Consider the following 144,179-nt stretch of genomic DNA (forward strand, 5'->3'; position numbering starts at 1 on the left):
ACAATTTTTTTTTTTTACCAGGTATGTACCTATGTTGAGCTTCTTTCGCACCCTACGTAGCCAACTGTGCTAATCGGAGATGCGGGGGAAGGACAACAAACTAAACGCAACGCTTCTAAGGACGTGAGTTTTGAATACAGATTTAAAAGTGCGTAGCTCCTCCAGTGCCTTCCTCATATCGGCAGGAAGAGCGTTCCAGACGGCCGCAGAAGCGCATCCGAAAGCGCCGCGCGGTGCGGCGACCGTCGTCTTTGTTCGATGACGGAGCCCAAAAGCCGACGCTGCTGCTGCTGCTGCTGCTGCAGCTACTGCTGCAGCCGCTGCAGCCGCTGCTACTGCAGCTGCTGCTGCGAGGATGGTGACCGGAGTTTGTGCGGCAACGGTTTGCGCTCCTTGCCGAAATCGTCGAGGTGCCGTGGGTTCGTTATGTGGCGAGCGCTCTCCGCGCGCATCAACGAGCGACGCCCGGCGTCCGGCGAGGGAGTCCTGGCCTAGGCCTTGTCATCGCTTCAACGTGCGCCGCTCACCCGCTCCCCTCCCCTCCTTTCCCGTTCTCTAGGCCGCGCAAACAACCGTGAGCAACATCCCAAACGAGAGTGAGGTCCACGGGACGGAGAGCGACGAGGCAGCGAGCGGCGGGGAAGAAGAGGAGCGGCGGGCGACGATAAACGGCAGACCGAAGGGGCGTCCGTCCTGAGAAATCCTTTGCCCCGACGCCCCCCCACCCCGACCCTCCCCAGCGGCCGTGCGACGCCGACCGGCCCTCTCCGTCCGCTACCGAGCAGCCCCAGGTGAGACCTTGGCTCGGGGCGCGGCCGTCGAGAAGTACGCAGGCGGTGTAACTGCACCGCCAGGGCCCCCCCCACGTGGCGCTCCGACGTGGGGGTAGGGGGGGGTACGAACCGAGGGACCTCCACACCAACCGGGCCACGACGCCACTGAGTCGCGCGGCAATACAGGGCGGAGCCGGAGGGGTGCGACTTTGACGCTTTTCGACTCGTGATTCGAGTCTAGCGCCTGCGAGTGATTGATCAAAAAACACCTTGATACACATACATGTGTGTATACATGTGTGTATACATGTGTGTGCAGCGGGTCGTGTGCCGCCTGTCGTACATACGTCAAACACTGCAACCGTGGTGGAAGCAATTTAGCGGCAGGCAGAGCCGTACCCTTGGCTATGGGGTGAATCGGGGGCGACTGCCCTGGGCCCCGTGCTTTGGGGGGCGGCCCCCCCCCAGCGAGCTTCGACATCACGGTGTCAGATGCGATACATCCCGGTGTGGTTTTCCCCGGAGCCCCGCCACCCCCCCCCCCCCCATGAACGGCTCCCCTGGTTGCAGGAATTATATTTGGAGTTTGTGTCTCTCTCTCTCTTTGCCCATGGTCGCGTGCATTTTCGTACCGGTCCTCCGCTTTTTCCCTTTACATTCAGCATCAGCATCACGCGTTTCGAGTTATTTGGCCGCTATAAGCATAAGCCCACTCGGTTGAGCCGTCACTTGCGATAGGTTTCGCTTCTGAAAAAGAGCCACGTAGCTCAACGGGGCCCTTACCTGATGAAAATTAAAGCAGCTTGTAGTTTTTTTCGGTTTCGGAAACTCGCGCGTTATTTCCACTGCCGTGCCCGCCGTGGAGATGGCGACGAACCGGCGACTTCCCCCCCCCTCCTTCCCAGGTTGTCCGGCACGCTGACCGGCGTAGCGGCTTGCTCCCGTCTCTGCGCCAGACGGGTGAAGCACGTCGCGGCTGTCGGCTCGAGGGACGTTTAGGCGCCGTGAAGAAGTGGCGACGCGCGTGGGCGGCGGGACGAGTGACTCGCGTCCTCGTTCGGTTACCCGTTCGGTTACCTGTTTGCGTACCCTACTATTTGGTTCTTTCGGTAAAGTCACGGGGTAGAAACAAGTATAACCCGTAAAAACAAAGTTTTTCACTATAAATCCTTTATATGCGTGGCGGCTAGAGTCCTCTCGTCCTCTGGCTTGAGATGGCTGCCACCTATGGGTCAGATGATTGCATTGCACCATTAAGCAATTGGTAATTAAATATAATTTTTTTGTCCTAAAAAGTGTAAAATTTTGGAAACATTTTTTCACGAACATTAATTGTCACGCACAACGAGTCTGTGTGGAAAATGTCAGCTCGATTGGATCACGGGAAGTGGGTTAAAAAACGACCGAAAGATTTGCACGGTCGTAAGCAAGCAAGCGAACTTAATATAAAGGATTTAAAAATAACAGATCGCGACGTTTTGATCGCAACACAAGCAACCGGTCATCAGGTGTGAAACAAACACAGCAGCAGGAGGACTGCTGACGTCGGAAACGTCGTGATCTATTATTTTTTCTACCCACGTGACTTTACCGAAAGAACCAAAGAGTATGGATTCCTGCAGTCACGAAAGCTTCAAATCAAGATTGTGTGTTTACCCGTCTGTTTAACACTGTGTTTACCCGTTTGTTAACCCATTCGTTTACCCGTTTGTTAACCCATTCGTTTACCCGTTTGTTTATTTGCTTGTCGTCGTCGGTGCTGGTGACCAGGCGGGGATGGAAAGCCCGGAAATGGGACACGAGGGACGGGACAGGGGTCGGGCAGACGGCGAGCGGTCGGACAAGTACAGACAGGTCGGCACCTCGCTTCAGCAGAACCGCGGACAGCTCTCGTGACCCACTCCACACGCGTCCGTCCCTCTCTGGCTCTGCATGCCTGTCTCTCGCGTCTTTCCTTTGTGTCTCTGGGTCTCTTCCGTCTTCACGTCTCTCTGTGCCCGGTGCTGTTTGCGTTCGTGTCTCTGCGTGTCCTGTCCTCCCCCCCCCCCCCCCCGTTGCCTCCGTGTCTGCGTCTCTCTCCGTGTCCATCTCCGTGTCTTGTTTCTGTGCCTGTCTCCACCGCCTTTGCCTCCCTCATGGCGTTGTTTACACACCGCACCGGGTACTCATTTCATTTTTCAGTTTTCATTTATTTAGGTATAACACTGTGAGCCATGCGGCTCTTGACTCGGGTGCAACCGCAACAAAACAAAAACATGAACACGAAACATCTTAAAGTGACTACACGCAACATAAACATCCAGGAATTAAACAGCAAAGTCTTCCAGAAAAAAAACACCGCATTTCAACGCTGTGTGCAAAAATCCCAGTGGGGTGCAAGTCAAACAATAACAACCATAAGACAATGCAGATTAAAGTTATCAGGCCAACTCTGTACTACAACAAACAAACATGGCTAAACCAAAACGTTTTGAAAATCACCAAAATAAAGCCACAAAAACAATGTAACGGTGAGGCTGAGTCGACCTAGGGGTGGCCAATAACTGTCACTGGTGTTGGCCGTGAGCAGGAATCGAACTCGGGCCGCCTGCTTCGTAGCTACACTACCCCTCCCCAAAGACAAAGATCCCCCATATCGCCTTCGACAGAGTGTAGGGGCAAGTGCTGTTAGCGAGTAGCACCTATGAAGGCCGGCACGGCACACAAAGGGGTGGGTGGCCAACACCGCGTCCGGCACCACACACACACATACACACCCGTGCGTACAACCATACAATGCCACCAAGCGTCGTGGTGACGTCACCACGACGCTTGTGCCAGGCCATGTGCACCTTGAGGTCGCGTGAAGTGTCGAACACCCGCTGGCAGGAGGTCACGGGGCAGACCCAGGTGCCACGGGTCGACTGACTGAGATGACCACACACACCCACTCACGCATGCACGCACGCACCGTCCCAGATCTCTCCGTGCGCGCGTGAGCTGCACCTCTGTGAAATGGGCCCTGAAGAGAAATTAGCGGTGGGGAGGGAGGGAGGGAGGAGGAGCGCGGGAAGACCGCACGATGAGACCCTAACGACGTCCCAGCAGCTCCGTGCAGCTGTGCTCCCAGATTGCCCGCGATACCACCTCGCCCGCGGGTTTATATCTTTACGTACAGGGGTGCCGCGGTGGGCGAGATGTTGACTACCTCGCCTGGTATGCAGGAGGTCGTGGGTTCGATCCTGACCCCTGACGCCTGCTGTATATTTGGAGTTTCCGTGTCTCTCTCATCATCATCACGTTGAATAGGAGATGTTAACTGCCTCGTCTGGTATGCAGGAGGTCGTGGGTTCGATCCCGACCCCTGATGTCTACTGTATATTTGGAGTTTCCGTGTCTCTCTCTCTCATCATCATCACGTTGGCTAGGAGATGTTAACTGCCTCGCCTGGTATGCAGGAGGTCGTGGGTTCGATCCTGACCCCTGACGCCTACTGTATATTTTGAGTTCGAGTGTCTCTCTCTCATCATCACGGTGGCTAGGAGATGTTGACTACCTCGCCTGGTATGCAGGAGATCGTGAGTTCGATCCCGACCCTGACACCTGCTGTATATTTGGAGTTTGATTGTCTCTCTCTCATCATTATCACGTTGGCTAGGAGATGTTAACTGCCTCGCCTGGTATGCAGGAGGTCGTGGGTTCGATCCCGACCCCTGACGCCTACTGGAGATTTGGAGTTTTTGAGTGTCTCTCTCTCATCATCATCATGGTGACTGGGAGATGTGAACTACCTCGCCTGGTATGCAGGAGGTCGTGGGTTCGATCCCGACCCCTGACGCCTACTGGAGATTTGGAGTTTTTGAGTGTCTCTCTCTCATCATCATCATGGTGACTGGGAGATGTGAACTACCTCGCCTGGTATGCAGGAGGTCGTGGGTTCGATCCCGACCCCTGACGCCTACTGGAGATTTGGAGTTTGAGTGTCTCTCTCTCATCATCATCACGGTGACTGGGAGATGTGAACTACCTCGCCTGGTATGCAGGAGGTCGTGGGTTCGATCCCGACCCCTGATGCCTGCTGTATATTTGGAGTTTGCGTCTCTCTCTCTCTCCCCGTGGTCGCGTGGATTTTTTTCCGGGTCCTCCGGTTTTTTAACCTCCGCATTTAGAATCGACGTGTTTTTATGAGTATTTGGCTGCTATAAATGTCTACGTGATGATAAGCCACTTCGTTGAGCTACCATTTGTGGCCAGGTCACTTCTGAAAAAGAGCCGCGTAACTCAGTGTGCCTGACCTGCTAAAATAAAATAGTTTAATAAAAAAGATCGCTATCGTCATCATTACCACCACCGCCGTTACTACCGCTACTACGCATGGTCACGTGGCTCATATGTACGTGCGAGTCCCTGGCGCGGTGTGTAGTAAACATCGCCACTGGGGAGACAAAGGCGGCCGGGCGCGGTGCTGGCCACCCACCCCCTCGTGTGCCACAGTGCCGGCCTCCGTGCTCGCCGACAGCACTTGCCCCAACAGTCTGCCAAGGCTATACGGGGGACCTTTGTCTTGGTCGTCTCGTGCATTGGTTAACGCGATATATAATCCACGGCTGCCTTGTCACTCCACTGCTAGATGAAGACCCCCCCCCCCCTCCCCCGTGTTGTGTCGACCGTGGTGGTAGTTGGACCACACTTCACCGTTCCCGGGTCGCCAGGGTGCAGAGTGTGGCAGCGCGCTAACTGCTGCGCCTCCCATCCTGTTCCCTCACGCGCGCTAACCGCTGCACCTCCCATCCTGTTCCCTCACGCGGCGTGTTCACGTCGCCACGCTCATTGGGAGCTTCGCGTGAATCGTTGTCACCCTCCTGGCCGCGCGTTCGTCTTGCTCACCCCGCCTCACTCACCACCCTCACCTCACCACCCTCACCTCACTCACCACCCTCACCTCACTAACCTCACCTCACTCACCACCCTCACCTCACTAACCACCCTCACCTCACCACCCTCACCTCACTCACCACCCTCACCTCACCACCCTCACCTCACTAACCTCACTAACCACCCCCACCTCACTCACCACCCTCACCTCACCCCGACTCACTCATCACCCTCACCTCACTCACCTCACTCACCACACTCACCTCACTCACCACCATCACCTCACCCCGACTCACTCACCACCCTCACCTCACTCACCTCACTAACCACCCTCACCTCACCACCCTCACCTCACTAACCTCACTAACCACTCCCACCTCACTCACCACCCTCACCTCACCCCGACTCACTCATCACCCTCACCTCACTCACCACACTCACCTCACTCACCACCATCACCTCACCCTGACTCACTCACCACCCTCACCTCACTAACCTCACTAACCACCCTCACCTCACCCACCTCACTCACCACCCTCACCTCACCCACCTCACTCACCTCACTCACCACCCCCACCACCCCCACCACCCCCACCTCACTCACCTCACTCACCTCCCCCACCTCACTCACCTCACTCTCCACCCTCACCACCCCCACCTCCCCCACCTCACTCACCACCTCCACCTCACTCACCACACTCACCACCCTCACCTCCCCCACCTCACTCACCTCACTCACCACCCCCACCACACTCACCACCCTCACCTCACTCACCTCACCACCCTCACCACCCCCACCTCACTCACCACCCTCACCTCACTCACCTCACTCACCACACCACGCTCACCACCCCCCACCTCACTCACCACCCCCACCTCACTCACCACCCTCACCTCACTCACCACCCTCACCTCACTCACCTCACCACCCTCACCACCCCCACCTCACTCACCACCCTCACCACCCTCACCTCACTCACCTCACCACACCCACCACCCCCACCTCACTCATCTCACTCACCTCACTCACCACCCTCACCTCACTCACATCACCTCACTCACCACCCCCACCTCCCCCACCTCACTCACCCTCACCTCCCCCACCTCACTCACCTCACTCACCACCCCCACCTCACTCACCTCACTCACCACCCTCACCACACTCACCTCCCCCCACCTCACCACCCTCACCACCCTCACCTCCCCCACCTCACTCACCTCACTCACCTCACTCACCAGCCCCACCTCCCCCACCTCACTCACCTCACTCACCACCCTCACCACCCCCACCTCCCCCACCTCACTCATCTCACTCACCTCACTCACCACCCTCACCTCACTCACCTCACCACACCCACCACCCCCACCTCACTCATCTCACTCACCTCACTCACCACCCTCACCTCACTCACATCACCTCACTCACCACCCCCACCTCCCCCACCTCACTCACCCTCACCTCCCCCACCTCACTCACCCTCACCTCCCCCACCTCACTCACCTCACTCACCACCCCCACCTCACTCACCTCACTCACCACCCTCACCACACTCACCTCACTCACCACCCCCACCTCCCCCACCTCCCCCACCTCACCACCCTCACCACCCCCCACCTCCCCCACCTCACTCACCCTCACCTCCCCCACCTCACTCACCTCACTCACCACCCCCACCTCACTCACCTCACTCACCACCCTCACCACACTCACCTCACTCACCACCCCCACCTCCCCCACCTCACTCACCCTCACCTCCCCCACCTCACTCACCTCACTCACCTCACCACCCCCCACCTCCCCCACCTCACTCACCTCACTCACCACCCTCACCACCCCCACCTCCCCCACCTCACTCATCTCACTCACCTCACTCACCACCCTCACCACCCTCACCTCACTCACCTCACTCACCACCCTCACCACCCCCACCTCACTCACCTCGCCACACCCACCACCCCCACCTCACTCATCTCACTCACCTCACTCACCACCCTCACCACCCTCACCTCACTCACCTCACTCACCACCCTCACCACCCTCACCTCACTCACCTCACCACACCCACCACCCCCCACCTCACTCATCTCACTCACCTCACTCACCACCCCCACCTCCCCCACCTCCCCCACCTCACCACCCTCACCACCCCCACCTCCCCCACCTCACTCACCCTCACCTCCCCCACCTCACTCACCTCACTCACCACCCCCCACCTCACTCACCTCACTCACCACCCTCACCACACTCACCTCACTCACCACCCCCACCTCCCCCACCTCACTCACCCTCACCTCCCCCACCTCACTCACCTCACTCACCTCACCACCCCCACCTCCCCCACCTCACTCACCTCACTCACCACCCTCACCACCCCCACCTCCCCCACCTCACTCATCTCACTCACCTCACTCACCACCCTCACCACCCTCACCACCCTCACCTCACTCACCTCACTCACCACCCTCACCACCCCCACCTCACTCACCTCACCACACCCACCACCCCCACCTCACTCATCTCACTCACCTCACTCACCACCCTCACCACCCTCACCTCACTCACCTCACTCACCACCCTCACCACCCTCACCTCACTCACCTCACCACACCCACCACCCCCACCTCACTCATCTCACTCACCTCACCCACCACCCCCACCTCCCCCACCTCACCACGTTCCCAGGTGCTCTACTTCTTCGCTGCTCTCCCCCTCTCTCCCTCTCCCCCTCCCTCTCTCCCTCCCTCCCTCTCAGTCGCTCTTCCTCCGGCATTCGCTCTGCTGCTGCTGCTGATGCCTCCTTGCCCCCTCCCTCCCCCATGTTTCTCACCTCCACTCTCCTCCTTTCCGCTGTTTCTCTCTCTTCTCTGCATCTGCCTTTACCTCTCTCCGTCTCTCTCTCTGTCACGTCTCTCCCTCTCTCAGCCTCGTCTCTCTCTGTGTCGCTGTTTGTCATTTTATTATTCTCTCCCTCTCTCTGCATCTCTCTCTCTCTCTCTTTTATTTACGATCAGTGGAAACAAGAAGATGCTCGGTGTAGTCGGCACTTTGCTTCGTTCATCATTTCGTATTTTTTTTTAAATAATAACTTTGCTTTATGTAAACCCCCACCTCTCGCTCACTCTCTCTCTCGCCCTTCTCGCATCTCTCTCTCTGCATCTCTCTCCCTCTCCTCCGGCAGTACCTGTACTAAAAACATTGGAACGATACAGAGAAGATTAGCATGGCCCCTGCGCAAGGATGACACGCAAATTCGTGAAGCGTTCCCTCTCCTCTGCATCTCTCCCTCTCTCCCCGTCTCCCCATCTCTCTTTATCTCTTCCTTCTCTCTCTATATCGCTCTATTAGTCTTTCTCTGTGTCTATCTGTCTCTCTCTGTGTCTCTCTGTGTCTCTGTCTCCGCGTGCCACAGAGGGCTAATCCCACGCTGGCAGTTTGCCAAGAATCTGGCCGCTGTTGCCACGACAACCACGAGACCCTGCCACGGGCAAGAAACGCATCGCTCATTCTGCAGCAGCAGCAGCAGCAAGCGTGGAGAACATGCGAGCTTAAATATATAAATAATATTCACATTTTTGTTACGAAGCCCCAATATTCTGCGCTAAAATATATTTTGAACTGTACTGGTGCGGGTTTTTTTTTTTAAACCAAAATTGTTTTTTATAGCAGCTACGATGAATTAACAAAAATATTAAACAAATATTGGGCAATATTGGGTTCACAGCATCGGATATGCTTCCCTCTCGCTCACTCGGCCAAAATAACAAAATTTGCATACGGTGTCCCGATGCTTGCTATGGAATAAATAAATAAAGACATCTATGCGTACCCGACAAAGACAAAGATCCCCCGTATAGCCTTAACAGACGATTGGGGCAAGTGCTGTTAGCGAGCACCTGTGAAGGCCGGAACGGCACACGAGGGGGTGGGTGGCCGGCACCACGCCCGGCCGCCTTTGTCTCCCCAGTGGCGATGTTTACTACACACCGCACTGGGTGCTCACTTGCGGCTGAGTAGACCTAGGGGAGGCCCAGGACCGGTTCAGATAATCGTCACTGTAATTGGCCGTGAGCGAAAATCGAACTCGGACCGCCGGGTTCGTAGCGCAGCGCGCTAACCACCGTGCCACCGCTCCCCACGCGCACACACACACACAAACACACGCACGCGCTCACCTGCACCAATACCAACACAAAGTGGCGGTGGATGTCACCACGGCGCCTGTGCCAGGCCAGGTGCACTTTGAGGCCACGTGAAGTGGCGAAGGCTGCCGCTAACAGGAGGTCTCGTGGAACTGACCCAGGTTGCCATGGGTTGGCTGACTGAGATGCGTGGTAGATGCCGCATTTTAGCCGCCCGGCGCTCCGCTCGTTGTTGCACGCACGCACACACTTGCACGCACACACGCACTCACCGGCACGCACACGCACGCACACACGCATTCACCGGCACACACGCACGCACGTACGCACTCACCGGCACGCACGCACGCACCGGTACACGCGCGCATAAAATACCAAGATACCCAAGGGCAGAGCACACCTGCATTTGCATATTTTAATTTTACATCGGGACACATTCGGTTTCTGTCACTCGCGTCCATCACTGCATGCGGAGGCGGTGGAGGGTGATGCATTGCAGACTTTATTGCCGCAGCAGCAGCAGTCATAACAGTGGCAGCAGTGATAGTAATAGCAGCAGCAGCGGTAGTAATAGCAGCAGCAGCATAGATAGCAGTAGCAGCAGCAGCAGCAATAGCAACAGCAACTAATAGTTTTAGCAACAGCAGCAGCAATAGTAGCAGCAGTGATAGCAGCAGTAATAGCAGCAGCAATATCAGTAGTAGCAGCAGCAGTGCTAGCAATATCAGTAATAGCAGCAGCAATAGCAGTAATAGCAGCAGTAGTGATAGAAATAGTAATATCAGTAGCAGCAATAGCAGCGATAGCAGTAATAGCAGCAGCAGCAGCGATAGTAGCAACAGCAGCAGTAATAGCAGCAGCAGCGATAGCAACAGCAGCAGCAGAAACAGCAGCAGTAATAGCAGCAGCAGCAGCGAGCGCACCCTCGTTATTTTGTCCGAAAAGCCACACAGACGTGGAAGTCTCAATTTTGCAGAACCCCGGCAGGAAATGATAATGTGTGGCGTTTATTTCCTTAAATACGCTACTACAGTACAATTGCAGATACTCGCGTTTTCTGGAACCGTACTCGTATCGCGGTTTGATTAATTTGCTTTGGGCAAATTAATTGAGACACGAAGCAGGCCAGGTAAGGTGTGAAGCCTTGAGTTGGAATCTTTGCCAGGATTGACTCAATGCCATCATCATCATCATCAGCAGCGGTAACAGCAACAGCTGTCATCATCCTCATAAACCCTTTGGGGTTGATAAAATGAGTACCACCTGATGGGATTGCATCGCTTACACACACACACACGCGCATCTACAGGTATAGACAAAGATCCCCCATATAGCCTGAACATAATGTAGGGGCAAGTGCTGTTAGCGAGCACCTATGAAGGCCGGAACGGAACACGAGGGGGTGGGTGGCCAGCACCACGCCCGACCGCCTTTGTCGCCCCAGTGGCGACGGTCGCATACCGCACCAGGTACTCATTTGAGACTGAGTTGACCTAGGGGAGGCCCAAGACCGGTTCAGATAATCGTCACCGGTGTTGGCCGTGAGCGGGAATCGAACTCGTGCCGCCGGGTTCGTTGCGCAGCGTAGCGCTAACCGCTACACCACCGCTCCCCACATCTACAGGCATGTACACACGCGTACAAAAGACAAAGATCCCCCGTATAGCATTGAGCAGACTGCCGGGGCAAGTGCTCGTTAGCGAGTCTAACGGTGCAGTTCCCGAAGAAGTTGCCGGCAGCCGAACGGCACGTGGCGGCACGAGCCGAGAGCGCCATCGGTGAGCCGTGCAGCAGCAACAGCTGTTTGTTGCCCTGCACCTGCGGTTAGCACGGTTGGATACGTACGGTGCGAAAGAAGTTCAATATACATGCGTGCAACCCATCGTCATCCCTCTGGGGGTCGATAAAACGAGCACCACTTTGCGGGGGAAATTAACATTGGTTGTGGACTCGCCCCTGCCATAGTAATGTGGAACTTCCACCGGTAGCCCAGGGCTGACGGGGGGGGGGGGGGGGGGGGCGCCGCTCGCGACGTAGCTCACGGCGGCTTTAACGAGCGTCTCCTTCGCGACGCAGCGCGGTGGAGAGGAAGTCGGGTTGGGTGATTATCGGGCGGTGAACGCGTGGACCGTGGGTGGACGTTGGGTGTGTCGCTCCCTCGCTCACTCTCGCCGACGGAACGGTGGAGGTGGAGTCGTCTCGTCGGTTGCGCAACGGGCCGGTGAAGGGGAGAGCGGAGCGGTTTAGAGAGGAGAGGTTCGCGTGTAGGTGATTGAGCCAATCAGTTTGCATCATCTCTTTGAGATTTGGTGAATTGCCCGCCCGCCCACTGACCCACCCACTCACTCGCTCACTCGCTCACCCACCCACTCGCTCACCCACCCACTCGCCCACCTACAAAATGACCCTCTCACCAACTCACTCATCCACTCACTCAGCCACTGCCCATCCACTCACTCACCCACCCACTTATTCAGCCACTCACCCACCCACTCACTCACCCACCTACACACTCACCCTCTCACCAACTCACTCACCCACTCACTCACCCACTCACTCAGCCACTGCCCATCCACTCACTCACTCACCCACCCACTCACCCATTCACTCACCCACCTACTCACTCAATCACCTACCCATTTACTCAGCCACTGGTGATCCACTCATTCAACCACCCACTCACTCAGCTACTAACCCAATCACCCACTCACTCAATCACCCACCCACTCACTCAACCACCCACTCATCCATTCATCCACTAACTCACCCACTTTCTCACTCGCCCACATCAACACAAAAGCACACAAGGACAAAGATCCCCTGTATAGCCTGTAACAGACTGTTGGGGCAAGTGCTGTTAGCGAGCACCTTTGAAAGGCACCGGCATATGAGGGGCTCGGTGACCAACACCACGCCCGGCCGCCTTTGTCCCCCCAGTGGCAATGTTTACACATCGCACCAGGTACTCATTTGAGGCTGAGTCGACCTAGAGGAAACCCAGGACCGGTTCAGATAATCGTCACCGGTGTTGGCCGTGAGCGGGAATCGAACTCGGGTCGCAAGGTTCGTAGCGCAGCGTGCTAACCGCTACACTACCACTCCCCCCTACAAAAAACACACACACACCACAGAAACACGCACACACACAAACCCACCGGCTCCCGAAGAAACTTTTCCAGGACCGTCGGAGCGAACCGTCGGTCATCGCAACAGAAACGACGCGCGGCGCAACCCGGCGCAGAGGACGATGCGGTTTCAGTAAAAAAAAAATGTATTAATTCATCAGCGGTGTCGGCCGTCGGTCGCATGCTGAGCGGTAGAAGCCCCGACACGTGGATAATTACAGAGACGCTCGCCTGCCAGCTCGAGCTGGGAATCATTGAGCCCGGGACCGGTGGGGGGGGGGGGAGAGATGGTGCTGAAATTGCTGGGGCGGGTGAGGGCCTGGGGAGGGTGGCGTGGGGGGGGGATGTGGGGGGGAGCTGTCAGCCCGGGCTGCCCCCGTGACGTCACTGCTGCTGCTGCTGGTCGCGCGCGAGAGGGGATTGGGTCACGCGTGGCGCGGCTCTCGCACGGGATTTGCCGGAGAGGCCGATGGCACCGCACGCGTGCCCAGTGATGCGCGCCGCCTGTACGCGCCGCCTGTACGCGCCGCCTGTACGCACCACCTGTACCATACTCGGCAATTCACCCATTCCCCCACCCACTCGCTCACCCACCGACCCGCTCACCCACCGACCCACTCGCCTACTCGCTGTGTGCGGCGGGGTGTGTACCATACAGACCCCACCACCTTGCTCGAACGAGCATTCAGGCGGTGCTTATCTCCCGTTTACAGCCCTGAGCCAGTGGTGGAAGTTCCACATGACTATGGCGGGGGGTGGGGGGCGAGTCCATCCGTAGGACATCCACTGTTGACTTCCCCACAAAGTGGTGCTCGTTCTATCGACCCCAGACAGATGATGAATGGGTTCAGTCAACCCCCCCTCGCCCCCCTCCACCACAACCGGGATTTGGAACTCGCAACCTTCCCGGGTTGAACCCGGCGGCCCGAGTTTGATTCCCGCCCGCGACCGACAACGGCGGTGACGGGTACCGGGACGTCGCCACCGGGCAGACACAGCTGGCGCTGGGCGTGCGGTGGTGCTGCCCCCACCGCCGCCCTCGTGCAATAATCATGATGATGATGATAACAACACGAATTGTTATAGAGCCGCCTTCCATTCCACAAGGCCCAAGGCCACGTTTACCAAAGACAAATGCAGTGTCAAAAAAATTAAAATACCCTCTACCAATATGTGGGGCAAAGCGCAGGTGCGTGTGGTCTGTGTGGAGGAGTAGGCCAATAACACCCCCGCCCGCCCCTCCCCCCCTCCCCGGGTTCTTTCACGACACCGCTGCGGTGGAGGTGGTGGCCATTGTGAACCTCCACTTGACGTTGCCTCTCGATGTCCCCACCTCCCTCTCCCCCCTCTCTCTTACCCCCCCCCCAAACTCCCTCCCAACCGACTCTGCCCCCAACAGGACACGGGGATGGAGAGGGCGCGGGGTGCTGAGGAGAGGAGGGCACGTGTGGCTGTGGAGGAGAGACGCAGAGGCAGGCAAGTGGCAGATCCGTGTGGGAGGGGGCGCGGGGGATGGGGGGCGGGGTAAGGGGGGCGGTTGGCGATGGGGGTGATCGCCCCCCACCCATCTCTTTAGAGCTGCTTGTTTGTTTGTTGTGTTTAGTTTGTTGACCTTCACCCCCCCCCCCGCACCTCCGATTGGATACGTTACGGCGTGCGAAAGAAGTTCAACAGGACGTACGTACACCCACGAGTTTGTGTTGATTTCTACGAGGGAAAAGACGTGACATTCGAGACGCAGGCTTCTACGACCGAAGCTATCCATGATAGAGGTTTTTTGTGGGTTAGATCGCGCAAATATAAATGTGTCGTTAAACCCGCCACCACCCGACACAGCCGATCAGTAAGGTTTGTCACGTAAAGAAAAAGTGCCAATTAGTGACTAGTTCAGCACACCGGTGTGTTGGAGAGTAAACCCACAACATTTACAATTCGAGTACCGTGACTTTCCACCGGTGATTACAACAACAATAGCAACAACCAGCTTCATCAGGCGATAGCCAGGATTGTGAAGAAGGTTCCTCCCTTTAAAGCTTTCGTGACTGCAGGGATTCATCTTCTTGGTTCTTTCGGTAAAGTCACGTAGAAGGGAAATAATAAAATGATCAAAATAAAATCAAAATAAAACATAATAAAATAATTCTCGTGACGTTTCGGCCACAACGCAAGCAGCCGTCCTCAGGTGAAGACCAGGTCTGTCGGGCAGACGCTATTTTATTATTTCCCTTCTACGTGACTTTACCGAAAGAACCAAGAAGAAGGTTCCTCCCGTTTCGGTCTCTAATAAAAAAAAATATATAAATTTACTATGTGGAGAGGCGGCAGCAGCAGCAGCAGCAACAAGGTGTTGGTGCATCACCGCACAGTTGATGAGAAACTCCCAGGCCTTCCTGCGGGCATCGTCGGAGTGAGGAGGAACCATGCCGTGGCTGGCTGACTGGCTCGCTCGCCAGTCCGCACGCGGATCTTTGAGTTGTCGAGCGCATCTCCGCGCCGCCGCTTTATCTCTCGACCGTCGCACGCCGGGACCACGGCCTTCGCCCGGAGGGCACGCGGCCGTGCAGCGGCCCCCCGTCCCTCAACTGGGCAAAATAAAAAGGCGATTATTCCGCTCGGCGTGGGAAGAGGAGGTGCCGGGGTAAGAATTGGGATTTTTACCGACACGGTTTTTTTTTTATCCCTTATGTGGAAAATTTCCATATGAAATCCCGCGAGTGGTGGGCTGTCAATATTCAGGTCTCGCCAGGGCCGTATTTTAATGACTTTGATTTGCGTTTCACCTTATAAACCGTATATATTACACAGCCGCATCTGAGGCTGTAAGACCGCTGGCGGTTTTATTATTATTTTTTCCCTCGGCACCGTGCAACATTGATTTTTATTATTTAACGGGTATTTGAAAAAACTTTAAAGAGCTGGAGCTGAAAATCAGTATATATTTTTGTTATATATATATATAGCATATAAATAAATATTTATGTATTCAGATTCGGGGCTTATTGATATTTTCTGGAGCTCAGCCCCAGACAGCTCCGACTGAAATTAAGCCCCTGGGAAATGGAAATTGAAAACACACGTACGTATGCACACACTTTCAAACGATCACGATCCCATGATTATGCTTATCGCCTATTAGGGGCAAATGTTATGATTGAGCCCCTATTAAGGGGGTGAGGGGGGGGTGGTGTGGCATGCCCCACGCTCGGCCCCCTTTGTCTCCCCCCTCCACCCCCCCCCCCTCTGTTCAGACACTCAGACGGCACACCCAGTCGATCAATCCAAATTATATTTAAACTATGTTTTCATTTTAGCAGCTAAGGCCCACTGAGCTATGTAGCTTCCTTAAGTGACCTGGCCACAAATGATAGCTCAACAAAGTGGCTTATCATCAGCATCACGTGGAATTGTATTGCACATTTTACAAAGCAGGAGCACATCTCATATTTTTTCTTAAACCCTCAATTTTCACCAAATTTTAAATATGCAACCCAAACAATAAATGTGGGCTCTATAATTGTTTTTTTTTTTTACCAAACACACAATCGATCCATTGCCAATTAAAGTAAATAATTAGTATTTTACCACCACAGGCTCACTGAGCTGTATAGCTGTTTTTCAGAAGCGACCTGGCTACCACATATGATAGCTCAATGAAGTGCCTCATGTTGAAAATCATAGCAGCCAAATATAAACTTATATTTCTAAATGTTTAGGGGAAAACCCGAGGATCCGGTGAAAAATCCACGCGACCACGGGGAGTACATGAAAACTCCAAATATCCAGCAGGCTTCAGGGTCGGGATAAAATCCACGACCTCCTGTGTACCAGTCGAGGTAGTGAACATCGCTCCACCGAGGTGGGCGACTATCCTCTCACTGACCAGTAGCGTCCTCCACGAGCCTCCTCCACACATATACACAAAACAAAGACAAAGATCCCCCGTATAGCCTGAACAGACTGTTGGGGCAAGTGCTGTTAGCGAGCACCTGTGAAGGCTGACATGGCTTATGATGGGGTGAGTGGCCAACACCACGCCCAGCCATCTTTGCCTAGTAGCATTGTTTACACACCGCACCAGGTACTCATGTTAGGCTGGGTCGACCTAGGGGAGGCCTGGGACCGGTTCTAATAATCGTCACTGGTGGCCGTGAGTGGTAATCAAACTCGGATCGTCGGGTTCGTAGCGCACCGCGCTAAACGCTACACCACCGCTCCCCACACGTACACACACGCGCACACACACATACGTGTGGAAACTTGCATATTCAGAGGGCGAGCGAGGGACACACGGTAACAACGAAGAGCACCCCGTGGCAGAAGCTGCGTGTGCGCGTGTCTAATTGAGGCCATATTAACCCGTTCCGATGACGTACGTACGTGTGTACATCATCAGTTTATCTTCCCGTTCCGTTCCCGCTACGTACGTTCACGCCATCGGAATCGGAAGGTCAAAGGCCACGCGGGAGGGGGGCGCGCGGCGCAGTTTGGCGCCAGCTATCGTAGAGTGCGTCGGCGGCGGCCGTGTCGCTACGCTTCTCCGCGGTGACTGCCGGTACAACGTCTTCATGAAAACAAGAGGCGCTAATACGCTCCCCTCTGAATAAAATCAACGCTGGCGGACGGGGACGCGCACCACCCCACGCAACGTTTGCAAACCGTCTCGGAACGGGAAAGGGTTACATCAACCACGGGACATCCGCCGCGTCGTCGCTTTCTCCCTGGTGAGTTTGGTAATAAACGGTGGATCGATGCTCGGCGAGCGCCAACTCCCCCCCCCACCCACCCAGCCGGTGACCGTGACTCGATTGGTTTCTCTCTCCCGGGCCGCGTCGATTCCCCGCTACCATTATAATTCTTTGTAAATTCTTTCCATGAATTTAGATTTTTTTTAAATTACTGTCGTGTCTTTTTCCCAGCAGAGCTGTCGTTGGGGAAAAAAAAAAAATCTACGAATTGGATGTGAAAGTTGCATTCGGTGCATCCCGTCGGCACCTTATTAAATCCTTTATATTAAGTTCGCTTGCTTGCTTGCTTGCGCGCTTACGACCGTGCAAATCTTTCGGTCGTTTTTTAACCCACTTCCCGTGATCCAATCGAGCTGACATTTTGCACACAGACTCGTTGTGCGTGACAATTTATTTTCGTGAAAAAAAAATTCCTAAATTTTACACTTTTTAGGAAAAAATAAATTATATTTAATTACCAATTGCTTAATGGTGGCAGGAAATCATCTGACCCATAGGTGGCAGCCATCTCAAGCCAGAGGACGAGAGGACTCTAGCCGCCACGCATATAAAGGATTTATAGTGAAAAACTTTGTTTTTACGGGTAAATTTTTTTTCTCATTTACATGGAGGTATGTACATTTAAAAATAAATCAATAGCTTCGTAATCCAAACCGGTCGTAGAACAATCAAAGGCAGGAGTCGACCGAGGGGAGACCCAGGACCGGTTCTGATCATTGCTGCGGGCAGGAATCGAACTCGGGTGTCACGCTGGCTGGGCGCGCGACGCGTTTACTGCTGCGACCAAAATCCCCGACACATTCCGCGTCCGTGTCACTGTCCGCGGCCTCAAGAGGGGAATGGCACGAAAGGCGACGGGTTCGGGTTATAATGACCCTTCCTCGTGGATGTGCGGTGAGAAAGGGCCATTGTCGGAAACGTCACCTATCGAAGGCCACGAAGCGCCATCGACGGATGTGTTGAATCGAACATTGCTTTTGTCGTCGTCGTTAATCGAGTCCCTGAGAGCGACGCATTAGCGTGCTAAAGTCTCGCTCGCATTGCAACGACTTGCTGAGCTTTAGCGGCCCCCTTCCATTGCGGACGGACGACGGACGGACGGACGGACGGACGGACGGAGCTGACGCACAAAACCCTTCCGCCCCTCGGGTCAGAGTGCGTTAATGAACGGCACGCGCGCGAACACGTTCGCTCCGACTCAACCTCCAATTCCAAACGTTCAGCTGCCCGGTAGGGGAGCCACGGCGTGGGCTAGAGGATGGCCGGTGGGGGGGGGGATAGGGGGATAGGGGGATGTTGGGGGGGGGGGGGGCAGGCGGTGGTGGGGGGCTGGGTCGATGGATCCTAATCGCGTTTGAGTTACTGATTTTCGTCGAGCGAGCGAGCGAAGAGTGGGGGGGGGGGGCGCGCGGGGCACGCGAGGTCCCCGCCACGGCCGCCGCTCGCGCGAAATGAAACACAATTCCATCATCGTTGCTGCCCCCCCCCCCTCCCTGCCCCCCCCCCCCACTTTGCCCGTGCGGGCCGTGGCCCCTGTCGCTCACAACCCTCCACCGCGCTTGCACTCGCTCCACGCTCGTCGCCGTCGTTTTATTCATTTTATCGGCCGATGCGCCATGTGGGAGGACCGTTGCCCGAAACGTTTCCGGTTATATACGGTGGTTTTATTTTATTCTTTTATTTACGGTCACGCACTGTTGTTATTGACGCACGCTGTTATTTGTTCTGATTGTTATTAAAGTCACGCATTTCAAATCCTTGTTGGTGGGGGTGGGCGAGGTTCAACATACATACATACATGCTACCCATCATCATCATCATCTCTCTGAGGGTCGATAAGCCGAGTAGAAATGTGTGAGGAAGTCAACAGCGGTTGTCCTACGGATGGACTCGCCCCTGCCATAGTAATGCAGAGCTTCCACCACTGGATCACTGCCTCCATGCTCACTTGTATCGGTTGCATTGTTGGCATTGGTAGCAGTTGTAGCAGGGGTTTCAGTGGTAGTAGTGGTTTCAGTGGTAGCAGTGGTTTCAGTGCTTACACTGATTGCAGGGGTTGCAGTGATTGCAGTGATTGCAGTGATTGAAGCGGTTTGCCGTCGTTGCAGTGGTTGAGCTCAGAGGAATAAACTGTCCCCCCGTGGGGGGGGCCGGGTGGTGGGTGGGGGGGGTCACTCAGGATGTGCCGCACGTTCGTGGCGTTGCGGTCGTCGTTTCACCAAATCAAGGCCGCGCTCGTCACCGAGGCTTCCACGGCGAGCAGCTCCGCGTCGTTACAAACGACACGCAGCTCCCCCAACTGTGGAGCGCAATGATGACGACGACGACGATGATGATCGTGAGAATAATGATCAAGTTTTAAAATAAAAACACACTGAGCAATCACCGTAGGTTTATCCGGGCCGGCGAACCGGCGCTACGGCGAGCGGCGAGCGAGCGGGGGTTGCCGGTTCAAATCTCCGTCTTAAGGGTGCCTAGGCTCGGCCCATCATCCCCTCCCTTACACGGTCGATAAAATAACGACCACTTTATGTAGGAAGTCAACGTTAATCGTCCAGTGGGGAGACTCCCCCCACCATCGGTCCAGGCTCGATAAAATAGGAACCAATTTGTGTGGGAAGTCAACGGTGATCGTTCTATGGAGAGACTCGGCCCATCATACCTCCCTCCGGGGTCGATAAAATAGGAACCAATTTGTGTGGGAAGTCAACAGTGATCGTTCTATGGAGAGACTCGGCCCATCATACCTCCCTCCGGGGTCGATAAAATAAGACCAGCAGTGATTTTCTTTTGGAGAGACTTGTCCATTTGCCATAGGAATGTGGAATTTGCCCCCCCCCCGCCCTGCCACTTGAGAGCAATGTTCGCCGCATGACAGTCAAACCGATATATTTAATAACACCCTGAGCTGCGATTAAAGCCACATATTGAGTGTAATAAAAGGGAATTTACTTTTGCGGTTGTACAATAACCGATGACCAGCTCGCTACGCCCCGGGAAACCCAGCCTAAACCGGTTTCGTCACTTGAGAACACAGTTTGTGCCCTGAAGAAGGCTCATTGCCCGAAACGTCGCCTGTTACATATTTCGATTTTTGTTTTCTATTAAGGTTACGGTGTTGTTGACAAATGTCTCTAGTTTTTTATTTATTTAAAGCTTTCGTAACTGCAGGGATTCGTATTATTTTATATTTCCCTTCTATGTGACTTTACCGAAAGAACCAAGAATATAAATGCCTCTTGGTGTTTCAGTTCAATTGGAAACCATGGGCAGATCAGATCATGATTTGAACCCAGATCATCCCGACACATCCCAGCTGTGTGTCCCCCAGAGCGTTGTTGTTATCATTATTATCCCCAGTAGTTAGGGTTGGGTGGTAATGTGCCAGCACGCATATTGGTGAGAAACATTCTGGCATAATTTGCGGCGTAACGCCGGGACATCGGTGGGGTCATATTGTTGTTAATTGGCCTAGAATTCCATTGTGCAGCCTATGATGTTTTTGAAATGCGCTAGACGACTAGCGGCGATGTTGTCTGCAATGTGTATTGAATGTACTCGACTACTTGGTGTGATTTATATAGCGAATGTTGAATGCACTGCAATGTGTTACGTATTATATCGCGTATTTAAAAAAAAAACACAAATACCGTTAAATTTCAATTTAAAGCTTTCGTGACTGCAGGGATTCATCTTCTTGGTTCTTTCGGTAAAGTCACGTAGAATTGAAATAATAAAATGATAAAAATAAAACATAATAAAATAATTCTCACGACGTTTCAGCCACAACGCAAGTGTTGAGGAGACCGTTTGAGTGACAAGCCCCAGGCTTGGAGCGACTGGGGCTTGTCATTCAGACTCTGTCTCCTCGACAGACCTGTTCTCCACCTGAGGACGGCTACTTGCGTTGTGGCCGAAACGTCGTGAGAATTATTTTATTATGTTTTATTTTTATTATTTTATTATTTCAATTCTGCGTGACTTTACCGAAAGAACCAAGAAGACAAATACCGTTGCGTAGTCTATAATTTAGACTCGGTGTGCGTGAGGCTGTTTTGCGCAGCATATAATGTATATTTAAACGCGCACGAATAACATTACGTGGCACATGTATATTCATGTTTTTCTCCCCTTTTCCCCCAAGTGACTTTAAACGACGACCTTGTCTCACCCCAGCCACACTCGAGCACCGCTGGCTCTTTAACCTCCCCCCCTTCTCTGTACATGTGGTCAGAGGGCTTGCGTAAACCTCGCCTGCAGGGCCCTTTCTCACGAAATGACGCCGACGCTGGACTGGGTGTTGGAACCCACGGTGGGGGGGGCGTGGGGGGTGGGGTAGGGAACGGGGGGGGGGGTGAAGATTTAATCCCCTTGAGACCTAAAAAAAAAAATTATAATTGTATTGATATTTACTGGAGAAATATTATTAAATATTTTGTATTATTATTAATGAAGGGCCATATTTAATGGTCTTAAAAAATGTTCGGTCCGCAGCCCGCAGCTCCCCCCCCCCGCCTCCCTTCTCTTGTGACCCCATTCCTGACCCCCACCCCCCCGGCTTCCCCCGCTTGTGTGACTCCCAAGATCCACCTCTGGCTGGACCCGAACCGCCAGGCAGGCGGGCAGGCAGGTGGGCAGGCGGGCGGGCAGGCGGGCGGGCAGGCACGATGCATCAATGCCAATCCCAGTGACCGGTCACCCAGTGTAATGGATCTGGATGAGAGCCCCCCCCAACCCCGCCCCCCTCAACCCCCCCTCCCCACCCCCCACCTCACGCCTCTCCCCTGCCCCAGCAAAGCGACCGTTGAGACACAATGCACGACGAGGGATGGGTCTATGCATCACGCGGCGCCTCCGGCCAACGCTTAAGCGTCATGCGAATGATTACGCTGAGCGCCCTGCGTGTCACGCACAATAACACCCCGGCCCGGTTTAGTATTGCTGTGTGTGTGCGCGTGCGTGCATGTGTGCGTGCGTGTGTGCACGTGCGTGTGTGCACGTGCGTGTGTGCTTTAGTGGGGGAGCGGTAGCGCAGTGATGAGCGCGCCGCGCTGCTAACCCGGCTGCCCCGAGTTCGATTCCCGCCGACGACCGATAACTGGGGAATATTTGAACCGGTATGGGGGGCCTCCCCTAGGTCGGCTCGGCCTTAAATTAGTGTCTCGTGCAGCGTGTAAGACATCACCACTCGGGAGACAAAGGCGGCTGGGCGTGGTGCCGGCCAACTTATCCGTTCGTGTTACGTGCCGTGCCAACCTCAATAGGTGCTCGCTAACAGCACTTGCCCGAAAAGTCTGTTAAGGCTATAACGGGGCATCTTTGTCTTTGCACATCGCCACTTTGGCGGAGATAAAGGCGGCCGAGCATTGTGGCCAGCACCATGCCTGCCCGCCTTTGTCTCCCCCCAAGTGGCGTGCTTGCTAGCAACACTTGCCCCGACATTCTGGTAAGGCCATACGGGGGGGGGTGGAGATCTTTGTCTTTGTAGGAACCGTTCACGCATGCATGAACCTTCACGCTGTATATATATTTTTTTTCACTTGCGCCCGTGGCATCGGGAAACCGTATTATCGCAGAGAGGCAGTCAATTCACGTCATCCTCCTCTCCCCCGTGCGCTCTCTCTCTCTCTTTGTTTCAATGTGCATATTCAACGCGGTGCCCGAAAGGGGTTCTTTAATGCCGATTAACGCTCCCTTGCGTCCGCGGCCCCGCAGGGAGAGGAGAGCGATGCACCCGCGGTTCTCAGGGGCCGTTTGAAGCGGATCGGCCGATAGAGGCAACGGAGAGGGGAGGGGGGGGGCTCGACGGAGCTAGCAATTAGAGACAATGGCAAAGATACCCCCCCCCCCCGTACATAGCTCTGAGCAAACTGTTGGGGCAAGGGCTGTTAGCGAGTTGCAACTGTGAAGCCCGGCACGGCACACGAGGGGGCACGGTGGCCCGGCCGCCTTTGTCTCCCCCAGTTGGCGATGTTTACACATCGTGCCGTGTACTCATTCGAGGCTGAGTCGACCTAGGGGAGGCCCAGGTCCTGGTTCAGATATTCGTCGCTGGCGTTGGTGTAATTGCACACGCACACATAGACTCTATACATTGAGACCCGTAGACTCACATTGAGATCTATACGAAAGAGACATAATTGTCATCACGTGATACACTCAACTGCTGAGTGTATCACGGCTCAACCACCTGAACTTCGGTAAAACTACAGCTGTCTCTCGGCACCAAGACCACCGCCCCTGCTGCGACGAGCAGCAGTAGATCACGGGATGGTGAGAGATGGCGACGGCTTTTAGAGGGAGGCCTTCATCCAGCAGTGGATAGATCAGGGCTGATGATGATGATGATGATTAGTAGGGTGAAGGGCGGAGTGGAGGGTGAGGGATTGTGAGCTAAGCGCGTTTTAATCCTTTTCAGAGAAAAAAAAACATCTTCAAAACAACACAGATAAGTCGACCTAGGGAAGGCCCAGGTTCGGTTCAGATATTCGTCGCTGTAATTAGACCAATGGCAGACTCTATACGTAGACTCACATGGAGATCTATAGGAAGGAGACACCGCCATCGCCGATGACACACGCCGCTGCTGCTGACGCAGCCATCTCTGGCTCGACCCCCTCAGCGTGAACCTACAGCAGTCTCCCTGCACCGTCTTAGACGGCCCACGCCGCGCCGTCGCCACACAGGTGTCCGCTCGCTCTCGCGCAGAGAAGAGCGATTCGGAGGCACGGGGTGGGGGGAGGGGAGAACCGCGGGTGAGCGCGGGAAGGGCAGCGGCCACGCAAGCAGCCGGTGTGCCAACCATTGCCCAAGTTCTGCGGCCCTCTATATATGAAGGTGTTTTTGGCAAACTTAACGAACGCTGGGACGAAACCGGAGTGCCCGGAGATAACCCCACGCGTGCAAGGGGAGAAACGCTCGATCCCCATGCAGACGGAACATGTGGAGGAGCCCACTTGTTTTGCAGACAGTCAATATCGGGGCGACTCGCCACACTCTTTTAGAGTTCTCCTGCGACGTCGTTTTTACTCAGATGTTTTTTTTCCCTTCCGATTTTTTTTCTTGTTTCTGCTCTGATTTCTCGTTTGGTTTTTTTTTGTTTCCGATTTTTCTATCTGCTTCATCGTCCTGCGTAGTTTTAATGTAATTGCCTTTGTCGTTGTGGTGACCCAGGTCCACTCACCCTTGCAAATGAGACTTTCTCCTGGTCTCTGGATTGCTCACTTGGTTTCAACGTATTTACGTATTTCGGAACTTATTTCGTGCCGTACGTCACCGACCGTGCGAATCAGAGGTGCGAGGAGGGGGGGAAGGTCAACAAACCAACACACAGAAAGCAGTTCTAAAGAAATGGGTGTTTGTCAGTCGAGATGATGTAAAAGCTGAATAGCTCCCAGTGCCTTCCTAATATCGTAAGGAAGGGTGCGTTCCAGACGGCCGCAGAAGCGCCGCATCTGAAAGCGCCATGCGATGTGGGTGCCACCGTCTTTGTTCGATGGCTGAGCAAAAAATTCGTCGCTGCTGCTGCGAGGATGACCGGAGTTCACGTGACGATGGCTTTACGCTCCTTGATCAGATGAGCGAAGTAGTTGTGGTTCATTTGTGGCGAGCATTTTTTGCGTGTAACTTTGAAGCTTAAACTTGAAACTTTGATCATTGGACACCCCGAGCCAGCGGTGGAAATTCCACATTCCCATGGCAGGGGCCAAGCAATGCAAGGGGGAAAATCCGGGTTACAAATGACAGCGTGGTAAATAGAGGCCTTGTTGATAGGAGTTGTCAGGGTGAGGAAGAGGAGACGGATGCATGAGAGGTGTAATTGTGAGCAGCTGAGAATCTGTTGGTGTTTCGTGTGAGGAGGTGGAGGAGGAGGAAGTGGGGACGTGAACTGTAGACCATGGTGTGTGTGTGTGTGCACGTGCGCAGAGCCAAGCGATGTATGCGTGCGTGTGTGCGGAGAGTGGTGGCGTAGTGGTTAGCGCACTGCGCGAAAAACCCGGCGACTCGAGGTTCGGTTCCCGCTCACGGCCACCAACACCGGCTGACGATGATCTGAACCGGTCCTGGTTCTCACCTCAAATGTGAGCACCTGGCGCGTTGTGCATTAAACATCAGCATTGGGGAGACAAAGGCGGCCGGGCGTGGTGCTGGTCACCCACCCCCTCGTGTGACGTGCCGGCCTTCGTAGGTGCTCACCGACAGCCCGTTAAGGCTAATTGGTATGACGGCAACATCGCTCCTGCCAAAACTTGCCAGGACCCTCCTGAGAATGAGCCTTGAGACCCTGTGAGTCTTTCCCTGGGTCAACGAGCGATAGTAAAACAGCACAACAAGGTGGCAGACCCGTTGAACAAACGGCTAACTCGACACGGTCGTCACTAACGCCGCGGCCGTGAAAATAATTTCTGAGAGGCGACGTTTCGGGGCAGTGGCCCTTCTTCAGAGCAGAAAGATGACAAGAGAACTCGCTGCTGTGATGAAGGGCGGTTCTATCGGTACTATCGGTACTATTGGTACTATCGGTTCTATCGGTTCTATCGGTACTATCGACACGGGACGATGTTGAGGTGTTGTCATCAACGCACTGGAGCATTAGCATCGGAAATCTATACAGCAGCAGCAGCGACGAACACAGATACGTAATGCGCATCACACAATAAAGGTCCCCCCCTATAGCCTTACGATTCTGGGGCAAGTGCTTGAAATTTCACAACCCAACCACCCCATTGGGAGGTTCCTATAGCCACCTCTGGTCACTGCCGCTATCACCAAATGCATTCCCTTCGCTGGTGTATGATGATCGGTATGAACGCAGGAGCAGCAAATGCTGCAGCAGCAGCAACAGCGGAAGCAGCAGTCGCAGCAGGCATCGCGAAAGCAGCAGGCAACAGAGGAAGCAGCAGCAGTAGCAGCAGCAATCGCGGCGGCAGCAGCGGCGTTATGTATTCCGCTCGTGCTTAGCGGCAGCAGCAGTAGCAACAACACAAGCGGCAGTGGCAGCAGCAGCAACTGCAGCAATGGCAACAGCAGCAGCAGCAGCGGCGTTATTTATTCCGCTCGTGCGTAGCAGCAGCAATGGCAGCAGCAGCAGCGGCGTTATTTATTCTGCTCGTGCGCAGTAACGGCGGCGGCGGCGGCGCTGCTATCGCCTTCGCTGGCAGTGAATCTGCATTCCGGGCATGCGCGGCCCTCGTGCCGGTCTCCAGACGCGGGCGGAGGGGGTCAGGGGTCGCCCCCAGATCTCGTCCCGAGAGCCGCCATTAGAGAGGCAGCTCCCCCGCCGGCGTGATTTATGACCGGGCAGCGCAGGGGAGGACACGTAGATGAGGCTCCGCGGGGGGAAGGGTGCGGTGGCGGCGGTGGCGGTGGTGGTGGAGGTGGTGGTGGCGGCGCTGACGGGGAGTTGTGGCGCAGCGGTTAGCGCGCTGTGGTGCTTTGGCCATGCGCGTTTTTTCACCGAATTAACAGCGACATCGAATATTACGCGATCCCCCGTTGGGTTACGTTCGTCGGCCACGCACGCGATTAGCACGGTTGGCCGCGTACGGTGCGAAAGAAGTTCAACGTACGTACATTCGCGAGTTCGAAGCTCGATCATTAGTTAGCGTTCTGAGATATTCGTTAATGGGTTTTGAGGTCCAAATGTTTACAGAGGTTGCAGGGGGGGCGGCTGATTCGACGGCAGCGAGCACGTTACATGAGAAGGGAGGGGAGGATACAGGGGCTGCGTAGAACAAAAGCAGTTATATTTTATGAGCATTTACTAATAAATAATAAACGTAGTAAAAAAACCCAGATCTGTGTGCAAGAAAATCTACAAAGTCACGCAAAATACCATTTACGCTTGACGCCGGTGAGAGAAACTCAAGTATGCCATTTAAAACAGCTCCGAATGTACGATTGCATTTTCCTATTTTGAACGAACAGTCTTTCCAAGAATAGCAATTTATCAAGTTCCGGTCATGATCGGCGATTTGCCGGCAGGAGGGAGTTGAGAACGTGCCTGGTTCAAGATGTCAGCAGCGATAAGTGGGGCCTGGGCGAGACAACACACGCTCCTAGAAGCAGGGGGACGGGGGAGGGGTGGTCATGGCCAAGGATCAAGACTAGCAACGGAGCGGGAGCCAAAGACTGCAACGCATGCTCAGTTGGTACGGTCAAGATCTGTTGGAGGGGTGATTAAATCCGCACCTTTGGTTAGCACAGGTGACTATGTACGGTGCGAAAGAAGTTCAACCACATACATACGGTGGCGAGATGTTAACTACCTCGTGTGCGAGAGGCCGTGCGTTCGATCCCCGACCCTGACTTCTGTACACTTGGAGTTTGCATGTTCTCTCTCGCTCTGTCTCTCCGTGGTCGTGTGGATTTTTCTCCGGGTCCCCCGGTTTTTCCCCTCCACATTTCGAATCAACGTGCGCTTAGAGTATTTGGCTGCTATACATTTCCACGTAATAAGCCACTTAGTCGGGATATAATTTTGTGGTCTGCTTCTGAAAAAGAACTACATAGCACAAAGTGGGCCTTACCTGGTAAAATATTTTTTTTTGTTTAAAAATAGTTGATAGTTTTAAAATCGGCACAGGAGCTGGACGGATGTTTGCATCACAGGTCAGTGAGAGGTGATGACAGCTGGGGGGGGGGGGGGTGTTGGCCTTCATCCAGCAATGGATTGAGCATGACTACGACGATGGCGATTTATGAAGTGTGGGCTGTAGAAAGCCGAAACTGGGAAAACGAGTGTGCCCGATCTTCCAGGCTAGTGCTGCCACGAAAACCCACCACCGACCACGTTGTACGAGATTTCACTTGAAGTGCGTGTCGTAAAGATCCAAACCCTCACCTTCCTTCGGGCGCTTTACCACGCGGTTGGAGTGCCGCTCACCGCCGTGCATGCATCTCTCTCTCTGAACAAGAACACCACGAGAGATATACTGTATTGTGGTTCTGTAAAACCCCGCTAAAAAGCAAACGCTCAGAGAATTGATGTTAGAAAACCTGCTCCAAAAATGTCCAGGATATACGATCCGAATTTTTATGTCCAGCTGAGGTGAGCACCTCGCGAATGCCTCTACTCTGTGTGCCGCACACAAATGCGAAAGATCCACATGCGCAGGCGGTGCGGGCAAGTGTTGTTAGCGAGCAGCATCTATGAAGCCATAACAGAGGTTTCTTTGGGTCAGATCGCGTAAATACAAATATGTTGTTAAACCCGCCACCGCCCGACAGCCAATTAGTAAGGTTTGTCACGTAAACAAAATGTGCCAATTTTTAACGACTTCAGAACACCGGTGTGTTGGAGAGTCATCACCGCAACGTTTACAATTTCGAGTGCAATGTTTCGCCCGTAATTACAACCAGCCTCATCAGGCGACAGCCAGAGTTGTGGAGAAATCCTCCTCCTGTCACTTGTGTGGCCAATCAGGTGCGAAGACCTATGAAGGTCGGCACGGCACACGGAGGGGGTGGGTGGCCTTTAGTCTGCCGGAGTGGCGACGTTTTACATTTTCCCACCGGGGTACTCATTTGAGGCCGAGTCGACTTAGGGGAGACCCACTCTGGGCCCGTTTAGCCCCCCCCGCCCTTTCTATCCGGTCAATTTCCATATGGCGCACACGCACACGCACGCTCATCTGGCAGCCATAAAACACATCATTTCCGTTTATTTGCGTAATTGACGGGCCAGCCTTTGCATAATGCAATCCCATTTGAGATGTATAATTAGCAGCAACGTCTCATGTCCCCACGAAGGCCGTTAATTTTCCTAACACGCCTCGTGTCTTGTGGGGGGGGTTGGGTTTTTTTTCTTCCTAAGTAATTGTAGCAGTTTGCTTAACCGCGGCAGCGTAATATATTACGGTGTAATTCTATTTACCGTGCAGTTAAACGTAATGTGTGGTATTTATAGGCTAATGTTGCCTTACATTGGCCCAGGACGCTAGTTTCCTTGAAGAGTTTATTCATTTTGTGCACGTTTCCTGGAATTTGACGTCGCGCCTATCGAGGAGTCATTCAAATGAAATGTCTACATGTGATGTTAATAGTTCTTCACAGGCCATCATCATCAATTATCGTCATTATCCTTGTTCAATCCACTGCTGAGTACACTCCTCATCCCCCACCACCCCCAAGCCCGATTCGTCGCTGTTTCACCCGTTGGCTCTCGCGATGCAACGAGCGATATGGTTGCTGCGCACGAACTGATTCCATCGCTCCGTCTCCACGGCGGTCGTCCTCTTGGGCTGCCACTTCGACTGACTGCGGCCTTAACAATTTCCCGTTCCGATGATGACAAACGTGTACGTCATCATACTCTTTGGTTCTTTCGGTAAAGTCACGTAGTTCGAAATAAAATAAAACAAATCACGACGTTTCGATCGCAACACAAGCGGTCGTCATCAGGCCACAACACAAGCGGTCAAAACGTCGTGATTTGTTTTATTTTATTTCTCACTACGTGACTTTACCTAAAGAACCAAAGAGTATGGATTCCTGCAGTCACGAAAGCTTCAAATCAACATTGTGCACGTCATCAGTTTTCGAATAATAATTTATTGAAAGCAAAAATAATACACGGACGTCATCGGAACGGAATGGAAAGAAAAACTTAAGTAAAATAACTTTATCGGTACCGAGGTTCACACAAGGCCATGAGGAAAGAGGGCGCGGGGCACAGTTTGGTGCCAGCTATCATAGAGTACGGCGGTCGTGTCGCTGCAGTTCTCTGCGGTGAGTACGGTGTCTTTAAAAACAACGGCGCTGCTGCACATCTCTAAATAAAATGAACGCTGAGCCACTCACGCGTTCCGAGATTCGGCGGTGAACGGGACACCACCCACCCTGTAACTTGCAGACGTCTTGGAATGGGAAAGGGTTTTTTAAAAAAGATGTACAGGTAGCCCTCGGATTTACGAACGTTCGGTTTATGAAATTTCGCCTGAACGCAATTGGCAAATTGTGGACGCGTTTCGATGAATCGAATCGAAATTTCCGCGTTCACGAAATCTCACGACGGCCACGCGCCGCGAGATCAAACAAGAAGCCATCCGGGAGGCTGCGCCATCCGTCTGCTACTGCACATCTAGTGGTAAAGAGCTTCATAGCTCATCAGATTTCTCCTCCAGTCTTAATAAAGATTCCGAATCTGGTCCATGACAGTGTCACGTCATGCCTACAGTGCAACAGGAACGCCTCCACATCATCACCTATCCAGGCAGTCCAACATGCAGCAGATCTTTTGGTGAGTTCCCTGAAAAGGTTAATTATTTTTAACTTTAAATTCATTATTATTCAATCGTTTTATTATGATGGAGTGGGTGATAAAAAATAATAATAATTAGAGTTCAGACCATGGGTGCCTGATGAGAATTACATTTCAAAAAAATGTTCTCACGACTAGTTTTTTTTAATGTTCCAAAGTAATTATTCAGTCACAATAGTCACTATAGAGAATGCATCACCACCTTAATGTCACTTCTAGTCACGAGTCATGATTCAAGCTTAGACACTGGTCTCGAATCACACTTTATATTGCTAGTCACTTGAATAAGTCACAATTAAAGTCTTGAGCAACTGCGCAGTAAATCGCCACTCTTTCCATGAGTTTTGGTTATTAGTTCAGCCACTTGTTTACAAGTGGCCTCACAAATTTTTTTCTGATGACCCAGTTTTTGAATCGGCGTATGAACATTCACGCACCGATCGAATCGGTGGAGCTTGGGCAGGAGAAACGCGTAAACCCACTCAATTCGGTGCCCTTGTCAATACTTTTTTCCTGCGGTGAGTAGTTGCGATGAACCTGCTGGGATGGGCACGCGTGTGGAAGACTGGACTCCAGCCAAAAAGAGAAAAACTCCACCGGAGCCTTGAAATTATTTCAGATGTGCACACGTACACCCACCCCCCCCTCACTTCGTATACATTTTTTTTAATTATAATCCACAACTTAGCTAATTTTTGTTATTCACGCAATTATTATAGCAGCCTGCTGTAGTTTTACAGTGGGGGGGGGAGTGGGGGGGGCGATGTTTATGTGGTGGATTCCCGATTGAGTAATTTGCGTGGTTCAAGCGTGACGCTGGCGGTGGCACGTCACGTGGGTCTTTACGCTGAACCTGCAGCAGCAAGCGGTCATCGTGCTCCCAGTAAATGTTGCAACGTCGGGCTCGCAACGTTGCTGGCTTGAACGTTGGTTCGACGTTGGCTCTACGTTTTCACGTTCGCTTGGCCTAACCGCTGGGCCGTGTCACTGCGTCGGTGACATGTCAATCGGCTGCTGGACGAGTGCCTCGCCAAGCTGTGCGGGTCGTGGCGGATGTTTGGCTATACTTCACCACACTGGTCAGGGTGGAGGGTGGGCGGGGGGGCATAGATGTGTTCGAATATAATTGCAGTACAGTACAACAAATGTTTTTTGTACTGGTAGGAACCACCTGGTTCCACCAGCCCACAGGAAATTATTGTGTCCGTCCGTCGTGCATCCAAAAATGGGTGGGGAGGGACTGGGTGGGAAGGGGAGGGTGGGGCTGGGTGGGGGTGGGAGGGGTGGGAGGGGTGGTGCCCGTCACTCCGTGGTGCCCTTATAAAACTCAATGTTTAACCTACTCACACCGGCTTGTGCCCGCCCTCAGTCGGGCATATTTGCGGAATACACCACGCCGCCGTTGACCCTGGCCATTGACTGAGCAACCCAACGTTCCTACCAGCTCCCTCCACAGGAATGTGTTTTGTGCTGTAACGTCACAATGTGTTTTGTGCTGTAACGTCACAATGTGTTTTGTTGTTGCACTGCCCTTTGCTGCCCAGCACGGGGCACTGCCCCACAAAAGATGGGAACTGAAGTTTAAAAAAAATGTTAAACATTGAATATGGTTCGTGGTGAGAAAATGCAATTGCCGTACTCTCCGTATTATAAGGACACGTCTTTGAAAGCAAATGTTGGGGGGTGCGTCTTGGTGAGGTGTGCCTAACCAGATTTGCGTGTGTGTGTTAAACCAGATTTGCGTAACTTTGTTGACGCTGGGTCACCTCTGTAAAGTCAGTCACTAGCCACTCTAGCCAGTCGTGGTTGTAGCAGTTGGTCTCACCACGTCACCTCTGTAAGTCACTAGTCAGTCACAACCCTTGTCAGTCACTATCCACTAGCCAGTCGTGGCTGTAGCAGTGAGGAGGCAGGAGCAGGAGGGGTAGTCATGCCACCAATAAATCACTCAAGTCTAGGCAGTCACTATCCACTCCAGCCAGCAGTAGTGAGGAGGAGGGCTGGATTCGCCACGTCGCCTCTGCAGCCACACTAGCAGAGTAGGGGCGCTCAAACCCAGGAGTTGGTGGCTGTAGCAGCGAGGGAGGAGGCAGAGTGGGGGCGCTGATCTCACCAAGTCACCTATTCAGTCACTCCAGCCAGTCACTATCCACTCAAACCCAAGAGTTGGTGGCTGTAGCAGCGAGGGAGGAGGAGGCAGAGGTAGAGTCGGGGCGCTGATCTCACCAAATCACCTATTCAGTCACCCCAGACAGTCACTATCCACTCAAACCCAGGAGTTGGTGGCTGTAGCAGCGAGGGAGGAGGAGGCAGAGGGGCACTGATCTCGCCAAGTCACCTAATCAGTCACTCCAGCCAGTCACTATCCATACTCTTAGGTTTTTTCGGTGAAGTCACACAGGTAAAAAATTAATAATAAAAATAAATAATAATATATTACTTTATTTCTATATTTTTTTCTAATATTTTTTAGTATTTTCTGTATTTATTTTTTTACCTACGTGACTTTACCGAAAAACCCGAAGAGTATGAATTCTTGCAGTCACGAAAGCTTCAAATCTAGTCACTATCAACCAGAGGTGTGGACTCGAGTCATGCGACTTGGACTCGAGTCAGACTCGAGTCACGATTTTGATGACTTCAGACTCGACTTGGACTTGCCTCATCTTTGACTCGACTTGACTCGGGACTCGAGAGCAAAGACTTGAGACTTACTTGTGACTTGCACAACAATGACTTTGTCCCACCTCAGAGGTGTGGACTCGAGTCATGCGACTTGGACTCGAGTCAGACTCGAGTCACGATTTTGATGACTTCAGACTCGACTTGGACTTGCCTCGTCTTTGACTCGACTTGACTCGGGACTCGAGAGCAAAGACTTGAGACTTACTTGTGACTTGCACAACAATGACTTTGTCCCACCTCAGAGGTGTGGACTCGAGTCATGCGACTTGGACTCGAGTCACGATTTTGATGACTTCAGACTCGACTTGGACTTGCCTCATCTTTGACTCGACTTGACTCGGGACTCGAGAGCAAAGACTTGAGACTTACTTGTGACTTGCATAACAATGACTTTGTCCCACCTCTGCTATCAACTCAAACCCAGTAAGTTGGTGGCTGTAGCAGAGGAGGGAGGAGGGGGGAGGAGGAGTCAGAGGCAGAGGAGGAGGAGGGCGGGGCACTGGTCTCGCCGTGTCACCTCTGTAAGTCACTCTAAGTCAGTCATTAGCCACTTTAGCCAGTCGTGGTTGTAGCAGTGGGCAAGGGGGAGGGCTGGTGTCGCCTTGCCACCTATTCAGTCACTCCAGCCAGTCACTATCCATACTTTTAGGTTTTTTCGGTAAAGTCAAGTAGGTAAAAAATAAATAATAATAATGGAAATAAAATTATAAATATTTGTATATTTTTTATTATAAAATAATAAATAATATTATTTTATATCTATTAATAATAAATAATATTATAGTATTTTTATTATTTTTCTATTTTATTATAATATTATTTTATTATTTATTTTTTACCTACGTGACTTTACCGATAAAACTGAAGAGTATGAATTCTCGCAGTCACGAAAGCTTCAAATCTAGTCACTATCCACCAGAGGTGGGACAAAGTCATTGTTATGCAAGTCCAAGTCGAGTCGCAAGTCATCAAATTCATGACTCGAGTCTGACTCGAGTCCAAGTCACATGACTCGAGTCCACATCTCATAGGTGGGACAAAGTCATTGTTATGCAAGTCCAAGTCGAGTCGCAAGTCATCAAATTCATGACTCGAGTCTGACTCGAGTCCAAGTCACATGACTCGAGTCCACATCTCTGCTATCCACTCAACCCCAGTAGAGTTGGTTGGTGGCTGTAACAGAAGGAGGGAGGAGTCGGAGGCATAGGAGGAGGAGGGAGGGGCGCCGGTCTCGCCGTGTCACCTCTGCAGTCTGTCCAGCCACTCACGACCCACTCCAGCCAGTCGTGGCTGTAGCAGCAGCAGCAGCGTGGAGGAGGAGGAGAGAGGGAGGGAGGAGAAGGAGGAGGGGCGGATCTCGTCAATGTCCCTGTGGCCACCGAGCTTGCTGCGTTCGCTGCTCGCTCGCTCCTCTCTTTGCACTTTAACGCCCCATGAGGTGAGTGGAGCTCCCCGCTCGGCTGCTCGTTCGCTCGGCTGCCCTCTCGACTGCCCTCTCGGCTGCCCGCTAAGTCGCTAGGCCGCCCGCCCGCCCGCCTCGGCTTACAGCACCCCCCCAACCCACCCCGACCGCTGCTGCTACCGCCGCCGCCGCAAAGAGAAACGCGTGACAGCGAACGTTGACGTCGGTTGTCGAAGGTTATTCTCTTAAACACCGAGGCGTTGTTATTATTATTTGTTTGTTTGATTGTTTAAACGTCGTCGGTGCGTTTCAGCGGGCGACGTCGTCCGTCTCTGTGGGAGTCGCAAGGCCCCCCCCCCTCCCGACTCGGGGTTTCTTGCAGCGAGGCAAAGTTTATTTCATTATTTTTGTGTTTTTTATTTCTCGCTCTGCCTTTCGTCGCTTTAGCTACGCAGCGTTTTAGATGGCTGCGTGTTTTTGTACAGTGTGGGAATTAAAGAGAGAGGGTTTTAATTGCGGTTCGACGTCGTTTGGTGGAATTGATTTCGACGCTTTGAGACGCCACGGCTGCCGATTTTGCAAGAAGCCTGAGGCCTTGGGCCCTCCCCCACTCAGGTTTCAGGAACGCGCACGGCAGCGTTTGCAGCAAATGTTACGGCGTTTTATTTCGCTAAACTCAATAGACGAGCGGCGATGGTTTTTTTAAATTTAATTTGTATAAAAAAATTTCGACGTTTGCTTAAGGAGATTATTAAGCGATTCGCAAACGCGCGAGATGGCGTCGTTGGGTGGGGGGGGAGGAGGAGGCCTTAATCTAGCAGTGGATCGATCATTACCGATGATAACTTAAACACATTTAGAGTTTTGTCGAGGGAAATTAGACGATTATAACGTGTGTGTGGTTATAAAGGTCTATTTTTGTTGTTGTAAAGCATCGCATTATCATACAGTGCATTATAAAGCGGTTATTTAATTCCGAGTTCGGCCGTGCTACCCACTTTAAATCGCGTCGTAATTATGACTGGTTTATGTATCTCGCTATTGTAATTAAAGTTTGTAAAGTGCACGAATAACTACGCTAGCCGACGACGTGCATCGTCTCGGGGAGATGATGGAGTCAGCTCCGTCCATCCAGCAGTGGATGTAGCTCGCCGACGATTGCCACGATGATGGTTAACCTTAAATAACATTGACATGCGGTGTGCATTCGAGTGGTTGTTCTTTGTGGTTATCAAAGGTTGTGTGGTTTTTTTGTTCTTCCCCTCCCCCCGATCATAAGATTCTTATGGTGTGTGTACTGTACATTGTGTAATGTAATATCGGTGCAGTAGTGACTGACGGACACATCGCTACTTTAAATCGAATTGTGTATTTCGCTGTTGTATTAAAACGTCAAAGTGTTTTCAGTGATTATCACGTATATCGAGAGGAGATGGAGCCAGGTTCTGGGCGGATTCTAACATCGCAGAATGTTTGGTGTTAGCGGGAGGGGGGGGCTTCATCCAGCAGTTGATTGACCATGGCTGAACATTATGATGATATATATTTGATGCGCTTTTTGGGAAGAAAAATAACAATGATTTGGTTATACAATTGTTTTAATCGGACTCTTATGCAGTACATTATTCAGTGGTTGTTTAATGCCGGTGCGGTAATATTTTGACTTTAATCGCATGATTATTACTCAATGTTTTGTTTACCTAGCCGCTGCAATTAAAGATAATGTGCATAAATACGTCTGTAGGGGAGATGGAGCGATAACTATTGTAGAGCAGGTGATGCTCTCTGCACGGACAGCAGTGGATAGAAAATGGGGTGGCTGTTAAATGCACTGCAGGAATTGAAGGGATTTTTATTTATTTTTGGGTGCTCCGTTGCGTTGGTGGAAACTCCACGTTCTTATGGCAGGAGACTAGATTACAATTATCATCAGCCGTGGCCAATCAGCTGCTGGATGAATGCCTCCCCATTGCCATCTTTCACGCTCCTGTAATTGCAATGCAATTTGGATTGACAGTGTCTCAATGCAACCACATCTTAACAATTCGACGAATGGTGGGATTTGTCACGTTATTTAATGCTATAATCTAATACTTTACGCCATAAGACTCGCCAACAATTCAGCAGTGGATTGACAATGGGGTTATTGGTCTATTTTTGGTAATGTAAATTAATCTATGTGCTGCAGTCTGCATTTAAATTATGGAATGATAGAATTATTTGATATAAACCGATGACATAACGCCTTGACTGTGTTCAGTACTTTTCTCGTTGGTATTCTGTACTTCGAGTAACCTGTCCACTGCTGGCTTACGAGCAGTCATCCGAGCTAGTTATAATTGTACATGATTAAGTACTGTACAGTACTATAATCCAGCATCGATGTAAAATATATCATGCGTTATTACACGACAACACATTTTGTTTTTAGTGAAATTGTAACAACTTTGATTTCTTACAATGCATTATATATTATTCTATTGATCACCGTGGCCCTGATTTCAATAATGTAATACCTTAAAAGTCGATAATACATTCAATTGAATGGCTCTTATTGTTGTGGCAAGCCGAGGGCGAACCAGTGCGTCGAAGTACGGTCAGATAACCGCCCTCCCCCCGTGACCCACAACTCCATGGGTAAGCGTTCATCCAGCAGTGGGTTGACAAAACGGCTGCCTAATAATATACCGTGCGTGATACTGTCCCTTTGGCTGCCTTTTGAGCAGTACTGCCCTGGTGATGACCGCACCGTCTATCAATCCCTTCGTGCCGAAACATAGAAGCCTCTGCACCCACTCTGCTCTGGATCGTAGTCGCATTAGACCTTTGCAGTGCCAAACAATTGTGCTGCCAAATCTAGTCAAGCTAATGGCATCGGTGTCCATTATCACATCCAAATGTTGCTAGTTGCCTCTGACAGCTTGCATAAGATAAGCAGCAGGCATTAGTGCATCACTTGGGTTGCGATATATATTTTTAAAAAATCGCCCAGTACAGCCGGAGGGCAAATACATTTTACATTTTAAACAGAGAGCACCCGACACGTTTCGACACGGATTAAGTCTTGCATATGAAGTTTCTTGAAGTGGGCTTCTCATCACGTGCAAGTTTATAGCAGCCAAATACTCTGAAATGCGTGACGTTGATTCTAAATTTGGAGGTAAAAACCGGAGGACCCGGAGAAAAATCCACGGGGAGAATATGTAAACTCAAAATATACAGGCATCAGGGTTGGGATCGAACCCACGACCTCCAGTATACCAGGCGAGTTTGTTGACATCTTGCTACTGTGGTGCCCCAGTTGGGGAGCGATGCATTGTGGGGAATTGCTTACCCTTCTAGATCGCAGAGTTTGCTAGCACCGTTTTCAGAATTAAAATCTTGCATATTGCCCCTGGCAACGAGACTTGAGTGTGTGGTGGGGCACACACTTTTGGGTGACTGCACGGTTTTTTCTAAAAGGGGCTGGAAAAAAAAACCCAATTACGGGTTGCTACCCTGACCTGCTGTGCGTATGAGTGCAAATACATTAAGTTCAATCACACGTAATGTGGGCGCACGTGCTGCAATTAGGAGCTAATTTGACGTGAATTTCGTACAGATAAATAAAAGTAATGACATTAGGGTGATGCTTGTTAAGAATTCATTCATGTGGCATTAGCATTATAGTTGTCTCTTTTTTTTAACTAAACGTGACCACTCAATTGGTTAAACCAGCACAGGGGCCTGCGTTTCATAACGACACTAACATTTGATCGTATTTGCGAGGCAATGCATTAAATGTCTACAGAGGCCCCCGGAGGCATTGTGCCAAAGTCGTCAACTCTCAATAGCAAATGCATTCTGTCCGGGGTCGACTCAGCCCATCATACCCGGAGTAGAATAGAAACGTGAAATTACCACGACTCTGGGCTGGGAGTTGAAATGAGCAATGTCTTGCACTGGCTTGAGGATGTAGACCAGTGTTCTTCACTGATTTTCAGATGGGGGGGGGGGGGTGGGGCATTTTCGCCAATGAGAAATCACTGCGAGGGCCACCCACACATTTGTAACCGTTGGGGTTTTAAAGCACGATGGCGGTATTTTCAATTTGTGTGTTGTCAGGGGCCACACGAAATGCCACCAGAAGTCTTGCGGGCCTTGCAATGAAGAACACTGGCATAGACACTTGGACTCGAGCCATCTCCACACTTGAGCCATGAGTTGCAGAACCGAATCGCTCTCGAAATCTCGCACCTCAAATCATCCCCTGCAACTGCTTTGTCCACATCTGAGTACGTAGTTGCTCAAAAAGGAAATTCAATGGCGTTTTCAGGATCCTAGGTCGCACATGTGCACGAAATGAAGCGCGTCACTGCAAATCGCCGAAAGCAGAGTCCCTCTAAGTAACCGGTTGCGCAGTTATTCACAACTGGTTGCAGAGTGTCCACATTTAAGCGACGCAGTTGCATGCAATCAATCGCACAGGTATGGACCCCATCTATTCACGAGTGTGTATGGCTGCGGCGGATTGAAGTGGACCGTGATGAAGACTACTTAAAAGCGCATCCTGCTTGTTTGAGTAAACTGCACTGGAACTCGGCATCTGTGCAAACAGCTGCCGCCACCTTTCCTGTTTGACACAGTTTGCGGCTTGTTGTTACTCTTGCAAACTTTTCCTCCTTCTTCCCCACCCCTCGACAAACTAAATACGGCATTGTTATAGCTACGCGATGTTATTGCTTGTGAAATTCCGGATCCGTTAGCCACAGATCTCGCTTGTGTGCGAGTAGCACCTTGAGGTTTTTTTCTTCTGCTTCTTGAGTCTGAAAAGAATGTGAATAATGTACTGATATTCTACCTCTGTCAAGAATGTCGGTATCTTACCGACATTCTTTACAGTGGTCGGGGGCACCCGTTGCCATCCTGAATTGTAAGCATTTAGTTGAGAATTGTCGGCATGTAGCATTAGCTACATGCCTACAATTCAAGGAGCCCACAAGTGACGAAATCGCATCTATCCCCCCTATTTAAGAAAGAAACAGGAGGATTTCTTAACAGATATGGCTGTCGCCTGATGATGCTGGTTGTAATTACTGGAGAAAAATTGTATTGAGATTGTAAATGTGGATTTACTCCAACACACCGTTGCTGTACTAGTAACGAATTGGCACCTTCTGTTTAGGTGACAAACCTTACTAATTGACTTTTGGGTGGTGGCAGGTTTAACGACACGTTTATATTTATGCGATCTAATCCAAAAAAAACTGTGTTATGGATGTAACGTTAGCTTTTGTTTCGTGTGATCTGCGTTCTGCCTCTTACTTTCTATTGGCCTAAAGGTGACAACTCGGCATGATTTTGTAAATAATTCTCAAACGCAGGATTCAATACATGCACGTAGCGCGGATGTGAAAATATAATTTGCGTTGAGCAGCCATCAAAATATCTCCCTGTTCAAACGAGTGTTATGCGAGGTCTATCTTCATTTGGTCCTCAAGCAGAGTTGGAATTTGTGCACCAGGTAGGCTGCCTTTCCATAAGACAGCCACTGTAAACGTTCATCAATCCTGGAGAGGGAAGTGAAGATGAGTTCGCCCAAGTATCTGTTGAAATTCAAGCTCGCAGCCTTCGCATTAGCTTAGCACTCTGCTTACATGGCCACCCGGCAAGATAACACATCACATTTGTTAATAAACAAATTTTCTTGTATTAAACAATCCTCGTAAGTTGAGCTGTGGGCAAATCACCAACTTTTCACTTTCTGCACGGTGAGAATGGGAAACATTAAAAAGTGCTGCGTGATGATTATGCCTCCCTTAATGCCTCTTTTCAGCGCTAATCCCTTTAAACTATTTGGTCTGACATTGCATAGTTATTTGTGCTGTGGTGAGGTGTCAACTCTCTCGCCTGGGATGCAGGAGGTCGTGGGTTCGATCCCGACCCTGACGCCTGCTGCTGTATATTTTGGAGTTTGCGTATCTCTCTCCCTGTGGTCGCTTGGATTTTTCTCCAGGTCCTCTGGTTTTTTCCCCCTCCACATTTCGAATCAACACGCGTTTAGAGTTTTTGCCTGCTATATATTTACGAGCAATAAGCCGTTTCGTTTAGCTATCATTTGTTGGCCAGGTCGCTTTTGAAAAAAGAGCCGATAACTCAGTGGGTCGTACTTGGTAAAATCAAAAGGTTAGTTTTAGTTTGATCCGTGCCGTGCTCTTCACCTCTTCTCTTCTGTCCTCTTCCTGTCGCCACTGTCCCCCTGCCCGCGCTTGAATGACTTCCGACAGGGACAGGGAGGAGGCGGACTGGAGAGGTGAGGAGCAGCAGTTGATGGATGATAAGAAAAAGAAGAAAGATGACAAGAAGAAGAAAGAAGCCCCCATGAAAAAGGTACATAACACACACACGGGAGAGAGATTTGGTGCCGAGATATGCGCGAACCCATACCTTTCACGTGTAAAAATGGCGAAATTCTTTACATCTGGTTTTAAAACAGCGTCGCGTATCCGACCGTCACATGTCCGCCCCGACCGCCAGCGCCTCGGCGCAGTATGTCAGCGTTGTGGCTGTCGTTTTTCCATGGATGTTCACAAAATCCGAAGGCTTCACACGCAGTAATGTGGCCTTCGTCTCGCATACATCGCAAACTGTCGCACGTGTCCACGGCGATGTAATGCGATGTTGTTCTATGTCGATTATTTACGATATTAATTTTTAAAAAAATTATATTGATGAACTGTTGTCAAAAGTCTGGCTAACCGTGCTTAACATTTTGCGTGGGTGTCTGTGTGTCTTTGTTAGGCAACGGAACAAAAACCAAAAGGTAAATATACCAGGGCAGCATTTGCACCAAAACATTTTCAAGTTACTAATTTGTCATCTTTATGCAATTATTGCTAAGTGGCAGCTTTAGTCAAGAGGGAACCATTTTTCTCGATTCTGCACAGTAGCATATCCTGTATGCAATGGATTTCATCTCTGCTGTTCATTTCTCTTAATAAAGTAATTGCAACCAATTTGAAAACATTCTCTCCCTCTGCGCACGAACATATATTGCACATACACACACAACCAGTGGGCAATCAACCAAGGTACTTTGCGTCAGCATATTTAGTACAGTGTAGTTATTGCAAACGGGCCAATTTGGCACCGTGTCAGATGCACAGTAGTAGCCTGCCATTGCTAATGATGTTGCAATGTCGTCATGCCTTTAGCGAAAGAAAACAAAGCTTGCTCGTGTGCTGTCACATTTGTGGGGGGTGGGGGGCGAGCGGCAGGCGACGCGGGGGGAGCTTAGAGAAGGGTTCTTAATGAGATTCCTGAAAAATATGGCCATTGCTTTATCCATTCATTCATCAATCCACTCTGGACACTTCACATATTTTCCCAGGAAAATTATATAACCGCCCCAAAACCGCTTACTACGAAACGTACGACACAGCTCTCTTAAGACCCGATACCCACATCTCTATTTTCCTTGGGGGGGTAAGGGGGCGAGATTATTGCCAACGAAGGACTTTATTAAGCAAAGGTTTAAAAAAAAATGATTAGAATTGTGCTGCGCACAAATGCACGTTCGATGAAGCGCGTGCGTCCATTTGTACGTATGTTTCTTTGTACAGTTGAATACCCTTTACAAAATGGAGGCTCCTTTAATGGATTGGCTTTTTTGGCAGCTTGTGGTCTTTTTCCACTCCACTTAACGTTTCGAGTGTTTGTAGCGGAATGCGGCCGTTCTCTCCATTTTTACGGCCATGCGCTGCTTCGTTTTCATCATCGCAAACGCTCATGATACTGATGTCCCATAAAATCTTGTTTCATTTCTATTAATTGCAATAATGGAGTGCGCGTTTTTAACTGCCCGAACGGCGTTCCGAAAACGCCAGTGTTTCTGCGCTTGGCAGTTTCATCATAGCATAGTCTTGTGTTGCGAAGTCATCCCCCACCCCACCCCCACCCCGGGGCCCCTCTCCTTGCTTACCGTTACATACAAACCCACTTAAATGTCATGTGCTATGAAGGAGGGCCATTGGTGGAATTGTTGCCTATTTTTTATATATATTTTCATTATAAGGCACCGCTGACGAATGTGAGTTTTGCAGCGAAGACGGACGTCTGCGCGCTGTTATGCATTAAGAGTTGCAGTGCTGATTTCAATTCATAAATTACAATCAATGGCATTGATTTTTCCCACTGGGCGAAATGGAGCGGTGCCTGATCTGAATGCCGTAAATCTTTTTTAACGGTGTGACCAATCTTCAGCAAAAAAAAAACACGTCACGGATGGTTCATGACCCACCAATTTCGCCCGAGATTTTATGTTTAATGTGGAAAGGTCACGGGGGCCGAAGCTATAATACGCCCCAACACCTGCCACTCACGTGTGTTTGCCTTTCATTGCCCTCACCATTGGACACGTTTACGTGGTCCTGACACGTTTTTTGTGCATTGTCCATGACTTGCCAGGGGCTTATTTTTGGTTCAGAGGTCGGATGTAATGGGTTAACAAATTTGTGCTAAAAAGAGCCCCGGTGAATTCCCTCTGCTTTTGTAACCACGATACACGGTGGCTTTTTGAACCGTGTGTTTTTTTTTTTTAAAGAGACGTTTGGCACATTGCGGCTTTTAATTAGCTTATGTCACTAGACTGTTTAAGCTCATAAAGGCGTTTCTGGTCAGCGTTTCATCAAATATCGCTTTTAAAAAGTAGACAGAGCTTTTAGCATCGTGAGCTCTTAGGGACAACGGTCTTCAATAAGCCATTGTAGTAATTGTTTAGCATATCAACAGCTTGGCATGTAACAATTTACCCTCCAATGATTGGAAAAAGCTCAACTCGTTCATCAATAACACTGCCTTAAAAAGTAACTATGTAATAATTATAGGCTATATTTTTTTCAGGCAGTAGTCCAACGATTGGATCAAGTGCCCTGATTTGAATCACGAATCAATCTTTCGTCTTGTTTTTGAATTGTCTCGTTCGTATTTGCCACTCTCATGCTTTCTGTGTTTGTGATTTGTTCGGTGAATTAGCCGACAGGTGCATTGGTATATAATTGGCTATAAACTTTATAAACAATTAATTATTGGACTCAATAATCAATGTATGCCTAACAACAACTGTGATGATGAATACAAATCTATTGTGGCTATTACAGCATCTCGATGTGCAGTTGGTATTTAGACGCTATATAAATCGAATTTGTAATGTTTGTAATGCTGCTTTGGCATTGGTGCACAAAAACAACGCGTGAGGCCAGGGTCGAGCCTGGTTAGTGCTTGAATGGACAAATGTGTTGTTTTTTTGTTATTGCTATTAATAGATAATTTGAACGTACATTGTTTTTGCTGTCTGTGTCTCTGTCTGCCGTCACGTAAAGTGCCAGAACCGACCAAATCCGGTGCACAGCAGCCTGCTGGCAATCACGCCAGCCACAGCACTTCCTGCACTAGCAACAACAGCACTAGAGGCAGCACTAGCGGAGCCAGCAACAACAACAGCAGCAGCAGCAACAACAACAATTCCACCAGCAACACGGGCAAACGCTCGGCGCTCGCCGGCAACGGAGCTCAGCAGCAGCGGCAGCAGCAGTCGCAGCAGCAGCAGCAGCAGTCGGTGCAGCAGCAGCTGCAGGCATTGGCAGGGCAGCCACAGCAGCAACAGGGGCAGCAGCAACAACAGGGGCAGCAGCAACAGCGTGGGTTTCCTACGCGAGAAGTGCCGCCGAGATTCCGCATGCAGGAGCAAAAGCAGCTTCTGAAGCGTGGACAGATTCTGCCTGGCGCTGGCACTTCGGCGCAAGCCGTCATTTCTACAGGCAGTGCCATGGCGGTGCAGGTAAGCAGCAGCAGAACCTTGTGTTGTAGATAGAATTGAAGGGGTGGGGGAGCTGCTTTCTGATTGTCAATTTGGTGCTCTGCCACAGCGCCGACTGGCCACATTTGTGCGGGACGTTAACAATCGTAAGTTGCGATTAAAAGGGGGGGGTGTTGAAGAAAAAAAGGGTTATTGCTACCCAAATCACCCAGAATGCGCCCAGTCTTGTCGCATCTCGAAAACTTGAGCCTGGATATTGCTTTGACGGGTGACCACTATGGGATGTGTAAAGCAGGTTTTGTTGGCTGCTGCAGGGATCAATAAAAAGGGTCCTGTCACCGAATCGGCCGGAAATGCGTCCGGTCGTGTCAGACCTCTGGTGCTAAGCAGGGTTGAGCCTGGGTGGTGCTTGTGATGGCTCTTCTTTTAGAAGCATAACACACAACTCATAGAGGCGAGTAGGAAGGGTTTCGCAGTGGTGAGATGTTAACTGCCTTGCCTCGTATACAGGAGGTCGTGGGTTCGATCCCAACCCTGACGCCTGCTGTATATTTGGAGTTTGCGTGTCTCATTGCCCGTGGTCGTGTGGATTTTCTCCGGGTCCTCTGGTTTTTTCCCCTCCACATTTAGAAATATAAGTTTATATTTGGCTGCTATGATTTTCAACACAAGGCACTTTGTTGAGCTGTGATATGTGGTAGCCAGGTCGCTTCTGAAAAAGAGCTATATAGCCTTGCCTGGTAAAATATTTGTATTTTATTTTCATTAGCAATGGATCGATTGTGTGTTTGGTAAAAAAAAAAACAATAATAGAGCACATTTATTGTTTGGATTGCGTCTTTAAAATTTGGTGAGGAATTTTGCCGGAAAATTGAGGGTTTAAGATAAAAAATGAGATGTGCTCCTGCTTTGTAAAATTTGTTCCGTATCGCTCTGCGCACGATTTGATGGTTTCGGTTTGATTTAGAAAAAGGTGGACGGTTTGCTTGTGGTAGAATAAATTCATTTCATTGTCGGGTCATGTCGCTCCGTTGCCGAGCGTACATTTGTTACGTAACCACAGCGTGCTCTGTTGAGATCACAGCATTCATTTCTGTTGGTGCTTGATATTTTCAGGCCATCATCATTCCTCTACGGTCACTGTAATAATAATGTTTAGTGTAAATATCGCGTCATTCATGCAAATTATATATCCCAATCTATCCCAATCACCGGGGAGCCCACGGACAAGCCGGAAGGCAGTAAACCAGGCGACGGGCCGGCACCACCAATTGCCCACATTCTTTATTCATAAAGATGTTTTCAGCCAATTAATGAATGTATGAAACATTATAACATAATTACCATCTTGTATGCCAGCGTATAGTCATCACACAGACAAAATACATAAGCAGGCAAATACGCCTCCCTCTTTCCTACATCTTGTTTCTCCAGGTAAAAAAAAGTGTTTTGTTTACACGGCAGTCGGTCAAACTGCGTACATGCCACAATTACGTGGACATTTCACCGCTGGGCCTCGGAGCTGCCAATGGACCTAGGAGCTGCCAATGGACCTATTCCGCGCCCCACGCTGGGTTGAGCGGCGGGGATGCGCCGGCTTTTGACGAGACTATTTTTAACGCTCAAATATTTTCATTGTCAAGACGTGAAAGGGCGTAATGCAGCGCTCCGTGGTGGGGGGGGCCTCTTGCACTGCGTGTGTGCATCGCATATAGATGGATTTGACTTGTGTCCGAGTGACCTCCCTATCCACATGGTGCCGGTTCAGTGATGATTCATGCGCAGGGCCCCCTCCCCTCCTTCGAATGCCTTGTTACAAATTGAATAAAAGCGAAGAGGAAATGCAGTTATGCAGTGAATGGGCCAGGCTTCCAGGGTTTAGGACATTTAATGTTGTGATTATTGTGTTGGATAGTGAAGACGAGACTTAGCAACTCCTAGTGCGTTGTTGAAATGATGCATTGACATTGTTGCAATGTTAATGGGAAGTATATCGTCTTGGTCCTTACTTGGCCATCTTAAGAATGTACAATTGCAATCACCCTCTCCGGCAACAACACTGCATTGTATTTATGTGGGTGAGTCCCGTTTGCACCTGTTCAGTTTTTAATGCTTTACAACTACTGTTAAATGCCTTAATGTCGTATCTCTGTCAGTTTGTCTGCAGCAGGCTTGGGCTTCAAAATAATGCAATTGGAAGTAAACTTCCGTTTCAAGCGGTGTTGCTATTCGCGACTCACCAGCCAAATGAACTTTTTAAGAGTTCCCCAAATCCTGATGATATTCATTAAACTAAAACAAATGCTTCCGGGGACGAATGCTCGTTGTAAAGCTTTACAGAAATGATGCGCGTGCATGATTGTTCTTCCTTGCTTGACAGGGAGCTGCTGCGTCCAATGCCGGCATCTGTTCCAATTCGCCCTCTTCCTCCTCTGGTGTCAACAGTCAGCATTCTTCAGCACATCCCCTCTCCCAAGGTGGTGGCAGAGGCACCAGCGGCTTAGGTAGGTGGTAGACCCTCACAGCATTGTTCTTGGTCATCACAAATATGTTTTGTATTGTGTCACATACGCCGTGTTTCCCTCCCCCCCCGCCACTGTCGTTTACCTGTTCGTTAATTGTAACGTAACCACGTGACATGGGTGGTGACGTGGTCTAGCGGGGTAACGCATTCACGGAGGGTGCACGGTTATACTGGTAGGAACCTCCTGGTTACACCAGCCCACAGGGGATTATTGTGTCCGTCCGTCGTGCAGGGAGGGGCTGGGTGGGGAGGGTAGGCTGGGTGGGGAGGGGGGCATGGGAGGGGTGGGGCTGGGTGGGGAGGGGCTGGTCACCCCGTGGTGCCCTTATAAAACTCAACGTTTAACCTACTCACGCCGGCTTGTGCCCGCCCTCACAGTCGGGCATATTTGCGGAATACACCACGCCGCCGTTGACGCTGGCCGTTGACCGAGCAACCCAACGTTCCTACCAGCTCCCTCCGCAGAAATGTGTTAATCCAGCAGGCACGCTGATTAATACCTCGGGGTGTATCAACCCTAAATATTACTACGCGCCATCTCCTTCACAGTGGACGTTTGAAAGGCCACGTGATGTCAAACGCTAGAACGGGCCATCGTGTTCCGACGTCATGGTCCCAAATGTAACAAATTTGAAAAATTGGCCACGAATTGCTCAGTTCGGATTGCACGTGGCAATCATCGCCCCCACCCTGCTGCGAAAACCAAGCAGGGGGACCCTCCTGAAAAAGAGTCCGTGAAACTCGGTGAGGCTTTGCTGGGTAAACGGGCGTAGTATACTAATAATAATGGTCCACCAAATCTCATTGCGAAGAGAGATGCACGCGCCGCGCAATTTGTCCGTACACTTTTTAAGATGGCGTTCCGACCATAATTGTCATGTTATTGTATTGTTGATGCCCTGCAATTGCTTGGTTATACCACTGCTGGCAGAATGGCCCTCAATAGAGGGAGTTCCACAGAGGCCATTGAGGTTATTTGGCCTACTCTTCCACGCTGGCCAGACGTCTTAATATCCGCATTTTTATACGTTATCACAGGCGTATCCATAATGTTCGTACTTAAAAAATATTGTTTTTGCTGCATAACTTGAGACACTATATCATAAACAATATTTTAGAAGTATTTTTGAGATTCTGCTTGCAGGGCAGAAGCAGAGGGGGGGGGGGAGACTTGAGGGTGACATGGAAGGATGGGGTGGGAGGAGATTTGAGGATAGTGGATGTGATGAGAGACCCGGAGTAGCAGCATGTGGAGAAATATTTTAGTTTTTAGCAACCAACCCCATGCAATAATCGGGTCTTTGTGTTCAAAGAAAAATACCTGTGGAACGATAGCGCGCGAGGCATGCTAATTGGATTGCCGCCTTCCCAAGTAAGGATTTAACGATTTATTTGATTGAAATTTATTAATTGGACTCCTAATGTTATGCGTAGGGTCGTGGATCCAAAAGTTAATTATCTCTGATTCATGTATCTTGTATGACATTGATTCACAGCAGCGTTTCGGAGAACCGAGCCGCTGCATGCATTACAATCACAAAAACAAACTTTGAATCGTCACTCCAAATCCAGGGTGGCGAATTGTTACATCTCTACAACTTGGGGTGTTGTTATTTGGCTGGGTATAGTGGCTGGCCGTACGCCTGGTAATCGAGCGCTTTGGAGGTGAGGTTGGTGAAACGCACACTGATATGTTTGAGACACCGGGCTTTCAAGGCACCCACGCCAATTAGGTTTGCTAACCTATCCTCAGGAAATTTTGAGCGTCATTTTATGAAATGTTTCAGCAAAAATGCTCAAGTTAATGGGCCAAAAAAAAGCGATCTCCTACTCGAATGAGTTTTGGTTTACAGCCCCGAGACAGTGGTGGAAATTCCACGTTCCTGTGGCCGGACCATAGAATGCGGAGCGACGATGGGCTGAGTCCAACCCCCTAGGAGGATTTGAACTCGGTGTTCTGATTGCCAGCTCTTCGCCCTCTACCGCTGAGCCACCTGGCTAGTGAAGGGCATTAATATTTATGGCGGCAGGGTGACGGACGCTGTGGAAACACTTTTGCCTTACAGCAGGAAAGACCTGGGTTCGATTCCTCACCAACTCGGGCCCAAATTTGTGTGGAGTTTGTATGTTCTCCCCCTGTTCTGCGTGGGGTTTCTTCTGTATTCTCCAGTGTATTACTCCTGTCGCTGAAATCATGCAGTATAATTGTTTTTGCCCAAACATCCTAATGAGGGAGAGGCCTCCTTAAACAGGACTCAGTCGGGCCTTTCCTGGCTAAGTAAGTAATTATGATATTTGTTTTTAAGATATCAATTTCTTGTTAGAACAAACATGTCTGTGGCCCGCTGGGATTGATTCATAATACAAATACAACAATAAAATTTTGTGAACAAAAAAAAGCCCATTCGACCTTTGTGCATCGTGCAAAAAATGCCATCGGCAGCAGTTTCTGAAGATGCGCATTGTGATCCTCTTAACGTGACTTTGAGCCAATGCGACCGACAGCAGCGATTGATAGACAACTGTAGATCAATTTTCGTCCTTAATAGGGCTCATTGGTACAGTAGTGTGGGTTTACCAATGCTCACCGCCGCAAAGTCCACCGGGATTGAAAATTTTTCTCGACGAGAACCAACGGGACAGGTGTAAATGGCGCGGTGATAATGGTCGGCCGCGATCCACCACCGTTTTTTTTTCATTTTTTACGCGAGCACTGCCCGTGCAAGCGGTGTACGCGGATTGTTAATGCAAAACCGCCAGCCGCCGTGCTCTTACGTGGCTTGTGCCCCTTTTTTTTGTGTTGTTGCCCAAAATGAAGACAGATGGGAGAATGGCTATGGGGGCCATATCGGGACACTGCGGAAAATCTGACAGGCCATACAAGTTCACGTTTCGCTTTTGTTGCGTTTGTTTTGTTTGGCCGGCATCCAAGAGACCGGGTCGGGGAGGTTGGTGGTGGTGCGGGGAGGGGGTTAGGTGGGAATGGAGTTGGAGAGGGGAGGGGTTGTTAGGTCGGTAAGGGGGGGTGGGTATTGGTTTGGTCGTTGGTAGTTGGGGGAGGAGGAGTGGTCGTGGTGGTGGTGGTGGTTGTAGAGTAGGTTGTGTGGTTTCATTTATCTAAACGTTTCAAACTGCTTGCGCGTGTTTGCCAGGAATTTGAGCCGGTGCCGAAAACCATTGTTTATTTTTTTTCTTGACACTGCATTTACTGCGTAATCAATAGAAGGTTTGGGACATGCCAGAGCAAAATGTAGCGTTCTGAATTTACGCGCACAAAAAACAGCATGATAGCCTGTCTGTGAAAAGCTGTCCTCTTAATAAATGGTCAACAGTTTATTAAACAACTACTACACCAGACGGCACAAATCAGAGACTCGCCACACTAACTGTTTATTGTGTTGAATAGAGATTACTCAATCAGCACAATCGCAGTGAAATGTACAGGGTGATCCCTGTAAGGATACCCTGCTAAAACAAGAGGAATTCATTGCAGAAAACAATTTTACATGTTTCCCACCGATCTCATTACACCTTTTAATATTCTCCCAATATGCTTTGTTCAACATAGGCCGTCTGAGTTGCTTTCAACCGCCAATGTGAAGAGTGACGATTATCATTAGAAATCGGTGGGGTATCTATAAATGGGTCTCCCTGTATAAATAGGCTTATGTATGCTCAAAATTAGGCATCCTCTAATGATTCAGCCCCTTGGTGGCCACGTCAATTTTCACAAACCCGGTCGTGATTCGGTTGATTAATTGATTTATTTCTCACCGGTTCTACCATCTCGCTTGTAATTGCTTCTCAAATTTTTTTTGTTTTTCTCTCCGCACTGTGCAGTTTCTTTGCTTGCTCCGTTAGCGTTTGCATATATATAGTTTACAAATGTTGCAGATAATTCATTTTCATGCGTACGATTGTGTCGTTGCATAACCGATTATTACAGACATATAATTGGCTGTTGTGTGGACGTTTGTACCTTATTCACACTCCTACAGCTCTGAAGAAACGCGTTCGCCTGAATTGCTCGCCCCATTATGTATTTGTTTTAAGGCAGTGTTTGCGTTGAATGTCCCAAGTCTCTTTGATTTGCAGTTTGGTACAACTGCCGGACGTAGACCTCTCACAGTCGTTTATTTTACACTAGCACCGTGTTTTATGTTATTATCCTGAAGCAACGCATACGGCTGCTGCGGCTGCTGCTGCACTGTACCAATGGACATCATTATGGGTGTAATTTGAGCCTGCTCTCGGTTGCAATAGGCCTTTAAAGGAACTCTGTCTACTCTGTGTTAGTATCCCAAGCAGCAAGTCCGGCTCGGCTCGTAAGCCGTTGAGAGTATAAGGTTTTCGGATAATGTTTTTTTCCCTTTGCTCCAATTTATAATCCAATTGAGTTATGGGCATCATGGTAAGAGAGGGGGATAGCTTCCACGTAGAACTCTATTAACAGTTCATCACCCCCCACCCCCCATGTGAGTGAATGGCTACCGGAAGATGATGTAACAGGTCTACATAGAAGATTCTTCTTTTTGCCTCTTTTTCACACTCAAGGGATGCTGCCACAGTGTATAATGGTTAGCAGCTCACTGGACTTGCAATGCAGAGGTTGAAACAAAGGGAAAAGTAGTTTTTTTTATCCGCCTAAGCCTAATCCCCAGCCGCTTATGTCCACCTTGCGGTATGAATGGTGCCCCACACTTCGTCGAGCGAGAGGTCATGTGTCTAATTTTGTTGCCAGAAAAAAGGGGAAAATCCCTATTAGTATATTTTGGTACTGGCAAAGGAGGTCCCATGATGAAAAAGGTCATGTGTCGTTGGCTAAATTGTGTATATGCACCCGCGACTTCCAACTTGTCTTTGCCAGCGTGGAAGAGTAGGCCAAAACACCCCTTCTCGAGCTCGTTTTAGTGGAGGCCCATTGTCAGCAGTGGACGTTGAGGCAAGCAACGGCAGGGGAGCACCTCGATCTTTTTTTGTTTTTGTACAACCTCGGCCATGTGTGCGCCTTCTCTAACACGCTCTGCTGCAGAGGTATTTGGAACATACCGAGGAAACCAAAACGTTTTAGCTCTCGTGCCGAATTATGTCAAATTGAGCAAACGCCCACATTTAATGAAGGTTTTTTGTGGGTTAGATCGCGTAAATATTGAAGTGTCGTAAGTGTAAATGTCTCCGACACAAGTGTTCTGAAGTCGTTAAAAATTGGCACGTTTTGTTTACGTGACAAACCTTACTAATTGACTGTGTTGGCTTGTGGCGGGTTTAACGACACATTTATATTTACAAGATCTAACCCAAAAAAAAACCTTTATTATGGATGATATTGGTCACAAAAGCCTACGTATTAAACTTCCCACGTTTAACGTGACTTGTCTATCTGTGCGGTCGTTGTTTGACCAGGCCGGCTCCGTCAACCCACTTCACTTGAATCCGGTTAAAATCACCGATTCGCACCCAGGATTTCACCCATGCTGGCTCGATGTTCTGACACAGTATGAACCCTCCTCCCCAAGCCACCCAGCCACCTCTGGTTTGACTGATGTTTTTCAACAGCCCATCACTCCAGTATTAACTGGACAGAACAGCAGCGGCAATGTGTGCTGTCATTGTGAGAGGAGGGCAAATGAGGCAAGGTTGTGGTTGGGGTGGGTGGGGGGGTGGAGCTGTTGTGGAAAAGATTGTAAGATGGTGTAGCACGTACATCAGGATTGTAGCTCCGCTCCATTGTCCTTCGTCATCCGACTGAGTGCTCGCTCCGTAAAATGCTCGAACCCCCGACAATAAAGAAAAGAGCCGTAACGGAGAGACTGCCTTGTAAACGTGTGTGTAGGCGCCGCGGTTGTGAGATGTTAACTACCTCGCCTTGGATGCAGGAGGTCGTAGGTTCAATCCCGACCCTGACGCCTGTATAATTGGAGTTTGCATGTCTCTCTCCCCCTGTGGTCGTGTGGATTTTTCTCCAGGTCCTCTGGTTTTTCCCTCCATCTTTAGAATCTGACGTGCTTTTAGAGTATTTGGCTGCTATAAATTTGCGCGCGACAAACCACTTAGTTGAGCTGTCATTTGTGGCCAGATCTCTTTGGAAAAGAGCTATACAGACTCAGTGGGCCTTACCTGGTAAAATAAAACGTATAGTTTATACTAAGTGTAGGCATTTTAACTCGGGTGAGGTATGGTGGTGCATGCCAGTTATCCAGCAATTCGAACGCAGCGGTTTATGGATCATTTTGAATCGTAGAATAGGTGGAGCCCTGCAAATGCTTGTTCGTGCCACTGCTGGAGAAATAGCCTGCATGCTCGAGGGAGCTCTGTAGAGCACCCCTCGAGGGTAATTTGTTGGCCTACTTTGCCAGGCTGGTAAAACGTTTTGGAAGACGAAAATGTAAAAACGATATCATAGCTTACAGTTCTTTTGTCAATCGACTGCTGGATGAAGGCCGCCCGCATGCCCTGTCAGTAGTCGGGGTTGTTTGACCATACGACTACACACTGGGCATCATTGCGGGCTGGTGAAGATGGGGGATGCTCTCCCAGACTGGTTCAGATACTGGGTTCCTAGAGCAGTGAGATAACTACTTTCCACCGTCACCACATTGCATCTTACACAGTTTGTTAACCTGACAAACCAAACGGGGCTGCTAAATATTCATACCAATGATCTGTCTAGGAGTTAAAGGCAAATGGCCAGATGTAAGTTAACATCACACAGCAGTCCACAAAATGGGTTTAAGAATCAAATGAAAGTCTAGCAATGAAAAGCAGGCAACAACAGACACTGCTGTAACACATCAGAGCTGTAAATATTTGTCATTGATCCGTCTGCTATGGAAGATGGAGCCATTATCCATAACGTTGCCCATTTTATATATATATATTTTTAGCGCAGTGTTCTTGACCAATGTGTGAGCGAGTCTTTCCCCCCCCCTCCCCATTTGTACGGCAGGGTTGTTGGTTTTTTTTTGCGCATGCGGATAGGGCGGATGCTGCGCGATACGCATTTTGTTCTTGTATATCGCGAAGCTGCGCATTGTGTGAGCTTGAAGCATCTCCGTGGTGGTGGTGGTGGTGTTACATGCGCCGGCACGGCACGGCAGCGCCTTTTATATCGGTCGCGGTGTTGGGTTTCGCAGCCTCTCGGGCCCCCCCCCCCCACGACGCCCCCCAGTCATGCGAGTACAATTTGATGAGCTTTGCCACGCAGTTAACCTGTTCCAGGTGGTTCTCGCTTAGAACGGGATGTTTAATTCCCGGCTAATTGGCCATATGGGCCGTAATTAGCCTGCAAGCACAAAAATGAGGAAAGCCCCGGCATTTAGCGTGGGGGGGGGGGGCTAATGGTGATTATGACGTGGTAGAGTTTGGCCCGTCATGTGCTCAGATTTGCATACAATTTGTCAAAAGCCGTGACACATGGCATGTGTTTAGGGCTACGTGCGACGCAAGGGCAAACAGGATTTTGGCTTAATTTAAGATGCAGCTTCGAAGACGTGTTTGAAACGGTGTAATTAATTTGACACACGCAAGCGTGGAGGTAAAACCACAAGCAACCGGGCCCACAAATTTTCGGACACCAAAGTGGCTTATCACGTGGACATTTATAGCAGCAAAATAATCTGAATAATCTAAATGCATGTTTCGAAATGTAGAGGGGGAAACGCCGAAGGACGCAGATAAATAAATCCACGCGACCACGGAGAGAACAGGCAAATTCTAAATACACAGGTGTCAGGATCGAACCCCCACCAACCTCCTGTGCATACCAGCGAGGATGATAACATCACAGCACCGTGGCGCCCCTGAAAAAAAAAATAACAACCCCATTTAAGCAGGTTGGTGAACCTCTCTGAGTAGAACTTTAATTATTATTCTCGTTATTCCCTTGTATGTGTGGGTTATTCTCCAAGTACTTCAGTTGTTTTTTGTTCTTGCACGTGAAGGAATTGGCCAAACATCTCAATGCAAGGATCCCTCCTGCAAAAAAAAAGTCTTGATACTCACCGGGGGAAATAAATGGCATTCATTTTAAAACAAGATGTATAAATAAAACAAGAAATGTACACTTGACACCTCGTGGATTATACCCACTTTCATGCCAATGTGGGCTCTTCCACTTATAAACATCAAGCTTTACATTGCACCACAGTATAGCACTGCATTTCCATATGTTTAAAAATATATATTTTAACACCCACTAATTATAATTGATAAATGATCAATTAGAACTCCTTAAAAAAAGGAACTCCTGAAAACAGTCCAGTGCATGACCCTCCAGAGGTGTTCTACTGAATACTCATTGATTTTTTTGCAAGATAAATACAGGACCGTTTTTTTTATAATCGTCTGATCAGATATCTTACGTGTGTGTTTATGCTACTGGATTACTGGAGGAGAGGGTTTTTTTTTTACAAATACCATGCAGGTGCCAAGAAATATTGCTGGATAACAGATTTGTTTCGGTTCGCATGTTTCCTTAACAAAGCTCTATTCTGCTTTTTCGCTAAGGACTGCTGCTGTGTATTGTTCAGCTTGTGGCTTGTGCATGTGTGCAGGGAACAGCTGTTTGGTTATTGCCAGTCCATTAGGTGTGCACGTATTGGTATCGATCGAAGCACATTTTGTGTTCGGGGGTTCCAAAGTGCATATATTTTTTCTACATTCGTCAATTTGGAACGTCTCAACGGCGCTGTGCAACTGGCGACCTTTTACTAAGCACCCACGGTAGTGTAGCATTGCTTTTTCCCCCACATATTTTTATTATTAACACCCACCCGATGGGTTTGCTCCGTAGCTTTTTATCCTCTGTGCGCGTTGCTAACTCCTAGGAAAATTAACCAGAGCGTAGTAGCGTATCCATCCGAACGACGGCCAAACCGTCTGGATTTAAAAATGTAAAAATAAATCTCGCGTGGCTTTTAGCAGCCCGTGCTGGTCTGGCCATCCCATCCGCTCGATTGTACATGCTTTTTTTGCCAAGCCGTTAAGCGCGCTCGTGTCTAGGTCAGTGGAAGGCTAACGCGACCCGTCGTCCCCCCACCGGCCACTACCAACCTCCTGCCCCCCTTCAAGGCCGGTGCCACATTAAACGGCTCCGGTCCATTTTGCAGGTGGTGAAAACTCCTCCGTCTCTCCTTACGTAACCCCAGAGCGTTTAGAATAAATACTGTATGCAGCGTCGTACCTGCGGGGCTTGACTAAACAAATAAAAATGTTGGTCCAGAGATGCTGCTCGCAGAGGAAAGCTTTTTCAAGACACCAACCCCTGTCGCCATCAGACAAATGAAATGCACATTTTATAATTACTATTATTCGTGTGCGCTTCGCATATTGTGGATCGATGTTAACCCAGTACTTTCCATATTCGTGTTTTTTTAAAGTAGTGAGTGGTTACTCTATCAATGTTACTTCTGTAACATTTTTAGTAAGCTTATTTTGAAGGCCTGTCGGCCGAATGTTTTTTTTTCTTTTCAGTGCAGCACAGCCCAGTGCCGGATTATCCTAGTAGCACAAGTAGCATATTCGACGGGCCCCGCACTTTCAAGCTATCAATTCTGGTTCAGTGGCACTTGCTCTATTACCCTAGTACTATACTGCCTTCAACTTTTATGAACGACTGGGTGTTTAAGGTTAGCGATTCGTCGTATTATCTGGCTGTGTTGCAAAAAAATTGTGTTTTAATATTGATGCTGCAGGTCCCGCACTTGCTTAGTCCAGCACTGAGCACAGCTGTTCCTTTCTACCCAAAATGCACTCTCCACGAAAGTCTTCATTCTGACAGTGACGTTCCCTCGCGGTGGCACGTTCCCCATTTGTCGCTTTAGTGGCCACCCTGGTTATTACTGCGAGTGTATTAACCATTATTACATGAATGGCGTAATGGGCAGGTGGGGGGGGGGGGGCTGCGAGGTGGATGGGAGGGCCTTCATCTAGTAGTGGATTGACCCAAAAATGGGGCTTCGAATTCCGATGAGTGCAATACCAAATTGTGCCTCTCCAATAGCATCTCGTTGGAATGCGATTTGCACGTGCAGAAAACGTCAGTTGGGTGTCGTGGTTATAAATTCTGAGGTTTATTTTTTAACGGGTGTGTACAGTAGGACTCGCAACCGACCGCCATGGTAAATAACCACAGTACAGGTTTGGCAGCCCCGGTGACAAGCTGGTGACCAAGAGAGAGAGAAAGGCACGGCATTGTCTCACCTTCACAGTCACCTTCACGCTTGCACGTGTGTGTGTGTGAAGTCAGTTCCTCGTGCGCCGCGCGCTGTGCGTGTGGCGCAGTGTGTACACAGAGCTCCAGGAATAGGCAGGAGCAGGCAAATAGCTTTGTTTAATTTTTTTTTCGCTTTTAGGGGTTCCTCACATGACGTGATTTGTGATGTAATTGTATTCTTTCTAAGGCACACGCTCCGCCATTGTGTTGGTAACGCGAGCGCCCGTTTTTGCCGACGCGATAATTCTCTTAGAAATTGACGCATAATGCACTGCATTATGCAATATTCACAGTTGTGTTTTGAAAGTGGCAGTAGTCATAATCTCAGTAGTTCTGGTTATTATTAATATTTTAAGTGTGGAACATCACAATTGACATTTTTCATTTGTCCTTGTTGAGTGATTTTTACAGCACAGTTAATTTACATTCACTCTCTGCACTGACATACGTTTTTTATTAATACCCTGCTGCAGCACTGGTTTTTTTTTTGCAAGCATTTTATTTAAATTTCCACAAGAACGATACGTCAGCATTTAACCTTCAAAATCTGCATTTGATACAGAAAACTGACCTGGCGTTTGGCGGAACTGAAAGCAAATGGAATTCTCAACGCTCTGCAACAGAGCCACACCACGTTGATCGCCCCACAGTCACTTGATGCCACGTTCACAAAAAGAAATCTTATCTGACATGACAAAATAAGGATGGGTCTTGGTTTAAAATCCGATTGAATTGTCTGAGCAAATGAGCACACTGCACCAACGATAGCTGCTGCGGTAGGAGGCTTATGTGGATGATGATGATGCTCTGATGCTCCATCCACAGCCATCCCCCACCCCCCGCCCAATATGGTTATGTAATGACTTTGGCAGGCTAAACCGCCTGTGAATTGCACACCAAGTACTGTCAGGGCTTGTCGGCTTGCCGCAGTCATTATGGGGATGTGCTTCTGCGCTGGATTTTGGTGGGGTAACGTGCACTGTAAAGCAGCTGTGAAAGCAGGACTTGCAGGGCCCACAGTTTGTCATTAAAACAGGGCAGTCCTTTGCTAGCCCTCACGCTGTGACATCGCCAAAGTGTGGCCGTGAAGGGTGCTTATGAGACAAGAAACCCTTGTATTCATACCACCTGCCGGTCAAGGTTTTTTTTTCAGACACGACTGGTCAGGCCAATAGATCCATAAATACATTTGCAACCCAGAAAGAATAAGAGGTGGAGAGCCCAGTGTTCGGAATGTGTCGTTGGCTGAAGGAAGTGGCCTCTGAAGCTGTTAGAGCCTCCATTAGGAGCTACTGACATCCTGCAGGGACTTGATCGTTTCTGATGATGACGGGAGGCTAGATATAGATGGTTTCGGCTTCTATTGTTGACAAGTGATAATGAAAATGCATTTGTTAGGGGCGCCACGGTGGCAAGATGTTAACTACCTTGCCTGGCATACAGGAGGTCGTGGATTCCATTTTGACCCTGAAGCCTTTATTGGGAGTTTGCATATTCTTCCTGTCCTGTGGTCGTGTGGATTTTTCTCTGGTTCCTCTATCCACATTTAGAAACGTGCATTTAGAGCATTTGGCTGCTATACATTTCCACACGATATGCCACTTAATTTTGGCTATCATTTGCGGCCAGGTCGCTTCTGAAAAAGAGCTATGTAGCTTTACCTGGTAAAATTAACATTGAAGGGCTATGGAGACACACAGAATCGCAGATCTTGAGACTTTGCACAGAGACACCTAAACTCGCATAGAGACCCACAGATTAGAGGGGCTATGGACATGCCACCGATGCATGGCAGGAGGAGTAGAGGGAGTGAAGGTTAGAGGATGCGGTGGAATCGTATATGAGCAGAGTGGATAGGACTTGGGGAAAAGACAGACTATGAGCACATAGAGAAAGAAATTCAAGAGTAGTTAACCCCGTGCAATATTGTGGACTTTGCTTAGAAGAAGAATGTAGCTGTACTCTTGTAAATGCATACCCAGGCTGTTTTTCCTGGACTGTCTTGACACCAGTTTAAAGCTCTGTTAATGGCAACAAAACTTGTAAATTACTGTCAGGCACTCCCATTATGACACTGCAGTGATATAACTTTACATAATTTCCAAGTGTGTGTTTGTTGAAATTCTTTCGCACCGTATGTAGCCAACCGTGCTTATCGGAGGTGCGGGGGAAGGACAACAAACTAAACACAAAAAGCAGTTCTATAGAAAAGTTTGCAATCTAGATTTAAAATTGCATAGCTGCAGTGGCTTCCTTATATAGGAAGGAAGAGCGTTCCAGACGGCCGCAGAAGCACATCTGAAAGCACGCGATGGGATTGTCCGTCTTTGTTCCATGGCCAGCCAATGCTTTGACTGCACTTTGACGTTAGCACTCGACTTTGATTTAAAAAGGGTTCATCATTCAAGATGTATATTTGTATCGGGACAGCTTAGCTAAGTACATGTTTACACCAGATGTGAAAAAAAAATGTGATTGCTACTTATTTGTGGGCTGCGATGTCAGCACAGGGGCAGTGTCAATTATATCACGAGTAAATTTTGATTTAAAGCTTTCGTGACTGCAGGGATTCATATTCTTGGTTCTTTCGGTAAAGTCACTTTACCGAAAGAACCAAGAATATATATCACGAGTGTTAAAGGCCATGTGTAGTGTGTTTCCACGGAGACACGCACTTGAACTTGGAGGCAACACGTTCATTTCATCAAACCAACAGGGTTCCTACATCAACGTACACTATTTCGATTTAAAGCTTTCGTGACTGCAGGGATTCATCTTCTTGGTTCTTTCGGTAAAGTCACGTAGAATGGAAATAATAAAATAATAAAAATCAAACATAATACAATTAAATTCTCACGACGTTTCGGCCACAACGCAAGTAGCCGTCCTCAGGTGGAGAACAGGACGGCTACTTGCGTTGTGGCCGAAATGTCGTGAGAATTATTTTATTATGTTTTATTATTTTATTATTTCCATTCTACGTGACTTTACCGAAAGAACCATGAAGATGAAACGTACACTAGTTAACTGGGCCCCGACAGGGTAACTACATCAACGGGTCAGGTCAGCAACACACTGCCTGACCCACGATGCCGAGGGTGACGACCGAAGAGACGGAGCCCCGAGAGTCCCATTCCAGCAGACAGCCGCGATCGCTCTCGTGACTTCCCTTTTATGCTCGCGAGCGTGGCCTCACTCCGCCTTCGACCACGCCCACTTCTGGCTCTTACCAGAAGGTTCTCTATTAAGTATCACGTGTCCCTCGAGATTGGCCCCCTCGCGACCCTGTCCCGGTCACGTGCCCTCTCGGGTTCGCCCAGACTGTCATGTCCTTACTTGCCCTCTCTCAGACCGTCACCAGAACCATGCCCCCTAGGGCGCGCTGCCATGCCATACTTACTCTGGTGCCAGAGATGTACACTTCCAGTCTGGTGACAGTAGCTGGCGCTAAACACCATAGTGACTCCATTTACGTCACTACACATGTACGCGATCGCTATTTTAATGGCATACTGCTTTTTTTTACCAGTGTATGCAATATCTGACTACGTTGTGGGTGGCGGAGGGCAGTGCTGCAAACTTTCAATGTCCGCGATCCCCCACCACCAACGCACACTCACCGGCGTGGTGAATTATGGTCGAATAACCCCCACAACCCGCACGTGCCAGTGCTTGTTGAGCTTCTGAGATGTGACGAGACAATCGTAAACATAGGGCTGTTATATGCAGTGAAGTGAACGAAATACTATCGAATAATCATGTTCTTCGATTGCACGTAAAAATACCAAATGTGGGATTACGTTATATATATTTATTTATTCTAAAACCGCAAGTATTTAGTAATCGGAGAGATTATTTTGCAAAAGGAACCATAAGCCTACAGTGGAAACTATTGAGTAATTTATTCGGATGCCCCCCAGCCCCAGCAACAGCTGATTTGTGCAGTTTGCAATACCCATTCTTGTCTCATTTCACCATTGGTGCGAGAGTTGAAGCGCTTTCTGTGAACAACAAAACTGAAAAGCTAATAAAAAAGTACAAAGGAGAGACCCTGGCAACACACCAGAGAGAGATGGGGTAATGTTTGTGAGGTCAGTGAGTACTGAGTTAGTACTCCTGGTTGACTGGTTAGCACGTTGGTTAGGGGGTAGTACGTTTCAGGTGGAGGACTATTGTTAGTTTGACACGTAGGCATTCGCGACCAATATTATCTCCATATATATAAAAGGCAAAGTTGTGATTATGTGTCTGTTCAAAATGTTTGGCCTACTTCCTGACATGCAACAAACTTGAAATTTGCCATGTGGGTACTTTCCAGACTGCACACCATGCAAACATTATTAAAAAAATATTTTTTTTGGGGGGGGGGGTGGGGCTCAATAATGCATATACTTTTTTGCAGGGCAAGTGAGCTGTGACGTCAAATCTGTCATGTGACCCGCGCATGTGGAAGCGTAACGCATTGTAGTGTAGCGGGTAGCGCGCTGCGCTACGAACCCGGCGACCCGAGTTCGATTCCCGCTTACGGCCACCACCGGTGACGATTATTTTAACCGGTCCCGGGCCTCCCCTAAGTCGACTCGGCCTCAAAGGAGTAACTGCTGTGCTGTGAACATCGCCACTGGGGGGACAAAGGTGGCCGGGCGTGGTGAATCCAAGTCCCGGGCGAAGCCGGGTAGTACCGCTAGTACCTAATGAAGTTTTTTTTGTGAGATGGCACAATTCTGGCAAAATCGCCTGATGATGCTGGATGTAATTACCATCGAAACGTCACGGTACTAGCATTGTCAATGTTGTGGATTTACTTTCTATCGCACCGGTGGGCTGAACTAGAAACCAATTGGCACGTTTTGTTTAAGTGACAAACCTTTATTTTGTTGGCTGTGTCGGGTGGTGGCGGGGTAACGACACATTTATACTCGCGCTATCTAACCCAAAAACATTTATTATGAGTATTATCAGTTAGTTGGATAGGGTTATGATCAGGTGGAGGACCGGGGTAAGACTAATGTTTAGTGGGAATGCTATTACTGTTGGCTGATTGATTGATTGATTAGGGGGTAGGGGTTAATGGGTAGTTGACGGGCTAACGTTTGTTACTGTGAAGGCAATATTCTTCTCTCGTACGGCCGATATAGATGCAGAGCAACTACAATTTCACATTCGGGTGGTCAGTCCAGATAACCGCGGCAGGAGCAGCAGTGTTATCGCTGTAATGTCTCCTTCGTATTTGTGGATTGGGCATTGCGTCGTTTTATGTCGTATGGATCACAGTCACAATTATTATTGGCTGGTTGGTTATAGTTTGTGAGTAGGGTCAATAAGAAGACTAGTACCAATGGATGGTTGGATTGTTGTAGTTTAAGGAGGATAAGCGTTAGTTGGCTAGTATGCTCTGCCCCTAAATTGTATGAATGTGTGTTTATGGGTTTTACCGCACGTTGTTTGGGATGATGTCCGACGTTTCGCTATACGGACAGAATTCAGTTATTGAAGGTAGTTTGATCCTGCGTAATCTGTTGATTACCAAAGGCAGATCAGCCTCAGCGAGGCCTGTGGTATCCATAACCACGGGGAAAGGAGTCTCTACAGCCAGGCAGGTGTCATGTTCCGTCAACCAACCACAACCAACACCAGTGGCATCAACAGCTGCTGACCATGGTGACATCTCGATCTTGCCAAGAAAGGTGTCTCTGCTTTTATACACACACACACACGCCTTGACAAACGTTGATCAAGTCAAACGATCCCAAACACGTTCATCCGTCGAGCGTCGTGCCGTGCTCTGGCTTGACGGGTAGTCAATACGCCCCCACAGTGCATTGTGATGGCGAGCAGGGAAGGGGTTAATTAAGTGAGAGAGGAGAGGGGGGGGGACGATCGCAAAGGCTTCTGGCTGTCGCCTCGGCTGACCTTGTCTTGGCGGTTGGGTGGGCGGGCTGGCGGGGGCAGGCGCCGATAACAAAGGGTGGCGGGGGGTTGGTTTCTTAGCGCCACCGGAGCAGGCTTGACACAACTTGCCCCGTCGTCTCGCTCGCTCTCCGAGTGTAAAGCTGTCCGCTAATAAGACTGAGAAATAAGCTCCTAAAAGGGATTTCAAGTGAAGTGGGTCGGTTATCTGTGTCATTCTTAATTAGGTTTCCCCGCCTCGTAATCTCGAACCCCCTTCTCCGTTGCTTCACAATGGAATGGGGGGGGGGGAGATTTAATTAAATGCGAAAGAGCTGATTGTGGTGGTGCTGCTGCTTATTTTTAACCTTCACCGTTTCCTAGATTCCTTTTGTGAGCAATTGAGCATTTGGGGGCAGCGAGCGGTGAAAAACACGCGAGCGCGCGTCCTATACTCGAAGTGCATTCAACATTTTCCGCGGAGCGCGTGGTTATTGTAAATAGAGCTGTGCGATTGTGTTCGCTGCATGTATGTGTTTTGCGTTTGCGTGTGTGTGTGTATTTTGAGAGGCGACAGTGGTTGGCATACTGTGCCGACTGTGCGAATTCGGTGACCCGGAGTTGTTTAAACCCGCTGTGAGAGCCTACTCTCTAGGCCTTCCCTGAGTCAACTGCGTTCGTGATGGTTTTGTGCGTATTCCCAGTGCTGATGCGCCGGGGTGAGACAGAGCAACCAGGCTTAGTTGCCACAACAACACCCCCCAATGTACTCTGCGCCAATTTAAACAAGTGCTTAGTATTACAACATTCACGCAAACAGTTTATAAGGTTTCATTGGAACGGTGTCGGGGGATGGGGGGTTATTTGTAGTTTTGTTGTTTTTTCTTGCGTGTGATTGGTGTTTGGGGAGCGGTGGCATAGTGGTTAGCACAATGTGCTAATAACCCAGTGTCCTGGTTTTGAATCCCAACCATGGACAACATCAGTGCCGAGTTGTATCTGAACTCGTTCTGGACCCTCCCCTACGTCAACTCGGCCTCACACGAGTGTAAGCATCAACACTGGGGAGATAAAGGCTGCTGGAGGTGGTATTGGCCACTTCGCCCCATCGTTCACCACCGCTGGCTTTGACAGGTGCTCGCTAAACCCCGCGGCCTGTGCAGGCGATACCGGAGGTCTTTGTGTGGTGCGCGCGTGTGTGTGTGTGTTTGAATGCGTTCTGTCGTGTGTTAGCATGTGCTGCGTGCGGGTACGTGTCGGCGCACAACATATGTGAAAACAATGCCTGTGTAATGAGGCCTCGGCACTGTGTCCCCCAGTCTGTTTGCATAATGAAGTCACTTTCTTTCTCGCAGAAATGAATAGACCACGGCAGTTGTGATTGCACATTCTTAAATCATTCATGAGCGCATTAGCCCGCAGTGACAGCACCCTCCATACACAGCGGCTCGCGCAGAGAATTTCATTTTGGTGGGAGCCGTGCATAATTTTTCTGGAGGCGCAGCAACGCCTCTCTGGAGCCGTCTCTCTCTCTCTTAATCCAGCGCTTTGGGAGGCGAGGGGACCGGTGGATAAGGCACGGACGTGCGGGGCCCTTGTGGCAATGTTTCGCCTGATGAGGCCCCCCGCCCTCACGCCACGCGGGCAGTGGCGGTTATTGGCCATGCTGCTCCACGTTAGTTAGTGCTGGGCATTTTTCCACACTGCCCTCTGTTGCCCACGGTCGAGTAAAGAAATGGATGCCACGGTGGTGGGATGTTAACTACCTCGCCTGGTATACAGGAGAGTCCTAGGTTCGATCACCACCCTGACACTTGTATATTTGGAGTTTGCACGTTCTCCACGTGGTCGTGTAGATTTTTCTACGGCTCCTTGGGGTTTTCCCTCATTTAGAAACATGTGTTTAGAGTATTTAGCGGCTCTAAATGTCCACACAATAAGCCACTTCGTTGAGCTATCATTTGTTCCCAGCTTCTGAAAAAGAGCTTTATTGCTCAGTGGGCCTTACATGGTAAAATAAAAAATAAATGTTTACAGGTAGGAGGGATGGCCTTAGTTTCTGGAGTAGAGCGCACGAACCAGAAAGCGCACAGCAGCCCACAAATGTTTTGTGCGTGTTAAAATCTCGCATTCAAGCACTGTTCAGGCTCAACGCTGCTTAACCTTGGAGATCTAATGAGATCGGGGGCATTTCTGGGGCGATTTGGTCAGAGGCGATGGATAACTCAGATTTGTGAATATTCAAAACTTTCCTAGTTGCAATGTTTTTGTTAGGAAATGGCACTACAACAAGGATGTTCTTGGTCCTCTCTTGCAGACCTTTCAATGCTCCCATCTTGTCCTGCATCCTAGGTTTTCTTGAGGTGATGCACTTTTCCTAGTTCTGCATCCTGGGTTTTCTTGAGGTGATGCACTTTTCCTAAAGTGAATGGTCACAAGGTCTGCAAATAAATGTAAAATATTATCCCTGTAACATCTGTACTGGAGAAAATCCAGTTTCCTTCTTTGACCCCCCCCCACCACCACATTCCGCACGGCACTGGAGTGAAAACCTTGACTATCTATAATAGGAAGTGGAGGTGAGGAAATGAAGAAGTGGAGGTTGGTTTAATGAGCCCAGCAGTCTTTGCTGATTGTACCCTGCAAGCAAAACCTCATTGTTTGTGAACGATGCACAGACTGCGACGCTTAATGCATCATTGTCTCGGTCGTGGCGAGTAGAACCGCATTTCATTGTTTGGTGGCTCCGACCCTAAACTATTTTTACACGCTTTCTTTTAACTCGCTCTGTCGTTGTTGTATCCTCAAATCTTGTAACTCAATTTTAACTCGCTTCCCAATGTGGTATCGACTGCAAACTTTGTATTCTTATGTCATACTGATGACGATACTATATTCTATCATAAAAAATAAAATATATTGTCCACGGTAAACTGACGTTGGCTGTAATTGGCCACGGCCCCTTACGTTATGGCAAGCTTCGGGGCCACTTCCTGGAGTCGTGGAGTTCTGCCATTACTAGTACATTTCATAAAAGCGTGTTTTTAAAAAAAAAGTTTTTTTTAATATTGCTTATTCTACGTTAATCCGGACATCCGCACGAGTCTTCACATTTATTACGCTGACCATAATCCCGCGGCGCCACGTAACTGTTGCAGAGTTAGTCGGCTTTTGGAGGAGGGCATTGGGTGCCCCCCTCCCGCAGCAGCACCTGCCACCTTGACTTACCCCCCCCCCACCCTCTACCCACAAATACAGAGTCCCATCCAGTGCTTGTGGAAAAGTTGAGCTCGGTCGTGGAATTGAAACGTGCATTCGATATGAGACTGATGGCACGTGCCATTTAAAAAAAATGTGTTTTTAGCCGAGTGCACTTTTCATAGTAGAACTGCATACCATATCAGAATCAGAATCTTTATTATGACTGGAGGAATCCGATGAGCTATGAAGCTCTGTTTCACGGATGTCCAGTCGGGGTGGGTCAGCAAGTTACAACAACACTATTTATATAAATCTTGACTTAAAGCTTTCGTGACTGCAGGAATTAATATACTTTGGGTCTTTCCAAAGAATACTACATATATAATTATCCACATTTGATTTTGGGTTGGGCCACGGAATATACCATATAAGTTATACATTTAAAGTGTGTGTGTGTAGACGCATCGCATATTTGCTATGCATGTGACAATTGACACCCTCTACACACGAGTTGTTGCATCTCAGGTGAAATATAAAATGTAAAAAAAATTGCCTGTCAAAGAAAATGTGCAGTCTGAAAACACAATCTGTATGGACCAGAATCAACAGTGACAAAGCAAATATAAAACAGAAACCTGAAAAGTGCTCAAAGAAACTGCTGTGATTGCCAGCTGCTCTTCACAGCATCGCATCATGTTGTGTGTGTATGCAGACGCTAACAGCACTTGCCCCTACGGTCTATTTGTGGATGTATGTTGAACTTCTTTCGCACCGTATGTAGCCAACCATCCGTGCTAAGAAATTAGGTTTCAATCTAGATTTACAAGTGCATAGCTCCAGTGGCTTCTCAATATCGGAAGAAAGAGTGTTGCAGACGGCCGCAGAAGCGCATCTCAAAGCGCGCGATGCAGTGGGGACCGTCTTTGTTGGATGCTTATCCAAAAGCCGCCGCTGCTGCTGCGAGGATGAGGTCTGCAAATGCTATACCGAGGATCTTTTGTCTTCACGCAGACGTGAGCCAGCAGAGCATGGCGAGCGCCAGGAGCGGTGAAGCGTGGCCTGGCGGTGACGGGGATACCACCGCGAGGCCCCAGGGCGCAGACGCCACGAGCGCCGCGACCGCCGCCAATGCGAACGAGGGTGGCACCGGTGAGCGTTCACGTTGCCACCTTTTCACATTCTTAGATTTTTTTTGGGTAAAGTCACGTAGGTAAAAAATTATTAAAATTAATAAAAATCACGACGTTTCGGAGGCAACACAAGCTTCCGTCTTCAGGTGGAACCGTCACAGCACGCTCGCTGTATCAAGTGAATGAGAAATTCCAAGAGATCCGACCTTGTGTATATATTGGTTGAGGGGGGAGGAGCCAGGGTAGGCCCCTGGATAGGAGTTTTTTTATTATTATGATAAGGTTGGTGCGGCTGAAGCTACGGATCTCTTGAAATTTCTCATTTACTTGATACAGCAATCGTGCTGTGACGGTTCCACCTGAAGACGGAAGCTTGTGTTGCCTCCGAAACGTCGTGATTTTTATTTTACTTTTATTAATTTTAATAATTTTTTACCTACGTGACTTTACGGAAAAAAACTAAGAATATGAATCCTTGCAGTCACGAAAGCTTCAAATCTACCTTTTCACAAGTCGGGAGGTGCGGAGCGGTGGGGGGGGGTGTGGGTAGGGTCGAGCTGGCAGGGCCTAAGAGAGTAGAGGTGGTGGGAGTAGAGTCTCGTTTCTTCGTAACTTGAATTCGAATCGGTTGTTTAGATGTGGGCGGGGTGGATCGGAGGTTACAGCGCCCTGCCCCGGCACCTCTTGAGATATTGGGTCCACCGCCTGTCCCGCACCTCGGCTGCGTACAATGCGAAAGAAGTTCAACGTAATACATAAACCGTGCCCTCAAGTGTCGCGAGTTGATGGTCTTAGCCCGGTCATCGATGAATGCACAACTCAATGACCACATTAAACTTAGTTGTTCACTTAATTTGGTTGAATTCCTGCTCTGAGAATGAAAATATCGGATTGGCTTTCATGTAACAAGTATTACTCTGATGTGGCAGGGCTAGTGGTAAAATACTGCCCCCCCCCTCCCCCACTGTTGTGAGGGTTATTTGATAATACTTCACACTGGTCTCAGTGCGGGTTGCTTGAAGGTGGTGAGCCTAGGGGCCAATTTAAATGAGTACCAATTTGTAGGAAATCCAAACGGTGCTTGTCCTGTCAATCGGCTGTCTCCCCCCACAATAGGAATATGGAATTTCCATCGCAGCGTGTGTTTCTTGCAAAGGAATATGTGTACCACGATTTGCTCATTTTTGCCTCGACATACTTTGTGTGACCTTATATGACTGCACTGTGGTTAGCGTGTAATTATGTTATTATGTCGGGGACGCCATCTCACCTATTATCACATTAAGTAAATTGTCTCTACCTGTAAGAACCCCATTTTTATTGTCTGTTTTAAGCTCAATGCTAATTTACATGTTAACGTTGCCTAGAGTGTGATTAATTCTACGTTAAAACAATGCCATCATAAAACTATTTAAACGAACAGCGAAAGTGGCAAAGTACAAATTAAACTGGCTATTCTTTTTCATCTCCTAGGTGACGATGGAAGCCGTAAAAATGGTGCTATGAACGCAGGAGCGTTGGTCCAAGGCGTTTCATCCAGGCACAGCGACTCATCCAGTGGCGACACCTGGACGTTACCAAACCCAGACTCCGGAAACGGCAATTGCAGCGTATCCGGCAAAGAGGGGGCCAAAGAGGGCACGGCGTGGCAAGGCGGTGGCGGCGGCGGCGGCTGGGGTTCCAAGCACGTGCAGTGGAAGGACTGCCCTGTCACTCCAGGCCAGCATTCGAGCAGCGGGGCCTCTGCGGCCGCGGCCGGCGGCTCTCAGCAAGGACCCTCCATGGCGGACGCCCAGAAGCCTGGCAACGGCGGCGGCGGCGGCGGCCTTTGGTGCAACGGCGCACCGCACGGCGACAAAGAAAGCTCTTCCAAGCCAACGGCACAAAACGGACCTCTCAACGGCCTTCACAAGGCCGGGGCCATCGGGCAGCATGGGCCCAATGGCCACGGCGGTGGCAGCTACGACGCGGACACTGTTTCTGTGAATTCTTCTGCACCTTCGATGAACAGACTTCCAGCAGGCTGGGGTGGTGACAAAAAGCAGGGTGTTTTGAACTCCCCGACCCAGCCTCATCAGGGAGCTGCCAACTCCTCTGGGCCAGTGGGGGGTGGTGGCAACTTGGGTTGTGCCATTTCAGGGAGGGGTGGGGCGGGCGTGCCCGACGGGAACAATGCGGTCGGCGCCGCGGCTTCCGACAAAGGTTGGGACAACGGCAATGACGGCGCGACGAGCTTCGGCTCAAAGGCGGCCAACGGTACTGTGAACGGTGGCAGTGTCGGTGGTTCAAAGCCTTCCGACGGCAATGATGCGGTTGGAAGCAAAAAAGAGACTCAGGGCCAGGGGAAAAGCCGCAATGGCTTTTGGGGTAGCGGCGACACAGAGCGGAACTCGACTTGGGAAAGCAGCCATAGTTTTCACAACAGCAGTGAGAACGGCAAAGACGATGGCATGAACGGGGATGGCTGGGGCTCCAAACCCACGGGACAGCATCAGCAGGGCGGCAATGGTAAGGGGTCGATGAGCACTTGGGAAGCACTTGGTGGGTCCGCCAGTGGCGGCGAGACGAACGGAGCGGGATGGGGGAAAATCTCGGGGGGCGGTGGCGGCGGCGGTGGCGGCGGCGGCGGCGGTGGTGGCGGCGGCGGAGGCAGCAGCGCCAACGTCATTGTTGGCGGCGGTGCCGCCACCACCACCACCACGAGCGGCAGTGTCGGTAGCAACGAGGGCAGCGGCGGCAGCCACAGCGGTGGCCACGGCGGCGGTCGCGGTCGGAACGGCGGCAGCGGCTACGGAGGAGGGCGGGAGCACCGACGCGTCGCAAAGTTGGACTCGCAGACGGTCATCCAGAGCGTGATGAGCCGTAAGGACCTGGACCCCCGTGTGCTCTCCAACACCGGCTGGGGACAGACGCCCGTGCAACAGCACACGTCGTGGGACGTGGAGTCGGCGGCCGCGGCGGCGGTTGCGCCGGTGCCGCCGCCGCCAAACCGCACCGCGCTGCATCCTCGACAGCAGGCCAACGGGAGCTCTGGCGACAGCTCCTGGAATTCCGGAGCGGGTTCTGCAGGCGCTCCGGTCTCCGGGTGGGGAGACGGTGGCAGGCCGCCTCCACCTTCTGGCGCAGGTCTGTCAGTGGGGAGGTGGGGAGATCCCGGGTCTGGCCGTGGAGATGGCCGGCCGGGTGGACCGCCGCCCTCCTCCGAACGGGGGTTCGGGGAACCTTCGGCAAACTCCTGGGCCGGTAACAAAGAGCAGCATCAGCAAGGCAAGTCGCCCGGCGCGATACCCTCTTGGGGCGAGCACGCCGCGTCGAAGCAGGCGCCGTCGGGTTGGGGCGGGCACGGTTGGGAGGGCAACGGCGGGCAGAAGCCGTCGTCGGGCTGGGAGGACGATCGCAGCGAAAGCTCCCCGGGCTGGGGCGATGCTCCCCGAGGGAGGAGCGGCAGCGTCAAGTCGAGCGGCGAGTGGGGCGGACCCGAGCCCAAAGCGGCCCCCGACGAATCGGCTCAGCCAAAGTCGGCACGAGGGTGCCGGGAGCCTCCCGCACCAATGAACGACTCGTGGGGCGCTCAACCAAATAAGCCGAACTATAACCAAAGCGGGGGCGATCACGCCAAACGCGCCGCAGCCTCGGCGGGCTGGGGCGATTCTGATTACAGCCGCGGGGCTCTGCCGCAAAAGTCCGCGAGGGCCGGCGGCGGTGGCGGCGGGCCCCAGGGGGGGTGGGGTGACGAGCCGGGCGGCGGCTGCAAAGAGATGCCGCAAGGCTGGGGAGACGCCTCCAAGCAGAGCGACGGTTTAGGAAATTGGGGCGGCGCCCCGGTTGGAGGTGGGAGGGATAGCTCGTGGGTCGCCGGTAACGCAGGGGGAGGAGGAGGAGGGCAGACTGCGGGCAAAATATTGCCGGACGGCTCGGGTTCTGGCTCGGGCTGGGGAGATTCCTCAAAGACGCCCACGTCGAGAGACTGGGATGATGGCAAAGATGGGCCCAGAGGCTGTGCGGATGGCTGGGACGGCAGAAACGGTGCCACCAAAGTCGGAGACAAAGCAGGGGGTTGGGGCGAGGAGCATCCGGCAGGCGAGACTGGCGAGCGCTGGCGCAACCAGCACGGTGATGGCAATCCCGCCAATTCCTGGGGCCAGAATGGCAACGCGGGGCCCAATTCTAACAAGCAGGTTGGAGGAGGTATTGGTGGTGGTGGTGGTAGTGGTGGTAGTGGTGGTAGTGGTGGTGGTGGTGGAGGTGGTGGAGGTGGTGGTGCTGGAGGTTGGGTTGGGGGTCCGATCCCAGCGATCCCCAAAGACGTGGAGCCCACTGGCTGGGAGGAGCCGGCGGCGCAAGCGGGCCGGCGTAAGGGGGACGTTGACGACGGCACGGCGGCCTGGGGCGACCCCAGCGCCTACAACACGCGCGGCGTCAACATGTGGGAGGGCAAGCAAGGCGGCGGGGGCGACGGCTTCTCGCGGGACGGCAAGCAGCAAGGCCGGAACGACGGACGCGTCCAAGGCTCCCCGAGCGTCGCTCCAGGTGAGACTGGAGTTGGCGTACCAGAGGTCGCAACCGGGTACCCGATACCCGTACCCTACCCGATACCCGGCTACCCGTACCCGGCCGGGTACGGGTACCCGTTTGTGACCCTGGTGCGGCCGGGTACGGGTAGACCGTGAGTCACTGGTGAGTAACCGTTTGTCACTCATTTCCCAACGTCTTGTCTCTTCTCACAATTCAAGTTCCTAGAATCAACCCACCCGTGCCTGCAACATGGCTTCTTCCCAGAGGTCGCAATCAGGTACCCGATACCCGTACCCTACCCGTACCCGGCTGGGTACGGCCGGGTACGGGTACCCGTTTGCGACCCTGGTGCGGCCGGGTACGGGTAAGGAATCAAAACCCGTTTGCGACCTCTGTGGCGTACCCAGAGAACGGTGGACGATAGACAGCCCCGCTGATGTGTTTTTGGGTTGTACGTTGGTTCAATTTGATATCGCGTTAGTGGTACGTATGTATCCTTGCACCGTACGCCGCCAACCGTGCTAATTGGAGGTGCAGGGGAAGGACAAATTAATTACAGAAAGCAAGATCTAGATTTAAAAGTGCATAGCTCCAGTTGCTTCCTAATCTCGGAAGGAATAGCGTTTCCAGGTGGCTGCAGAAGCGCATCTGAAAGTGCGAGTGCTACAATCCAATATTGCGTGTGTGTGCTGCACTTAGGGCCTGGCATGCCTGTGGATAACGGCACGTCCATGTGGGGCAAGGGGGTGAGCGGTGGGCCCTCTTGGGGAGAGGGGCGTGACGGCGGGATGGGCCACGCTGGGCCGTCTCGCTGGGCCAACACCCCAGCAGCCGCATCGATTCCGAACCGCTCCGGTGAGTCTCTTTTCCCAGTTTTGATTGCACTGCAGCATGGAATTGTCGTGGGGGAGTATACCATGTCCCGTGTAGAGTCGTTGATTTCCTGCTCAAGCCCGCATTGAGACGGTGTTCATCTTCAGTCTACTGTTCTGAACCAGTGGTGAGGACAAGTCTGCATTTACAACCAACAACCACTGAACCCCCAGTATCCTTCAGATAGCGAGCCACTCACGCTGCCACTGCGCCACCTGGTCCTGTGTATGATAAGAATTTATTATTTTTTGGATAGCATCGTTTATGCACATCGCATCTCACAATCGCTGAGAAACCACAGACAAGATGGCAGGCAGCGAGATGGTGAGCCGGTGCTAACAAATTGCCCGAGTTCTGCAGTTTGCTATATATTAATATGTTTTCAGCCGATTAATGAGTATCCATGTGGTAGGAAACCGAAGCACCCAAATAAAAACGAATGCGTGCGAGGGTATAACAACACTCTATCCCGCACAGAAGGGGACATGTGATACAAGTCCGCACTTTGCTGCACCGCCTTCTCCTGGCAAGCCAGGGTATGGCACCTCTTGATGCCCACGGGAAGCAGTTTCACAACATTTCTGTGATCCACCAACACTTGCGCAACTTTCACAGTGCTGCGTTGCAGATGTGTGCCAGCACTGTCCACCTTTTTATTATTTTTTCGGCACTCGGTAAAGAAGAAGGCTACCCACCCTGGTTAACAACGACCATCCCCATAAATTTAACTCGATGCATACAAACTACGAACGTGGCAATGATCAACCCTTACTGACTGGTAAGCAACCGCTTGCTCCTTGTGCCCACAGACAACTGCCACTGCAGGGGGGGGGAGTTGCGCTGTACTGTAAAGCGCTCTGAGAGGGTGCTATATAAAGAAAATAACTTGAAGTGTGAGATGGTGCTGACCAATTGCAATGAATTATAACCCCTCGTCGTAATTTCGCCGGCAGGTAAAGGCATGTCGGACAGGTGGGCCGCTGGTGGAGGAGGGCACCTCGAGAACGGTGGCACAGGCGGCGGCGGCGGTGGCGGCGGGGCACGCCCCGGCTGGCGTCAGCTGTGTGGCGGCGACGATGACGCGATGGCTGACGACGGAGGTGATGACGAGGACGAGGAGGAGGTGGGAGAGCCCGGCGGCTGGAACGCCTGCGCCACTGCGTCGCAGGACAGCGCCTCCTCCCACGGCTCGGCCGGAGGGTGGGGGCGTGGGGGCCGACGGGGCCCAGCAGGCCCACCGGGCCCACATAAGGTGGGTCCCCACCCGCGGCCCCCTTGTGCCTTCCCTCCATATCCAGCTCCCGTTCCTTCTCCGCTCCCCCCCGCCCGCCACCTCCCTCCCCCACCCCCTTCCCACCCCTCTCTTCGGTCTACCGCTACACAGTGGTTGATCTTCGTGTCAAACGTTACCAATGTCACGAATCGTAATTGATTTTCAGGTTCATCTTGGCGTTTTAGTTGTGCAATGTGTGTCATGTGATCTAATCCAAAAACAAAAATCCGATGATGAATCTCTCCATCCTGTCCCTTGGTTTCATACCAGACCACAATACCAGTCACAAGCGTTGTCCAAAACCTTGAGGGGGGCCAGGCTCCCCCAAAGTGAAACGCTCTTAAATGACTACCCGGCGGTGCACAGCATTAACAGCAGCCTTGCAGAGACTAAAATCGGCTCCAGGAATGTTGCTGGCCACACCGCCCACTCGTGTTATGTGCTGACCTTGAAAGATTCTCGTTAGCAGTGGCAGTCTATAAGACGATGCACACGTGACCTGTGTGTGTGCACGTTGCGTGCGTGTGTCTGTGTGTGTCTGTGTGTGTCTGTGTGTGTCTGTGTGTGCGTGTAGTGTAGCGGTTAGCGCGCTGCGCTATTAAGCTGACGACCCGGGTTCGATTCCCGCTCACGGCTAACACCAGTGACGATTATCTGAACCGGTCTTGGGCCTCCCCTAGGTCGGCTCAGCCTGAAACGAGTACCTGGTGCGGTGTGTAAATATCGCCACTGGGGAGACAAAGGCGGTCGGGCGTGGTGCTAGCCACCCACCCCCTCGTTCGTGTACCGTTCCGGCCTTCATAGGTGCTCGCTAACAGCACTTGCCCCTACAGTCTGTTAAGGCTATACAGGGGATCTTTATCTTTGTGTGTGCGTGTCTGTGTGTGCGTGTGTGCGCTATCTCAGGGAATGGGAAAAGTGCCAAACAGGCAGGAGGAGCTGATATGCAGACTTCTCAAGCAGCTCACAGACATGGGCTTTGCAGTAAGTAAGCGGGTACCTACGTTATTTCTCACAATTGCAGCGAGACCCACCAAGGCCTTCGCGAGAGATTTTCATTTATTTTCGCAGCTCGGGAGAGGAATTGATGCGTCTCTCTTCGGGGACGGCACCCGAGAAGTTGTGCTTTTTGAAGCTTCAGAGCGGCTCGGCAGCCTCTTAATTGCGGTACCCAGAGATACTGAAAGCCGGGTGACCGCTACCCATCGGGTTCGACGAGCCTCTCAAGCGTGGGGAACTTCTGACCTGCACACCAAACAAACCGTGTCAAATGTTATTTTCATTCCCGTGCAACTCGCACTCATCGCAGGACATTATGCAGAGTGTTCTCTCATCACTCTGGGTGCGTAAGAGGCTTACTTACCAAAGGGAACACCGTGAGCAATTTTGCGGGTTGTAATCTGCGAGCCGCAAACTCGCGATGCTTTGGTCGTCCCGCGAGAGGGAGAGGAGCTCGCGCCCACTGCTTGCGCCCCCCCCCCTCCCCCCACCGACTCTCGTTCCCTTCTCCGATCCCCCACAGCGCGAGGTGGCCGAGGAAGCGCTGAGAGGCAGCAACCTCAACGTAGATCTTGCTCTTGGTGAGTGGGTTGGCGGATGCCACGTGCGGAGCTCGCTTCTCTGCGTCCATTGAAAGCCGCCAAGTGGTCGCGTCCGTTACGTTCGAAAGATGATTTTTCTTTGAATGTTAGTCTTTACAACTTTCACTATTTTTTAATCCTTTATATTAAGTTCGCTTGCTTGCGCGCTTACGACCGTGCAAATCTTTCGGTCGTTTTTTAACCCACTTCCCCTGATCCAATCGAGCTGACATTTTGCACACATACTCGTTGTGCGTGACAATTTATTTTCGTGAAAATTTTTTCCATAACTTTACACTTTTTAGGAATTTTTTTTTTATATTTAATTACCAATTGCTCAATGGTGGCAGGCAATCATCTGACCCATAGGTGGCAGCCATCTCAAGCCAGAGGACGAGAGGGCTCTAGCCGCCACACATATAAAGGATTTATAGTGAAAAACTTAGTTTTTACGGGTTAATTTTTTGTTGAACATGAAAAACTGAATTATCACCATCTGAACAAACGTACAAAACGTTTTGCGGCGTGACGCCGTAGTTTGGGGGGGGGGCACAATCGAGATAAAAAATATTATTGTGGGAAAACATCTATTTTAAAAATACTTCTGTAACACCCTGTGTAACTTAAACGTTCAGAACGTGTCGACGGAGTGACTTCATGTTTGTTGACAACCTTATTAGAGACCCTAAAATAAATATTAACCTTAAGTGTAATAAAGCAATAGATTTTTTTCAGCAAGCCAGGGTTGTTGGGCATGAAGGTCACGTTTCCGTTGTAAAAGCTGGTTCAACATTAACCGTGTTTCACAAGACCATTGAATTTGTTTTCGTGTTCACTTTCTGTAGAAAAGAGTGTCCTTGGTGCTGAATAAAGCACAGCTATTTTAAGTACAGACTGTCCATTACATCGGTTTAGTTGAGTTTTTTAATATACATTAATCGTATTCTAAAAAAAACACGAAATATTTTAAACACGTCAATATAACCGCTTGTTTGTCTCCAGTCCATAAATGTTTTTGCGGCAGAGTTGAACAATTTTTAAGTGCTCATTTCTGTTATTTATGGTATTACCATGTCGCCTTGCATGCAGGCCGTGTGTGTAATTACTGTCACAACGGTGGAAATGCCATCCAGAGGTCACCGTTGGGTTAGATCCTCCCGGCACGGCAGTTGAAACAACAGACAATGTTATTAAATCCACCGCCTGCCTCTGTCCACGCATCAGTTTTAACTGGGTACGCCCCAGTGGTTTGTCGATCGGCATGTGAGTAGTCCCACCTCTGTCAAGAAATCTAGCCAGTGTGGAAAAGTAGACCAACTGGCCTCTGGGGGGTGGGGGGGCGGGGGGCTCTAGGGTTAGTTGGCAGTGACGTGAGCAAGCAGTTATAACGGGGGTGCATGTTCATCTGTTACCTAAAGTTGCTTTTCTTTTGTGTGAACGGGACGAACAAACAAAGGAATACTGCAAAAGGCCGAACTGGACAGACGTTCTCTGGACTACAGCAGCCTGCTGTGCCGGAATCAAGTGCAGCGAGACTCCTCCACAGACCGCGCCCCGTATTTCGACAAGGTGCGTGCCCCCCCACGTCTTCTGCAATGCCGATCGACCGTGATCCCAGCGGTAGCGCGTTCGTTGCTTGTTGGCAGAGGTTCCCGGTTTGACTCCGGCAGGCCGCCCTGGTTATTGCGCGCTGCCTGCTTCACAGTGGTCGTTAAAATCACGCCACGCCTTGTGGATCACAGCAGCCTCACTCCACGCCACAATTACAAATGAAGGCGAGAGATGGAAGCAATTCCGGACTGCGGCCGACATCAATAATAAACATCTCATACAGGAATTCTAGATTCGAAGCTTTCGTGACTGCAAGGATTCATATTCTTAGGTTTTTACCTACGTGACTTTACCGAAAAAACCTAAGAATATCTCATACAGGACCCTACCATCGAACCTCCCGGTTTCTCCTGGTCGACCATCAACCAAATCGGGACCGGGCACAGCCGATGCGGCCACCTTGACGCGCAAATGGCACGTCAAAGATTCGGCGGCCTGCGTGTGCGACCACAAATCTCAAGCCACTGACCACATTGTAAACATCTGCTGCCTTTCACTCCTTTAAAGGAGGAATGGTCGAGATCCACTCCGCTTCTGAACAGACAATTGAGTGGATAACAAATCTAAAATTACATAGTTAATCTGCTGCTATTAATCCATACAAAGAAAAAAAATAGTCGTTAGAGGATCACCAGACGTCATTTGCTCGCGTCATGATCCATATTCGCCAAAATTAGAAAAATAACCACCGCAGGCTACTCTCAATTGGTACATCACCTCGCAATCATCACTCCCCTACTGGCAGACTTTTAATGCCTGTGTGGCACTCCAGGTTCTGAGTCACTGTGTGCTGCACAGGGGGGGGACCACTATCACCAGGATGCCCTTCCGAGTGTTTTACTTGAGATGTGATGCGAGTCGCTTATCGCTTGCAATTTATCATTAGATCACACACGTGTACGCTGTAGCTTTTTACGGAAAAGGGGGTCCTAACAAACAACAGCCGAGTGTCTGGCAGGGAATATAATTTCAGAAGGAAAAAAATCTACACGGAAATATGAAACATTTCCAGACTGTGAAAATAAATCTGAAGTGTGTTCCCATGGTGGACACTGCCCATGGTGGATACTGGTAGCACATGCCACCACAGATCGTACCGACCAACCCTCCTCGGCTCCTGGGTTAACATCCCCCACCATCTCTCTGATCAACTTAATCAGTAGGAGGCCAAAGGTCGTTTGTGAGGGTCGTGGGGGGGTGGTGTTGTAAAGGTGCGGAGTGAAACTCTGCCCTTTGTCCCATCACACGCAACTTTATCTTACCACAGCAATTTGTTATTTTCTTGCGTGGAGGAAAAAAAAGGACTACACGTTTGCTGTGAGAGTTGCACCAGCTTGACAGTTAACATCTTTACCGAAAAAACTTTACTTGACTTTACCGAAAAAAAACAAAGAGTAGTTAACATCTTGCCACGGGGGTGACATTTCAACCCCCTCGCCTGGTTTTCAGGATGTCTTAGGTTCGATCCCGACCTTGACGCCTGTATATTTGGAGTTTGCGTGTCTCTCTCCCTTTGGTTGTGTGGCATTTTCTCTGGGTCCTCCGGTTTTTCCCTCCACGTTTAGAAATATGTGTTTAGAGCATTTGGCCGCTCTAAATTTCTGACGCGTTAAGCCACTTTGTTGAGCTGTCATTTGTGGCCAGGTCGCTTCTGAAAATGACCTTACCTTGTAAAATATCGTTGTTTTTTTTTACCGCATACGACCGATTTTAAAAAAGACGCACGCCGAGAATATTGACTACTGAGGGCTGCGTCTCTTGCGCCCCCACCGCCAACGAGAGTATTTAAAACCTCGCTAATGAGAAGGGTGACTTGAAATGTACGGTGGAGCACGCGACGTGACACTCCCGTACGCTTTAACGAACCGTGGTAGCGCAGTGACGTCAGCGGATTGGCAATGTGCAGCACGCGCCGCTTAAAGTCGGCACTTTGCAAAGACCGATTTGCCCTCCCCTTGCCGCTTCTCACTGCTGCTTTCCCTGCAGAGCCGAGCACATTTCGCTTTTTTTCGATTTAAAGCTTTCGTGACTGCAGGGATTAATCTTCTTGGTTATTTCGGTAAAGTCACGTAGAATGTAAATAATAAAATAGTAAAAATAAAACATACTAAAATAATTCTCACGACGTTTCGGCCACAACACAAGTAGCCGTCCTCAGGTGGAGAACAGGTCTGTCGAGACAGCGTCTGAAATGTCTCCTCGACAGACCTGTTCTCCACCTGAGGACGGCTGCTTGCGTTGTGGCCGAAACGTCGTGAGAATTATTTTATTATGTTTTATTTTTATTATTTTATTATTTACATTCTACGTGACTTTACCGAAAGAACCAAGAAGACACATTTCGCTTGTTTCTCACACCCCTCACCGCCTCTGCCACCAATTTGCCTTAGCCGACACAACTCGCCATTAAATTTGACTCGAGCATGGCTGGCTTAATTTTTTTTCTCCCTTCCTCCTTTCTGTCCTCCCTGTTTTTGTTCTTTCATTGTTTTCTTTTAAATGTTTTTTTACATACCTCTTGCTTTCGACGTGCTTTGCGGGGTGTGAATTTTTACTTGTCTCTGTTCTTGGGTGGTGCTTTTTCTTTTGGACTGAGGGGGGCCCTCCCCTCCGCCCCCCCACCTCCTCGTCCCCTCGGCTTTTCTGCTTTGGCGGGCACCCCCACCACCTCCGCCCCCTCGCTCCGTCCACCCCCCCCCCTTCCTCGCCCCCCCCCCCCACCTTGCTCGCTTGCAGCTCACACTGTCGCTGGGTAGCCAGGACTCAGGGCTCGCAGACGAGCCTCCTGGTTCTCCGTGCCCGCCCTCCCCGCCCACAAAGCTTTGCTTTGCTGCTGCGGGCGCTGCTCAAGGTCCCCGGCCCACCCCTCCCCATAACCCCAGCCCAGCCTCCCAGCAGGTGAGTAAGTGAGAGAACAGGGCCAGTTGTAAGTGAGAACAGGGCCACGTGCTGCCCGGCTGGGGCAGGAGAGACGATGCAACATCGATTCGACCGTCGTACCCTTTGCTTCCCCCCACTGCCTTCCTCCTCTGCTATTCATTGTGTGTGCCCTCTTGCCTCCGGGGTGCCACAGTGCCGACTTTTGACTTGCTAGCTCCCCTCTCCCCCCATGCGCTTTCGGGTTGTTCCCCGTTTTGTTCGGCACAATTCGCGATGCTTCGCTCCATGTGCTTCTCCAAGAACTGTAATGGGCAGCTCCACTTCATAGTCGAGGCTGAAGAGTGGACCGGCTTGGTTCACTTTGTGAAAAAATACGTTAAAAAAAAACCTCCCAGGACATGGAGAGAAACGTTCGACATGGCGAGGAACGTTGTTGTTGTACATCGCACAACACCCGGTTACAGTTTGACCCCCCCCCCCCTTACGGAGGATTTGGACTATCAACTTTCTGATGTTGCGTTAAGCGCTCGAACCACGGTGCTGCTGGACTGGATATCAAAGCGAAGTTGTTTCTAGCACGTTTAATATTTTTGTTCTTTATTTTAAAAGTGAGACCTTGTGTTTCAGGCATCCTAGTTTTTGTTAAACATTGTAGCATTTGAGTCGAACTGACTCCCTACAGTTTAATCTGAATCGCCATCAGCTGTGACGTTGATTGGTGTAACCAGAGCAAGCTTTGACCTGGATGACCAAACTGACAAAAGCTAAAGAATTTAAATAACTCGCAGCAATGAAGCAGATACAAATCAAACCAAAAAAAAAAACCTGTCGCCAGAAATATCAGAAATATTGTACAAAGTGAATCAATTGTAAATAATAAATCCCTCTAGCGCAAGTTGGCTCGAGCAGATACATTTTTTTGACCGATGCAAGTCCTGTTAATCCATTAATTTACGAGCAGCGGTGGAAGGCTGAAGAGATATTCGCCGATGAGATTTGTTTTATTTGTAAAACTTTTTTTTTTAATTAAGAGCCGAGTGACACCGCAGGGGAACGACCGATGCGTCAAAAGGCACGCGTTCGCCTCATTTCATATCATAGATGAGTACGCGGCTTTAGAATTCACTCGTAGGAACATGCGCGGCAACTGTTCATTACATTGGTCGGGGTTAGCGACTTACAATTCCCGTCCTCGATAAGCGCATCTCGAATTTACATAGGCACATCGCAACCTCCCCCCACCCCCTTTCATCGCGATCGGACGATTTATCACGTTTCAAGGTCACAATTCGGTTCATGGATATATTCATTTATTCATCCCGTTTTGTATCATCGGGTTTCTTTGTATTTTTCCTTCCCGCCTTCGTTTTTGTTGGCCTTAAATGTAACGTTAACCTTGTAATTTGCTTCTAATGAACGTAAATAATTGATTCTCGCAGGCGGGGTCTTCATGCACGCGCCGCAACCGCGAGCATGTGGCACCGACGAGTGCGTCGTTACATGCATACTAATGCTGCAGGTGGTAGGCTGTGCACATCAGGGCTGTTCCCACAGTCCGCCCGTCACCGCCGGGATATGGTGTGTTTAGTCTCTTAAACAATTAACTGACCCAACGCAATTTTACGTGCGCGTGTAGAGCGCTTATTGGGCATGCACGTTGACGAGTAAAGAAAAAAAAGGAGTAACTTATAATAAGCATTGACCGCCTTCGCTCTCCAGCGATGTATTAAAAGATAACGGCATTAATCGGTGGCGGCGTGGCTATCAAGTGTGCAGGCAGTGCAATTGCACCAGCGTCCACAGGCCAGGCCAGAGAAGCCCAGATGCCCAGCTTCTGAGGGGTGGGGGAGGCGATTCGGGGGGGGGGGGGAGATGAGAATAGAACGGGGAGCCCCAATTCTCTCCCTGCACCAGGGCTCATGCCACCACGCGCCACTACACCACCGGCAGCAATCGATGTACCGTTGCCTCTACAGAGCGCTGTGGTCACGTGCCTGAAGGTCACTTTAAACTTGTTTTTCTCATTAGCAAAGCTTCAATCTCACGTCGGCAGAGCCTAGGATTTACAGCCCAAGCAAGTGCTTGTATACAACAAAGGCATTTTATTTGGGGTGGGGGTGGGATTGCAGCTTCCTTTTAAAACGGTCGCGCATTCCACTGCGAATATATTTTGCTTGCATTGCTGTAGAGGTGTAACGATTGATTGATTAATATCGATCCGCACACTCCCGACACCTGCGTGTGTAATCACGTAAGCTAGCCGCAATTATTTCCACATCATCTATTTTATTACCCCCATATACACATATATATATCCATACTCGCACCAAAAGCAGTTGCACGTTTATGTCGGTTATTATAATTATAGTGGGCAATGATTACACCACTGCGATGACACGCTCTGCACGGGGGGCAGGGCTGATGAGGGGGGTGGGCAGCCAGTGAGTCCTGGTCAGAGGTCGCAATCGGGTACCCGATACCCGGCCGGGTACAGGTACGGGTACCCGATTGCGACCCTGGTGCGACCGGGTATGGGTAGACCGTGAGTCACTGGTGAGTAACCGTTTGTCACTCATTTCCCAACGTCTTGTCTCTTCTCACAATTCAAGTTCCTAGAATCAACCCACCCGCGCCTGCAACATGGCTTCATCCCAGAGGTCGCAATCGGGTACCCGTAACCTCCCCGATACCCGGCCAGGTACGGGTAGCCGGGTATCGGGTAGGGTACGGGTACCCGTTTTCGACCTTGGTACGGCCGGGTACGGGTAAGGAATCAAAACCCATTTGCGACCTCTGGTGCACCGTGGAGGAGAGATAGCACGTCCCGTTGTGGCTAGTCGACGACTTGCCCGGAAGGATTTGCAGGCGGGGTCGACGCTAAATACAGTGTTCGTGTTTTTCCCCCCCCCCACCTTCCCCCGTTGCTTGCCGTGCAGAATGGCAACCCCAGCCTGTTGGGCAGGAACCTGCATCACCAGCCCTCCGGCCACCAGCAGCTGCCCTCGCCAGGCCAGCCCTTCCCATTGTCGCCCTCGGGCCTTCGCTCACAAGTGCCTCCTCACTTCCTCACCCCTCAGGTGAAGAAGGGGGGGAGTGGCTCATTGACCCGGCCCCTCGACTCGATGTCTGCGAGGGGAAAAAGAGGATTCGCAGCTCGTCGGGATTCTTCCGGGATAAATAAAATGAATAGAGATTCTGATGCTCTAAAATATTCTGCTTCCGTCAGTTTTGGATGTATATGTTTACGTAACGTTGAACTTGTTTCACACCGTACGTAGCCAACCGTGCTCATCGGAGGCGCGGATATTTGTCCTTTCCCATACGTTTTTCTTTATTGCCAATCGTCAGGCGGGCAGCGGGAAGGGGGAGGTGGGGCGGGTAAAGATTAAAAAGTGACTCTGGCCACTGAAGTTGAGGTTTTGTGTGAATCTTCTTGGTTCTTTCGGTAAAGTCACGTAGAAGGAAAATAATAAAATAATTAAAATAAAACACAATAAAATAATTCTCACGACGTTTCGGCCACAACGCAAGCAGCCGTCTTCAGGTGGAGAACAGATCTGTCAAGTAGACAAGTGTCAAGTAGACAGTCTGAAATTTTTCAGACTGTCTACTTGACAGACCTGTTCTCCACCTGAAGACGGCTGCTTGCGTTGTGGCCGAAACGTCGTGAGAATTATTTTATTATGTTTTATTATTTCCCTTCTACGTGACTTTACCGAAAGAACCAAGAAGATGAATCCTTGCAGTCACGAAAGCTTTAAATCGAAAGTTCCGTGTGAACTTTGTTAAAAAAAAATTTTTAAGTGCCCTAAACTGAATTGAATCTGAAAACAGATTCGGATTTGTCCCGTTCCTAGCTCTTGTACAAACCAGTTGGTGCGGCTGATGAAATCCAGCTTAGCGAGTTGGATCTCGACTTCTCTCTTGGGCACGTGGTGGCTTTCAGCAAGTCTTTTGGTCTGTCCATGTCGATGATGCAGAGTTTGCCCCAAGCTTGCAAATTTAAATGAAACGGGTGCAGTTGGGGGCCTCCCTTGCCACGCTGCCAGTGGGGATTCGAGCCACCGGGCGTTTATATTAGCACGTAAATTTACTTAATTTATGTATGTGGGGCACAACCGTTAACGTTAAAATTAATACCATTAAGCGATGTTTTATCATTTAGATTTTTGTCCACCTTCAATAATTTGCCCTGTAAATTGTGTTATATACTGCAATTCGTTAATAAAGTTATTACCTTGAAAAATAAATAAATTAAAATCAATATATTAGCTGAAGATGGAATGATGTCCTTTAAGGAAAATGATGGGGAGTTTTTTTGTTATTAAAGAAAACGGATATATTGGGTCAACGTACCCCTGAATTAGCCCGATATATTGAAGACACTGCAACATATGGCGCTTTCTACTCTTTTTTCCGGTAAAGTCACGTAGGTAAAAAAATCAAACAAATGAAAAAAACTAAATTAAATTGTGATCTAAATTAGATTGTGATTTAATTTAGTTGTTTTCATTTATTTTATTAGATTTTTTACCCACATGACTTCACCGAAAACAAAAAAAAAGAGTGAAATCCTTGCAAGTCACGAAAGCTTCAAATCTAGAATATGGCGCTTTGGCTGTTTTCAGGTGGCCCCTGCACAGCTGCTGCAGTACGCAGCAAAGGCTGGCGCCCTCAACCCTGCGTTGCTGCTGCAGCATCCCCTGGCTAACCCACAGATGGCTGTGTTCAGCCAGCTGGCCCAAGCACAGCTACAGCTGGTGAGTCCATCATCACCACGGCTGCCACCCCACCGATATCGACGCTCGCATTGCCGCCACCATCATAATCTCAACGTCACCCGTAACCATCATCACCCTCGCAAATATCAACACTGGCGTTGCCATCATCGCTGCTGCCAATGATAATACCAGCATGGCCGGCACCAATATCGACGCTAACACAGCCACCACCACAATGTCAACACCAGCATAGCCACCACCAGCATAGCCACCACCATTGCCAAGCCACAATCACCACCAACGTCAACAATAATATAACTATCATTATCACCACCACCACTGCCAACATGAATACCAGCATAGACGCCATTGACAACATAAACACCATCACAGCCACTGCCACCAACATAGCCACTATCACCACCACCGCTAATATCACTATAATACCGCCACCACCATTTCGCAACAACGACAACTGTTTTGTTGCCGGATTAAAGGGGAAAAACCTATTCTCATATTTTGGTACTGGCAAAGGAGGTCCCATGATGTAGATGCTCACCACCGAGCTCTCATTACTCTGACAGTGCGTTGTCTTTGGGCTGTACACCTTTTGGCTTCCTCTGGTTTAACACCATTTGAGACGAGGCTCAAAAGAAAGCTGTCTCTGGTGTGGACCAATCAGTTTCAAAGACAATGCATATAATATCAGTGTTTTTTTATTGCATTTCGACTACAAGTATTGTGGTTAATGTAGACATGATTCCTTGTAAAATGTTTCAGTTTGGTGTTTTAACATCTTAACACCTGTATTGTTGCCAGAAAAAAAGGGGAAAATCCTATTCTCAACTGTGGTTTCTTGAAATGCTCATTCTCACACATCGGTCACGTATTTGTACACGTACAGCCCTCTTTGTCAATCCACTGCTGCATGAGCACGCTGCCTACGCCGCGCGGGTCGTGGGACCTATTTGACCATACTTCACCACTGACCAGTGCGGATTGATAGAGGCGGCGGCAGGGGGGGAGCCCCTAGACCAGGGGTGGGGAGCGTCCGGCACGCGGGCCGTATGAGGCCCGCAAAATCATTTGGGTCTGGCCCTGCCAAGGCAACCGCAGGCGGGACTCGAAATTCAATAAATCTAGGAGCAAACCTGGAAAAGCAGTTGCGAGTAGCAACATCGTCAATACCGGCTGCCTCGCCAAAGAGAAGCAGTTCCAGCCCATCACATTAGGGGTGAGTTAATTAAATGTTTGACCAAATATAACAGGCTAATTTTTAAGTTGATCATTTTGTATGGCCCGCGAATGATGTTTTAATATCCAAATGGCCCTTGGCAGAAAAAAGGTTCCCCACCCCCCCTGCCCTCGACGTTGGAGCATGCTGCGCTGCCCTCTGCTGGCAATGTGTAGCCCTTTTTTTTTAGTAACGTCAGTCACATCGTGAGACATGTCACCTATTATATATTATTTCGTTTTGAGCCACAGTGTTATTGGTGAATGTTGTTGAGTGATTTTTATTTTTTGGGGACGATATTTGAGGATGCAAAATTTTTTTTATGGGCGAGACATCGAGAGGTAGAATGCTACGGGGCAGAGAGGGAACACATAATCCTGGAACATTATAGGGGGGCAAACGTAACAGGCTGTGAATGCATGCTACAGTGGCAGGGAGTTCCAAGCAACGGGTGCAGTGACCAAGCAAACTCCCATTGAGCAGAGACACCACGGTGGCGTGTTGTTAATTGCCTCACCTGATATGCAGGAGGTGTAGTGGGTTTGATCCCGACCCTGACGCCTTTGCGTGTTCTTACCGTGGCCGCGTGGATTTTCTCTGGGTCCTTCGGTTTTTCCCTCCACATTTAGACTCGACATGCGTTTACAGTATTTGACCGCCATAGATGTCCACATGCTAAGCCACTTTGTTGAGCTCTCATTTGTGGCCAGGTCGCTTCTGAAACAGAGCTGTGTAGCTCAGTGGCCCTTACCTGGTAAAATACAAAAAAATGTTTCCAGGTGGGAGGAGGGCCTTAGTTTCTGGAGTAGAGCGCACGAACAAGAAAGTAGAGCAAAATGAGCAAGGGGAGAGGCTGGTCAAACTGTGTCAGTGCTCGACGCATACATGCAACACTCCGTTTAATTTAGGTTAAGAGCCCACTGCAGTTGGCGGTGACTGCTTTGGCTCTTCTCCCTTTGCGTAGCCGTCAACATTTGCAATGAACTTTGAATGAAAATAAATTCGTCGACTCGTATATATATCAGCCATCCGGTATACACATTACGGTAAAATATAAATACAAAATGCCAGCCACCCCCACCACACAGCTGCAGAGGCTCTCGGCAAAAGCTGGCCAGTTAACAGAGCTTCAACATATTACAATCGTTGGGGAACATTTTCATTTGGCTTGCAGTGTTGACCCCTTAACGTGTAAACCATTGTTCGCAGATATTGTATCGGATGTGTCTTAAAACGTAGGTTTTGGCGGTCACCCTGTACAACTCTTTGTTGCGGTGTTCAAGGTGTAGCGTGACAAATTGGGTCTGATCATTACGTGGCGAAAACCCCTGAATTAAATTTTGAATGGCATTAAACCTTTTTTTGTTAGACCATGGACTTTTCTTTTTTATCACGTTGTCTTGTGCTTTGAGCTATACGAGGGGTTGGCCACCTGCGGCTCTTTGGCTACCCCCAAAGTGGCTCTTTGGCTGCCCCCTAAGCGGCTTTTTGGCAGCTGTGTACCTTAGTGGAGGTTTTTGGGTGAGATCGCGTGAATATGGCGATTTGTCGTCTGGCTGTGTCCGCTTAAAGATGCTGCTGGTTGTAATTCCTGGTGAAACGTCGTACCTCGATTGTAAATGTCGTGGGTTTACTCTCCAACACACCGTGTGACGAATTGGCACGTTTTATTTACGTGACAAACCTTACTAATTGGCTGTGTCGGGTGGTGGTGGTGGGTTTAACGACACACATCTATGCGATCTAACCCAAAAACATCTCATGGTTCTTATTGGTCACGGCAGCCTCCGTGTTAAACTGCTGTATAACCGCTATGTGTGTGTACATGTAGTCCTGCTTGTGATGCGACTCTCGAAAATATTTTGGTCAAAGTAAAAAATATAGAAAAAACAATATTCTTTGAAAGGTTGCCGACCCCTGACCTATACCATCCCCTTACCCAATCCCACCCCACCTCCCTCCCCGTACCTCTACCCCACTATCGCTCACCCGACCAGACTTAAGTGTAGCGCGGCAACGCCGCCGCGGCTACGTTTCACGCGTGCAACCTCTGCCCCGTGGCAAAGTTGAGTCAGTTGGGAACCGTGCGGCTGCATCTTGTCCTCTGCCCGCCGATTTTTCCCCCAATCTGTCCCTAGGCCCAGCAGAGGCTGCTTCTGCAGCAGCAGCTGTCCCAGCAGACCCAGAGAAACTCATTCAAACAACAGCGGGAGCAGCAGGTGAGCGAGCCTTTCCAGATCCTAGCGCTGGTTGGTGATGACGACGCAGACGACTGTGACCGTAATTCAATAACACTGGTCAACAACAACAAAAAACATTTTTTTCTGGCCTGGACTTTTGCAGCTGTTTTAGACTAATTTCAGGGTGTTGATTCCAAATCTGATCTCAGATTTGCTCCATCACATCTCATTTTTATGCTATCGGCATACCCCATTTTCATTGATTTTACCCGAAATTAACTCTTGTCACTTATGATTGCAAGTTGTTGCGAGTCGGTGACTGCTTTAGTGTTAAATATGGTGCTGTATTTTTAGGATAGTGTGTTTATAATATCATTTTATGTAGATATCCACATTTATTTAATATTTTTCTTCTGCAGTTTTTATTGAAAATGCAATATTTGATATCTCAAAAACCTGATGTGATAGACAAAAACTGCCAGATTTGGAATCAGCACCCCAAAATGACCTTAAAACCGTTGGAATACCTTATGCCAGAAAAGTGTGTTGACCAGTGTAAGTAGCAGCCATGCTAATTGCTTGCTCACGCCGCCGCCGTAAATGCTTCGACTGGAAAGGTCTGGAGAGGGTGTTTTTGGCCTCTTCCAAGCCGGCCAAGCGGGAGTACCCACCCGCACTTTGCCCCACGAAGATGCAAGCTGCTGTGTACTGCTGGATGGAGAGAGGCAGGGGAGGATTTAAGAAACGTGCATCATTATTTCAGCAGCCGCGCCGGGAGATGGGGTCGATCTTGCGACCTCTGGATTGCGAGCAGAGTGTGCTACCACTAACCGTTTCCCTTTGATAAGAATATTCTTTATAAAGCCAGGAAAACCTCGCTACCGAGTCTCGGTATATGCATGTCATTAAGTGCTATGTTCACACATTAGGAGCGGTAGTGGGACGACCCGAAATCGATTCCAGCTCACGGCCAACGTGAGCCGGTCGTGGGCCTCCCCTAAGTCGACTCGGACTGAAATGAGTACCCGTTGCGGTGTGTAAACATCGGCACTGGGGAGACAAAGGCGGTCGGGCGGGGTGCTGGCCACACACCCCCTCGTGTGCCGTGTCGGCCTTCATAGGTGCTCGCTAACAGCACTTGCCCCCAACAGTATGCTAAGGCTATACGGGGGGGGGGGGGTCTTTGTCTTTTGTTGACACCAAGGGACACCCTTGCAAAGGTGATGTTCCTCCCCGAGGGATTTTCCAGGTGGGATGCACTTGGAAGAAGAAAACACAAAATGAAACGCTATCCTTTTTTAGTAGGGTCCCGCATTGGTGATGGTTTCGCCGGTTCTGTTAACGATTGGCAGCAGTGTCATTTTGAGGAAGACGGCCATCCAAAAAAACCTAAACAGCAATTCTACACCAAACGCACACACCTAGTGCTGTGTGTCCAATGTCACTGAAACGTTGACGGTGAGATGCAGAGACTAAATCAGAGCGACTTGCGGGGACGTACTCTGGTGACATCGCTGTATACCTGACGAATGTGCTTTTCAATGTCACTCAAGCGCTGCAGCAAAACCACTAGATCTTTATTAAGTCTCCGCTTAAAACTCACACGTGTCAGCTCAGGATACACAGCCCCCCCCTCCCCCAGGTATGTGTTTGTCTGCCAGAAACCATCCTGTAGATCAGAGCCTTGTTGGATTTGTGCGACGCAAGAAAAAAAACGCGCGGCTCTGCGTTCGGCTCAATAAGCACTCGTCGGTAACATGCGGCGTCTCCGCTGCGGGATTTTACTCTCGCCCGCGCTTTCGTTCAGGTTACAGCAAGCCGACACAGCAAATGTAAAGAATGCATTTCTGTGTCGCGTTTGCAAGCCCCCTTTGTTAGCGGTTAGGCGCGCGAGCAGGTGCGTCCGTGTCCGCGCGCGCATGCGCTTGATATCGCGACGCTGCAGCCGCCGCCGCTTCATACAAAAAAAAAATCCACGTAAGCGACCCACTTGGTAAAAAAAACTGCTCGAGTCTTTTTTGCCTTTGTGCCTACACGCGCCACCCCCGGTGTCAGCGGTCAACCGTGTGTGTGTGCGCGTTCCTCCCCACCCCATCCTGTCCTTTGTTCACATAGATGGCTCGGACAATCGGAAGCTTGCAGCATCAGCAGTCGCACAATCAACAGCAGCAGCAGCAACAACAGCAGCAGCAGCAGCGCATGCCGCCCTTTGCGCCTGGCAAACCTCAGCATGGCTTGGGACCCAACCCCGGCCCAATCATCGCTTCTGGTCGCCCGGACCTGCACGCCAAAGACATGAACCCACTGCACTCCTATTCCAGCTTCCTGGGTGAGCCCTGCATCTTCATGCCGAACAGTTTGAAACATAAACGATAAAAACTTAATTGAACTTTTGTTTTATTTTACCAGATGTAAGGCCCGGAGGCTGTGTAGCTCTTTTTCAGAAACGATCTGGCCACCACAAACGAGATGGCTCATTCAAGTGGCATATCATGTGGAAATTTATTGCAGCCAAATACTCTAAATGCATGTTTCTAAATGCGGAGGGAAAAGCTAGAGGAGCTGGAAAAAATTCGCTTTGAGTGTGATTGTTGGAAATGTTTGGCGTTTAAACCCGACGGCCGCCCCGGTTAATACTGCCGGTATAATGAACCGGTAAAATACGCACTGGCTGCTTTCACAGTGGACGTTGAAGATCCAATGACGTTATTCCAGCCAGCACACATGTGGGGCCACGTGTGTGCCGTCGTCATCGTCCAAATCTACCATCTTCTTGGTTCTTTCGGTAAAGCCACGTAGAAGGGAAATAATAAAATAAAAATAAAACATAATAAAATACAATTCTCACGACGTTTCGGCCACAACGCAAGCAGCCGTCCTCAGGTGAAAAACAGGTCTGTCGGAAAGACGGCATCTGAAGTTGTATTTTATTATGTTTTGTTTTTATTATTTCCCTTCTACGTGACTTTACCGAAAGAACCAAGAAGATGAATCCCTGCAGTCACGAAAGCTTTAAATCGAAATTCAAATCTACCATATCTGCTAAATTGCTCACAAATGACTGAATTGGGAAGCTACGTTGCAACATCGCCCCCTGCCAGTGGCCTCAATGCCCACCTGCTGGCTGGTGCTGCATTTACTTTGTGCCTCACAGAGACAGCTGCCACTGGGGGGGGTCTCTTCCCCCCCCCCCCCTAGTTCGGCATGGCTATGTTGAACTTCTTCCGCACTGTTCTTAGCCAACCGTGTTAATCAAAGGAAAGACGACAAACTAAACTCAAAAAGCAGTTCTAAAGAAATGAGTTTTCAATCTATATTTAAAAGTGCATAGCTCCGGTGGCTTCCTAATTTCGGAAGAGCGTTCCAGACGGCCGCAGAAACGCATCTTGAACGCGCGCGTTGCAGTGAACTGTCTTTGTTCGATGGCTCGCCATAAGGCGCTGCGAGATTGTTCGCAGTTCTATTGATGGTTTATGTTCCTTGATGAGATCAGCAAGGTATCGTGGTTCATTTGTGGCAAGCACTTTTGAGTGCGGTATAATTAAGTTGGGCAGATGATTTTGCCGACGTTTTGCCGAATCCTCATCTCGTCACCCCCTCCCTCCTGCGCCTACCCACGTGCCCAGCGCCAGCCTTGGGAGACAGCGTGGCAGATTTCGGCAGCCTCGGACTAAAGGAGCCCACCCAGTCACGGCTCAGTCAGTGGACCGTAAGCTCCGGGATGGACTCTCTGCCCGGCGGAATGCACTCCTTGGACCAGGGGCACGGCAAGTCAGGTCAATTCCTTGTTTGCACGACAACTCCGGGTTTTCCCCAAAAGGATCCAGCCAGCCATGCTCACTGCACTCGGCCTCACCACACACACACACACCCTGACCGTCACCCGCACAAACTCTCACATGCCCTCGCTCGCTTGCTCACTCACTCACTCACCCAAACCCGCTCGCACCACCAGTTTTCAGTTTCATTTATTAGGTATAGCCCTGTGAGCCATTCGGCTCTTGAATCGGGTGCAACCGCAACAAACAAAAAACAAAAACATGAACAAGAAAACATCTTAAAGTGACTATGCGCAAACAGTAAAATCCAGGAAAAAACTACTACATTCAGTGCAAAAGAAGTTCAAAATACAGGGACTCCTATACTTACGAACGGGTTAGGTTCCAGAGGTCTCATCATAAGTGGATTTTTTCGGTACGGCATGTACACTAAACACGGGGAATGGCTTTTAAAAGTTGTATCATCTCTTGTAGATGTAGATGCCACTGGTTCTTCACGTTCTGGTCCTTCACGTTCGGCAGATGTAGATGCCACCACCGCCATCTGTTGTGTGGCAATTGAACTTACGAATCTCGGTCCGAACAGGCAACTGGCCATACAGACAAGTTTGTTCGTATCTCTGAAAGTTCGTAAGTCAAATGTTTGTAAGTAGAGGAGTCTTTGTACTTAATAATCCTGGTTCACACTTTCCCTTAAACACTCGGTCTGCACGCTCTCTCGGACGCTCGCCCTCCAACCAACACATTCTCCTGAGCCCTGCTTCTTGCGTACCGGCTCATATGTTCTTCCCCTGCACCCTGTGGCTCGCGCGCTGTCAGCGCACACTCGACCCTGACACCCGCTAGCCCACCTGTGCACACCCATATATCTCCACCCTTTTAACAACAGCCGAAGTTGAGAACTTTTAGAAACTTGACACTGCTGTACACGACGCTGTTATTCACAAACGGTCACGCCATGCTGATGGAATGCTTTTACCGTGATGGAATACCGGCCCTGGTTCCACGCTGGCGCAAGTGCATATGTACGCAAGGATGCATCGGTTAAATAACTAGCATAGAAGGCATTCTTTTAAGGCAGGGGTGGGGAACCTTTTCCTTACCGAGTAGGTGGAACAGGACTTTGAAATACCATTGCTAGGCCACGCATTAACACACACGTACACCTCGGTGAATGACTTGCCCCGTGCTGAAATTATTAACTGTGTGTTGTTGCCAGGTCAAACATATCCCCCTCTAGTACCTGATGAGTGCAGCTAAAATGCTCCGGAGTGACGCATAAACATCATTTGTGAGACTTTCGTTTGATGTGGTAGGCCTCGTATGGCCACGGGCCATGCGAGGTGGACATGAAGTCACAGGCCCTGTAAAATTAGGTTCACAAAAGGCCATAAGTTCCCTCTCCTGATATAGGCACATCGGCTAATTATATTACACAAAGTCAGCCCATTTGTAAATAACACTATGGCTTTAAAAGGATAACATCAACACTAAGTAGGGCCATCGCCCAGAACGTGTTGTATATTTTTCCTGTTACGTTTTGTTTTAGATCACTGCGGAACAATCGAATTTGTCTAATGAATCTTGGAGTTAACTCGCCCGCCTCTCGTCTCGTCTCCTGTGTGGCCGTGCGCGCAAAGCAGTGAGCGGGCTGGCCAAGCTCTCGCTGGACGACCAGGCCTTCGGCCCTTACTCGATGCTGCAGGGCGTCGGTGACGATCCGGCAAGCCCGCTAGCGCCGCTCGCCAACGGCTGGGGCAACACCAAGCCCGGGCATCCTCCCCCGTCATCGTCATCCTCGTCTTCATCCTCCTCCGCCTCCTCTTCGTCCTCCGTGTCCGACAAGCACCCACACAGCCCCACCCCGGCACCCGTGGGCTGGCCTCCAGGTGATCGGACGGATCAAAAACAATGCGTAGACATCTATATATATAAAATCGCAAATCTGTCTGTCTGTGTGTGTGTCTGTGTGTCGCCGGACCATACGCAGTTTCATTGGACGGCGGTTGCCCCTGGCAACGGGTAGCGACGCATTCGCTGCGGGGTGGACGCCATTTTTAATTCCCGTTAAAAATATGCGCACGCATTAACATGCGACTCTGAGGTAAATTCATCCAAGTTTCACGTCCTCTTCACTCCCCCCCCACCAAAATGTGTGCAATTACTATTATAGGGTCGGTAGATAATAAAATTATAGCGATTAGACAGTATTATTGTAGCGCGGGGGTGGGGGTACCGGACCCAGTACCCAGCCTCAGCCGGGTGGGCAATTTAGGCGAGGCCGGAGGCTCTGCACGGTACTAGGCCTCGACACCCACCACGCGACTCTGAGGTAGATTCATCAAAGTTTCACGTCCTCTTCACCCCCCCCACCACCCCAATGTGTGCAATTACTATTATAGGGTCGGTAGATAATAAAATTATAGCGATTAGACAGTATTATTGTAGCGCGGGGGGGGGGGGAATGGCACCCGTACCCAGCCTCAGCCGGGTGGGCAATTTAGGCGAGGCCGGAGGCTCTGCACGGTACTAGGCCTCGACACCCCACCACACTATAGGCCGTACATATTACTGCACAGCGGCCGAGGAGATCGTGGCTGGGGGAGGGGGAGGGGTAGCAGCCCATCTGTGTATATATGTAAGGTTATTAAGAAATATATTTTTCACCCGGGCAACGCCGGGTACTTATGCTAGTAAATTATGAACACAAATGAAATTAACGATTTTGATTTAAAGCTTTCGTGACTGCAGGGATTCATCTTCTTGGTTCTTTCAGTAAAGTCACTCAGAAGGGAGATAATAAAGTAATACAAATAAAACATGTTTTAAACTTATAACAATGTTTTAAATAAAACAAATGAATGATGTCGTTATGAGTACCGTGGTAGAGTTGCCCACATCTTTCCCCCCCCCCCCCGCCGACTGACACGGATTTTCCCCCGCGCACTTTGCATGCTACCGTTCCCCACCCCCCCTTCCCCCCCATGTGTAGAGTTCCGCCCCGGTGAGCCGTGGAAAGGACTGCAGCACGGGCAAAGCGACGTGGAGTCCAACCTGACCCCTGGAGGAGGAGCCGCATTACTCAGGGACAGGGGCGCAGGCAAGAGCACGACACGTCACTCTCATACCTTTCTTGTTAAGCCCGAACGGGACCACCGTGGTTGCATTTCCGCTAGCGATTTGTTGCGCCGAGCCCGGAACCAAACGGTGATACGCGCGGGCCTTGCAAGATGTCTAAATCTAGCTTGGGTGCCAGGCAGAGCCAGCAGCGGGTTGGGGTGGCTAATGACATGTCGGTAAAACCAAAAAACCGTGTCACCCGCGCGCCATCTGCACATGACTCGACTCTCGTCCATTGTGGGGTGACGTCAGCCGTACACTGACACCGCAGCTCCCGGGGTCCTGCTAGGCTAGCTCGGGTACAGTGCCGGCACGGTGGAGGAGAGAGGGTCCGTGGTGTGAAAGATGTTTTAAGTAGACACGTGCAAGCCCACTCTCCCCCCCCCCCCCCCTTCATTAAACTCGGGAACACTGTGTTGGGGACTAAGGTCCTTGAAGTTTCTGTACCCCCCCCCGCTCCCTTCATTGCGATTTGTGCTCCGTACCGGGCTCCAATTAAAATATATTTGTTTTTAAAGTAGGCACGTGCAGATCCACCCTCCTCTCCCCACGACTCCATGAATCCGTCACAATTCTCTTGGGGTTCATGTTGAGAATCTCAAGTGGATTCTTTTTTTTTTATGTTCTCGTGGTTTGTGTCAAACGGGGTTCTTCAATTGGTGGCCCCTGGGAACGGATGTGGCTTTTCGAGGGGCCCGCCCTAGACGTGCAGATGACAGATTTTTAGATGAGAGAGAGGTGAACAAGGGAGAGAGATTAGAGCTGTAGGCACAACATGAAGGTGATCTCTTGTCCGCAGCTCTGTAGCCACAACTTTGGAAGTTGGGGCATTCCACTAACGATTGGTTCCCAAGTGGTGATTGCTTATATTACAGTGCCGCAGGGTCATAGGCGTCGCCGGTAATAGGGCCGCAGACAGTTGGCCTTCTCCTGTGCCGTAATTATATTGAATCTGCAGAACTACTGGCTACAAACTCAGCACTGCGCTGACTTTCTGTGCACTGCTGTGTTTTTAAAGGTTCCAACATCAGCACACGTGGGCCTTGATGTCACCTTGTTCAATAGATTAGAATACGGACTCGATAACACCAGGATTTTTGTCCACTTTTTTATTGGTGCCTCGTAGTCATATCTACACGTGTCTCCTAGCCACATCTACACATGTCATGGGTGTCTCCTAGTCGTGTCTAGTCACGTTGTGGTTGTCCGTACACCCCCCCGACACCCCTGGCGCCACCACTAACTCTTTATCGGCCGCTGTTTGTGCAGGGTCCATGTCGTCGTCATCTCTCAACGCCACAACGCTGCCTTCCTCCAGTGCCTGGTCCCTCGGTGCCTCTGGCCACAGCCACCGCAATGGCTTCACCCCCTCGTTCTCTGCTGCAGGTGCTGTGGGGCCTGATGCTCTCATCCCGTTTATTCTTTTAAAAAAATGTATTCACTCGCCCGAATGCGTTGCGTCGTTAGGTGCGCCCCGCCAATAACCAAATCGCCCGAAAGCTAAGCTGGGTTGAGCCGGGACTGTGCTTGGATGGGCGACCATCACCATGTCTGAAACAGGCATTTTTGGGTTGCTGTGGGGCTATGTTGCCAGCAGATGGCAGCAGTGCAGCAAGATCCGGTGTTGCCCTGTGCTCTGCTGCAACCTCTGTGCTCCCCACCCCATAAATTATCACTGGATAATGTGTGGTGAAGTATGGTCAATAAACCCTTACGGACCCACGCAGCGCCGGGTAGCTGTCATCCAGCAGTGGATTGATGAGAGGGCTGTACATGTACATCCATAGCATCCCATATATTCACACTCGGTTATGCGTTAGAACTCCCCCTTATGATTGGCCACAGCCTACCCTGTTCAGAGCTAGAATATTCACTATCCTCCTACCCACCACCAAGATTACTACAGAACTGTAATGACAATGTCTAGCGTAGCGCACGCTTAATCATCTGTCGGGTCCTTACTGCCTTGGTGCAATGGTCAAGCCACACTGGACTTATCATACAGAGGTCGCCACATAGCAGGATGAATGAGTAACATCACAGTCAATCGGTAAGGTCGTGCGTGTTGAGGACAAGTGTCGGTACCCCCACCTCTTCCAAGATATTTGGCCAGTGTGGGTGAGTAGGCCAAATACTCTCTAGAGGAGCTCTCTCCAGAGCTTCCTCTAGTGGAGAGGAGACCCTTCCGCCAGCAGTGGCGTTTGCAAGCAGTTGCAGGGCTGCACTTTTACCCCGGTGTCTTTACGTGAACTGCACCACTCACTCTGCTGTTCCTTTGCATCTGCCGTGCCCCTCATCCCCCCCCCCACAAACTCTTACAACCCACCCACAATGCCCCCCTACGCACAACCCCACCGCCGCAACCCCACCCACACAAACATCTTCCCCCACAGCCAAAATCTCAGAGGCGAAGTCGGCGTGGACTCCCGGCGCGTCCCTGAGCCACGAGTTGTGGAAGGTGCCGCTGAACGGGGGGGGCCGCGGGCTGTCCGGTGGGCCTCGGCCACCGCCAGGCCTTCCCGGGCTCCGGCAGCCGTCGCTGTGGCCCTCGGGACGCTGGGAAGGCACTGAGGCAGGTCGTCTCCCGCCGCCAGGTGAGGAGGAGGAGGAAGAAGAGGAGGAGGCGGCGCTGTAACGAGTACATTAGAAGGTCGCACTCGTTACACACAGACGTCAAGTGGCGGATTACGGTGTTCAAGTAGATCGTGTACGACTCGGTCGACCAAATCGTTCCTAAGCTTGTGGCCTTCTCCCCAATCGCTTTCAAGTCGACACGACGTCGCGAACTCCCCTTGCGTTTCTCCTCTTGCCTCCGTCTCCGAAGCGTCGAGTTGGAGCGGCGATTCCTGCGGCGGCGGTGGTGGCGGCGGCGGCGGCCTGGGTCGTTCCAGCACCTGGCTGGTACTGCGCAACCTCACCCCGCAGGTAACGAGGGAGGGGGGGTGGGGGGGGTGGGGGTCGCGCGCGGTTTCAACCACTCAACAGGAGCTTCCTCGACCTCCTGCCTTGGCCGCAAGGTTAGGGGGGGTGGGACCCTTGGCCGTGGTTGCTATCGAACGGCCCCCGGTTAAAAGCACCTCCGATGAAGTCGCCCCCGGAAGAGCAGGGTGGGGGGGGCCCCCCGCTCTTCTCAGAAACTTCAGGAGGGTCGAGCCCTGGGTACTGCCGGTATAGGCGACCACCACGCGCATGAACAGGTTGCCACGGCTCGCCGCCTCAGTGCAGCAAAATAATTGTTTTTCTCACATCGAATTTGCCTCGGGGGAGTCGAATTTCTACTTGCTCAGTGCAAGTGTCATTTATTTTAAAAAATTGGTCTTCACGTCAAATCTGTTTTTAGCCGACCTTGGGGGCTGACCAGAGGATGGAGGGCGAGGATGCAACGTCAGCGGCATCAGTCGCGACGGCTCTTTGACCTTTGCGGGTGAGCGAGGAGCCCCTTGCGAAACGCTTACCCCGTCGCCTTCCGACCGCCCCCCTCCCCCCCGTGTCGCGTTGCGCGAATTGCAGATTGACGGCTCGACGCTGCGCACGCTGTGCATGCAGCACGGCCCCCTCATCACCTTCCACCTGAGCCTGGCGCACGGCAACGCCCTCGTGTGCTACAGCTCCATCGCCGAGGCGGCAAAGGCCCAGAAGTCCTTGCACATGTGAGTACGAGGGCGTGCGTGCGTGCGCGCGTGTTAATGACTTGGGGGTGCCCGTTACTCGCTCGTGTGTTTACGCGTTTGTGAGCATGCCTGTCTGCAATGCAATGTCGTGGTGAGCTGGAGTGTAACGTTGGCGCACTGCGCTACGAAGCCAGTTGGCCAGAGTTGGATTCTTGCTCATCGCCAAAACCAATTACGAATATTTGAACCGGTCCTGGGCGTCCCCTAGGTCGACTCGGCCTCAAATGAATAGCTGTTGCGGTGTATAAATATCGCCACTGGGGACACAGGCACTTGGGCGTGGTGCTGTCCACCCACCCCCTCGTGTGCCTTGCTCGCGAACAGCACTTGCCCCAACGTTCTGTTAAGGCTATACGGGGGATCTTTGCCTCCGTTGTCTGCAATTTAAGCGTAGCCGGTTAGTGTGCCGCGCTACGAATCCGGCGACCCGAGTTCGATTCCTGCTCATGGCCAGCATCGGCGGCTGATATTTGAAACCAATCCCGGGCACCCTCCTGTGTGCGCCTGCTGCTGCGCTGTTTAGACATCGCATCCCAGCACCGTGCGGTGCATCTATAAACTAAGCCACCGTGTAGCAGCTTACCTCGCGAACACGAGCTCTTATCGTCCGCACGTCGTGGCTGCCCTCCCCCCCCCCTCCCCCCCTCCACCCACGTGGCCCAGGTGCGTGCTGGGAAACACCACCATCGTGGCGGAGTTCGCCACCGACGAGGAGATCAGCCGTTTCTTCTCTCAGCCGGGACATTCGGCCGCCCCGGGCTGGCCGCCGGCGCCCGGCCCAGCGCCGTCCTCCAACCTCGACTCGGTCAACGGCGGCCAAGGTCAAGGCCGGGGGCCCGTGTCGGCCGACAACTGGAGCGTGGGCGACGAGGGGGGCGGCACCGGCTCCCTGTGGGGCGTGCCGTCCCCGTACAATTCGGCGGCGCCGTCCGTCGGCGCCGGCATGTGGGGCGGCGGAGGCAACGGCGGCAACGACGGGACGCGTGGCAGGCTCGGCAGCCCGCCGCCACCTCCCCTGAATTCCTTCTTGCCCGGGGACCTGCTCGGAGGGGAGGCCATGTGAACGCCCCGTGTGGTTTTTGGTCGGCGGCGGCGGGGGAAGGCTTAGAAAGTTCCGCGAGGGGGGTGCCCCGGCGGGTTTGCTGGCGGTGGGGGGGTTGGTGTTGGTGGGAGGGACGGCGCGGAGAGGACTTTGGCGCCAGCTTCTTCGCGCCTCCTTCGACCGACGCCTTCCGAGACGGCGACCGCCACATCGCCGCCACCGCCATCGTTTGGTGGGGACGGGGGGGGCGACATGGAACGATGCGCAAGGAGGGACGTTTGTCCATTTCTCACGCAAATGACAAAACAACAAAAGAAAAAAAGAATTGACCTGAATCATTCTCATCACTTATAGCACTTTCTGTGGGGACAACAAAAAAAACAGATACTATGAATACTACAGTGTCATTTCAGTGACTTCATAAGCTCGATTTTCACACTCGCACTCGGCTGTGGTTGAGAGGATGCCGCAGCCCAGTCTCTTAATACCTTTTTGTAGAAAGGATTTCGTACGTGACTTTACTGGTTCGAGCGTTTACGCTTGACGTGCAAACACTATGGTTTGGAAGCCAATGGATGTGGAATGGAAAGTGAAACGAACACATTACAAACGAGGGGGAGTTGGTTGGGCCGGGAACGGGGGTTTGTATTTTACTTTTCCAATTCCTTGCGGGTGGGTGTAGTGGGGGGGGGGTGCGAGCCAAATCCACAGCTTGTAGTGAACACTCGCACACACACGCACGACACACACTCTTCCCCTGTTTGCAAAAGATAGGGAGCCAGTATATGTATTAGTACAGTACATTCCTTTCTCTGCTGCTTACGCCCCCCTCACCTTATTAAGTAGCCCCCCCCCCCCCACAGTGCCGTGGGCCACTCTGTCTGGGTCACGAGCATATACCGCACAAGTCATTCAAACGCCGTGGCAGAATCCCACAAGAAGCCGAGACGAAACAGGCCCCGGGCATCTTCCTACAATCCTACAATGCCACTGGAAACTTTCCCGCCCGCCCGCCCCTTCCTTTACCGACCCTCACTCACTGGGGCAGGTGGCAGCAGCAGTGGTGAAGTCGCAAGAATCCCGTGACCCACAAACTCCACGTCGCTAGTCCACCCCAGACTGATCACGTCCTCTGTCTCTTCTCTCCCCCTCCCCCGGGTCCGCCCCCACTCCTCGCACCTAAACTCCCCACACGTCTCTCTCTCTCTGTCCACCCGGCACTCTCGCACGCCGTCCTCTTTGCAGGTTCACCGAGTCCTCGCTACTACTGCTACTCTATGCTCCTATGCAAAAATGGCCAGAGAGGCATTGAGATTATACAAATGCCGCCGGTACGATTGCACACAAAACCCTCCCTCGCGAGTCTTCTGTGAAATTCTAGATGCTTGGAAAAAAACGTTCTCAAAAAAAAAACTTAACTTGGAGCGTGCATAGTTTACAAGACCCTGGCGTTTGAGCAACAACGGGTTGGTGCCGCGCGCGTGGCAAATCAAACTGCGGACTGTTTAGGCGGAAGCCACTAAGCCGGATTTTTGTGGTTGGGTGGGTGGGAGTGGTGACGAGGCGGCGGCGGTTGGATGCCGTGGCAGTTTGAACAGATGTCACGCCGTGCACGCCGCGTGTGGTTCATTTGACGGAAGACGCCCGACAGCAGCTTCACATTGCCTTGGACATTGCAAATTTGGTGTTCAGCTGGAGTCGTCCACTGCACTGCCACACGCCGAGAGGAGAGAGGCCTCTTCACGCACGGCAGCGAAATCCACGTGGCACTCCGGGAGGTGCCGGGTGGATGGGGGTGGGGGTGGGGGTTCAGCCGGTGTTCAGGTCACTGCGCTTGTTGACGGCACCGTTTCTTTTCTGCAAGCAATTGTGCGTCGGGGGCCACCGCGCTCTGCCGCGCCCCCCCCACCTTCCCCCCACCTCGCCCCCCACCTTCCCCCCACCTTCCCCCCACCTCGCCCCCCAGCATTGGCGGAGGGTCTCTCCGTTGCGCAGGCGCGGGGGTTGGGGTCCGTCCGTCTCATTCGCATCGTCACGTCCGTTCTCCCCTGTGCGGCTTTCTCAGTCCTACCCGCAACGGGGTTGCAAACATCTCGAATCATCTTCTCCAAAGTGCTCGCAGTTTCCAACTTAAAAAAAAAGATGAGAAATTTTTAAACAAAAAAAAAACTTTTCTGACTTTCGTTTTGCTTGTGCTTCTGTAGTGCAGTAGGCTGCTCTGGTTGTGTGTAAACGTTGCAGTATCTTGTTTGAGCTGAAGCCAATCGAGCCCTACTTTCTCTCTACAATAGCAATCATACGGGGGCCGCATTTCGCAGAATGTAAAGTTTATCGCTGGTATCTCAACAGGTTGGGCTTTGGAGTTGAGAATCAGGACACTTACGTGAGCACACTGGTGATTTTCAAAGCCTGTGGTTATGACCATCATCTTCTTGCATCCAAAACATATCGAGTCCAATACTTGAATCATTCAGGCCAAATAAAAAGTAAAAAAAAGTTTTTGGGAGGGGTTTTTTGATGTTGATGAAAACCACATGAATAGCGCTAAGCCGGGTACAGCTCGGCAAGCAGCAGAAGAAGAAAAATCCTTTAGATTCCTTAGAGGACAATTTTTTTTCGAGTAGTAATTAGTAAGTGTGTGGTGTACTTGGTTTAGGCGATGTGTCGTGGTTCTCGGCGTCGTCGGTGTCGTTGCGCTGTACAGACGCGGCGGTGACTCGCCACCGTGGGCTCGTGTTGTCGATGATCGGTTCTTGGCAATGCACTGAGTGCATCGCTGCCAAGTGATGCACGCTGAAGGAACCCTCTTCCCCTCTCCCCCTGCAAAGCGACGCTTCACGTTTAAAACGCAGTTTACTTGAGTGTTTTAATCACAATTGTTATAACTTCCCCCAGTTTCGTTTTAGTTGACAACTTAACTCGCCCCCTACCTCTCCACCCTCCCCCCCAAATTTTAGTTAATCTCCCATCACTCATGAAGGTGTTAGACCGTGAGAGCTCCAAGCTCCAAACCTAATGCTACGTTGTTTTGTTCAATTTCCCGAAGAGGAGGAAGGAAAAAACTTAAACGAAACTTTGAAAGAGGAAGAAAAAAAGTTTTACGTTACGAAAAAAAATGGGGAAAAAAAAGTTGAAAATCTAAAAAAAAAATGTAAACGCTGTCGTCGTCGTCATCATCGTCGATCGTGGTGAAGCTTTTGCACCATTCTCGTGGAGTGGCGGTGAATGAGAAGTTGGTAATCAATGTGCACTTGAGAGAGAGCGAGAGAGTAGCATTGCTACCCCTCCCCCCTGGTCAGAGAAGAATGAAAGCTTTTTTTTGAGAATTAAAAAAAAGCAAAGCAAAGCACTTGCAGAAGAGCCCTGGATGTAAGTTGGGAGGAGCCTGAAAGATTCCAGGCACCCTCTTGTTTACAGAACTTTCTTCCTGGATCTTGAGCTTTCACTCGTTACAAAAAAAATGACTTTTTAGTTAAAAAAGAGAAATTCAACAACGCCCCCCCCCCTCCACCTGTACGGCCAAGTCACCCACACGGTACACGGTTGCGGGAAGAATAAAAGAACATACGACCTTGGAAGTGTGAACTGTTGTCGAAGCCATTGGATGGGATTCCTGTCATTTGGTTTTCCACCAAAAAAAAAGCCGAGCGAGCGAAGGAAAAAAATGTTGTTGTCATTATTATTTAAGAAGAAGAAAAAGAATTCTGAAGCAAAGAGAAATAAAACTCAGGTTCCCATCAGAGAGAAGGCGCCATTCTCTGAACCCTTTATAAACCTCCCGCCATTAAAAAAAAAACAATGGTGATCCTCTGCTGCGTTGCAATGTTGCATTAACGGTAATCGCCTGCCAAAACGTGTGGAGCCCAAGTCCCCCCCCGTAGCACGCGTGCCCTCCGTGAAGGTTTTGGGTTGCATTCTATAACGGGAGGTGGCAAGCCCCCATCGGTCTCCATAAGCTTGTTTTCTCGCGACCACTACAGCCACAACTGTCGCCGAGTCGTAATAATCATTTGGTTCTTTTTCTCGCAAGTTTATTGATGGGGGGGGTGGGGTGGGGGGTTGCTTTCTTTGTTTGCTGCCATAAACGTGCGCCAAGTGTTAGTCCCGTTTTGCACATTTCGGTACAAGAAATGGGGAAAATTTCAAACAAACCTTTTCCAAACAACGCTGTGGTGGTGGTGGTGGTCGTGCAAGCTCTCTAAGTTGCCTGCAGCACTTGCGCCGCGCATGTAATAAGGGGACCGGTTGTTTTTGGCACCTCCTGCTTAGAATTAAATCTCGCTTGAACCGACCGGCTATGTGGTTGTGTGCCGACAAAAAGTGCAAAGTTTTTCAATCATGCTTTACGTGTTTGTTTATTTGATAGTATTAGTGGACAAAAATGAAGGTTTGTTACTTGTTAAAAGTGCACTGCCGACACGTTTTTTTTGTTTGGAGTTTTTATTTTATAATTATTATTATTATCATCACCAAGTTGTGGATTATTCGATGTCCCCTTCCAAGGGAATTTCGCGTTGGTGTTGAGCGCGTGTGGTTAGGTTTCATTGCCGATTTCTTTGGCTGCTGTGTGCTTATGGAAAAAAAAATAAGGCTGCTGTAGCAAACTTAGCGACTCTAGAGAGACTATGCATAATTGAAGTTCAAAAAAGGAGACGACAAAATATTTACAAATGTTTTTGCCGTTACCCTTTGTTCGCGCGACTCGTTTTCAACTCGGAAGTGTGGTCACACGAGCACGTGAGAAGGGCAACGTACGTATGGTATAGTAGAGTTATAAACAACAACAACAACAAAGTGATGACTTAATTTACACCCGGGTTTAGAGGGACAGGCGTTTGTGAGCAAGGAAAAAAAAATGATGTTTGACTTGAAACTCCATGAGGCGTCAAAGATGATGATGCTGCCTTGTCAAGAAACGAGACCTCGACTTAACGGCGCGGAGTTTGGTGCATTTAAAACGTCGATTAGGTACTTACAACAAACAGAACGTCTTTTTTTTTTTGCTGATTGAGAATGTTACCATAATGTGAAGCAGTTACAGTACTTTAAAAGAAGTTGACTCATTTTAAGAATAAATGTCTTGCTTAGCACACGTTTAGTTTCTCTGTGGCTCCTTGTATTAACGTGCCAAATTTTTGCCAGTGTACGATAATGCTTACGGCCTGTTGCGAAATAACGAGTGTTGAAAGCAGCATAAATGTGGGTACTGTGCATGCGTGTTTCTTTCTTGTGTGGCTGTGTGTGTGTGTGCTCGCGTACGCATCTGTACGTCGGAGAAGGAGGAGGCTTACCGCAGCCTTCGCTCTCGGAGGTTTGGAGAGCCGTGCGGCGCTGCAATGATGGGCGGTGGTCGCGGGTTGCTGAGGAGATGGAGTTTGCCTCAGTAGCCTGCGATCACCTCTCTAACTCCTTCAAAAAAGGAGCTTTCGGTGCCGCACCTATCACAATCATTAGGGGAAAAGAAAGGTGATCCGATCTCTGACTCCCAGGAACAGGCTTGCAGATTTGCTGAACATCTCTGTGAGGTCTTGGGGGATTGGAAATCCCTCGGCCTGGAAAACATCATTGGGCAAAGTGTGGATGATCCTGCTGAGGCTGCGGTGCCTCAAATATTGGAACAAGTAGTCACTCCCTGTGAGTGGCTGGCTGAAGTGCCATCTGTTGAAGTACAGAAGGTCATCCAGAGTCTAAGACCAGGAAAAGCACCGGGCAGAGATGATTTCCCAAGTGAAATCCTGAGGGAGGGTGGCGTTTGTGCGCAGACTGCCCTATATGACATAATAGTGAACCACGGATGGGTTTCACAGAATTGGAAGGATGCCCTGGTGGTTCCCCCTCTTTAAGAAGGGGGACCGCACAGACTGTAACAACTACAGGGGCATTTCCATCCTAAGTGTGCCAGGAAGGTCTTGGCAAGGATTCTTCAACATCGCCTTGCCAGGCACGCAGAGGAGAGGCTTGCGGAGCCCCAATGCGGTTTCAGGAAGGGGCGGTCCTACACAGATGCCATGTTTTCTGTCCGTCTGCTAGAGCAAGAGGTGTAGGGAATTCCAACAAGACCTACATCTCTGATTTATTGACCTGGTCAAGGCCTATGATACCATCAGTAGGCCTGGGCTCTGGGTTGTTCATCGTGCTTTCGGAGTTCCTGACTGCTTACAATTGTAGTGACATAAGAAGGGAGGGTCTGCTGGGGGCTCTGGGTTCCCGGGCGGGTCCAGACGCTTAAGCCTCTGGGCGCCAGGCGTTGGGTTCCCAGGCGCTTAAGCCTTTTGGCGCCGCCAACGGGGGGGGGGGGCTGTGTGTACTCTGTGGGATGTCTGGTGGCGCACACGGCCCCACCCCTCGTTGGACTAGGCATAAAAAGGGGAGCTCCCTAGACGATCGGGGCCAGTTGTAACTCAAGACCCACGACCAGCAATCTGAAGAGCCTGGGATGTTGTGAGAGCGAGTGGTGGGACTCTGGAACTCCCGACTTTACGACCTTGTGAGGGCGAGTTCCAGAGCGTAGCCAGAGTAGAGTATCTAGGCTGTGTACCTAGGCTGTGTACCTAGGCTGTGTATCTAGGCTGTGTACCTAGGCTGTGTACCTAGGCTGTGTACCTAGGCTGTGTACCTAGGCTGTGTACCTAGGCTGTGAACCTAGGCTGTGTACCTAGGCTGTGTCGCTAGGCTGTGTACCTAGGCTGTGTACCTAGGCTGTGTATCTAGGCTGTGTATCTAGGCTGTGAACCTAGGCTGTGAACCTAGGCTGTGTACCTAGGCTGTGTATCTAGGCTGTGAACCTAGGCTGTGTACCTAGGCTGTGTCGCTAGGCTGTGTACCTAGGCTGTGTACCTAGGCTGTGTCGCTAGGCTGTGAACCTAGGCTGTGTACCTAGGCTGTGTCGCTAGGCTGTGAACCTAGGCTGTGTATCTAGGCTGTGTACCTAGGCTGTGTACCTAGGCTGTGTCGCTAGGCTGTGTACCTAGGCTGTGTATCTAGGCTGTGTATCTAGGCTGTGTGCCTAGGCTGTGTGCCTAGGCTGTAACAGAGTATCAGGACTGTTGGAGTGTTGTGTTGTAATAAAGAAGTTACCTCTACAAGTGTCTCCGGAACCCGTTACACAATCATTAAGGACCTTCATGATTGTGAGCAGGCCAGAGTAAAACCACGTGACTTGGAGTCTGAACCATTCCCTGTTCACCTTGGGGGTGCGACAGGGGTGTCCTCTGGCTCCCACATTATTTAATATTTCGACCACGTAGTTCATGAAGCCTTTGATGGCTGTATCGGAGAAATTGCCATCTGGTACAGATACAATGGGAGGCTGATCGATGCCCGGGTGTGGTCAAGGGATAGCTCCCTATTGGTCAACCATGTGATACGTGCAAATGATTTGTTGATTGCTGCTCAAGAAGAATTGGAGGGCACTGCTGCTGAACCTTGAGCTTGCCACTCAAGAGGTGGGGCCTTACCATCAGCCCCACCAAAACTAAGCCCCTGCCTGGATATTTTGTGCCATCAGACACTCCACCCACACAACTCCCAATTGGTGATGGGGCAGTTATGGAGAGTTTTCCCATACCTTTGGCAGTGTGCTCATGACCGGCTCTGCTTTTACAGGAGAGGTCTCTGAATCAGTCGAGTGGCATTATTTTGTCATCGGCTGTGTAATGCTGTGTGAAAGCTACCTGGTCTGTTGTTCCACATAAAGCTTCGGGTCTTCTTGGCCACAGTTATGCCCTCTCGTCTCTGCTTGTGAAACGTGGACCCCCCCCCCCCTCCCAATGGAGCATCTTCGCCGGTTAAAAACATTTAGGCTGGCCTGCCTACGATCCATCCTAGGTTTAACCAGGCTGGATTGTGTGAAAAGCCAACAAATCCATGAAAGAACTGGACAAAGTCCAGTAGAAAAGGTCGCGTTGGCTGGGTCATGTAGCGCGCATGCGCGAACAGCTTCTGTACGGCCGGATCGAAGAGGATGTGGAGCTGAGTGGACTTGCTGGTGACGGGTACCAGCGATGTAAAGATCGGCCTTTGTGGAAGGAAGCTCATGGAGGACACTACTTGGCAGTTGGAGGCAGTCACCCTCCAGCAACAACAGCAGAAGCGTGACGTTCACAACAAAGAGTGGAGCTCTCCTGGATGGCGAAAACGCATGAAGGTGGCACAGTGGTGGTGAGTATTTTCCAGTCTTCTCGGTCTGCTCGCCCACAACCACCAGAGTCTTATCCCTCGACCGACTACCAGCGAGCCTTTGCCCCGCCCCGTATTTGGCCTCAAAGTGCACCTAGCCTGGCGCAGGCCTTGTAATGACTGCACCATCACTTGGTGGGTAGACCAGAGGGTCGGCAACTGAATTTACGAGATGTAGACATTTTATACAAATGTCGGTTGAGCGAATCAATTTCAAGAGGCCACGACGTGGCGACTCGCGGTGGCCCCTTGCAGAACGTCCCGAAGCGTTTCTTAAAAGGGCCCGCACGCAGGCTATGGAGTTCGCAGGTTTCACGCCCCCGGTGGGTAAACCCAGGAGAAGTGGCTCCTGCACAGCGCGCACGGACGGGGCAGTCGCTCCCCTTCCCCATTGCTGTGCCCCAGAGACACCGCTGGAGGGATGCGTCGTCGAGCTCGAAGGGGGTGGGAGGCCCAGGACCAGTTCCGTTCAAGCCGTGTGTCTCTCTCCCCCCCCCCCCCCCCCCCGTGGTCGCGTGGATCTTTCTCAGGGTTTTTCCCTCCACGTTCATGATTAACACGCGTTTAGCATTTGGCTGCCGATACATTGTCTACATGACGATGAACCGCCTCGTTGAGCAAGCATTTGTGGCCTGGTCGCTTCTGAAAGAAGCGCTCAACAGCTCAGTGGGCCCTACCTGGTAAAAATATAAAAAATGAACCCGTAAAAACAACGTTTTTCACTCTAAATCCTTTATATGCGTGGCGGTTAGAGTCCTCTCGTCCTCTGGCTTGAGATGGCTGCCACCTATGGGTCAGATGATTGTCTGCCAGCATTAAGCAATTGGTAATTAAATATAAAAAAAATTCCCTAAACAGTCTGTGTGGGAAATGTCAGCTCGATTGGATCACGGGAAGTGGGTTAAAAAACGACGAAAGATTTGCACGGTCGTAAGCAAGCAAGCGCGCAAGCACGGTAAAGTCACGTAAAAAGAGAAAATAATAAATAATAGCATACGACGTTTCGATTGCAACACAAGCAATCATCATCAGGTACAAATGAAAGTGAAAACAAAACCTAGTAAACTTAGAAATATAATGTTATACAACACAGTCGGCTAACATAACAGTCAGCACCCTACATGGTTGATTACGTTCTTCCAAATATTGCTAAATTTAAGAGAGAGATTAAACACAGAACAGGAGACACATAGACAGACACGTAAGCAGAGAGAGATAACACAGAGACACACAGAGAGAGACAAACACATAGGCACACAGAGAAACGATGCCTCTGTGTCGAGGCCTTAAATAGAGAGAGAGGGGGGTGAGAAATGAACGAAAGCGCCAAATCAAGTTTAAAAAGTTTACTTTAGTGATTTCTTAATTTTTGGAGCTTTCGTGACTGCAGGAATTATTATTTGGTTCTTTCGGTTAAGTCACGTCTAAAGATAAAATAATAAATTAAAATAATAGCGACGTTTCGATTGCAACACAAGCAAGGGACCGTCACAGAAACGACCCCTCTCTCTGCCGATATGTGTTCTCTCTGTGTGTCCTTGTGATGTCTGTCTGCTTGTATGTCTGTCTATAGTTTTCTAGTTAGATTGTTGTTGCTATTTCTCTTATGCCTGATGATGATTGCTTGTGTTGCAATCGAAACGTCGCTATTATTTTAATTCATTATTTTATCTTTAGACGTGACTTAACCGAAAGAACCAAAGAATACTTTAGTGATTGTTTGCCTGTGAACAATAAAATTAGTACCAAAGTAGCCCACTCCATTACTTTGTACGCGAACGTGCTCACAGCACGGCGCGCTAACCACTGCGCCACCGTTCCACCCAAATACCACCCCCTCCCTGCACTCCCCTTCTCAACCCCTTCACGGTTCATAATGCCCCCCACCCCCCACACAAACACACACACACCACCCTCCCGCCACCACTCTCACCCACGGGGCATTTGACGGGAGACAATGATGAATTGTTAAAACCTAAAAATAGAGGCGTAGGACCAATTACGTTATTTATAATCGAGGGATAATAGCCGCGCACGTGCGCGCCTCGGGACATCTCGTGTTTACGCAGTGAGGTCCATTGCTTGGAGGTTTCTATTTTTAAGCTATCCACTGGCTCTTCCCCCGGAATCATCGTCTCCTTGTCCCCTTGCGTCCAGTCGCTTCACACGGAGTCGCGTGTTTTTTTTTCCCCATTCCAAGGCGATTAGAGAGCGCTTTGATGTATTCCGACTGTGTTCGACGAAAAGTTTTGCTGGCTGGCTGGCTGGAGGGTCGGGACGGGACTGAGTGGTCACGTGCGGGATGCGAGGGCGCATTGAAATCAACTTGCTGCGATGTTTCAAACACGCGCGCAGCTCACCAACAGCAATGCTAAACCCATCACGCAGATCGCCAATGGTGATGGTGAACTCACCACGCAGATCGCCAATGATAAACTCACCACGTAGCTCACCAATGCCCTTGAAAGTGCGGGGGCCCCTAGCTACATATAGAAGCTACTACATATATAGCTACTCGTGCTACTGGGATAGTCCGACACTGGCAGTAATTCATATGTAAACCGCAGTTGCCCTATGCTCGGGCAGGTGACGTGTGGCGGGGTGGATTGTGGGTCTCTCCTCGACGTCTGCCCAGCGCGGAACAATGAGCCAAGGCACTCCCCTAAAGGGGCCCTCGCTCTCGAGAACTCCCTCCCAGCGGAGAGGCTTTTCGGCCGGCAGTGGTGCGAGCTCGCAATTGCAGGGCTGCGCTATTTATAGAGAGTACAAAGGGGGATCTCGGGTCGAGAATTTATTTGCGACGTGCCCTGCACCCCCCCCTCCCCGACTCGGATCTCGGAAGCTCAGCAGGGGTTTGAGCCTGGAGAGTGCTCAGATGTGGCGATCGCCACACACGCCAAATGAGTTGCTGGCCCACGTGTTGAAATCGTTTTTTTTTTTAAATAAAAATCTTCACTTAGACCGGAGGAGGAATCCGATGAGCGACGAAGCTCTTTTTAACAGATGTCCACCGATGTTGCGGCAGCGCGTGGCGGTTCAGCAAAAGCAAATTGTTGTAATGTATTGTAAAGAACCAAGAAGATGAATCCCTGCAGTCACCAAAGCTTTAAATCGAAAAATATTGTATTGTACTTCGTTTGCTCCCGCGTTCATGTTTACCCCCCCCCCCCCTTATGCCTTCACCAACCCGCACTGACCAGCGTGGTGAAGTATGGTCGGCGAACACCCCGACTCGTACGGCGCGTTGGAGGCGCTCGTGTCGCCCAGCAGTCGATTGACAACAACGGATGGTTGTGATCGCCTACGCATACGCGACTTTAATAGAATCGAGAGTTTAAACACATTCCTGCGGAGGGAGCTGGTAGGAACGTTGGGTTGCTCGGCCAATTGTCAGGGTCAATGGCGGCGTGGTGTATTCCGCAAATATGCCCGACTGTGAGGGCGGGCACAAGCCGGCGTGAGTAGGTTAAACGTTGAGTTTTATAAGGGCACCACGGGGTGACCAGCCCCTCCCCACCCAGCCCCACCCCTCCCACCCCCCACCCAGCCCCTCCCCACCCTCCCCACCCAGCCCCTCCCCACCCAGCCTCACCCTCCCCACCCAGCCCCTCCCTGCACGACGGACGGACACAATAATCCCCTGTGGGCTGGTGTAACCAGGAGGTTCCTACCAGTATGGATCCCCTTGCCCGAGGCTGAACTCCGGAAAATATCCCCTCAGCCTCCCCGCCGGAGGATTTGGGTTAGGCCCTGACAATTTAAAATATTGAGAAACAATCGGTTGTTTTGCCCGACCTAACAATACAACGGCAGGTGTGTGAAGATGTTCAAACAGCAAATAGAAACCTCTCGCAAGAAATCAAGTCACTGCGTTTACCACACCCACTCTACTTGTTGTGAACATGCAAACACACAGGCTCTGATAATACAAGGTGCTTCAACATTTTTGTTAACACTCATATGGGACTCGCGTTTTTAATGGAAGAAGAACGGATAATAACACTGGTCAACACACTTTTTCTGGCATGTATTCCAACAGGTTTAATGTAATTTTGGGGTGCTGATTCCAAATCTGGCATCAGTTTTTGTCTATCACATCAGGTTTTTGAGATGTCAAATATTGCATTTTCAATAAAAACTGCAGAAGAAAAATATTAAATAAATGTGGATATCTACATAAAATGATATTATAAACACACTATCCTAAAAATACAGCACCATATTTTAACACTAAAGCAGCCACTGACTCGCAACAACTTGCAATCATAAGTGACAGAGTTAATTTCGGGTAAAATCAATCAAAATGGGATATGCAGATAGCATAAAAATGAGATGTGATAGAGCAAATCTGAGACCAGATTTGGAATCGGCACCCTGAAATTAGTCTAGAACAGCTGCAAAAGTCCAGGCCAGAAAAAAATGTTTTTTTTTGTTGACCAGTGTACTACACTGTAACATGATATTTTAAAAAAGTTTAATGTTAACAGCTTCAAAAAGTCAAAGAGTCTCTCCAACTCGTTCGCCATCGTTGTCAACGCCTGCCTAGAATCATCTCCAGGTGGTCTCCAGAGGCCTGGAGACGCATTTATTGTGGTGTTGTTGCAAATTCTCCAAAGTGTTAACATTTTTCGAAGCACCTGGATATGCATTGTCTTCGAAACTGCTTGGCCTAGACCAGATACAGCATTCTTCAGTTTTAAAGAGACTACATATATTGTCAGAGCCTGTTTGTCTGCATGTTCACTACAAGTGCCTGTGTGTGGTTTATACTGGTAGGAGCCTCCTGGTTACACCAGCCCACAGGGGATTATTGTGTCCGTCGTGCAGGGAGGGGCTGGGTGGGGAGGGAGGGGCTGGGTGAGGAGGGGAGGGTGGGGAGGGGCTGGGTGGGGAGGGGCTGGGTGGGGGGTGGGAGGGGTGGGGCTGGGTGGTGGGTGGGAGGGGTGGGGCTGGGTGGGGAGGGGCTGGTCACCCCGTGGTGCCCTTATAAAACTCAACGTTTAACCTACTCACGCCGGCTTGTGCCCGCCCTCACAGTCGGGCATATTTGCGGAATACACCACGCCGCCGTTGACCCTGGCCATTGACCGAGCAACCCAACGTTCCTACCAGCTCCCTCCGCAGGAATGTGTTACATAACTTTATTCCTTTCAAAATGTTTCTATTTGGTCTTTGAACATCTTGACACCTGCTATTGTATTGCCAGAAAGGGTCAAACGTATTCTTACTTATCATACTTGGATACTGGCAAAAAAAGGTGCCATGTTAATTGTAAACATTGTAATGAGAAATGTAGCAATGATTTTAATTGAATGGAAGGAAAGTGCGAACATTGATCTTGGGGTTAGTATTTATTTGCAATGAAATCACGGACACCGTCACCACCACCACCATCATCATCATCATGACAGTTACATTTCACTGATCACACTTCACCGAATGCGCGATGCCTTCTTCACCTCTTACAGAGAGAGAGACACCAATTCGCCGCGTTAAATACGATAAATACATATTCTGGAATAATAAATACACACGTACCTACATAAATTATATTCAGATATAAGTTAAAGATAATAGATCACGACGCTTCGATCGCAACAACAAGCGGATCATCTTCAGGTGAAATAAACAGACTGCTCTAGACGAGGCCTTTCGTAGACCGATTTTTTTTATTTCTATCAAAGTTACTTTACCGAAAGAAGCAAAGAGTAAGGATCCCTACAGTCACAAAAGCCTCAAATCCAGATATAACTTAAATGGTGTTAGCATTGTTTATTTTGTACGCGAAATGCTACATTGTAAAAAAAAGTTAAATAACCACCTAACCGCACACGCAATCATGTTATATACAATATCACGTAATGGGGGGAGTGGTGGCACAGCGGTTAGCACCACTGCACTATCAAACCCGGACCGACCGCCTGAGTTCGATTCCCAGTCCACGGCTCACGCCGGTGGCGACTGAGATCTGAACCAAGTCCTGCGCCTCACCAACCACCCCCAACACCATTGACCGGCGTGGGGAAGTATGGTCAAACAACCGCCACCACCCGCACGGCGTGGAGAGGGAGGATTTGGTCCGGCAGTGGATTATTATGAGAAGCAATTTAAATTAGGAACAACAGAACGTTCGACTAGTACGTTTAAAAAAAAAAACAATCGGCATTGTTACACGATCTTAACCATAACCCGCACGAAAACGTAACGCATTATATATTAAAATACATTAACTAATAACCAACGAGTGTCACGCCTGCGGCGTAAACGATGACCGGGGTAGCAAACGCGTGTCCGTTGATTCGTCCTCATGGGCGAAAAATGCTGGAAATTCCACGTTCCTATGGCCGGACCAAGTTTGCCCTTTCCGCCATGACGCGCAACCAAACGGCGACACTTGCAAACGCAATCGACGATACGCGCACGGAACCGCTTACTTACGACCCACACGCCGCGATTTCGCGAAACCGCGATACGAGTTGCAGGCACATCAGCCGCTACTTAAAATGCTCCAACGTGGAGCGTACGACGCAAGGCAATGCGCGCGCGCGTGTTTAGATATAAACACACACGCGCACACACGAATTTAAACGGCATTTCTAATAATCATAATAATCAACATCATCATCGCGCAACAAACGCACCCGGTGGCACGCACGGTTCGACTACGTACGGTGCGAAAGAAGTTCAACCATAGTACACATTGCGTACTACAATAACAGTAAACAACAACAACAACAACCAACGGGGCAGTGTTATTTACAACAATAACAAACCTGCTTGCCGGCGCGTGGTCCGGTGGGACAATATCCCACCCACCCACGTTACACGATTCTCTCAACTCGAAAGAGTTGGTGACATTTAAGCTCAAAACAGCTTTTACTTCGGATTTATTCGTGACAACGCGACGCACGCAACCTCCCCCCTTGCGCGAGGAGGCCAGCGTCGCTCGCCACCTAGCAGATGCTGCAGCTGTTGGCCTTCTTGATACCGGGAGGCCGAGTTTCCTCGACCTTCGGAAAGGTCTCCGCTCGCTTCGGCCGCTCCTTGCTGCGTTGCTGCTGCTGCTGCTGCCGCTTCGCCTGGTTACGGAACTGCGCACGCCTCGCCTCGGCCGAGAGGCGGACGTCGCCCCCGGGACCTTTGACCATCCCCACGAGCTCCTGGAAGAGCTCCATGACGCCGCCGCCGTCTTTGGCGGACGCCTCCACGTAGCGGTGGCCCCAATCGAGCTCCGTTACGCAGGCGGCCTCCTCCTTGGCTACCGCACGGGTCGAGGTCGTCTCGCGGCTGTCGGACTTGCAGCCCACGACCAGGATACGTGGCGCAGCGCGCGGGAGCTCCCCAGCATCTCCGCCTTCTCCTGCTCCTCCTCCTCCTCCCTCGTGGTCGTTCGCCAGCCGCTCGTCGCGGAGCGTGGCTCTCTCCACGAGGATCTCGTCGCGGATTCGGGTCACCTCCTCGAACGAGTCGGGGTCGTCGACGGAGAAGGCGAGCACGAAGGCGTCGCCGCTGCGCACCGCGAGACGGCGCATGGCCGGGAACGAATAACTTCCCGCGGTGTCGAGAAGTTCCAGGATGAACTCTCCATCGCCTTTTCTTCCTCCTCCTGCTGCTGCTGCTGCTGCGTCGGTTCCACAGTTGAAGCGGTGGAGCTCCTCCACCGTGGGCTTGTAGATGGGGTCGAATGAGTCGCTGAGAAAACGGCGGATCAGCGAGGACTTCCCCGTGCCGGCTGCTCCGAAGAACACCACGCGGGCCCTCTGGGCGTGCTGCTGCTGCTGCTGCTCCTGCTCGCGATGGCTCAGCTGCTGTTTCATGGCTTTTGGTGGCTTTTTTTTTCCTCCTCCCGGAGAGAACGAAAAAACCTGCGCGCGCCGGATCGGGTTAAGAGCAGAGATCGAGTTGTTATTAATTGCTTGTCGTTGAGCTGAGCTGTTTAATCGGGTCACTTCCCGAAGCGTCGTAAGTTAGATTTTGAAGTATTTGTAAAAAAAAAAATGCGGTTAAGGCAGTCATCAGATCTGTAAATGCCGAGAAATCTTATCGTTGTTACGGAAAATCAGGGTAGTTTATTATTTCGATTGAAATCTTTCGTGACTGCAGGAATCCATATTGTTGGGATATTTCGGGGAAGTCACGTAGATAGGTTCAAAGAAAATAACAAAAAATAACAAAAAAAACGACGACGTTTCGATCGCAACACAAGCGGTCGTCATCCGGAAGAGGATGACGAACGCTTGTGTTGCGATCGAAACGTCGTAGGTTTTCTCATTTTCTATCTACGTGACTTTACCGAAAGACCCCAAAGAATATGATTATGATGAGGTTGATGAGGATGATGATGGAACGCGCCCCGGGAGAGGAGGACATTCGCCCGCGCAGATGTTCACACATCACGACCAGGTGCTCATTAAGGCCGAGTCGACCTAGGGGAGGCCCAGGACCGGTTCAGATAATCGTCACTGGTGTTGGCCATGAGCGGGAATCGAACCCGGGTCGCCGGTTTCATAGCGCAGCGCGCTAACCGCTACACTACCGCTCCCCTACACACACACGCGCACACACGCACATGCACACACACACATGCACACACGCAGTTGGTTGTAGTAGTAATAGTAGTAGACTCGTGCGCTTACCGGCTTGGCTGGCGAGACGGGACGAAGTTTTGCGAGCTTCTATTTGCGCGTGCGGTGCGTGCGGTGCGTGCGGGGTGTGCGGCGCGTGCGGTGCGTGCGGTGTGTGCGGTGCGTGCGGTGTGTGCGGTGCGTGCGGTGCGTGCGGTGCGTGCGGTGTGTGCGGTGTGTGCGGCGCGTGCGGTGCGTGCGTGCAGACGAACGAGCCGACGCGTGCGTGGATGAGACAAAGGCAAAAGTGCCCCGTGCAGCCTTCGCAGAAACCGCGCCGGGAGGGAGCAACGAACGGACGAACGAACGACTCCTCGTGGACACGCGGAGACGGAGGGAGGGCGAACAGTGGTGCCGCGTCTCCGCCGTGCCCCGCTTATAAAGAGACACCGCGCCGTGAGAAGCAGCAGCAGCAGCCAATGGTCGAGGGAGGGGAGGGGAGGGGTGGGGGGTGGGGGTGGGTGGGGTGGGGGGTGCAGCTGAAAGGGAGGGAGGGGGGGGAGAAAAGCAGACAAAGAGGACGATGGGAGGTGAGAGGGAGGGACGGGTGGGGGGGGATGAGGTGGGGGGAGGATGATGAGGTGGGGGGGAGAGAGCCGCGAGCTGTACAGAAGGAGGGGGTGGGTGGGGTGGGGGGGAGTTGGTGGGGGGGGGGGTTGGTGGGGGGAGTGCAGCGAGGTGGGAGGGAGGGGGTAATGGGTGGAGGCAGTCAAAGAGGACGATGAGAGGTGAGGGAGGGAGGAGGATGATGATGATGATGTTTGTTGAAGAATCGCGATCTGCGCAGGAGGAGGGGTTGGCGGTATGCAGGGAGCGGCCTCTTGCCTCGCGGGCAGGTAGGCAAATGAGCTGAATGTGTCGAGGCATTGGAACGCGTCCGAGAAATGGTAGGAGGGTGGAGATGGAGCAATACATCCCGGGGGTGTGCAGGTGCGCAGGTGCATCATTGCATTGCCAGGATCGCGAGGCGCGTACGTTGAATTTCTTTCGCACCGTACGTAGCCAACCGTGATAATCGGAGGAGCGGGATTGGGGGGGGGGGGTAGCAAGCTAAGGTGGAGGAGATGGTGGCGGTGTCTTGGGGAAACAAATCATCATCCAGCAATGGATTGACAGTGGTTGGTGATGATGATGACATAATTGTGTCCGCATTCTAAGACGTGCTGGAAAGTAATACGCGCTCCTCAACGTGTACCCCGGTGTCACGATGACAGCAGCCACACAAATCCAGTCACACAAAAGACAAAGATCCCCCCATCCGTATAGCCTCAACAGACTGTCGGGGCAAGTGCTGTTAGCGAGTAACACCTATAAAGGCCGGAACGGCACACGAGGGGGTGGGTGGCCCAGCAACCACGCCCGGCCGCCTTTGTCTCCCCCAGTGGCGATGTCTACACACCGCACACCAGGTACTCACTTGAGGCTGAGTCGACTTAGGGGAGGCCCGCGACCGACTCAGATAATCGTCACCAGCGTTGGCCGTGAGCGGGAATCGAACTTGGATCGCCGGGTTCGTAGCGCCTTCACAGGTGCTCGCTAACAGCACTTGCCCCTACAGTCTGTTAAGGCTACACGGGGGATCTTTGTCTTTGTTGTGAGTGCGTCGCCACACGACTAGGCGAAGAGATTTTTCATTGTACCAGGTCAGGCCCCACTGAGCTAAGTGAGAGCCCAACGGAGTGGGCTTATCACGTGGGCATTTCATAGCGGCAGGCAAACACTCTAAACGCGTGGCGATGTCGATTCGAAACGTGGAGGGGAAAATACCAGGAGGACCCCGGAGAAAAATCCACGCGACCACGGGGAGAGAGAGAGAGAGACGCAAACTCCAAATATACAGCAGCAGCAGCAGGCGTCAAAGGGTTCGGGCTCGAACCGACGACCTCCTCCTGCATAGCGGGCGATGTGGTTCACATATCGCTACCGTGACGCCCCGGATCTTGTAGCCGACTCTGCTGGCGAGGGTGGGAAGCAGAGGTCGCAACCGGGTACCCGATACCCGTACCCTACCCGATACCCGGCTACCCGTACCCGGCCGGGTACGGGTACCCGTTTGCGACCCTGGTGCTGCCGGGTACGGGTACGGGTAGACCGTGAGTCACTGGTGAGTAACCGTTTGTCACTCATTTCCCAACGTCTTGTCTCTTCTCACAATTCAAGTTCCTAGAATCAACCCACCCGCGCCTGCAACATGGCTTCATCCCAGAGGTCGCAATCAGGTACCCGATTGCGACCCTGGTGCGGCCGGGTACGGGTAAGGAATCAAAACCCGTTTGCGACCTCTGGTGGGAAGCCCGTGGGAGGATGGGTGACTGGGTCGTCGGGGCCATGCGGGGCGGAGGAGGAGGGGGAGGAGGATTAACGTCACGAATTTAGCGGCGGTCGGTGGACGCGTCCAGCGAGTTGGGTGACGCGGCATCGATGCGAATAGAATTCGAGAAATCGCCATCGACGCGTCCAAGGCTGAAATTGTGTGCGCGTGCATGCGGCACGCACAGGATGTGGGGGAGCGGTGGCGCAGCGGTTAGCGCGCTTGCGCTGTGAATGCCGGGCGACCCGATCTTCCATTCCCACTCGTGGCCAACGCCAGTGGCGATTATCTGAATCGGGCATGGGCCTCCCCTAGGTCGACTCAGCCAACAAATGAGTACTTGGTGCGGTGTGTGAACATCGCCGCTGGGGAGACAAAGGCGGTCGGGTGTGGTGTTGGCCACCCGCCCCCTCGTGTGCCGTGTCGGCCTTTATAGGTGCTACTCGCTAACAGCACTTGCCCCTACAGTCTGTTAAGGCTACACGGGGGATCCTTGTACAGGATGTGAGCGGCGGGACAGCGGTTAGCACGCTGCGTTACGAACGCGGGGGACAGCACGAGTTGGCTAGGAGATGTTAACTACCTCGCCAGGTGTGCAGGAGGTCGTGGGTTCGATCCCGACCCTGATGCCTGCTGTATATTTGGAGTTTGCGTGTCTCTCTCTCTCTCATCATCATCACGGTGGCTAGGAGATGTTAACTACCTCGCCAGGTGTGCAGGAGGTCGTGGGTTCGATCCCGACCCTGATGCCTGCTGTATATTTGGAGTTTGCGTGTCTCTCTCTCTCTCATCATCATCACGGTGGCTAGGAGATGTTAACGACCTCGCCAGGTGTGCAGGAGGTCGTGGGTTCGATCCCGACCCTGATGCCTGCTGTATATTTGGAGTTTGCGTGTCTCTCTCTCTCTCATCATCATCACGGTGGCTAGGAGATGTTAACGACCTCGCCAGGTGTGCAGGAGGTCGTGGGTTCGATCCCGACCCTGATGCCTGCTGTATATTTGGAGTTTGCGTGTCTCTCTCTCTCTCATCATCATCACGGTGGCTAGGAGATGTTAACTACCTCGCCAGGTGTGCAGGAGGTCGTGGGTTCGATCCCAACCCTGATACTTGCTGTATATTTGGAGTTTGCGTGTCTCTCTCTCTCTCATCATCATCACGGTGGCTAGGAGATGTTAACTACCTCGCCAGGTGTGCAGGAGGTCGTGGGTTCGATCCCAACCCTGATACTTGCTGTATATTTGGAGTTTGCGTGTCTCTCTCTCTCTCATCATCATCACGGTGGCTAGGAGATGTTAACTACCTCGCCAGGTGTGCAGGAGGTCGTGGGTTCGATCCCAACCCTGATACTTGCTGTATATTTGGAGTTTGCGTGTCTCTCTCTCTCTTTCGCCCGTAGTTGAGTGGATTTTTCTCCAAGTCCTCCATTTCGTTCCTGCACATTTAAAAACATTGCGTTCATTTATATTTGGCTGCTATACATTTCCACGTGATAATAAGCCACTTCGTTGGGCTATCATTTGTGGCCAGGTCGCTTCTGAAAGAGAGCTACGTTGCTCAGTGGGCCTTACTTGGTTAAATAAAACAATATACATTTCGATGTAAAGCTTTCGTGACTGCAGTGATTCATATTCTTGGTTCTTTCGGTAAAGTCACGTAGAAGGGAAATAATAAAATAATATAAATATAAAACAATAAAAATGTTCTTGCTGTGGATTTCACACCTGATGATGATTGCTTGTGCTGCAGTCGAAACGTCGTGAGAATTTTTATTTTTTATATTTATATTATTTTAAAAGAATATAAATAATATAAATATAAAACAAAGTCTAAACGTCGTGAGAATTTTTATTGTTTTATATTTATATTGTTATTATTTCCCTTCTACGTGACTTTACCGAAAGAACCAAGAATATAAAATATATAGTTTTTCGTAGTTTTAGTTTATAGATTCCCGGCCACGGATAACATGGACAGCGAGTGATTTCAGAACCGCTGTTACCCACGTGTTGTACTCTACTACGACTGTACTTCTATGCTCCCCACGCCTCTGCTACCCGGCAACGCCCGTGTTGATCCACGTGTTCGGTTTGCTCGTGAGGTGGTTTTCCAACGAGGTGGTTATTAAACGACGCGCTTGCAAATGTCTTTGACATTTCGAATCCAGCGCCTCGGACCGACAGACAGGTGACGGTTGCTTGAAAAACCATTATTGCCGGAATCATCTTCTTAGGTTTTTTCGGTAAAGTCAATAAAATAAAAAATCACGACGTTTCGGAGGCATTTTTGATTTTATTTTATTTTATTTTCATTCATTTTGATGTTTTACCTACGTGACTTTACCGAAAAAACCTAAGAAGATGATTCCTTGCAGTCACGAAAGCTTCAAATCTAGAATTATTGCCGGAGATGACGTCAATGCAGATGGGCGTGGCTTATTATGCAAAACGATGTTTCATTGACACCCCCCCCCACACTCTCCCTTCCCCCAATGGGCGGTGAAATCACAGCTTAAGTATTTTCTTACAGAATTCAATTAATTAATTATTTCGACGTTACACCCATCCCCTCATCTCCCACCCTGGATCCCAAACTTCAATGTTACTGCGACTCAGTCCGGTGGCAATGGGTTAGGGGCCGTCCATAAATGACGTCACGCGATTTTGGACGGTTTTTTACCCCCCCCCCCTCGTCACATGACGTCACAAAAAGTCAGACCCCCCCCTCAAATGTGACGTCACAAAGTTCTGCCCCCCGCCCCCCCAAAACCATATTTCCATTTTGAAAATAAAACATGCTTCAAATCGCTTGAAACTATTGTCATTGTAGTGCGTATTTAATGTGGCGCTGCACTCTGATGTTGTAGGAGAAAACATTTATTAAAACGTCTATTTAATTAAGTAAGAACGTGTTGCCTATATTTAGTTAAAGTTGCGCATTTTGATGTGACGTCACATTTCTCAAACACCCCTCGTCACACATCGTCACAAATATCTGACCCCCCCCCCCCCTTCCCAGGTGCGTGACGTCATTTATGGACGGCCCCTTATCAGTCCAGCCAGTCTTGCCATCCACAATGTGTTCTCTTTGCCTGTACGGGTTTACTGTGTGGTCTGCAAGCAGTGGTTCTTAGACCTGTACTGCAGCCGTTGCACCCCCTTTTGGCTCTCAATCGTTCAAAAAAAATACGTGCAATGTTAATACATGCGTAGGGTTTGATGAAACAAAGTGAGCTGTAACTTCACGTGTCCGTGGCTTCGACGATTTACCTTCTAACTACAAAATCTGGCCGTGTGTCGCGCACCCACAAAGGCATCTCGCACGCCCATGGGGTAGTGCAGGGCCTGTAGCATATGTTGTTATAAAGGGGCCCTAAATAAAAAAAAAAACACAAATATAAAAACACATAAATGTTTAACTTGCATAGGAAAGTAATTGTATTTTTTCATTTGCTATACAGCCAGATAATACGACAAATCGCTAACTTTAAACACCCAGTCGTTCATAAAAGTTGAAGGCGGTATAGTACTATAGTAATAGAGCAAGTGCCGAATCACTGAGCCGGAATTGATAGCTTGAAAGCGTTTAGCGCGGGGCCCTTGAAAGTGCGGGTCCCATAGCATATGTAGCTACTTTTTCTACTAAGATAATCCGTCACTGCCATGGGGTGCGTGCACTCCAGGTTAAGCAGAACCACTGGTTTGATACTCTTATCGTTTGGGGTTACATGGCCACGATCACACATCTGTGGCTCGTCCCCGAAGTGTTGAAACCCTTCCTCCCGAAAGGTTTCAACACAAGATCTGGGACGCCATGGTAGCGAGACGTTAACTACCTCGCCTGGTATGCAGGAGGTGCGTGGTTTCGATCCCGACCCTGACGCCTGCTGCTGTATATTTGGAGTTTGCGTGTCTCTCTCTCATCATCATCATCACGTTGGTTAAGAGATGTTAACTACCTCGCCTGGTGTGCAGGAGGTCGTGGGTTCGATCCCGACCCTGATGCCTGTTGTATATTTGGAGTTTGCGTGTCTCTCTCTCTCATCATCATCACGTTGGCTAGGAGATGTTAACTACCTCGCCTGGTGTGCAGGAACTCGTGGGTTCGATCCCGACCCTGATGCCTGCTGTACATTTGGAGTTTGCGTGTCTCTCTCTCTCTCATTATCACGTTGGTAGGAGATGTTAACTACCTCGCCTGGTGTGCAGGAGGTCGTGGGTTCGATCCCGACCCTGACGCCTGTTGTATATTTGGAGTTTGCGTGTGTCTCTCTTTCTCCCCGTGGTCGCGTGTTTTTAAATCCTTTATATTAAGTTCACTTGCTTGCTTACGACCGTGCAAATCTTTCGGTCGTTTTTTAACCCACTTCCCGTGATCCAATCGAGCTGACATTTTGCACACAGACTCGTTGTGCGTGACAATTTATTCTCGTGAATTTTATTTTTCCAAAATTTTTACAATTTTTAGGAAAAAAATAATTATATTTAATTACCAATTGCTTAATGGTGGCAGGCAATCATCTGACCCATATGTGGCAGCCATCTCAAGCCAGAGGACGAGAGGACTCTAGCCGCCACGCATATAAAGGATTTATAGTGAAAAACTTTGTTTTTACGGGTTAATTTTTTACCCTCCACATTCACAATCAACGTCACACGGTTCAGAGGATCGGGAAGCAAACGGGTGCAAGGCTGTGGTAGTAAAGGGTGACGATGCATCGGTGTCGAGTATTTGGCTGCGATAAATGTCGTCCTAGATAAGCCACTTCGTTGAGCTATCATTTGTGAGCAGGTCGCTTCTGAAAAAAAAGCTAAATGAAAACAAATAAATAGTTTACAGTGGAAGTAGTTTTCTTCGTTTGTCACACGGCTCCGTACTCCACTCGCAGATTCTCATTTACATTCAAGGCGCCGCGGGTTACGCTGCTGTGTTATTAAATGCGTCTCGTTTACAAGGTGACGATTGTTCATCGCCGCTGTGGGAGGTGGGGGGAAATTCCCTGAGAATGTTTGTTTGATTGTTATTTCGTGTCGATTGCAAACGCCGCTGAGAGTGTATCGTCCTTGCCTCGAGGGGGGGAAAACGCAACACCAACCTCACAAAACAGCCTCGACTGCCTTCCGTTGATCGGTGCTCCGATTATTCCTTGCTGCTGCTGCTGCTTCTGTGGCGTTAATTGTCTCGTCTAAAAGAAATGCGTTTTCAAAACAGATTTCAATCCAGATTTCAATATAGATGAGTTTTAAATCTATACTGTAATCTAGATTTCAATCTAGACTTCAATCTAGATTTCAATTTGGATGAGTTTGCAATCTATACTTCAATGCAGATTTCAATCTAGACTTCAATCTAGATTTCAATCTGAAAGCTCATTTCATTAGAACTGCTTATATTCTCAAGAAATGCGTTTTCAATCTCGATTGAAATCTAGATGTAACACTCATCTTGTGTTCTAAATAAACAAGTTGAAATCTAGATGAGTGTTCAATCTCGATTTCAATCTAGATTTAAATCTAGACTAAAGACAGTTAAAAAATCTTTTCAATCGAGATTGAGATTCAAAACAAAAAAACTCGGTTGAAAACTCATTTCTTCAGAACTGCTTGTTGTGTTTAGCCTGTTGTTCTTCCCCCGCACCTCCGATGAGCACGATTGGCTACGTACGGTGCGAAAGAAGTTCAACTCACATACAAACATTCTGACTGCGCGTTGCCTCCGGCAGGTAAGGCTCACAGCTCTCTCTCTCTCTCTCCACACCGTATATGGAAGGGAAAAACAACACACATGCACGTGATTATGTTGAACTTCTTTAACACATCATGAAATGTCAACGTCATCATTATTTCCACCATCGTCATCACCGTCATCATTAGCAGCAGCAGCAGCATCATCATCACTGTCATCATCAGCAGCAGCATCCGCAACAGCACCATGACGCAACGCACATCGTAACTGCACCACCCACGGGCATGATACTTGAACTCAACATCGCAGTCCTATGTAAACGTGTCAAAACACGGCATTCTACAATAAACAGCAGTGATAAAGTAATGAGCTTTCAATACAGAATGAGCCTTTGCCTAAAAAACAACACGTGGGCCTTGACTGGCGACAGCTGGCAGTGCAGCTGATGAAGACGCTGTGCGTCGAAACCGGTTCCAGAAGATTCCTTAGAAGTTACGCGCTCACAACAGGCGCAGGAGCGGTTGATGGGATGTGTGCAGGAAGGTAATACACTTGTACCTGTCACGTGGAGTGACGGACTAGGCGAGAAGGAGGCGGATACGTCTCAATAATTATTGATTGTGTTCGTTAAAAGTTCTAGATTTGAAGCTTTCGTGACTGCAAGGATTCATACTCTTAGTTCTTTCGGTAAAGTCACGTAGGTAAAAAATTAAATTAAAATTAATTAAAATAAAACAATAAAATCACGACGTTTCGGAGGCAACACAAGCTTCCGTCTTCACTTGATACAGATATTTTTTGCTGTGACAGTTTCACCTGAAGACGGAAGCTTGTGTTGCCTCCGAAACGTCGTGATTTATTGTTTTATTTTTATTAATTTTTATTTCATTTTTTCGTTAAAGTTCTCCACGAGGACTCGAGTGGTTTTGTTGTGAATGACCTCTACGCGTTGCGATCGCGTGGGTGCTGACAGAGGGCGCAGTGTGGCAGCAGCGAGCGTTTGCTGGCAGCGCCGTGCCGATGAGTCCCAATGAGGGAGGAAACCTGTCACCGGTTGCGGTCTTGGTCACTGCCGCCCGTTCGCGTTGGCCGCGTTCTCTGGACCATCCTTGTTGGGTCATTCCGTGGTTCTGAACTAGGAGATGGCAGCGCGTCCAGTTCTCCCGAACTCGTGGTCTGGACAAGGCTCAGAGCTCGTGTTGTTCAGCGTCGTGAAATCCGCCTTTTTTATTCCACCGTTTCGTAATTTACTTATAAGTCGCATTATTTATTTATGATTGTTGTTGTTGTTTAGCCAGGGATAGCCTCGCCGTGTCTCTTGACTCGTCTTATAGGAGGCTCTTGCCCAGGCTGCTCCAGTAGGGAGCGGTGTGTGCTGCTACTGCTGCTGCTTGATCCCAATTGAGGCATTTGTAAGGCAAGAGGGCGAGCGTGTCATTAACCACGCCCGGACCGCCTTTGTCTTCCCCAAGTTCTTCTGATGTTTACACACCGCACCAGTCGACCTCAATGGAGAGAATAATGAGCGGAGCGCCGGGTGGCTAAAGCACAGCAAGTTGGCACAGAAGGGGGCACAGGTGGTGCATCAGCCAGTCGTCTCAGTCATCTCGGTCAGTCGACCCGTGGCACCTGCTGGGTCTGCCCCGTGACCTCCTGCCAGCGGGCGTTCGACACTTCACGTGATAGCCTCAACGTGCACATGGCCTGGCACAAGCGTCGTGGTGACGTCACCGCCACTTAGTGGCGAACGGCGGTTGTTGTTGTTGATTTGAGAGAGAGAGCGGCAGAGAGAGACAGAGAGAAAGCGAGAGCGTGGGCAGGAGTGTATTTTTGCCACGTGCGATGGGGAGTCGTGACTCTCTCTCTCTCGGCTGTGATTGGGATGATTGGGGTTGGAAATCGACCTTCATCCCTCCCCCCCTCTCCACCGTAACTCGTCCACCGGTGACCCCAATCAAGGGTCAAGGTGACCACGCAACCCACGGTCGTGGTAACGTTCGCTCTGACGTCAATTTCGGCGGTGATTCACGTGCGATCGCCGGCACGATGTGGGGGAGGGGGGAGGCTTTGATAGAGATGGAGGCGAGGGGGGGGCACGGTGGATGGGGAGGGGGGGGGCACGGGGGGGTGTGCAAACAAAGAAACGTGGGTGAGCTAGACCATAGCAATAATTATGAATACATAATTCGGAATATCAAAGGCGCTGCGTTTCACGGGGTGATGGTCGTGCAGCGAGTATTCGCGGTTGTGTAGCGGACGATGTTGCTACGTGGAATCCCAATCGAGTAAATTTTCGGGTAATTTGTTGAATTATAATTTTTGCTAATCTCTTGTCATCGCTCGTGTTTTTCGTTCGCAGTCCTCTCTCTCTCTCCTTCTCTGTTGTCCTTCCTTCTCCCTGTGCTCAATCCCGTTATCGATCCTTCTCCCTCCTTGCAACCCTCCACTGGAATCAACTTTCGCTGTACATTGAGCAACACTGCACCATAGACTCAACACTGTCCATAGACTCAACACTTCAACCATAGACTCAACACTGTCCATAGACTCAACACTGCACCATAGACTCAACATTGCACCATAGACTCAACACTGCACCATAGACTCAACATTGCATCATAGATCTCCCAAACCCTCGCTGCTGCCTCCACAAATGCTGGATTACAGGCAGCCACGTGTAGCGTAGCCACCGCCACCGCCACCACCACGACCGCCTGGCAAAACAGGGGCACCACGGTGGCTAGGAGATGTTAACTACCTCGCCTGGTCTACAGGAGGTACGTGGGTTCGATGCCGACCCTGACGCCTGCTGCTGTATATTTGGAGTTTGCGTGCGTCTCTCTTTGTCTCCACGTGATCGCGTGGATTTTTCTCCGGGTCGTCCAGTTTTGTTCCCCTTCACATTTACAATCAACGTCGCGCACTTGGAGTGTTTGGTTGCTATACATCTCCACGTGATGACGATCAGCCGCTTCGTCGAGCTATCATTTGCTGCCAGGGGTCGCTTCTGCAAAAGAGCTACAGTCGCAGCCCAGTGGGGCTTTCTAACCTGGTTAAACAAAATGGTTTTAGTTAATTCACAAATGCAAATCACGTGTTCTGTGCGTGAGCAGCGCTCGGTTTGGCAACCGAGATTACGGAGAGACGAGACCGCGTTTGCTTTTCGGGTCGTGCGTCGGTGTGTGTGTATATATCACTTTTTTCGTTTTTCGATTTAAAGCTTTCGTGACTGCAGGGATTCATCTTCTTGGTTCTTTCGGTAAAGTCACGTAGAAAGGAAATAATAAAATAATAAAAATAAAACAATAAAATAATTCTCACGACGTTTCGGCCACAACGCAAGCAGCTGTCTTTCCGACAGACCTATTCTTCACCTGAGGACGGCTGCTTGCGTTGTGGCCCGAAACGTCGTGAGAATTATTTTATTATGTTTTATTTTCATTATTTTATTATGTTTTATTTTTATTACTTTATTATTTCCCTTCTACGTGACTTTACCGAAAGAACCAAGAAGATGAATTTTGTTCGTGTTACTTAAAGATGTCGATGAAACGCCGGATTCCGCTAATGAGCGCGCTGACGTGTGGCCAAGGGTTGAACGATTTGGGGAAAATATCTCATTGCGATTTTTCTGACAGGTATTGCGATTTGATATGCGATTACATTTTTAAAAGTCAAGCTTCAGTTCAATATTCACTGTGTAATATATTTAAAACACGTGATGGAGCATTACCACATGATACCATCACAATATGAACTGCTCTATATATTCTAATGCAAGGATGAGAACTTAAAATATATGCATGAATTGCTTCCAACATGTATTTATAAAAATGTTTCAATTGAAATAGCGCAATGAAACATAGCACAATTGTTAAGTTAAATAAGTTAAGCTATCATAATAAAAAAACAAAAACAATTCCCAACAAGAAAGTAAGAGGACTTTTCAAATCGCAAAAAAATCGCAGCCTTTGCGATTTGTTAATCGCATTGTTTCAAATTTCGATTTGAAATCGATTAATCGTTCAGCCCTAGTGTGGCCGCATACGATGCCCTCTCAAAGCCCAGGGGCCTCCTCTTCTTCATTCTCCGCACGCATTTCCCAAACTCGAGATGATGGTCATGGCATCTCGGAGAGCTTCCTTCGTTTCCATGGCGACGCGTGAAGATGATTTTGGCGTCGATGTAGAGAGCGGTGGCGTAGACGTCGCCATGGCAACCGAGGAGAAATCGGAGCGGGTGACGACCTACATCTAGATGAAAGGCACGTTTATCTTTTTTTGTTTTAATTTGGTCCGTCTCTGCCATTATTTCTAAATATAAATCGGAGCGGGGACGATCGAATATTAATGAGAGATCATTTTTTTTTATAATGGGTCGTCTATTGTTGTGGGTTTACTCTCCAAACACACACAACGGGTGTGCTGTACCAGTAACAAATTGCCACTTTTTGTTTACGTGACAAACCTTACTAAGTCGCTGTGTCGGGTGGTGGCGGGTTTAACGACACATTTATATATTTACGCGATCTAACCCCCTCCCCCAAAAAAAACTTCAAGTAAGGTCGTCTCTGCTCTGATTCTTTTTTATAAAAATGTGCTCAATTGCTGTACTTTTTTTTGCGGGTTTTGCTTTTTTCATTTTCGTGATCCAAGTCACTCGCCAGCACACACACATACACAGGGTACAGCACACACACACAGCATGCAGCACACACACACAGTGTACAGCACACACAGTGTACAGCACACACACACAGTGTACAGCACACACACACAGTGTACAGCACACACACACAGTGTACAGCACACACACACAGTATACAACACATACACAGGGTACAGCACACACACACAGCATGCAGCACACACACACACACACAGTGTACAGCACACACACACACACAGTGTACAGCACACACACACACAGTGTACAGCACACACACACACACAGTGTACAGCACACACACAGTATACAACACGCACACAGTATACAGCTCGCTGAGATTAAAGACAGGTTTCCGAGTGCACTTTCCCACTCTCGTGCGTCGCTGTCGTGATGACGAACTGTGATCCTGCGGTGAGATCTGAATCCCGAGAGCCTGACAGAATTTCACACGTAAATTGTTAAAGCGAGATTCGTAAATTGTTAAAGCGAGGATCACTGATTTGATCACGATTGGTGATACCCACCCCGAGACTACGAGAGAGACAATCATACATTTTCACGTAATTTAATCCGTTTGTTACTTTATTTTATTTACATTTTTCATCACGATATATACAACAGCAGTGATCTTCTTGGTTCTTTCGTATAAAGTCACGTAGAAGGGAAATAATAAAATAATAAAAATAAAACATAATAAACATAATAAAACATAAGAAAACATAATCGAATTATTTATTATGTTTTATTTTTATTACTTTATTATTTCCCTTCTACGTGACTTTACCGAAAGAACCAAGAAGATGAATCCCTGCAGTCACGAAAGCTTTAAATCGAAACAGCAGTGATGTTTATCTGAACCAGCCTTGGGCCTCCCCTAGGTCGACTCAGCCTCAAATGAGTACCTGGTGCGTTGTGTGAACATCGCCACTGGGAAGACAAAGGCGGCCGGGCGCGGTGATGGCCACTCCACCCCCTCGTGTGCCGCGCCTGATTTCATAGGCGCTGCTCGCTAACAGCACTTGCCCAAACAGTCTGTTCAGGCTATACGGGGGATCTTTGCTTTTGGGGTCGTAGTAGTCGTGGTTGTGTCGTAGTCGTGGTGATGATCGTTGAGTGGCATTGACCTCGGCAGAATTCTCACAAACAGCACGTCACATGCTCCTCTCATTAAAAATACCTCCACCACCACCACCACCACCTCATCCACCACCTCCTCCTCCTCCAGCAATCAGCCGGCAGCGCTACGCGGTGTCCAGGGCCGTGAGTCCCAGTCGCGGTATATTTAGCAGCGTGCCATGAGTCATCCCACCGAGTGGCGTGAGTCACATGAAGACCCCTGCTCGACTTCAATTCACGCCACCCACGCCTCTCTTCCACCCCCCCCCCCCAATGCCCCCCCCCCCCCCAGCTCCCAGCCCCCCCCCCCAGAGATCTCATCAGAAGCGTGAGGCTTCCTGCCCGTGTAGCATCGTCAGTTTTGTCGGGGCTCCTGCTGTTAGAGAGCGCCTATTAAGGTCACACTAACACATGAGATGGAGGTCATGGTGTTTTTATGCCTCCGCCCCGGGTAATCGATGTTGTACGTACGTTGAACTTCTTTCGCGCCGTACGTAGCACAACCGCGCTTATCGGAGTTGCGAAAAGATGGGCGGGATAGAGAAGGGAGGATGGGCCTGGATCCCCCGCAACCTCCCTCCCTCCCACCCCTGAGACAGAATACTATTAGCAATACTATTAGGAATACTATTAGGAATACAATACTATTTACTATTTTCTTTTACCAGGTAAGACACCTATGGAGCTCTTTTTGCAGAAGCAACCTGGTCATCACAAATGATAGCTCAACGAAGTGGGCTTATCGTCATCATCATCACGTGGGAAATGTATGGCAGTCAAATCCTCTGAACACGCGACGATTTTGTCGATTCTAAATGTGGAGGGGCAAAAACCGTAGGACCCGGAGAAGAATCCGCGCCACCACGGGCAGAGAGACAGAGAGAGCGAGAGCGAGACGCAAACTCCGAAATATACAGCAGCAGCAGCAGGCGTCAAGGGTCGGGTTCGAACCCACGGACCTCCTTGTATACCTGGCGAGGTAGTTAACATCTCCTCGCCACCAGGAGGAGGGCACACGGCTCAAGCTGAGCAGCAGCAGCAGAAAGGGGGAGGGGAGGGGAATAACCGAGCCGAGATGTCGGGGATGAGACGGTGATGAAATACAAATCCCACCGTCACCAAATACAGCATTGTCAATTTAATTACCTATCTCATCGCACGGGCATCTCATCTTATCTCTCTCTCTCTCCTCTCGCATAGTTATCGATCATCTCTCTCTGTGTGCGTATATTTTCTCCATCCGTCCATTGTCTACTTTATCTCTCGCCCATTTCTAAATATCTATGTATTTGTTCCTGTCCATCAGTCTCGTGACCTACCCATCGATATGTCTGTGTCTATCCGTGTGGACGTCCTGTCTGCCTGTCTGTCTGCCGGTTCATCTGGCCGTGCGATGTCGCGTAATTTTTAAATCCTTTATATTAAGTTCACTTGCTTGCTTGCTTGCGCGCTTACGACCGTGCAAATCTTTCGGTCGTTTTTTAACCCACTTCCCGTGATCCAATCGAGCTGACATTTTGCACACAGACTCGTTGTGCGTGACAATGAATTTTCGTGAATTTTTTTTCCCAAAATGTTCCACTTTTAGGAAAAAAAATTATATTTAATTTAAAATACCAATGTGATAAAAATGAAACTCTTACTCAAGAAAAACCGAAATGAATAATAAAATAAAACCGATGTTAACCGGGTTAATTTTTTTTAATCATTTTATATTTTCTCCTCTTCGCCACACGATGCGCTCTGCCGTCACCACGACGACCCATCAATGCTCCTCACGCAAGAGGTCGCAACGAGGGAGGGTAGGGAAGGATGGAGGGGGGTGAGGAGGGTGAAGGTGCGGAGGGAAAGGGATGTAAGGGAGGGAGCGAGGGAGCTGAGGTTGCCTGTGGTGTGAATGTTAGGGCCGCCACGGTGGAGAGATGTTAACTACCTCGCCCTGTATACGAGAGGTCGTGGTTTCGATCCCGACCCAGACGCCTGCTGTATATTTGGAGTTTGTGTGTGTCTCTCTCTCCGTGGTCGGGGGAATTTTTCCTCTGGGTCCTCCCGGTTTTCCCTCCACATTTAAGAATCAACATCACCACGCGTTTAGAGTATTCGGCTGCTGATATGAATGTCCACACGATGAGACAACTTCGTTGAGTTATTATTCGTGACCAGATCGCTTCTGAAAAAGAGCTACAGTATATAGCTCAGTGGGGCCTTACCGTGTGTGGTGGTGAGTGATGACGATTCTTTGTAAATTCGTGCGTGGTGGTGAGTGAGTGATGATCTGTAGATCCGTGTGTGGTGGTGAGTGAGTGATGATGATCTGTAGATCCGTGCGTGGTGGTGAGTGATGATGATGATGATCTGTGGATCCGTGCGTGGTGGTGAGTGGGTGATGATTCTCTGTGAATCCGTGCGTGGTGGTGAGAGATGATGATTCTCTGTGGGTCCGTGCGTGGTGGTGAGTGAGTGAGTGATGATCTGTAGATCCATGCGTGGTGAGTGAGTGAAGATTCCCTGTGGGTCCGTGCGTGGTGGTGAGTGAGTGATGATGACTATCTGTAGATCCGTGGGTGGTGAGTGAGTAATTGATGACTATCTGTAGATCCGTGGGTGGTGAGTGGATGATGATGATGATCTGTGGATGACTCCGTGTTCCCTCTCTCTGTGTGTGGGAGCTCTGCTACTCAATTTCCACGTGCACTCGAGTGCGCAGAGACACCCTCATCTCACGGGAGCTCATTCATCGCCTTTCCGGGCTCATCCCACGCGTGATTCACGGGCACGTCATGAGCAGATGCATTGATATTCATATTCTTAGGATTTTTCGGTAAAGTCACGTAGGTAAAACATCAAAATTAATAAAAAATAAAATAAAATAAAAATCACGACGTTTCGGAGGCAACACTAGTCTCTCAAGTGATGCAGCTAATCTGGCTGTGATGGTCCCACCTGATGACGGAGACTTGTGTTGCCTCCGAAACGTCGTTATTTTTACTTTATTTTATTTTTTTTTATTAATTTTGATGTTTTACCTACGTGACTTTACCGAAAAAACCTAAGAATATGATAGCCGCCTTCACTCCCGACGGCTTTGCCGGTCACACGGGGGAGGGCGTGGGGAGGGAGGAGCTTCTCGACCATATTCTTAGGTTTTTTCGGTAAAGTCACGAAAGGTAAAACATCAAAATTAATAAAAAATAAAATAAAATAAAAATCACGACGTTTCGAAGGCAACACAAGTCTCCGTCATCAGGTGGGACCGTCACAGCTGGGACCGTCTGATGACGGAGACTTGTGTTGCCTCCGAAACGTCGTGATTTTTATTTTATTTTATTTTTTTTTATTAATTTTGATGTTTTACCTACGTGACTTTACCGAAAAAACCTAAGAATATGAATCCTTGCAGTCACGAAAGCTTCAAATCTAGAACAGATGCATTGATTCGACGCAATTCGTCGTTCATTCAGAATCAAAATCTTTATTTTGCACTGGAGGAATCCGATGAGCTGCAAAGCTCTTTACCCAACAATGTCCAGTCCCGTAGATAGAACAAAAATAATCATAAAAATAAAACCCACGACGTTTCGATCACAACACAAGCCATCGTCTTCAAGCGATCGTCTTCCTCCTGAAGGCGATCGCTTTTGTGTTGTGATCGAAACGTCGTTTTATTATTATTTTTACTATTATTTCTATCTACGTGACTTTTGCCGAAATAACCAAATAATATGAATTCCTGCAGTCACGAAAGTTTTAAGTCAACATTTGCACAATAGGGGTGTAAAGTATGGGGGACGGTAAACACATCTCTACGTTCAACACGTGGCAGGCTTTCGCGACCAATATTATTCACAATAAAGTTTGTTGGGTTCGATCGCGTAAGTATAAATGTGTCGTAACCCTCCACCACCCGACACAGCCAATCAGTAAGGGATTTGTCACGTAAATAAAAGGCCAAATAGTTACTAGTATAGTGTAGTGTGTAGTGTAGTGTGTAGTAGTGTAGTGTATAGTGTATTGTATATTGTAGTGTGTAGTAGTGTAGTGGTATAGTGTACTATAGTGTCGTGTGTAGTGTATAGTGTAGTGTATAGTAGTATAGTGTAGTGTATAGTGTAGTGTATAGTAGTGTATCGTGTAGTGTATAGTGTAGTGTGTAGTAGTGTAGTGTATAGTGTAGTGTATATTGTAGTGTGTAGTAGTGTAGTGGTATAGTGTACTGTATAGTGTAGTGTATAGTGTAGTGTGTAATGTAGTGTATAGTGTAGTGTATGTTGTAGTGTCTAGTAGTGTCGTGGTATAGTGTAGTGTATAGTGTAGTGTATAGTGTAGTGTGTAATGTAGTGTAGTGTATAGTGTAGTGTATGTTGTAGTGTACTACTTCAGCCCACCGGTGTGTTGGAGAGTAAATCCACAACATTTACAATTTGAGTAGTACGACGTTTCGCTGGTAATTGCATCCAGCGACAAATCCCTTACTAAGTGGCCGTGCCGGGTGGTGGAGGGTTACGACACATTTATTTATACTCACACGATGAAACCCAAATCACCTTTATTATGAAATCACTACATTATATGGGGACCATCATCATTATCATGCCCAAGTCGTTAAAATAGGTACCATGTTGTGGAAAGTCAACAGTGGTTGTTCGATTGACCCACCCCACCCCGCCAAAGGAATGTGGAATTTCCAGCACTGGGTTAAGGGCGTTTTTTTTTGTGTTTACATGCTACGTTCATATTCCAAATATAACTGAAGACAAAAACATTAACTGCCTTTACATTTAACCTTCTTAGCAAATCATCTGGAATGACCAGGCTTAACACGTGGCCTCAAGGTGCACCTAGCCTGGCACAAGCGCTGTTGCGACGTCACTGCTTAGTGGCGAATGGCTATCGTTGTTGTTGTTGTTGTGTGTAAGTGAGTTAAGTGCGGTTAACCCGGAGACCCGAGGTTGATTCCCGCCCGCTACCAATATTCCAGCCGGTCCTGGGCCTCCCCTAGGTCGACTCAGATTTGGGGACGTCCATAAATGACGTCACGCACCTAGGGGGGGGGGGGGGTTAGACATTTCTGACGATGTGTGACGAGGGGGGGGGGGGGGTTTGAGAAATGTGACGTCACATCAAAATGCGCAACTTTAAATAAATATAGACAACACGTTCTACTTAATTAAATGGACTTTTAAATACATATTTTCTCCTCCAACATCAGAGTGCCGCGCCACATTAAATACGCACTACAATGACAAGTTTAAAGCGATTTGAAGCATGTGTTTTTTTTTTGGGGGGGGGGGGGGGGCAGAGCTTTGTGACGTCATATTTGAGGGGGGGGTCTGACTTTTTGTGACGCCGTGTGACGAAGGGAGGGGGGGGGGTAAAAAATCGTCCAAAATCGCGTGACGTCATTTATGGACGGCCCCTTTAAATCGGTACCTGGTGTGATGTGTAACCACGAGCACTGTGGAGACAAACGTGGTTCTGGCCACATCACCCCCCATGAATTTCACGGAACTTCACTCCGCCCATCATCCCTCCGGGGCCGATAAAGTCAATAATCGTACCAATGTGTTGTAAGTGGAGTAAACGGTGGTTTGCGTTTAATGGATGTGCCTGCTTCCCGCCGTAGGAATGTGGAATTTCCAGCACTTGCTCAGGGGGCTGGTGAACTGCTGGAGGAAGAGAGAGAGCGCTGATGATGCCTCCTTTTTAAATCCTTTATATTAAGTTCGCTTGCGCGCTTGCTTGCTTACGACCGTGCAAATCTTTCGGTCGTTTTTTAACCCACTTCCCGTGATCCAATCGAGCTGACATTTTCCACACAGACTCGTTGTGCGTGACAATTAATGTTCATGAAAATTTTTTTCCAAAATTTTACACTTTTTAGGACAAAAATATTATATTTAATTACCAATTGCTTAATGGTGGCAGGCAATCATCTGACCCATAGGTGGCAGCCATCTCAAGCCAGAGGACGAGAGGACTCTAGCCGCCACGCATATAAAGGATTTATAGTGAAAAACTTTGTTTTTACGGGTTAATTATTTTTACTTGAGCAGAAGCAGCAAGAGACACGACGAAGGTCGAACTCAGCATCGGAGCGCCATCTGCTGAACAGCACGTGTCAATACCATTGGAACCTTATTTGCCAGTAAAAAATATGATAATTGTTTTTTTACCCTTTTATCTGGCAACAAAACTGATACCTTTTTTACGAGGAGTCATGTTTGCAAAGACCACAATACCTGCAGCCATAATGCAAACACAAAACATAACTCTGATAATGTATGCACTGTCCTTGAAGTTGATTGGTCCACACCCGAGACAGCTTTCCTTAGAGCCTAGTCTCACATGGTGTTGGACCAGATGACGGTGTTGGACCAGATGACGCCAAACACCATGTGAGACTAGGCTCTAAGGAAAGCTGTCTCGGGTGTGGACCTATAAACTTCAAGGACAGTGCATACATTTTCAGAGTTATGTTTTTTGTTTGTATTATGGCTGCAGGTATTGTGGTCTATGCAAACATGACTCCTCATAAAAAAGGTGTCAGTTTTGTTGCCAGATAAAAAGGTAAAACAACAATTATCAGCACGTGTTAATGTTTAACACGCAGGCTTTTGCGACCAATATTATTATTATATTCATGATGAAGGTGTTTTGGCTTAGATTGCGTAAGTATCAATGTGTCGTAATCCCTCCACCACCCGACACAGCCAATTAGTAAGGGATTTGTCACGAAAACAAAACGCCAATTAGGCTATTCTGGCAAATCGCTCGAAGATGCTGGTTGATGTTATTACCAACGAAAAGTCACGGCACTCAAATTGTGAACGTTGTGGATTTGGCGTCATCTGGTCGAACACCATATGAGACGAGGCTCCAAAGAAAGCTGTCTCTGGTGTGGACCAATCAGTTTCAAAGACAATGCATACATTGCCAGAGTATTGTTTTTTGTTTGCATTTGACTGCAAGTATTGTGGTTAATGTAAACACGATTCCTTGCAAAAGGTGTCAGTTTTGTTGCCAGAAAAAAGGGGAAAACCCCTATTAGTTGTGGATTTACTCTCCGACACACCGGTGGGCTGAAGTAGTAAACTAATTGGCGTTTTGATTACGTGACACACCTCTGACTAATTGGCTGTGTCGGGTGGTGGAGGGTTACGACACATTGATACTTACGCGATCTAACCCAAAAAAACCTTTATTACGTTTCAATAACTTGCCAAGTTCGTTTTTTCCCTTTCTCTTCCTTGCAGCTCTTGGGGGCCGTCCATAAATGACGTCACGCGATTTTGGACGATTTTTGACCCCCCCCCCCCTTCGTCACACGACGTCACAAAAAGTCAGACCCCCCCCTCAAATATGACGTCACAAAGCTCTGCCCCCCCCCCTAAAAAAAAACATGCTTCAAATCGCTTTAAACTATTGTCATTGTAGTGCGTATTTAATGTGGCGCTGCACTCTGATGTTGTAGGAGAAAACATTTATTAAAAAGTATATTTAATTAAGCAGAACGTGTTGTCTATATTTATTCAAAGTTGCGCATTTTGATGTGACGTCACATTTCTCAACCCCCCCCCAACTCGTCACACATCGTCACAAATGTCTGACCCCCCCCCCCTAGGTGCGTGACGTCATTTATGGACGTCCCCTTGGGTCAATCCGCTCCCCCCCCCCCCGTGTTGTTCCACGGGGGTTGAACTGATCACACCTCACCAGCAGCGCCGCACACATCCTGGAGGACAACGAGGGCAGAACGGTCACGTGGGCAGGGGGGCCCTCCCCCTCCCCCTCCCTAAAACCACAAATCGACGACGTTCAAACCTTCACCCCCATTCCTTGAGACGAAGAAACGACTTTGCGACTAAAAGTCATGATCACAACAACAACAACAACGCCGATCCTCGCATGTACAGGACGCCATCGTACGCGCCTGAACATTGAGGCGCGTTCGGCGCGGGGCGCAGGGCATCTCACGCACACGAAGGTGCACCCCCAGTGGCAGCTGAACCCACGCCACCACCACCACCACGCGGCCACCGCTCGACCGCGAGCGTGGGGATCGCCGGGTTCGATGTCTCTGCGCGGCAGTTGAAACTTATTTCTCAAACACCACCATCCACCCCTCCTCCTGCCCTCACCTCTCTCTACCCGACAGGATACTGGACACAATGTTTGGGTCTTTCGGTAAAGTCACGTAGATAGAAAAATTATGGGAAATTTTTTTAAAAATTATTTTTCTATCTAAAAAAAAATATTTTTAATTATTTTTCTATCTAAAAAAAGAGATTTTTCTAATTATTTTTCTATCTACGTGACTTTACCGAAAGACGCAAAGAGCGCGAATTCCTGCAGTCACGAAAGCTTCAAGTCGTGTAGACTGGACATCTGTGTGCAATAAAAGCTTCACGGCTCATCGGATTCCTCCGTTATAAAAACGTATTCTGATGGGTATAAATTGGAAGTTAGTCGATGGGGGGGGGTGGCAAAGTGCGGGTGCCCCCCCCCCCATCCCCACCCCCCTCTCTTCCTCTCCCAATTCGACGCGTGGCCGAGACGTCGTGCAGAATCGCCGCCTCCAGAGCCCCCCCCCCCCACCTTGTCGATGCTTTTTCATTGCTTTCATGGCTTTATTTTGGTGATTTCGAAAAGTGTATTGGTTTAGCCATGTTTGTTTGTTGTAGTACAGAGTTAGACTGATGGCCTTAATCTAAGTTGTCTTATGGTTGTTGTTGTTGTTTGACTTGCATCCCACTGGGATTTTGCAGACAGTGTTGGTGTACGGTGTTTTTTTCTGCAATATTTTGCTGTCTTTTCTTGGATTTTCTGTTTGCACATAGTCACATATTCACTTTAAGATGTTTTTTGTTAATGTTTTAGTTTTTTGTTTGTTGAGGTTGCACCCGATTCAAGAGCCGAATGGCTCACAGGGCGATACCTAATAAATGAACTTGAACTTGAACTTGCCCGAGAGCGCAAAATCAGCCCCCCCCCCATCACTCCCACCACCGACGAAGTTGCGAGAGACGGCGGGCACGCGTGGGCCCTGCCGCTCTGGGTAATCCCTCGTGGCGAGGGATTACAAGACTCCCCCCTCCCGCCCCCCCCCCCCCGTGGGGGTGACGGCGAGGTCTTATTGCCCCTCTTTAAACACAGCGGCACAGTCGGACGTATTTACACACGCACACGCGCGCATACACATTCACTCACTCTCTCACACACAAACCTCTGTGTGTGTGTGTTCTGAAAAGGGCCATTGCCCCCGAAACGTCAGACGGGGCTGTGTTGTGTCCAAGCGAAGAGTTCCTTGCGGCGTCACCGTTAGCGCACTGGCGCTGTTGACCTGCACGACCCGAGTTCGATTCCCGCTCGCGAACTTCTGAAGCCGGCTGTGAGTCTGAACCACAGCTCCACTCGGCACTCAAACGAGCGCTCGGTGTGGCGTGAAGATATCGGTAACGGGGGAAGACAAAGGCGGCCGGACTGACACTGTGCACATCACCGTCTCGTAGGTGCGCCGTGGCATGCGGGAATTCTTAGTTTGCTCGCTGACAGCACTTGCCGTGAACAGTCTACCGAGGCTACCCGGGTGATCTTCGTCTTTGTGGAGTTGTGGTCAACCCGGTGGCAGCGCTCGCCTCCATTGCCATCTTTCAAGATCCCAGCAGCGTTGACCACTCCACGTTCCCGCGGCGATGGTGCGACTTTGAGTCTCTACTCGAGCAGATAAAGGCGCAGCCCTGCAAAATCGCTTGCTCATCCCACTGCTGGCCGAAGATTTCCGACTCCTCCCCCTCCCCCAAGCCACTCTGGGGATGGTGTTAGCTCTTCTCTTCCGCGTCCTGGAAAGACGAAACATCTGTGCGGTACATCCGACTTCAAGTTGAATTCCGTTTTCAAACAACAACAAAAATAAAACTAAATTCCACCCCCTTTCTCGACGTCGCCCGTCGTCGTCCTCGTCGCCTGCAGGACATGGACCTCTTTGGAGAAATCGACCCGGTCACTCTGAACCTCATCATCCTGCTCACCAGCTACGCCGTCCTGCTCGTCATCTTCCTCCTCTCGTGTTCCATCTACGACTGCAGGGGTATGGACCCCAGCAAGGAAGGCCTGGGAGGAGGAGGTGATGGCAGCGACGAGGTCAGACCACAGACGTGCTCGAGCAACGAGGTTGGTGGTGCCGAGAAGGAGGAGGAGGTGGTGGTGGTGATGGTGGCTGATGAGTTAGGTGAACGACGGATGCACCCCTACACCAGCTACGGGTGGGACCTGAGGTTGCCCGATGTCGGTAGGAGCACGCAGGTGTAATGCGAAGTGTGTGCCCTTCGTTAGTAGCATCATCAGCATCATGAGCATCATCAGCAGCAGCAGAATCATCATCAGCAGCATCATCAGCATCATGAGCATCATCATGAGCAGCAGCAGAATCATCAGCAGCATCATCAGCATCATGAGCATCATCATCAGCAGCAGCAGAATCATCATCAGCAGCATCATCAGCATGAGAAAAATGCAGAACTGTTAGCGGTAGCGGTAAAATCAGCAGCATCGCCATTGCCGTCTTAGCATCAGCAGAATACACCATCAGCAGCAGCAGCAGCAACATAATCATCATATTGGCAGACAAATAATCATCATCATCAGCAGCAGCAATACCAGCAGCGTCAACAGCACAATGCAAAACCGACAAGCATCACCAGCAACGGCTTCGTCGTCATCAGTAGCAGCACAACCATTTTCAACAACAGCAGCAGCAGCAACAACATAACTAACGTTGTGATCGTCATCAACAGCAGCAGAAACACCACCAAAGTCATTGTGATCAGCAATCGCAGCACCGCCATAATCATCATCATTATCGTCGACCCTCCCATTCACGGTGTCGAGACGATGTCGCTGGTGGTGGCGGTGGTGGTGGCGGCGGCGGTGGTGGTGGCGGTGGTGGTGCTGCATCGGACAGTCATCTCAGTCGGTCGACCCATGGCACCACCTGGGTCTGACCCGTGACCTCCTGCCGGCGGGCGTTCGACACTTCACGTGGCCTTAAGTTCACATCGCCTGGCACAAGCGCAGCGGCGACGTCACCGTCACTCAGTGGTAAGTGGCGGTTGTTGTCGTTATTGTTGTTGGTGGTGGTGCTGGTGGTGCTGGTGGTGGTGGCCGTGGTGGTGCTGGCGGTGTCCCTGGGTGCCAAGTTGACCACGGACGGAGTCCACTCACCGGGGTGAGGCGGGCGCGAGGCGGCGATCTGTTGTCAAGGTGCGTGGGTGTGATGATGATGGTGGTGGTAGTGATGATGGTGGTGGTAGTGATGACGATGATGGTGGTGATAATGATGATGGAGGTTGTAATGATGATGATGGTACTGGTGGTAATGATGATGATGGTGGTAATGATGATGGTAATGATGATGATGGTGGTAATGATGATGGAGGTTGTAATGATGATGATAGTAGTGGTGGTAATGATGATGGTGGTGGTAATGATGGGTATAGTGGTGATAATGATGATGATGGTGGTAATAATGATGGTGGTGGTAATGATGATGGTGGTAATGATGATGATGGTGGTAATGATGATGATGGTAGTGATGACGATGGTGGTGGTGGTGGTAATGCTGATGATGGTGGTGTTGCGACAAACTGGATTTGTTTTTGGCCGCCTCGGGTGGTGGGGGGATCTTGACGACACAAATGTGGCCCTAACCCCTACATCCCTCCCCAACAAAACATTTACGTTGTGAATCAAACGCCACAACTGTGGCTGCACAACCATCGTTTGTGCGACACACGGGGTCTCAGCCACAGAGTCGCTCCTTCTCTATCCTTTGGATGGGGCTCCACGATTGCGAGATGTTAACTACCTCGCCTGGTGTGCAGGAGGTCGTGGCTTCGATCCAGACCCTGACGCCTGCTGCTGTATATTTTGAGTTTGTGTGTGTCTCTCTCTCTCATCATCATCACGTTGGCTAGGATATGTTAACTACCTCGCCTGGTATTCAGGAGGTCGTGGCTTCGATCCAGACCCTTACGCCTGCTGCTGTATATTTGGAGTTTGCGTGTCTCTCTCTCTCTCATCATCATCACGTTGGCTAGGAGATGTTAACTACCTCGCCTGGAATGCAGGAGGTCGTGGCTTCGATCCAGACCCTGACGCCTGCTGCTGTATATTTGGAGTTTGCGTCTCTCTCTCTCCCCGTGGTCGCGTGGATTTTCTCTCTCATTTAGAATCAACATCGCGCGTTTAGAGTTTTTTGGCTACATGCTATGCAAATTTTCCACGTGATGATGATAAGCCCACTTCGTTGAGCTATCATTCGCGATAGCCAGGGTCGCTTTTGAAAAATAGAGCTACATCACTTAGCGGGGCCTTACCTGGTAAAATAAAAAAAAAATGTTCACGGTTTGTGGCTCTAATGCAAACCGAGCCGATTGCATCGCCGACCTCCGTGGTGTCGAGTTTACGACTTCCCGCCCTCCCCTCTGCTGAGCTCTCGGTTTGCAAAAAAAAAAGAACAACCAGCTGATGGTCGCGCGGCTCAAATAATCATAATCACCCGGAGCCCTACGCGAAAGCTGTGCCGAGAATGCAAATACATTCGTACATGCGCCGACATCCGGATTGACGTCGTTTCGCAAATACGTCGTCATAGAATGCGCTTTTTGTGTTGCGTTTGGGTTGTTGTTCCCCCGCCGCACCTCCGATGAACACGGTTGGTTACGTACGGTGCGAAGGAAGTTAAACACACATACATGCACGCAGTGGCATAGTGCTTCAGTAAGACCCCTACCTGATTCGCGTCGCCTCAACTCCACACTAACGTCGTCATACCTGTCAACCCCTTGTCAGTGCCCTACCTTATTACAGACCAATTCAGACCTTAGTGGTCACCCCGTGCCCCGTATAAATCTCAACGTTCATCCTACAAAGTCCCATCACAAGGGAGAGAAACACAAACAAATAGACAGACACATTTTCTTTTGACCGTATCGAAACGGCTGTACGCCGTATGGACCTGAAAACTCAATTTCCATGCACAAGAATACGGGGTGAACCCGTATGGGTTGAGATGTACGTGTTGCTGACAGCATCGTCCATCCTTTCTCGTTATCCGCCGTCTCTCGACCTTGCGCCTCCACCACCCACCACCAACCACCACCAACCAACCACCACCACCAACCACCACCACCTACTTGCCCCTGTGAATCGCTTCTTCGATAGATGTCGTTTACGATGTTCGTCGTCGCACCTTTCAGGGAACGCAACCCCTCCACGTAAACCGGGGCTGCTATCACTAAGTACAGAAATAATTCCTGAAGCTCCACGTGTGGAATTAGGCGCCGTGTTAAGCGGCAGCGGCGGCGGCTGCTTAGCCTTCTG

At 50.1% G+C, this 144,179-nt stretch overlaps 2 protein-coding genes and 1 pseudogene across 8 annotated transcripts; 2 read left to right on the plus strand and 1 right to left on the minus strand.

The window, feature by feature from the left end:
* Window positions 1-8,804: 8,804 nt before the first annotated feature.
* On the plus strand, window positions 8,805-8,900 carry LOC144730414 (U6 spliceosomal RNA; annotated as a pseudogene).
* Window positions 8,901-34,792: 25,892 nt separating this feature from the next.
* On the plus strand, window positions 34,793-105,428 carry LOC144730278 (uncharacterized). 7 transcript variants are annotated; one of them, XM_078610958.1, is made up of 24 exons: window positions 34,793-35,021; window positions 41,252-41,354; window positions 41,766-41,787; window positions 44,345-44,802; window positions 47,162-47,285; window positions 67,620-67,757; window positions 69,212-72,268; window positions 72,953-73,108; window positions 74,080-74,378; window positions 75,306-75,383; window positions 75,922-75,979; window positions 77,436-77,548; window positions 83,407-83,547; window positions 85,099-85,230; window positions 88,564-88,644; window positions 90,721-90,934; window positions 92,232-92,381; window positions 94,028-94,273; window positions 95,377-95,484; window positions 96,774-96,890; window positions 97,898-98,098; window positions 98,329-98,429; window positions 99,015-99,154; window positions 99,839-105,428. In XM_078610958.1, exons 1-24 carry the CDS (start codon window positions 35,017-35,019, stop codon window positions 100,236-100,238), a joined length of 6,642 nt encoding a protein of 2,213 aa, XP_078467084.1. In that variant the 5' UTR covers window positions 34,793-35,016; the 3' UTR covers window positions 100,239-105,428. The 7 variants fall into 7 exon arrangements, with proteins under 7 accessions (XP_078467084.1, XP_078467082.1, XP_078467083.1 ...); XM_078610956.1 differs by having other exon boundaries at window positions 75,922-75,978; window positions 77,420-77,548; XM_078610957.1 differs by having other exon boundaries at window positions 41,258-41,354; window positions 75,922-75,978; window positions 77,420-77,548.
* An 8,299-nt stretch (window positions 105,429-113,727) lies between these two features.
* Window positions 113,728-116,258, minus strand: LOC144730204 (GTP-binding protein Di-Ras1-like). Its single transcript, XM_078610820.1, has one exon. It carries the CDS (start codon window positions 116,210-116,212, stop codon window positions 115,349-115,351), a length of 864 nt encoding a protein of 287 aa, XP_078466946.1. The 5' UTR covers window positions 116,213-116,258; the 3' UTR covers window positions 113,728-115,348.
* Between the last annotated feature and the right edge of the window lie 27,921 nt (window positions 116,259-144,179).

This window comes from Lampetra planeri, chromosome 35, assembly GCF_965212315.1.
Source record: "Lampetra planeri chromosome 35, kcLamPlan1.2.h2, whole genome shotgun sequence".
NCBI lineage: Eukaryota > Metazoa > Chordata > Hyperoartia > Petromyzontiformes > Petromyzontidae > Lampetra > Lampetra planeri.

Coding starts and splice junctions, on each gene's coding strand:
- LOC144730278 (XM_078610956.1), top strand. Junction 74,379..75,305: donor GCCCACCGGGCCCACATAAG/GTGGGTCCCCAC, acceptor GCGCTATCTCAG/GGAATGGGAAAAGTGCCAAA. Junction 75,979..77,419: donor TCAACGTAGATCTTGCTCTT/GGTGAGTGGGTT, acceptor TTTGTGTGAACG/GGACGAACAAACAAAGGAAT.
- LOC144730204 (XM_078610820.1), bottom strand. CDS start 116,212: ATGAAACAGCAGCTGAGCCATCGCGAGCAGGAGCAGCAGCAGCAGCAG.